The following is a 144,179-nucleotide window of genomic DNA, read 5'->3' as shown; positions in this document are numbered from 1 at the left end:
CATTTGTCAAGACAATCAAGAAACATTCAGACAATGATGTACGCCATATATACAAGTGTGAAAGAAGTTCATAAAAGATACTCAAAAATTCAAAACACCAAAACACAATACTATATACAAATCAATTGAGGCATTGAAAAACATTTGACACAAAGGACCAGTCCTTCAAAATATATACCACTGGACAAGCGGACACAAAACATTCAAAAGAAATGCCTGCCTATCTGCATAAACCTGTGATTAAGTGTTTTGAGGATTGAGCAGCTAGGGAGGATGGCAATACTATTATTTATTCCCTTGCTGCACCCTTCGTCATTATCACAGGCTGGAGGTCAACACGTTTTGAACCACTGGTTACTAGAGGGTTCTCCTCAGGACGTGGACTGGACGACTCCTTTCCTGCAGGAATCGCGCATGGACTGCAGAGGTGTTGGACAGCTTCATACGATGTGAAATCGCTGAACGTGAAAACAAGTTGAAGACATGAGGATACGGACGCTCGGGAAGTTGGTCCAGGGATCTGGAAGGGGTAATGCTCGCCTTCGCCTATGATCCGATGGGAACTGCACTGAATCCGTTCCGCGGCCTCCGGCGTCTAAGTATCAAGAGAACACCGCATGTACTTGATGGAACAATATTGGTGGGAGCTTAACCTTTCTACTTGCTGGAATTGCACTTAGCTATCAGTGGATGCACAGGGAGGTGTACCACTGTCTCCTGTGCCTTCCAAAATGGAAAATAATGCTTAGACCTGCATCTGCAAGAAGAACAGATGATGGGTGGAATGCTAAACAATGCAAACATTCACTCTCAGTCATAGTTCTGGGTTAAATCCATTTTTCTTTTGCACACCACGCCATTCCAGTTTAGACCCAGCAATATGCAAATCAGTCTTGACCCTGCTCCGCATGGGAACAGTCCAGCCCGAACGGCCAAACCATGTCTTCCCTGGACTGGAAACAAGCATCCTGGGACCTGGATCGGGGTATCACCCCACATCAGCCAGGCTAGCTTGAATCTGGTGGCGCAGCAAGCACAGGACCCACGTCTTGGCATCCCCATCCCACTTAGGGTAACAAATGCAAGAAGAACAGATGATGGACGGAATGCTGAACAAATCAAACATTCACCCTGCATCTGCACAGACTCTTTCACGGGACATGTAGCAATGTCCGGGCCCACATTCCATTATCCACTGAAAAGTTCAGTTTCTGCTAACAAAGTATTGAACTGGTCTTCCTATAATCTGTAGGTTGGTGCCACACTGCAAAGTCAGGAAGGTCTTGGGCAGTGTATGCAGTTATTCACCCTCCGTTCTTTATAAACAGATAATTACTGTCTTCACAAATACTTCCTGGGCTCCGGTCTGGTCCAGCCAGGTGGGTGGCAGAGACCTCGTGGATTGAAAGCAAGTCCGGTCACTTGTGTCGTCTCCCACACAAGGGTCATGTGCAGCGCCTTGGCCTTGCTTCCAAAGTCAGACTGTTACCCTTCTCTCCAAGGCATTGCAACCTCAATCTTCTCAATAGGACAGGGCAGCGGGACTTCCCCAGATACTATTCTTGGCCAGGGGTGTAACTGGGTCAGTATGATTGAGGGGGTGTGAGCTTCAGATTTCCAACAAGCACTCTGGACATATTGTTTAAACATATTAAATGAGAAGCAGGACATGCAGGGGGCTTATGGGCAGTGGATAGCAACAGGAGTGCAGATTGTTAGGAGTACTTAAAACACAATATTTTTCAAGTTAATCAACATTTTTAAGAACTTCAAAACATAGAAGAGAGAGAGTGTGTGTATGTTTTTGTCAGTGTGGGCATGTGAGGATCCCAGATGAAATCTGACAGACACTTCGCATTATCCGACTGAAAGCACCTGTACCCAACTATTTACTACAGAATATATTTTTAAGGGGGAGGCGTATAACACCCCAAACACCACCCTGGAGCTACGCAGCTGACCTTGGCTTCAAAATTGAGAGGTTCCTGGTAGGATATGGTCTAATGAATATTTTTTAATTTGGGGGGGAATGTTATATAGCACAAATTTGACCAGAGGGTATGAGGGTGCTTTACATGAGCACCAGTTGCGTTACAGATGGACACATTCATTTTTGGTAGGCACAGGGAGATTAAGTGATGTGCCAAGAATCTCAGGATGATGAGTGTCCCTGCCGAGACTCGAACCAGGTTCCCCAGCTTCAAGGTCGATAGCTCTAGCCATATGGGCAGTGGCTCTGAAGCATCAGTTCTTGACCACACCGAGGTGGGAAGCCAGGAACATTTGATAGATGTGCCAGATGAGAAGCCCCAACCATAACAATCACCAACTTCTGACCATCACTTCACTGTTGAGGGGTCCAGGCACTGAATGGTCAAAGTGGTGAGTTTTCTACAAGAGGCAGGCTAGACAAGCAGATCAGTGTCCGTCCAGTAAGGGTGCTGGTGTCCAGGGCAGGGTACTGGGCAGGAGCGTGTGGTTTGGAAAGATGATTTAATGCTAATATCGTTAGACGTCTCTTCATTATATACAAGTATTCATCATAGAGATGGACTAAAAGCAGTAGACCATTTCTTAAAGAGACGTCCAATATGTTATTCTGAGCATAACAAAATGTTGATGGCGATCATCACTATGTGCCTGGAAAATAACTATTTTTTGTTTTCAAAACAGGTGTACCAACAAATTAGGGGCGTAGCGATGGGGGCCTGCTTTTCCCCCAGCTATGCTTGTTTGCATATGGAGCTGTGGGAGAAGCAGGTCCTCATGGCGGCATGTAATGAGACTGTGAACAATCATATAATTCGTTGGTATAGGTACATTGATGATCTATTAATAATTTGGAAGGGAACTGAGAGTGAGGCCCATGTCTATATTGACTCTTTAAACATCAACAATCTTAACTTAAAATTTACCAGCCACATCAGTAAGTCCTCAGTATTTTTTCTTGATGTTGAGATCTTTATCTCTGAGAACCAGTTAAATACTAGGCTGCATAGAAAAAGTACAGCTGGAAATTCTTTGCTACATGCAGAAAGTAATCATCCAGCACATCTAATCCGCAGCATCCCCTATGGGGAGATGTTGCGGATTAGAAGGGTATGCAGCCTGGATACAGACTGTTTCAAGGCTGAGTCTGAATGTCGTTCCAGATTCATTGAGAGGGGGTACAGTCCTAATGTAATTGACAAAGCCACAATTAGAGCCAATGCGCATGGCAGAGCTCAAGCACTGGTTACCAGGAGTACAGGTAGGTAACATTCCTACTGTAGAGCAACCATTGCGGCTTATTTTGACACATAGCAATCAACAACATGCTATTAGAAAAATCATCACCAAAAATTGGGCTTTCATTAGGAATGACCCTATATTGGGAGAAAAACGTACTCGCTCTCCTAATCTAACTTTTAGGAAGGCCAGCTCTATGAGCAACACGCTGGTCTCCAGCAGTCCAGAGGCCAATACAACTTACTCATGGATTATGAGCGGTAAGGGTTTCATTAAATGCGCTTCCTGCAAGGCGTGTAAGCATGGTGTGAACAAAACAGAGTTTCTCACCCCATTCAAAAACAGGCCCATCAAGATCAACAAGAAATTGACCTGTAAGACGGAGTTTGCAGTGTATGTGCTGGAGTGTCCCTGTGGCCTGCGGTACATGGGAAGTACTAGACTCCATCACATACGCGCTATCAATAATGGAGATGAGTCATATCCAGTTGCCCGTCACTTTGATGCAGTACATGCCAAGAAATCCAATGAGCTAAGATATTTTGTGGTGGATTGTATCCCCCAGTTAAGACGTGGTGGTGATCGTGATATGAGATTAAGAAAGTTGGAAATTAAATATATACTAGAAATGGACACTAAAAGCCCCAATGGATTGAATTCCAGCGAAGATTTTTATACATACTTATGAATAGTATAAGAAGTTTGTTTTTTAGATATTTATCTTCGCATTGTGTCTATCACTGAATATTTCCCGTCGCTGCTTAAAGAAAGTATCTGTATTTTAAATTTAATTTTGCACACTTTGGTTTTAGGGGAGGCACATATTCAATAGCACATAGCACTTTAACCATGGCTAATATATGTAATTGCCCACTTGGGCTATATATAAGTCTCTAATCATCATTGCTGCTACTCTTATGAATTTATGAAGTTGTACAATACATTATAAAATGCTTACTGCCACGGTCAATGCAATGTTAATTATGAGATGTATCAATTTTGGACATCTTTTTTCATTTTATTCACTTGAGAAACTGTACAGGCAGTGATTTTACTTACAACTGTATTTAATCTTTTTATCTCATTTAGTTTTATAAGGTATAATTGATTTTTCTTTAGAAATTTTAACACAGATTTTATTGAGTCGTGTTTAAAAAGGTTTCTTTGAAATGTATTGATAATTAACAGGTTTTTTTATCGAGGATATTTATTACCAAATATTTATTGATAAATTGTACAGATTGTTTGTAATGATTGGCGCTATTTTGCACAATGACATTATGTATTTTACATCTATAAAAGAAAACAGAGTATTGCATGAACCGTAGTTTTTTGTCCATGGTTATACCTTGTAAAGTTGCACTGTCACTTTAAATTTTTGGCCTGCCCCATGTAACGTGTCATGTGATCAAGGTCCAAGGAGGACCGAAACGCGTCATGGCGGCAGTGCTGGGCGAAAAATAAAAAAGAAACATTCAGCACGAAATTGGGTTTGCTTCGTCTCTTGGGAAAGAAATTCAGTTGGTGTGAGACGAGTACAAGGAATATATAATATAAATATATCTTGTTTCATTTTGCCTTTTAATTCATGCAAATAGTCACTTTAATGCTTGTATTATATCGTTGTTTACCCATGCGTCCTGTTTCTTTAGGCTCATAGGCTTTTATTCACTTTAAATTGCTCTGCCTACTCCTGACGCGTCATGTGACCAAGCTCCGTCTGCGGAGCGAAACGCGTCAGGGAGGGCACTTGCTCTGACATGAACAGCAATCAAATCTGCACTGCTGACACTCCAATGGTGTGATGGCGTCGATGATATTGTATTAAAATTATTGGAGGAGAGGAGGTCTGCGCCCGTTTGTGACCGCAGCTAGAGGCGGTCGGGTTTCTTTCGATTTCCATTACCGGGATTTGGTTGCTTCCGGTTTCGTGAACCCTCCCATTCTACGAGGCGCAGCGTTCTCTGCAACCTGCAACGCTTTTGCGTTTGAACTTCAATTCGGTAGAGTTTTTGTTTGCTGTGCCCCCTGCAATTCGAAATTTGTTCAACTTTATCGACATCGGTGTCCTGACCTGGTGAGGTGCTTCGGAATCGGCGGGGTCGGCTGACCTCCTTGGATCCTGAGGCGGAGACCGGTAAGGTACCTGGTGCATGTTTTGACTTTCGACCACGGAATACAAAGCGGGCTTTGGGAAATCTCCTAAGACATTTACTCAATACAATTAAGCCATCCAGCAGTCTGACGGCAAAGTCATTGTCAAAAGCTGTATACTTTTGTTAAAAATGATCTCCAGCGACACGCTCAGAAGTAGGGAAACAGCAGCTGAAGCCCTTTATGAGAACCTACCAGGCAACATCGCAACAACATCCCATGAAAGTCGTACTACCCCGACCAGCAGCAATGCGAGGGATCTGTTAAAAACTTTAGAGAAATTACTCCGAAGCGAGTTATCAAAATGGTGGGAAAAGAAGTCCCTTGAGAAATACCTTGACGCCAATCGCGTCCCAAGAGGCTTGAGAGTGCTAATTGTTCCAACTTACGAAAACCCTGACCCAAAAATGCTACAAGAATGGGCGGAAAATAACCTGCAATCTTCCAAAAATATGTTACACATCATAATCAAATATGCCCAATCAGACAGAGAAGCTTTATTGATTGAAATTGATCGGGTGAATGGGCTGTTGGAAGCCACAGGCGAAACTGATTTGATGAATAAAACTCGTAAAGAAATTGACCAGAGACTGACCAAGTTGGAACAAACCATTCAAGAACGCAAGATACAAAAGTTCGCACGAGATCAGCATGATTATGCGACTGGTCGTATCTTCACCTTTGCCAGGAAGTACGACTCGTACAAACGCAAAGCGATGTCGGTCCAACAAAAACCTGGTACAACAGTTGATCAAACGGCAAATATAAACTCTGCCTCTGTCAACGAGGACAACTTATCAGTAGCATCTTACAGTGGGTCAGAAGAGAGTTTAACAACCACTACTGCTGGTCCTATTGATTTAACCAACTTCACATTAGTGGACGAGCTGAATTTTGTCAGCGAGGACCGGAGGTATTCTCTGCGCTCCCGGAACATTCCTCAACCAGCAGGCAGAGCGGCAGCCAAAAACGCCGCATCAGGAGGCGCAATACCAAAACACGGTGGAGGACGAGGCAACACCCGCAGGAATTGGAACAAATAACCACGACACAAGAAAACACTGTAATTAATCTGACTGACTTGGTACTCTCAAAGGCAGAGGAACAACTTTTATCTTTGGGTCTTTCTTACTGTCCTCCTAATGACTTCTCCTATACCCAGGCGCGCATTGATGTCTTTAAATTTATTAGAAAAATTAAACTTATGAAATATTTTCTAATCCACCCACAAACAGCAAATAGAGACATTGAAACGCCTGTTGAAACATCTGAGCAACAGCCATTACAAGTGAAAAATCTAGGAGGTCTTCAAACTTTAATCTCACTAGCATATGAGGACAGCTCTCAACAATCTCCCACAGTCAGCCAAGTCATTGCAGTTAACAAAACATCACCAAGTCCATTTTGAGGAAAATCCACGTTTTTACCTTTGATGCCTAAAGACGCCCTGGATGTGTTCAGTGATAGAGTTATCACGGAATTAAAAACTTTGAACAGAACTGTCTTGGGAAGGAAAAAACAAATTGACTTTAATAATCAACAATATACAATGCTCATCAAGAAGATACAAGGCAATTCAAATGTGATAGTCAAGAATGCGGACAAGGGGGGGAATACTGTTTTGTGGGCTAAATCTGATTATCTTCAGGAAGCAGCTCGCCAGTTAGGAGACCCCCTCTGTTACACTAAAACCACCAAATTTGCCATGTTAAAAACATACAAAACTACCAGAAAAAATATCAGTTATTGGAAAAGGCAGGGTCTTCTCACCAAAGAAGAAGTCAAATTCTTAAGTGTAACACATCCAATCACCCCTCTTTTCTATCTTTTACCTAAAATTCACAAATGCACCACCCCAGATCCAGGACGTCCTATCATTTCTGCACAAGGTAGCATTAATGAAAATCTTTCCAAATACGTTGATTTTTTCCTCCAACCCCACATGACCTCACTTCCCTCTTACCTCAAAGATACCACCGATTTCTTAGTGAAAATTAGACAAGTCACTTGGCGTTCTGATTTTTGTTTCCTGGTTATGGATATTGAATCGCTTTACACCAGCATTAATCACCTGCACGGTTTGGAAGCTATTCAATATTTTCTTGACACAAGAGAGGCAACTCTCAGAGAGCATAATTCCATGTTATTGGAAATGATACGCATTTGTTTATTTAACAACTATTTCCAATTTGACAGGGATATTTTCCATCAAGAGCGTGGGGTCGCTATGGGTTTGTGCTTCTCCCCCAGTTATTCATGTCTCCATGTTGGCTGGTGGGAGGAGCACGTTCTCCATGGGGCCCACGGTCATTGGCTTCAACATCTAGCCTACTACTGGAGAGTTATAGATTATATTTTTATCATCTGGAAAGGAACTCAAGAACAGGCTGCACTCTTTGTCAACGATATTAATAACAACAACCGTATCTAAAATTCACTGCTAATATAACATCTAACTCCGCGGAGTTCTTAGACGTTCAGGTTTACATTGATCAGGGTCAGATCCACACCAAACTATATAGAAACAAGCATTGGAAATGCAATAGGTCTCGCAGCATTAGAGTTAGTGCTTTTAGAATTGTTTATGGGTTTTTTTGTAAATCTTTAGCATTTTTGTTTCCTGTAGCCAATGCTAAAGAATTAAAAAAAAAAAGCCATAAACATTTCTAAAAGCTCTAACTCAAATGCTCCGAGACCTATTGCACTGTGTGAGGGTGAGGGGTTGAGGGTGAGTGAGGGTGAGTGAAGGTGAGGGTGGGTGAGGGTGGGTGAGGGTGAGTGAGGGGTTGAGGGTGAGTGAGGGTGAGTGAGAGTGAGGGTGAGTGAGGGTGAGTGTGAGTGAGGGTGAGTGTGAGTGAGGGTGAGGGTGAGTGAGGGTGAGTGAGGGTGAGGGTGGGTGAGGGTGAGGGTGAGTGAGGGTGAGGGTGAGTGAGGGTGAGGGTGAGTGAGGGTGAGTGAGGGTGAGGGTGAGTGAGGTTGAGGGTGAGTGAGGGTGAGGGTGAGTGAGGGTGAGTGAGGGTGAGTGAGGGTGAGGGTGAGTGAGGGTGAGTGAGGGTGAGGGTGAGTGAGGGTGAGTGAGGGTGAGTGAGGGTGAGGGTGAGTGAGGGTGAGGGGTTGATGTTGAGGGGTTGAGGGTGAGTGAGGGTGAGTGAGGGGTTGAGGGTGAGTGAGGGTAAGGGTGAGTTAGGGTGCTGTAATTGAGGTGCTATTTCTTTTTAATTTTGTTTTTTCATTTTTACATAGTACAAACTCGACCCATGCAGAAGCTATCGGGGAGCTTTACATAAGCTGCAGTCACATTACAAATGTTCAGTCATTTTTTTTATCCAGGGGAAGTTCTGTGGTTTGCCCAGAATCACAGGATGTTGAGACAGTGTCGACACTGGAACCCCACTCCTACCCATTCTCCATTCAGGTTGAGCATAATGCATTTTTTTTTTTTTTTTTTAGCCAAGTGGCCCACAACGTGCCTGAAAGTAAAAAAAAAAACAACAAAAAACGCTATGATGATGTCATCATTGACCATTTATTTTGTTTTATTTTCAGCCAAGTGGCACATCCGCTGCACTATTGTACAACATGGCTAAAGAAGCACTGAGAAAGCCAATAGATCTCGCATAGGCGCAAACTATTGGCTTTGCCAATGCTTGTCAAAACTGCGAGCATTTTTAATCGGCACAGTAGCTTCAGGAAAAATAAAATGCGTCATAATAATACGTGTGCAGGTTGCAACCCATGTCCCTCCCAGAGTTGAAAGTTCGGGAGTGATGTCATAATGTGGAGGTGAATTCCGGCGCTTTGGCCCTCCTCGAGGCGATTAGCCTGGCCATGCCTGGGCTCTTACTGGTTTACTTGAGGTCTGGAGTGATGTCATAATGTGGAGGAGACTTCCGGCGCTTGGGCCCACCTCGGGGCGATTAGCCTGGCCATGCCTGGGCTCTTACTGGTGTACTGGAGGTCTGGAGTGATGTCATAATGTGGAGGAGACTTCCGGCGCTTGTGCCCACCTCGAGGCGATTAGCCTGGCCATGCCTGGGCTCTTACTGGTGTACTGGAGGCCTGGCTTCTAGCTGGCACGGTCTCTGAGGCCCGAAGTGTATGAATGGCCCAGGGGGAGCCGCCGAAGCTGGCACGGCTTCAGAGTCCGTGCGCGGGCGCTGCCAAGCGGCTCTTTGACACTCACCCGCCCTGTGCTTCTCTTGCAGACTCTGGAGAGCGACCAAACCGTGCTGAGCCGGATCAAGAAGAGCGTGAAGGCCGGACACGTCTCTGGACTGGGTGAGTACTCGGGGAAGGTGCCTGAAGCGCCGTGAGAGGAAGCAATGGGGGTGGGGAGACATGGAGTGTTCTGCAGGAGAGAGACAACGGGAATGAGACTGCTAGAAGGAAAATAGGGTGGAGAGAGTGAGGAGTAACTTAGGGGGAGAGAGGTGGGGAGACTGCAAGTGAATGAGAGAAGGATTGGAAGAAAAGGGAAAGTAAGCACCAAGGTGGAGATGAGGGTGAGCGAGGAGGGGACGGGGGGCGGGGGGGGGGGGGACTTTCACATCGAAGGGCGGTGGGGCCAGGGAGACGAGAAAGGAGCAGCGAATGGAAACTAGCGGCAGGCAGGCAGGGGAGGAGAGGAGGAGGGGGGAGGAGAGTAGGAGGCGACACGGCGGGAGGGGGCGGAAAGGGTAAACAAAGACTGACATGCACGCGCCCGTGACTTTTAAGGTCAATGCGCATGCGCATAAGCTTAATGCGCATGCGCATTGACCTTAAAAGTCACGGGCACTGCAAGGAATCGCCACGATTCCTTGCAGTGTAGATAAAGAGTGGATAACTCGCAATACTCTCGCCTTGCTCGATGCGCATGCGCATCGACAGGCGAGACCTAAAAACACTGCGGGCAATTCCATCCTTCATGCCCGCAGTGCTCACCATCCACACACCATCAATAGCATTCCGTTAGGCGAATTTATTCGCATTAAAAGAATCTGCAGCAACTCTGAGACAACTAACCAATGTTTGGCTGATTCCATGCAAAGGTTTTTGCGGCGCGGGTACAAACATGATCTTTTAAACTGCGCACTCTCTAAAGCATTAAAACTTTCGAGGGACAAACTTTTGACCCCCAGATCCAATGTAACCTCAGAATCTATATCTGGGGGATCTGTCCGATTGATCACCACTTTTTGCTCTCAGGTGCGTAAACTAAGACAAATTATCAAGGCAGGGTGGCCGATTGTGTTAACGGATGTTATTCTAGGCCCCATGTTACCTAAGATACCAGCAATCACATTTAGAAGGGCCACGTCCATGAAAGATGCACTGGACAAAACTCAACCGGAGCTTACCCTTAAAAGTTCTTGGTTCACCAAACCAGGCTTTTTCAGATGCACGTCTTGCCGGGCGTGCACTTTTGCTGTCAATGGTACTCATTATACATCAGCCTTTAGCGAGAAACCCATACAAATAAATGAACATCTAACCTGTCGCAGCGATTTTGTCATTTACCAACTCACCTGCACATGCTCACTTTCATATATTGGGAGCACAAAATTGCCAGCTAACCAGCGTATTCTGCAGCATATACGGGCAATAGTGAACTCTGATATGAATTATCCGGTGGCTCGCCATTTTAAGGCAGTGCATGATAAAAAACTAAAGGATTTGAAATACACTTTATTGTGCTCAGTCCCTAACCCTGGACGAGGTGGTGACCGAGAAAGACTTCTTAGGCAGAGGGAAGCATATTTCATTTTGTTGCTTGACACAATATCCCCCAATGGTTTGAATGCTATTGATGAGTTACATCACTATCTGTAATGTGCTAACCTATCGGGCTATTCTTTATTGAGGTAAACATTGTCTGTTTAAAACATTGCTGAATAACTGGATTTTGATGATAATGATGAATTTAAAATCAGGATGTTGTTCTAGGAACATAGCAAATGCCATGTCATTGGTTCAAGAAGGGTTATCAGCCGTTTGAATTTTTAATTATTTGGTTAGATTATGATTTTCATTTCACGTTTTGTAGCACTTGCACTTTATATAACCAAGCATTGAAAAGTAGGCATGATATATATGAACAAGCAGGATTTGAATCGAATATGAGTGATGCAATTTATTATAATCTTTCATGCACTTGCAGTTGATTGTATCAAATTATAAATATGTGCAATATTGTATACATTAATGCATTAGCACTTTAGCACTTTTTTGATAAGAATCGTTTTTGGAAACCATTTACGATTATGTAATAATGATTCTAAATGAGTAGTTTTGAGCACTATGCTATAATTCTTTTTCTTATTTCATTTTGCCTTTTAATTCATGCAAATAGTCACTTTAATGCTTGTATTATATCGTTGTTTACCCATGCGTCCTGTTTCTTTAGGCGCATGGGCTTTTATTCACTTTAAATTGCTCTGCCTACTCCTGACGCGTCATGTGACCAAACTCCGTCTGCGGAGCGAAACGCGTCAGGGAGGGCACTTGCTCCGACATGAACAGCAATAAAATCTGCACTGCTGACACTCCAATGGTGTGATGGCGTTGATGATATTGGATTCAAATTATTGGAGGAGAGGAGGTCTGCGCCCGTTTGTGACACCAGCTAGAGGCGGTCGGGTTTCTTTCGATTAGATATATATTTATCGCTAATCTTTGTAAATATATTATGTTTTGCCTAACTGGATACAATGCAATTGCCCATCTGGGGGCGTTATGCAGCTAAATCCTACTGTTGTGTTATATTATTTATACACTATAAGATGGCCGCTTTGTTTCATGTTGGGCCTCAGTCCCCTTGTTTGTGTCTACACCTGACTGGTAGTGGGAGTGACTATGTATGATAAAACAATGTCGGATACAAACACAGTGCATCACACACTGACGAAGGCAGACCGCCGAAACGCGTCTGTGTGCACCCCTCCGCTGATTAAAATCTAGCGCGTTTGTATTCCTCAACTTCGAGTGCTGTCATTCTTTCCAGGAGAAGTGGGAAGGACTTTGGAGCGTGAATGTGTGGCGGCGTCCACGAGCCGCCGACAGCACCCGCCGTCGAGTGAGCAGCTGTTTTCTCGTGGAGAAGGAGCGTTTCTTAAGTGCACGGCTGCGCACCGCCTGATCCAAACCGGGAGTTCGAGTCTGGTCACGGACTACGGAGGAGAACGCGAGTCCCGCATCTCCCGAGGAAGACGTCTCCGGTGAGCATTGTATTATATGCAGACATTGATTGCTACTCCCGTCTCTGTACTTCGGGGAGTTTTGGAATTGTGGGCAAGGCGACAGAGGACTGAGGCTAAGAACGCGCGTTCAATATAGCGGAAGGGGCAGCACTATCTAAAACGCGAGTCAACAGTAAGAGCTTAATACTGTGCATGACACGCGTTGTTCCGACATGTTTTCAGATGCGGAACGGCAATCGGCAGCGAAGGGCATGTTCAAAAGGCAGACAAGACCGCCTGCGTCAACTGGAACGCCTACAGTGGAGACGCCTAGCAATCCACTTCTGATAAAAATAACGAAATTGGAACGCCTGCACGAAAGGGAAATTCGTAAATGGTGGGAGGCAACAAGCCTCACTAATTACATTGAGGAAGAACGAGTACCGAGGGGGCTGAGAGTCCACACTGTTCCCTCCTATGAAAATCCGGACCCGCAACTGCTAACAGATTGGTTCGAACATACTGCCCATTACTGTGAGGGCACACTGAAAATATTGGTGAAGTATGCCTGGAGCGATAGGGAGCGAGCACTGGCAGACATTCAAGTGATTGATAATGAGCTTGAGAGCGAAACTGATCCCAGCCAAGTGACTATCATCACACAAATGAAAGAACAGATGAAGGCCAGGTTAACCAAGTATGAATCCAAAATAAGGCTCCGCAAACAGGAAAAATACGAAAGGGACGCCAACGACTATCTAACTGGACGCGTCCTTACGTACGCAAAAAAGTTTGACGCTCCTCGCAAAGCCCTCCAGAAGAGCAGAAAAGAAGGTGCTGTAACAACTGGCGGTACTGGAGAAGTCACCTCCGAATCTGACATCACTGAGAATGAAGCTGAAGAGAATCAGTCAGACCCAGATACACGTACCACCAATAGGGGGCCTAAAACGGTGGAAAAAAGCACCAAGACTCCTTTTCAGGAGGAGTACGAAGTAATACAAAGTACATGGCTCCGAGGAGGGAAGAACAAGCCCCCAGACACGGATATCCAAGGAGCAGAAAAGGACGCAGAACAAGACGGGCAGGCGGGGGGAACAAAAGGAAGAGGCAGAGGCGTCCGAGCACCCCGTTGGACCAATCGGAAGCGTACCAACAAGAAACAATAGCCACAGCCACCCACCTAAGTGGTACTAACATCACCACCAACCCCCCAGGTAACTCTATCACTAACGACATGGCTACTAACTTAACGGTGGTCAATCTCACCCCTAGAGAACTGACACAAGAAGAAGAACAAGTCCTAAGTCTGGGACTGACCTTTTGTCCAAGTAGTGAGTTGGAATACACCCAAACAAAAATTGATCTGTTCCGCTTCACCCGCAAACTTAAATTACATAAACACTTCAAAATGCGGCCACATCTACAACCTAAAGAAAACCAAGGGCAAAGATTAACAGCATCAGACGTACTGAGAGGCAAAGACCTACGCTCAGTTGAGATATTAACAGATCTGGCAATGGAACAAACACAGGACCTTGCAGATTTGGATCCAGCCCAAAGAGCTGAATTGCAGGGTATTGAACAGGACAGTGAAAACAGTGGTTTTAAACCTCCGTCCACCTTTGTTCCCCAATCCCCTTGGGATGCCATAGATGTGTTTTCGGAAGCGATGAATGATGACCTACTAAAATTACGAAAAAGTAACCAAAAGAACCCCCACCAAAATATCACGGAACAACAGAGAACTGCCTTGAAAGAATTAACGATGGACACGAAAATAATTGTGAAGCCCTCTGATAAGGGCGGGAACGTGGTTCTGATGACCCGTGAATACTATACAAAGGAAGCATTGAGGCAACTCTCAGATGAGAATTTCTATACCAAATGCACCAATGACACCTACCAACAGAGTATCATTGAATATGATAAACTCATCTCTAAATGGTACAACCAACATATGCTGAATAAGGATGAACATCTGTTCCTGCGTACCACTTGCCCAATGATACCAACCTTCTACCACCTCCCAAAACTTCACAAAAATCGTGACCACCCACCTGGACGCCCGATTATTTCTTCTATCGGGAGCCTTACGGAGAACATGTCTCGCTTTGTGGACCACACCTTATTCCCTCTTGTGTCCAACTTGGACTCGTACATACGAGACACAAAAGACTTTTTGATAAAATTGAACAATCTGGTGTGGGAACAGGACTACCTTCTAATGGTACTAGACATCACCAGCCTCTACACTATCATCGATCATAGCCATGGACTAGAGGCGGTAAAATGGGCATTGGAACAACGCCAACTACGATTTTCCAGACACAATTTAATGATTCTGGAGTTCGTAGAATTTTGTCTAAAGCATAACATATTCCTGTTTGAGGAGCAGTTATACATCCAGAAGTCTGGCACGGCGATGGGTACCTGCTTCGCTCCCAGCTACGCGAACTTGTTCGTGGGCTGGTGGGAGGAGCAGGTACCCAGGAGCTGCAAAGTTGGGGAAGAAGAGGGCAAAGTAATCTGTTGGCATCGATATATCGATGATCTCTTCATCGTGTGGAGAGGCACACCTGAGACAGCTCGGGAATACATCAATGTACTTAATAACAACCAACTGAATCTGCAATTTTCTGGGACAGTGAGTCCGGTGGCAGCGGACTACCTGGACCTTAAAATATATGCAGAAGACGACCAACTCCACACTAACCTCTTCAGAAAGCAAACTGCTGGTAACTCTACGCTGCATGCCAGCAGTAGCCATCCACCCCAATTAATCAGGAGTATCCCCTACGGGGAACTGCTAAGACTCCGCAGGAACTGCTCCAAACCCTCGGATTTCGAAGCGGCTGCTTCGGAATGCATATCCCGATTTAGAGCTAGGGGATACGGCGAGAGCATGCTCCACAACACCCTGAAAAGAGTAAGGAAAATAGAGAGACAGTCCCTCCTAACTAGTAACACCGATCAGGTTAACCGTAGGGGCAAGTTAGGTGAAGACCAAGGCAAGTTCAGAGTCATAACTCCCTACTCAACAGGTGCAGATAATTTCAGAGCCATGTTACGTAAGAATTGGCACATTCTTCTAACAGATAGTGTGCTCAAAGAAGATCTCCCACCTCATCCACTCCTGACCTTTAGCAAAGCTAAATCACTAGGCGATACACTGGTGCACAGCCATCTCGAAAAGGTGTCCTTGAGAACGAACACTTTGAAGGAGCAACGAGGCTTTTACCCCTGCGGCCGCTGCAAAGCGTGCGCAGGTAGTAAACGCGTACTCTCATATACCATACCCGAGACTGGCAAGAAAATCTATATCAATAAATTCATCACCTGCAGCACCCAGTATGTCGTATATTGCCTACAGTGCCCCTGTGGCTTACGCTACATTGGGAGCACTATCAAGGAGACCAAGCTCAGGATATTGGAACATATGCGAGCCATCGATAAAACTGATCAGACCTATCCGGTGGCTCGACATTTTGCGGAAGTACACAATCGAGATCGGAGTAAACTCCAGTACTTCGGCCTCGATATTGTACCCCACAATATTCGTGGAGGTGACCGATTACGCAGATTAAGGAGACTAGAGTCCCGTTACATCATTGACCTGTGTACCAAACATCCTAAAGGTCTCAACAGTGGGGAGGAGATGGCCTTCCATCTAGGGAAATGAGCAGTAAAGATCTGATATACACTATTCCAAGGTGATAGTGCAACTGATGATACTGAAACTAGAACTTATCAGATTATCACACTTGGCAATATATGTATATTAATGTATATATTAGCTCTGAATAGTATATCCAATTCGGTTTCTGTACATAGTAGTAATGTTTACATAGCAGTATGTGAGAGACACCTTGTGGTTATTGGACTGATAGTATATGCTTCTCCTGATAGAACCCACAATCAGGCACTTGATAACTACCGTCAATATCTTGTGAACAATGTAGAAGCTTATTTCCAATGCCTCTTCGCATACACAAGTCTCACTGTATATAATACGCACTCTAACAATTTTTGTTTCAAATTTGAATTTGTGTAAAAAAATTTCGTTCGACATGTGGTTCATAGTGTGAACATCTATACATGCCCTGACCGATCCTGCACGCGATGCATCTCACTTAACACCCACTCACGTACAACCCCTCTTTTAGCCATGCTCAGCTTATAGTTGTGGTTTGAGAATTGATTTAATTTAATTTCTTTTCTATACAGGTGATTTGGCACATGTATATATGGGGACTTAAGCCGATCCACGGCTTTATTTATCGCTAATCTTTGTAAATATATTATGTTTTGCCTAACTGGATACAATGCAATTGCCCATCTGGGGGCGTTATGCAGCTAAATCCTACTGTTGTGTTATATTATTTATACACTATAAGATGGCCGCTTTGTTTCATGTTGGGCCTCAGTCCCCTTGTTTGTGTCTACACCTGACTGGTAGTGGGAGTGACTATGTATGATAAAACAATGTCGGATACAAACACAGTGCATCACACACTGACGAAGGCAGACCGCCGAAACGCGTCTGTGTGCACCCCTCCGCTGATTAAAATCTAGCTCGTTTGTATTCCTCAACTTCGAGTGCTGTCATTCTTTCCAGGAGAAGTGGGAAGGACTTTGGAGCGTGAATATATATATATATATATATCTATCTATCTATCTATCTATCTATCTATATATATATATATATATATATATATATATATATATATATATATATATATATTCAAGATATGTAGATGCCAAATTAAGCATTGTAAATCTATCTGCCCCTCATGCACTTACTTTTCGATATTTTGTCCCCTGCTACTCTGTTCTCGAGAGCTCTTATATTCTTGGCCCTGATCCACAGAAGTACAAACATGCAGTGGTGAGAGAAGAACCCCAGTGATAGCAGAATAGATGATGCTCCTGAATGACACCCGTAGACATGATGTGGTGTAGGTTGAAAATCATGTGACCTCGGAGTTAGAGAAACAGCTGTCACCATCCTTCAGGCCCCTGGGGTATACCAGCCATCCAGCGTGTTCGAAAGGGATACCCTGTATGCGGGTGTAACACACACATTGTATCGAATCTTTCACACAACCTCTGGAAACTCTGAGATGAATGGAATGAAAAAAGTGTGACTCTCAAAAGCAGTGCTTGATTTGTAAAAGAATAGGTGCCACTGCCTAAGGGAAATATAGTTTACAACGCATGCGATACATTGCATGCCATTACAACGCAAGTCGTTACAACGATGCGTTGTTACATTGCATACCATTACAACGCAAGTCATTACAACGACTTGCTGTAGGGAGCAGCAGGTGTTGGATTTGTTATATTTCCAATCCAACACCTTTCCTACTGTTGTACACATTGGAGTTGGACTAGTCAATTATACTATTCCAAACTCCAGCGCCCCCCTACAGCAAGTCGTTGTGACGACTTAGGTTGTAATGACATGCCCAGAAAAAGCATGCATTGTAACGAGTGCTGTTCGTGCCTAAAACTGTGCTAAGAAGCCCGCGGCCAGCGCTTTTAAAAGTCGGCGTGCTGAATACCAGGTCTGTGTAGTTTTGAATTCATCTTGGGCCTCTTTCATCTACTTCCAGGCTCCGTTAGCCCTTTTATCTCACTCTTGGCAGTCCCTGCATTCTCCCTTTGTGAAGGTTTTTTTAATCTTCCTCCTCTTTCCTGTTTGTGTGTCTTTCCCATCCTGCTTTCGTTCTAACTCTAGTACCTGTCCTCAAAAATGAGTACCGGTGAGGCACTACTGACCTTGAAGTTGTAATATACAAAGTCAACTGAAGTTGCTGGGGGGAGACAAGGCCACACTCCAGCTCGCCAGCCTTCAGAGACAGCCTGGCAGACATCACAACAGAGAGCATCTGTGCTTCTCTGACGCCGAGGGCCGAAGCCCACACAGAAGCAAACCGCGCCGGATCCGGCTTCTCCTCCCTCATCTCACAAGAAGAGCGCCAAAAACCACAGTGGGAGCTCGGCCTTCTGCCAGAGAGGCGCGCGCTGCATCCACACCTCCCAGAAATGGGCATCCCACGTCAGGCGTGCACGTCATCATGACTTATCCCACGCCTGCACATCCCTGGGCCTCTAGCAAAACATCAAACTCTGACCAAGGCAGTGTTGAAAGGCTCCATCCATCCGGTGTACAGAAAAACCACTTCCGGTCACCCATGCCTGGCTGCTCCTCTTTCAATCCCCAACAAGAGACGCTCTAGAATGTTTGTTTCTTTGATGACGTTTTCCTGGGGGCTCGGAGACCTCATGTGACGTCATTCACCCAATGGTCCCTTTAAAATCACCAGCTATTCTGTGATTGGCTTTGAGCTACCTGAAGTCTCCTGCGCAGGCTTGAAGGGAGCCAGGTCACAAATAGCCCCCAAGGCCCTCTTGTAGTAGAACCTAGTCCTGCCAGCTCTTTATTGGACACTCTGCAGCACACACTCAAAGACAGGCACCCGACAACAGAGCCCGCTGACATCAGATGTGGGGGTCCCCCAGGGCTCCAAACTATTCTTTAATAATAGTCACAGCCATTTTCACAAACTGCTTACTTCCTACAATTCAGCCTTTCTTTGCAATCTGGGACTTGTGGTCAAGCAGTTTACAGTGGGGAAGCAAAAGTACATGTACTTTCTGGAAAGGGAGAACAGGGCAAAAACAGGAAAAAAATACTCCAGAATCCATAAATTGGGGGTCAAGGTGTGGCTGGGGTGGAGTCACGTGGGGCGGAGTCAGGAAAAGCAGAGTTTGACAGACACTTTATAAATATACGTTTATCAAAAATCTTCTGAAAAGAAACTGTCAACAAGGGCAAACGTCTGTTCTGCTTAATTGGCCACATTTTAAAATATCTTACAGGGTTAAGACACCTGCTGCGGAGATCTTTGTGTGCCCAGCAATTTTCAGGGGATAATGGTAACAGTAAGATAACTCTTACGGTTAATACAGTTCTGGGAGAGTTCTGTGATTGGTCCAGTTCTGATTCAAAGTAGCTTAGAGGGTCAATGTGCTTGCTGCTAAGCACACCCTGTCACACGCAGATCACAGATTTGTATTTTATGTGGGTAGGGAAGTGGGTTACTGCTTTCAAAACTGATATTTTTGTTAGTACAACAATCCCAATCACTTACGTTTTATATCCCAACTTTGTGTTTCTCCCAACTGTTCACTCTGAACATATAATGTCTGCAAGTACGGACAATGTGTGAATCCTACACTCCACAACACTCATTGTCTTATGTAACATTTCCTGTACATTGATTCTACATACTTCAATGATGTGTTGTCCCTCTCTCGCTGTGATGTAAACTCTGACACCTTACACTGGGATGAGTAGTTCAATAAAAGAATTACATAAAAATTAATTAGTAAGTGCCATTTATTGATATTTGTGTAATTACTCATACTCACAGAGGCATCCGACATTCTTACAGTGACAACACACATCCCTTGCAAGGATGGAGCGAGGGAGCTGAGCAAAGTTAAAATCCTGCCTCCAAATCACAGTTTCTCTTAAGTGCTTGTGAAGTGATGACAAGCTGTGTGCCTTTACTTCCTTCCATTGGTGTTTACGTATTAGGCTCCAGATGGCTTCCAGTCAGGATGATACCTGAACAAAAGGAGGGATGATGGCTCTTTAAATCGAGCCTTTGTTTTGGGTCCAGTTAGAAGTGAAAATAAGAAAGCCACCTGCAGGCTGGGCTGCTGAATTGTGTTGTGTGTTGGAAAAGTACACCTTGACAAATTCAGCAAGTTTCAATGCATGGGCTGGAACCCAGATTTGGCTCACAAATACCCGCCAGGCCCTGGGGGGGGCCCTCATTTCTTGTACTGCCTGCAGCCAGGGCTTTAAGTGGGCCGGGTCCTGCCGGTGCTCAGCACTGGCAGTTCTAAAAAGCAGGTGCTGAGATGGGTCCCTATAGGGCTCTTCATCTTGGTCCTCACCCTCACAGTGGAAAAACAATCAACTCTGCAGTGGTACCGCCCTTCACTGCCTTTGAGGTCACTTCAAAGAGACTAGTTATAGTTATGTTCACAGTCTCATCATTTCAGAACTGAAGCGTTTTCAATATTCTATACAACAAAGCCGTAGTTGGTGCTTATTTATCTTATGCAACCAACAACCATTGACAAAGCCAATAGTCCTGGATTGTTGTATGTGTAATGTTGCTTGTTGTAGTATATCTCTGGATGCAATGACAGAAGCAGCAAAATACCCGCCAGGCGGCACACTATGCTAAGCACGGATTTTTAGTTTATGTGTTTTCAAGCCACGCCCTAAATTACATCGGACACGCCCCTTTGCGACCCTGACACCAACCCGCAATCCGCCCCCCCCCCCCCCCCCACAGTTTTTTTCATCCCACTTAAAGCCCTGCCTGCAGCTTAACGTGGGGTTTGGGTTTGGCACCTACATAAAGGTCCGGTCCCCAGAACGAATACAGGAAGTAGTAAATAGACATTAAGTAGCCCTTACACCTGTGACCAGGGTACACAGTCTGGCCACCTGGGCTAGTACCTTTGCAAGCCTCCTCCTACGTTGTGGTTGTCAGTATACTGAGGGCTGAACCAGCCCCAGCCCTTCCTACACACCAACCCCTTGCTGGTCTGGCTGCCACGAAGCTGGTCACTCGGCGCTTCTTGTAGCGCTTTGAAGTACTTCTGCATGGCTTCCCTCCGCTCGTCCTGCTTCTCCGGTGCTTGTTTTACGTAATGCGCCCGGAAGTGTTGTGTAACAATACGGCAGAGAGTGAGAGAGGAGGCACGCGGCTCACCTGGAACGAGGCACGCGGCCCAGGGCTCGGATGTGACGTCAGACACCCTCGGGCCGCAGCCAACGAGCACAGGCCTTGTCCAGTGACTGTCCCGAAGTGTCCCAGAAATAGTTGTCGAGCCTGTGAATCACGGGTGTGGGAGTAAAAAGATGCCCTGCGAGGAAGGGAGATCTCCAGATGCGGAGAGCATCAAAACATTCATCCACCGAGGAAGGTTGGGACATCTGCAGGACGGGAGCTCGAGCACAGTAAGAAAGCTCTTTATTTGAAGCTATGTCAACGTAGCTCAGTTTCACCGTCTCTCTCCAGTGCCTCTGCATTCCTTCCTTCCCTCTGCTTGCAGTCTTTTCTTCTCATTTCTCTCTCTGACATCACTGTGTGTCTCTCCCTGGACCCCCTGACGTTATTTCTTCTTTCTTGCTCTCACTCCCTCTCTCTGCGCTCTTTCTGTCTCTCCACTCTGTGCCCCCCTCCCTGTGACTCTCTTCACACCCTCTCCTCTTCACTGCCCCTCACTCTCTCTACCCCTCCCTACCCGTTCTCTCGCATTCCCTCTCTGTATGTCTCTACTCTCTCTCTCTCATTACTGTGCCCCTCTCGCTGGATGTCTCTCTCTCTCTCTGTCTCTCTCACTCACTCCTTTTCTCTGTGTGTGTCTTTTGTCTGGAGTTCACAATGTCTTGAAAATTCCCATGCAAAAAGAACAATTGATGGACAGAATGCAGAACAATGTCAAACACTCACCCCATTGCAGAGCTCCTAATGTCACCCCAGTTTGGACCCAGCCATATGCAAATCAGTCTTGACCCAGCTCCTTTTGGAAACAGTCCAGCCCGAACTGCCAGGCCAGGTCCTCCCTGGACCGGAAACAAGCATCCTAGGACCGGTTTCAGGACATCACCCCTCATCAGCCAGGCTAGCTTGAATCCAGTGGCATGGAGGGGTCGAGAACCCACCCCTGGGCATACCCGTGCCACTCGAGGTGACAAATGCCCAGGATGCTTGTTTCCGGTCCAGGACCTGGCTTGGCGGGTCGGGCTGGACTGTTGCCATGAGGAGCAGGGTCAAGACTGATTTGCATATGGTTGGGTGCAAGCCAAGGTTGGGTCCAAACTGGGGTGGAGTGGTGTGCAAAAGAACGATGGATTACACCCAGATCTTTGTGAATGGGAGTGAATGTGTGCATTGTCAGCATTCCGTCCATCATTTGTTCCTTTTCCTTTTGTTGCTCTAAGTGGTAAGGGTATGCCCAGACGTGGGTCCTGTGCTCACGGCGCCACTGGATTCAAGATAGCCTGGCTGATGAGGGGTGAAGTCCCGGAATCGGTCCCAGGATGCTCGTGTCCGCCCCAGGAAGGACCTGGCTTGGCAGTTCGGTCTGGACTGTTCCCATGAGGAGCAGGATCAAGATTCATTTGCATACGACTGGGTCTGAACTGGGGTGGGGTGGTGAGGGAAAGAACCATGGGCTAAACTCAGATCTTTGTGACTCGGGTGAATGTTTGCATTGTTCAGCATTCCGTCCATCCGTCCATCCGTCCATCCTTTGTTCCTTTTGCTTTTGAAAATTCCCAAGCAGAGTTTAGTTTCTCGATGAACAAGGATCTCACATTCCTTTAAAGTGATAATGTCTCTTGGCACAGCACCCCTTCACCCAAACTCAAAGCGTGGGGTTTGACCTCAGGAATAGGGGGTCACAATGTCCCTGGTGATGTAGTCAGCGCGTCATGGGCACGCGTGCAAGTAAGGAAATGGACTGCCTGCCTACTGTTTGATCTCTAAAAATCAGGAATAGACAGGGTCCAGTGGGCCTCGGTGCCACTGCACCTGCTGCGCCAATGGAATCCACAACCTTGTGTGTCCCATTATCTCTTGGCCATCTTCTGGCACACAATGGGTTGGGATTTGTTTTCTTCAAGGGCCTAGTGGATTTCAGTCCAAAACAAAGACTCACAGTGGGATTCGTGTGGGTAAGTACCTTCAGGTGGCAGAGCCGAGCTCTGCTGTACTGAACACCGTGAGTGCCAAGGGCAAGGCCTGGCAGGCTGAACACAAAGTGCCAATCACAAGCCTCTGTTTGTGGACATCGGCTGACACTGCTTCAGAGGGTCATCGGCTGGCACTGCCACATAGAGGCATCGGAAGACACTGCTGTGGCAGAGAGGCAGCTCTGGCTCCACTGAAAGACTTCAATAGATCCCACATTATGGTCTGGGGCATTAAGGCGTGCTGGGGTGGGGGCATGGAGCCATCATTCCTGCCTGGTAACACAGGGTGCTGAATAGAGCCCGGTTTTGTGCAGTGCCAATTTTAACATATCATGATAACTGAACATTGTGGCCAAACTATCGAAAGGTAAGCTCATGTAGTGTGTATAAAGTTACAATTCTTAACTCCACATCTATTCACATTGAAGATATATGTCTCGCAGATACAATCATTTCCCAGGTATTGCTCTGTTTGAGAGAAGTGGGCACAGCATGGCTAGAAGCCATCTCCTGTTTTCTGAAGAACCAGCTACCACGCTGGGCCGGGCCTGGCCCCTTCCCATGCCCAGCCCCTGCGGCCTTCCTTCCAGAGCCACAGTTACCAAGAACTGGGTGCCCACTTCTGAGGGCACATGTGCCACCTTAGCATCAATGCGCTGCGGCCTGCACTGGTACATGGCTAGGGAGTTAGGAGACGGGCGCAAGAGGGGCTGGGGCATCCACATGGGGATCGAGGCAGTCGTCTAGCACCCCAAGGTAAGCGGCACCAAGTTGTGGGGAAAAATGTGTCTAAATAGAAATGAAGAAAAAAAGCAGTGATAACAAGGTTCACATTGGATGCCAGGTGCAGGTGCAGGCAGCATGTCTGGGGTTGGACCAGTTGGGAGAGCACACTGGGGTACAATTCAGATTACATAAACAAAAAGGAATCCACTCTGGTAGTGGTGGTGATCCCTACAATGGTGGGGAGCACACAGTGTTGTTTTAAATACCCCTCACACACCAACAGGCCCCTTGGAGTCATGCTTCATCATCGGGGTCTTCGCACCCCTATACGGGATGCGGCGTGCTACGACTTACGGCTACGTAGGAGCACTGAAGGTGGACTATTTGTTGATGTGTGTGAAGGTAATAAATGTGTGTGGTGAGGTGATGGAAGGTGATAGTTAAAAGATACCTGGCTCGTAGGAGAAAAAATAATAAAAAACATTTTATTAAGCCCTCGGCTGGTATCGTTAAAAAAGTGCAGGGTGAGGTTGTTTTTGTACTAGTTAGGGTACGTCAACCTTGAAAGTGCGTCGACATGTTTCGGAGTTTAAAAACTCCTTCTTCAGGACGAGGATATGCACTGTTATCCCCACCTTACTCACATGGGAAATGTAGATGTCAAAGTGTGCTCTACAAAAATTGAAAAGGTGAAATGTACCTAATCGTGTTTTAAATGAATGAAGTCTGTTGCGCCCAATTGGCGTTCATAGTACAGAACCTGTGAATGAACAAAAACATCATGAAATATAACATCATAGTTTGACATTTCAGAAAAAACTATGTTAATACATAGGAGGGTGATGAAGAACCTAAAATGAGGTTCAAGAACCCTGTAAAAGGAAAAAGACATAGACATACATATAGACAAGGACACACATTGATTGAATATAGTCGCCATGAGATTCCCTGGGATGGAATAATGGAAGGAGACACATATTTTGCATATATACAGTGCTTACTTATGGACAAAGGCTAACTGGCCTCATGAGCCCAAGCGTAGTATTGGGGGTCTTTTCTTCTTGCTCAATGTAGCAACCTAAATGATATCAAAAAACAGCTAGGTTTTAGGATCTAAGATGCTGCTTTTTAAGAGGGCAGAGAGAAGTAGATGCCTCTATACTCCAAGGAGAAACTCATGGTTACTGCATAGCCTGGTAGGCTGCCTTCCCCTCAACGCGGCTCCGACGAAGTGTCGAGTCGTTCTAACCTTGTATCTTATATAGTGCCAGAAATCGCCTTAATTAGTGCCCAATTGAAAGCGGAATATGCCCAAAGAAGGACACAGTCCTTCGGAATCAAGTCCGGTCCTGCGCGCGTGTGGAGGGTGTGTCTGATCGAACCGCGCATGCGCAGAAAAGGAGGCGTCTCAGTTTCACGATCCCAATCAAGGTGCGCATGCGCGGGAAGTAACACTAGTTAACCGCGCATGCGCGGAACGGAAAACCGAGATTCGATCGAACCACGGGCATGTTTAAGCGTTAGTGGGGTTTTTTGATGATGGTTTGACAATCCTTACCATGTTAGATATCTTTTGGGAAAGATAAAGTTACTAATTGGCTTCAATAGGTTACATAAAAGTTGAAGTCAATACCTGATGATGGTTTGACAATCCTTACCATGCTAGATATCGTTTGGGAAAGAAAAAGTTATTAATTGGTTTCAATAGGTTGCATGAAAGTTGAAGTCAATGCCTGGGAACCGGGTTATCTGGGGGACAGATAGAGTTTAATCATCGCAGTTGGCTCCAAGGAATGGCGTCATTTAACCTGGTAGTGTCAGTGCCCAGACAAAACACCCACCTCTGCTCCTTTTCAAATAAACCAGCTTCAGATGGCAGCTGTTCAATCACAGTCCAGTGTAGTTCATTTACACAATGCTGTGCCTCCAAAAAATGTGCTGCCATCTTTGTAGTCGATTTTTTACATCTTACATTGCTTTTATGCTCGTTTATCCTAGTCTTTACAACTCGTGTGGTCATACCCACGTACTCCTTGTTGCATGGGCACGTGATGAGGTAGACCACGTTCCGGCTGTTGCAATTAGTGAACGTTCGTTGTTCCCGCATGGTAAGGATTGTCAAACCATCATCAGGTATTGACTTCAACTTTTATGTAACCAATTGAAGCCAATTAGTAACTTTATCGCCAATTGGGCGCAACAGACTTCATTCATCTAAAACACGATTAGGTACATTTCACCTTTTCAATTTTTGTCGAGCACACTTTGACATCTACATTTCCCATGTGAGTAAGGTGGGGATAACAGTGCATATCCTCGTCCTGAAGAAGGAGTTTTTACACTCCAAAACATGTCGACGCACTTTCAAGGTTGACGTACCCTAACTAGTACAAAAACAACCTCACCCTGCACTTTTTTAACGATACCAGCCGAGGGCTTAATAAAACATTTTTTATTATTTTTTCTCCTACGAGCCAGGTATCTTTTAACCATCACCTTCCATCACCTCACCACTCACATTTATTACCTTCACACACATCAACACATAGTCCACCTTCAGTGCTCCTACGTAGCCGTAAGTCGTAGCACGCCGCATCCCGTATAGGGGTACGAAGACCCCGATGATGAAGCATGACACCAAGGGGCCTGTTGGTGTGTGAGGGGTATTTAAAACAACACTGTGTGCTCCCCACCATTGTAGGGATCATCACCACTACCAGAGTGGATTCCTTTTTGTTTAGATAAATTGCTAGGGGAGACAGAATCCACTTCCTCCTCTCCCTCCCTCCTCCTGTTATTTTCCAATTCAGATTATAGGCACTAGAAATAGGGATGCGGGGGTGCTGCAGCACCCCCGAAAACACCATGCTGGAGTTCACAAGGAGAACGAGCAACAAAGATGTCTTTAGATTTTGTTTTTATCTTATCATATTTGGCATATTTCAAAGACTGGGGTCTAATGTCAGACTATGTCTTGTGACAAATTGCTGCTTATTCTCTTTTAGGTGGAGATTGGTGTTTACTTCGGCTGACTGTGAAGTCAGGGGATTTTGTAAAATGTGACACTTGCTGGGGTACAGGAGTGTGAAAGGAAAGGCTGTAGGGTATCATTTGTCCCCCAAAATGTATATACCTGTAAATGAACTGTGCACATATTTCTGAATATAGCAGCAGTAAGGAAAGCAAAAATGAAGCCACTTTTTGCAATTCTGAAGTGTGATGGAAGCAAAGATTTTAATTGGATCAAAACAAATGTGCAAATGATAAATGTACCCTGAAATGCGATTTCCACACATTGTTATTTGTGCACTATATTGTTTTATCAGTAAAAATGAGGGTTTGTTCAAATGCAGTGGCTGTTTCAATGAAAAGTGTCCTGTCTGTTAATGACAGCGGGCTTCCCCACCACGCTGTTTGTGCGATGCTAGAATTGTTCACACTTCCTCTGACCTCAGTGATGTAACACTGATGGGAGCACTGGTCCAGCTACACACAGGTGAGAAGTCCACTGTGAAGCCCTGGGATTCAAGGTGGAGCTTTCCAGCCACCATTCCTTTAAGGGGTGTCTCTTGTACAGACCACCAGGGACGAAGTCTACCTTCCTGGAAGTAGTCGGTAGTATCTTGGAGGAAGCCATGTGCACCAATCATTTCACGGTTTTGGGGGACTTCAATTACCACTTAGAAAGAAACACCGGCACGGACACTATTGCCCTAATGGAATTGATGACCACTATAGGTCTGACCCAGCGAGTCGCCGGGGCAACGCACATGGCTGGCCATACATTAGATGGGATTTTTTCAAATAATCCCAATTTGATATTTAGTAAGGCTGAACCTATGCCCTGGTGAGACCATGGAGCTGTGCTATTTACCATCCTTAGTCCATTGGTTAGAAAGAAGCTGAGAGAGGGGCAACCATCCAGGATGTGTAGGGCCTGGAAAAACACTGATGGGACAGACCTGGAGGGCTTGCTGATAGCGACCAGGCCACTCTCACAAACCAATGTGAGTAAAGCCTCCATCGAATACACTGAATGGCTGGATAAAGCCTGTCACAGGTTAGTCCCACCCAAAAAATGTCGACCTACTAGGCCGGTACCCTCGGCCCCATGGTACTCAGCAGAGCTTGGAGAAAAGAAAATAATATGCAAAAAGCTAGAAAGGATATGGCGAGTGAATTATCACGAACTGGACAAAGAGAGATTAAAAAACAGCCTTAGGTCATATAAGGAGCACATCAGGAAAGCTAAGAGCGATTTTTACACGGAGAAAATCGAGAAGGCTAAGAACTCAGCAAAGGAACTTTTCGACACGGTGGTCAGTTTAACCTCCCCAAAATTGGTGGCTGTACCTCCCAAGATCGATTTCGTTCAGTCACTGGCTGACTTCTTTTTAAATAAAGTTCAAGTAATTTTTTCCACACTTGAACGGCAAGTGACTCTAAGCAGGGAAGAGGATCTACAAGGTGCCCTCCCGGCCCGGACATTAGAAGAAACTTTTGCGGCCTTCAACCCAGGAAACTCAGATGAGGTCTTAAAACATTTGATGGAAACTAAGTCCGGCTCACCCCAAGATCCTTGCTCTACGTCAATTGCAAAGCTGGCATCCGTCACTATTGCAGATTCTCTAACCGGCATTTTTAATTTAATGTTTGAAAAAGGTGACTTTCCCTCAGTATGGAAGCGGGCATCCATCAGTCCACTACTTAAAAAACCCTCACTGGACACTATGAACCCGAACAGCTACAGACCAATTGCCAGACTACCCCTACCTGCAAAACTGGTTGAGAAAATCATGAACTCCCAGCTATGCTCCTTTCTGCGTCACGCAAAGGGTTTAGACCCGGCTCAACATGGGTTTAGAGAGGGACACAGCACCGAGACCGCCCTGATTAAATCTACAGAGGAGATCCGGAAGGTGCTTGATGATGGGGCCAAACAGTGCTGATCCTCTTGGATTTGACGGCGGCCTTCGATACGGTTCACCATGCTTTGCTGGTGGACCGGCTGGAGGGCTGCGGGATCCAGGGGCAAGCACTTAACATCTTGAAGGCCTTCCTGAAAGACCGGGTACAAGTGGTGGCTATGGGGGATGTCGAATCAAGACCTTTCAAACTCCCCGGGGGGTCCCTCAGGGATCCTCCCTTAGCCCCACTTTGTTTAATATCTATGTATCCTCCCTTGCTCCGGTGATTAGAGCCTTTGGGTTCGAGTTAACCTCGTACGCAGACGACACTCAGATCGTGGTCTCGGTGCATCCGGAGAAAGAGCTGGGGGTGGCAGCCAGGTTGCAGGAATGTATGTCTGCTGTCAGTTCTTGGATGGCAAAAAGTTGTTTAAAACTAAACTCCTCCAAGACTGAGGTGATCGTTTTTGGGTCCAACTCAAATCTCTGGAGTCCAAGAGGGTGGCCAACAGATATGGGAGACCCGCCCGCTCCAGCAAAAAAGGTAAAAAATCTGGGAGTCATCATAGACAGCCAACTCTCTTTCAAACCCCAAGTTATGGCGCTGAGCTCGTCCATATTTTGGCTCTTGAAAACCGTCAGGAAAGTGCTCCCCTTTTTACCTGAAGGAAGCAAAAAGACGGTAGTGACGGCACTTGTTCTTTCGCGCCTCGACTATTATAAAAGTCTTTTTCTCGAGGCCCAACAGGGAGTGCTGAACAAGCTGCAGGTCCTTCAAAACGCGGCAGCCCGCCCTGTTGGAGGTCTGCCCAAATTTGCCTCAGCTACCAAGGAACTGGAGGAATTGCATTGGCTCCCGATGCGAAAGAGGATCATGTTTAAGGCCCTCTGCATTGTCTTTAAGGCACTGCACGGATTGGGCCCAGTGTCTCTTCAGGATCAGTTCCAATGGTACAGACCAGAGAGACAGCTGAGGTCTGCCAGTATGGAACTGATAAAAATAGCTCGGATCAGGAAGGCACGCTGGGGGGGGGGGGGGGCAGGAGTTTTGTCCGTGGAGCGGCAAAGGCTTGGAACTCCCTCCCCCTGACCCTTAAATCAATCACCAATCTGTTAGCATTCAGAAAACATCTCAAAACATGGCTTTTCACCCTTTAGCCGGGGAATATTAATCTCAGGGAGTTACCACTTCAGCGCCAGGACACTGGTTGGTATTAGTGCGCTTTATAAGTGTTAAAAATAAATAAATAAATAAATAAAGTCTGACTTGTCACCAAGAAAGGAGCAAAGCCTGAGTCATTATCCGTTGGTGGCGGGAAGGGGTTGTGGACCCCCACACAGGAAATATACACCTGTGGATTCGACGGTGCCATGAGCAGAAGAGTGGGCCAGGTGAGATATCGGAGGCCCCTTCCCCCGCCTGGGTGTGGAGAGGCCGGCGGGCGGCCAGCAGCAGCCAGACCTGCATCATTGGCACACTGCTGTTAGGACTCAGGGGTCAGGGTGCTCATTGCCCAAGTGGGGTCCTGGTGGGCGGTGGGGGGGGAGGGAAGGTGGCTGCTGGGTCCTCGAGCGGGTGTGTTTTAAGGTCCCTTTGGTGGTTCACAGCAGTAGACACAGCGATGCTCCAGGGGGAGGGGTGCAGGTGGAGGGGTGCAGGTGTAGGGATGAGAAGGTGGAGGGGTGCAGGTGGAGAGACGAGCAGGGGGAGGAGTGGAAGTGGAAGGACGAGTAGGAGGAGGGGTGCAGGTGTAGAGTGCAGGTGGATGGACGCGCAGGTGGAGGGGTGCAGGTGTAGAGTGCAGGTGGATGGACGAGCAGGTGAGAGGGGTGCAGGTGGAGGGGTGCAAGTGGAGGGACAAGCAGGGAAGAGGGGTGCAGGTGGAGGGATGAGCAGGGGGAGGGGTGCAGGTGGAGGGACAAGCACGTGGAGGGACAAGTAGGTGGAAGGGTGCAGATGGAGAGGTGATTAGGTGGAGTGGTGCAAGTGGAGGGAAGAGCAGGTGGAGGGGTGCAGGTGTAGGGATGAGCAGGTCGAGGGACGAGGAGGTGGAGGAACGAGGAGGTGGAGGGGTGCAGGTGGAGGGACGAGGAGGTGGAGGGGTGCAGATGGAGGGACGAAAAGGTGGAGGGGTGCAGGGACAAGCAGGTGGAGTGTTTGAGAAGTTGGCCTGGTATATGCTGCCTACTAATTAAAGTGGGCACCTTACACCAGTCCAAACAACGCTTATTCATGATTAGGTTAAAGACAACCTTTATTGAAAGCTATCCTAGTGGTAGCTATGGAGAGCAGCCTTCAGGCTAAGTTTCAAAGGAATATAAAGCAGCTTGTTTTACCAGATCATAACCTCCTGAATGACCAAATGAAAGGAGAATCACACAAGTGTTATTATAAAAATATGTATTTATTACTAAACACTCTCTACTAATCTCTTTATGAGATTAGAGCACAAAGTACACAATATTAAATCACTAGAACAACAGTAAATAGCACAATACGCAGCGGGCTCCAGGGGGAGACCGAACCATATACTAAGAAAGTGGTATAATAACCACGACTTGACTAGACACAGCGCCTAGAGCACGTAGAATCGCTGGGACCCCAAGGAACCACCCAAGGTAGTGACACAGGAGACCCACGGGGGACGTGTGCAGTGTGAGAACACAGGCGCGAGTTCCGTACAACTCTATGGGAAAGTCGCTGTTGGAATTTTAAAGATTACGGTCACTTAGTAGAGGACTTCAAACACACCCTTTGCAACCTAGAAGGTTCTAAGGCCCGCACCCTTGAGAGTACCGAGGTACCCATGTTACCTATCCCAGAGGAGCCGGTGCATAGGGGTCAAGTGGAGTGGGAAAAGCTCATTGATTTCAATGGCGTGATGCGAAGAAGTGCTGCTGCCGGGAAGATGAGAAGTGTCCAGTGTGATCCAAGCCTGGGTTGGAGCTGAGAAGAACCTGAAAGCAGAGGGGACAGAGTCTGGGTCACTTCACATTGACCAGGGGCAGAATAGACGAATGCCCACCGATGTTGGGTGTTTCAGGTGAGAAGAGGTGAGGCTTGACTCTGCAAACACGGGGACCAGGAGTTGTGGAGGATGACCAAAGTCCGGAGGTGAGCTGTCCCACAAAGGATGTCGAGTGCTGGGGTTCAATGTCAGGATTGAACGCCAACAAGCCTTGGCAACTGCAACCCACGCTGTCAGTGGAAAAATGCTTCTGTGAGGACCAGCAAGGTCCTGGAGACTCTCCAAGTGATGTAGAGTCAGGGCACGTCTGGAGCAACCAGGAAAGCCCACTGAAAGTTACAGTTGCCTTCACAGGGACCCACAGGCCAACGGACCAGGGATCGCAAAGGGGCCTCGAGCTGAATTACAAAATACCAGCCCACGGAAAACACGTGGTGTGAAGGCTGGAAATCTTTGGGGGAATTACTGCTCGGGTCAGGACCACAAGTAGACCAAAGCACAGCCACTGGCATCGCCAAAAAGCGTATGTTTCTGCAAATGGAAACAGTGGCCAGGGGTACAGGTTGCACAGTCCCCACAAGGGATAAGGGTCTCAGGGTTGCTGAGAGCACTAGTCGACCTCGGGGACACTTGGAAACCCACCTCCTGTGTTGCACAAATCTTCAGAGTCCTCAGGAGCTCAGGAGATGCAAACCGGTCAGATGAGTTAGGTGCCTGCCTTGCAGGGGAGTAACTCCTTTACTCCAAGGGAGATTCTTCAGTCATCCAGCATAGTGCAGATCGTCGAAGGTACTTGGTTTCTGTAGCAGAGTTTCGTCCATGTAAAATCTAAAGTCCTGTAGTCAGGGGTTCCTACTTTATACCCAAGGAAGGGGTGGGACAAACTCTGAGGACCCACCTATGGGAGGGTCAGGACAGAGGGGTGGTTACACCCATGTCCTTTGTCTCGTTCCGCACCAGAGCAGGAGCCAATGGCTTCTGCAACCGGTTTGAACTGGACTATGCACAGGGACACCAAATGTGCCCCCATTGCAGACATCAAAGCACTCTTGGTTACAGGAAGCCTATTGTCAAGGCTTCCCCTCCTCTAGCTCTGCTCAGCAGCAGGAGGGCCGACTCGTGTCTGTGGCTGGCAGCATCCATTTTGTGATGCCAGGTTCTGTAAAGCTGGTACCGGGTGTACCGGTGTTGTCATATTTCTCACTCTAGGAGGGTGGAATCATACCTCCCACACCAGTTACTGGTGTGGAAGAATATTTCCAAGGTGTTTGACACCAAACACGACATGTTTCCATGCAGCCATTTTAAGGTTAGCATTTACCTCAAGGTTATCATGCACTTAGGTATATATGGTTTGGCTGCATCATTAACAACCCCAGAGGATAGATTCCGAAGGCTGCAGAGGGGCTCTGCTCATGCATGGGCACCCTCTCACATAAAACCCAGCACCCTGCCTTCAGGATTGATAAGGCCTGCCATAGAAGTGATGCACCACCCTACACAGGTTGCAGTACCAGACCTGTGGTGTCAGTTTGAGTGGTCTCTCAGGGGTGGCACAATGCATGCTGCAGCCCCTGGGAGGCCTCTGGGGTACCTATTCCCTGGGTACATAGTATACCACATAATAGGGACTGATAAGGGTACCCCATAATCCAATTTGGAGTGTACCTAAAGTACATACAATCAATTTAGAGGAGAAATCAGCTAGGCTGGGGTCCTGGATAGCAGGATCCCAACCAGTCTAAGTTGAAAACAGTGAAACATCAACAAAAAGTGGGGGTAACTATAAGAAGCAGATCCTATTCTCCTCCAAAGGGGTGCAGGTAGTGTGATGAGCAGGTGGAGCGGTGCAGGCGGAGGGATGAGCAGCTGGAGGGGTGCAGATGGAGGGGTGCAGGTGGAGGTGTGCAGGTGGAAGGGTGCAGATGGAGAGGTGAGCAGTAGGAGGGGTGAGCAGGTGAAGCGGTACAGGTGGAGGGGTGCAAGTGGACAGATGCTGGTGGAGGTACAAGCAGGTGGAGTGGTGCAGGTGGAGGGACGAGCAGGTGGAGGGATGCAGATGGAGAGGTGAGCAGATGGAGAGATGAGCAGGTGGAGTAATGCAGGTGGAGGGACGAGCAGGTGGAGGGGTGCAGGTGGAGTACAAGCAGGTGGAGGGACAAGCAGGTGGAGGGGTGAGCCGGTGGAGGACTGGAGGTGGAGGGATGAGCAGGTGGAGGGACAAGCAGGTGGAGCGGTGCAGGTGGAGAGACAAGCAGGTGGAGGGGTGCAGGTGGAGGGACAAGCAGGTGGAGGGACGAGCGGCTGGAGGGGTGCAGGTGGAGGGGTGAGTAGACAGAGTGGGGAAGGTGGAGGGGCAGACGGGGTGGTGGGCCACCTGGGGTGCCCAAGGCATGTTGAAGCATCAGGCCAGTCCAGCGCTGGGAGAGTCCCCCCCGACATGGGAACTAGTCGATGATAAGTGCCCGGGCATCCAAAAAGACGGGCATGAGGCCCAATCTGTAATGTGCTGATGGAGAGAGCATTCGTACCAGGCCTGAAGGAGACATCACTGTCAGGACGGTTGTGAGAAGTTGGCCCGATATGCAGCGTTCGCTATTCTAGCGACCACTATGCATCGGTCCAAACGACCCTTATGGTGATTGGTTGTAAGTCAACCTTAGACCAGCTATCCTAGTAGCGTGGATACGAGCAGTCTTCAGGCTAAACTCTAGGGGGCGTGTTAAGCCAGCTGTAATACCATCACATACCCCTTGAACACCAAGTGAAAGGACACCACACAAGTGTTATGAAAATAAACAGTGTATTTATTAGAATCACAACAGCCCTGGACTCTTTATGAGGACAGGGTACTAAGCACAGAACAAAACTCTTAGGAAAATACTTCAAGTGCACAATTAAAACAGGTGCCCGAGGGCACGGAAAGTTCTAGTGGTCTCGGGTGGACCCGATAAGGCAAGTCGGAAGCGAGGGACTCAGGACCCTTAAGTAAGGAGGCTATGCAGACACCGTAGTGTCGGAGTTACCTAGCCACAAGGGCTGCGGCTGCACAAGTCTTACAGGCGTCGGGGTCTTCGCTGACGAGCCAGGAGCCGGAAGGAAAGAGTTGCTGGCCGGCGACCAGTGATGAATAGTTCGTAGAGATCCAAGCCTGGATCAGTGATCGATGATACCTGAAAGCAGAGGGGACCAAGTTCGTACTACTAGCCAGTAGTCAGAGGGTACCGGGAAGGCACCGGATGGCCGTCACCTCGACTAGGTGAGTGGGCGACGCTAGGCTCTGCAGTCTCACGGACCAGGAGGCGTTGTCGGCGACCAGGATGGAGGTGCGAGCTGTCCCACGAATTTGATGCTGTCGGCGTCGCTGGGCCCAGGATTGGGGCAACAAGCCTTGGCAGATTTCAGGGCCACGTGGTGGGCCTAAAATGGCGTCTTGAGTGGACCAGGAGGGTCCGCGGTGCTCCTCTCGTAAAAAAAGGAGCAGAAGGCTAGTCTGGAGCAACCAGACCAGCAGCGTTGGTTGTCGTTCGTCGTCAAAGGGTCACAAGCCAGCGGCTAGTGATCGGACAACGTGCTGAGCAGCGGCCGAAGGGCCCCATGCAGATCGTGGAGATGCTGGGAGACTGCACTTCGGTGCTGGAGCTGCTCAGGGTCGGGGCTTCTCGGACCCCAGAGCACTCACCAGAGAATTCCTTCGGTGGTCGTGCTGGTTAAGAAAGCGTGCAGGTTTTGATGATGGCCGGTCCCTCGATGTCTCGTCGCACCCACAGATCTCAGCTGAGCTGACGACTTGGGTAGAGGTCAGAGGTGCCAGGGAAGCCGGTTCTCGTCGAGCTGGGTCGTCGGATTCCAGAGGAAGGACTTGCAGCAAACCGCAGAGTTCTTAGATGGTGCCTGCTGGTGCAGGGTGACTACTCCTTAGCCACAAGGGAGAAATCTTGAGAAGAGTCTCGAAGGTCCTTTCGTAGAAAGTAGTTCTTGATTCAAAGATGATCTAATTTGGAAGGGTCCCCGCTCCGGCCTTTATCCTAAAGAAAGGGGTGGGTACATGACTAGGTCCTGCCCTAGGGGTGGGACCAGAAAGGGGGGTAGTTACACCCCTCTCCCCTGCAGGACTTTCCCCAGGTCAGGGCTGCGCGCCCCTGGAACTGGTTCTAACCGGCAGATGCGTAGTGAGCACCGGGGTGCCACTCCGCAGTCACCTTCTTGCAAAGCCCTACCTACCCAGAATACACAAACCCTGTCTGGGACGGTGCGAACACCGCCCTCGACAGGAAACCCTTTGTCCAGGCTCCCCTCGCTGGAAGGACTCCCAGCAGCAGGAGGTCAGACTCGTGTCTGTGGTGGCAGCATCCATTTTGTGGAGCTGAGGCTTCGGCTAACTTTAACTGGGGTTCACAGTTACGTACATGTCGTGTCCCTCTAGAAGGGCGGAATGCTAACCTCATCGCCAGAATTGGTGAGGGGGCAGCATCCCGATTCGTATGACACCTTACTCGACATGTCTTGATAACGCTATACCGAAGTTACCGATATGATACGCGTTATCATGGAACAGCCATTGGGTCTTGGTTCCGCAAGCTGCAACCGGGCTCGGCTCGTGCCAGAGCCCAGTTCACACGATTCCACGCACTCTGCCTTCAGGATTGTTAAGGCCTGCCATAGGAGTGACTGATAGGAACTCGGGTGTCCATTTTGGGTTTAGATATAGGGATTCTATACCTACAGCAACGGGCGAGTACGCCACGTTGCCCCAGCTATCGTGCAGCCAGTTGTGTCAGATTTAGGTGGCCAGCCAGGGGTGGCATAATACATGCTTCAGCCCCTGGTAGGCCCTGGGTTCACCGATGCCCTGAGTTACAGGGTCTGACAGGGTGGCCCAGTTCCAATTGGGTAATGCACCTAAGGTGCACGCATCAATTTAGTGAGAGAACAGCTAGGCTGTGGGTCTGATTGGCAGGCCCACAGCCGAGAAAGTCGTAAACCAGTGAAACAAAAGCAAAAAGTCCGGGTGATCATAGGATTGCAGACCCTACTCTCCTACAACGGTTTCTCACCCTTGGGACAAAGCAAGAGTTATTGAAAAGTAATTTATGGACTACGCCAATGCAAAGGGACTGGCAGATTTATAGATACAAATCCGGGGCTGAAGGGATTGATCAGAGAGCGGGAAACCGACCACAGCGTTTTCAGGGGGTGGTTGGAAGAACGGGGCTCTGGGGGAAGAGACTGACTCTTCCCTAGCCCTAGCCCTACCAGCGGGCTGTCAGAGGATGCATGCCTCCCTGGAACTGAGATTGACTCGACCCCAGCCCACCCGGAATTGTTTTGTGCAATCCAAATAAAATGATTACACCTGTTTTGGGTCCAGAAGGTGGAGTCTCTTCTCCTCCTTGGAAGGATGCGGGCGGGAAGAACTTGGGCAAAATGATGGCCTGTCCTATGTGAAAAGAGGTAACCACTTTGGGAAGAAAAGAAGGTCTAGTTCGAAGGACATCCTTGTCCAGATGAAAATCAAGGAAAGGAGGTTTTGAAGATAGAGCCTGAAGCTCACTCACCCTGCGAGCAGAGGTGATGACAACCAGAAAAGCAGTCTTTAAGGAGTCTTTAAGGTCAAGAGTCTGAGTGGACAATTATGTAGTGGCTCGAAAGGAGCATACATAAGGCAAGTTAAGACCAGGATCAAGTTCCACTGGGGCATTACGAAAGGAATAAGAGGAAACAGGTGAGTAATGCCCTTTAAAAACCTATTTACAATAGGGACTTGAAAAGAGAAGGCTGATCAGGAAGGCGAAGAAATGCCGAAATGGCTGAAAGGTTGTCAGGATGCATGTATCTATGGCACCCTGAAGCTGAGATGGACACTACCCCAGCCCTGACAGCGGGGTGTCAGAGGATGACTGGATCTACAGCATCCTGGAGCTGAGACTGACTCTGCTCCAGCCCTTCCAGCGTACTGTCCAAGGATGCATGGCACCCTGGAGCTGAGTCTAACTCAGCCCTAACCCCATTTGATTCCATATCCTGTGTAGTGCTTAAATTGTAGGGCATGAGGTACTATTTTACATCTCAAAGTACAGTGAATCATTAAAATTTAATTTATCTATCCACTAAATGAGCAAAACACAAACAGCAGTCATCTTATTTGGTCTAGCATTATCCAAGACTTTTTTATTTTAGTCACATCGTCTGTATAATGGACTAACGTATAGGGGCTTTCAACCAGCCCTCGTCACCCATTGGTCTGTTGTTGTTCCACTCATATTTATTTTGCTCCCTACAGCATACAGCATTGGGCCTGGGTCAGCCCACTACAGCCACTGAATAAGGTCACAGTGGGTGACGTCATTCTGCTCTTTCACAGGGAACACGTCCGTACACAAAGTAGTTCTTTTCAGCGCCAGTTAGTACTGTGCCAATGTCTTTTTTTTTACATTAAAAAACATATTATTGCTGATAGCCATTAGTATCATTCCCAACAATAAACATTTCCAAAAACCATGGGAGCTCCCTCCTCAGTGCTTGAATTCTGCAAGAAGTTGAAGATCTGCCTCTTCGAGCAAGTCCCCTCGAGGCTAGCCGCACACCTGGAAAAGCACCAGGATACCATCATGAGTAATAGGGCGCTATACAAACACACATAACATAGCATAACATAACAAAATATACCATACCATAACAAAACATTATATAATATAGCATAATGTAAAAAAACATTACATAGCATATTATAACAAAACATTACATAACAAAACATTATGGACCATAATAACACATTACATAGCATAACATACCAGAACGTAACATACCAGAACATAACATACCATAACAACACATTACATAACATAACAAAACATTACATAGCATAACATACCAGAAAATACCATTACATAACATAACAAAACATTACATACCATAACAAAACATTACATAGCTTAACCTCTTAGGTGCTGCGCCTATTCCAACGGCCGACGGCACCACTACCTCAGGAGTGCTGCCGTCGGCCGTTGGACGTTCGAACCTCACCTGCGCAATGGAACGTTCAGCACTGGAGCTGGACGTTCCATAGCTGCTAAGAGGTTAACATACTAGAACATAACATACCATAACAAATCATTACATAACATGCCATAACATTCCATAACATAACAAAACATTACATACCATAACAAAACATTACATGACATAACAAAACATTACATAGCATAACAAAACATTACATAGCATAACATACCAGAACATAACATACCATAACAAAACATTACATAACATAACGAATAAGTTACTTACCCTGGGTAACGATATGTCTGTAAGAGACATATATTAGTTATAGATCCCTTACCTTAGTGTTGGACAGGCCACATGAAGGGCCGCTCTCCCCCGGCCCGACCAGGCCCGAGCCCGGTCACGCAAGTGCCACACACCACCACTGCACGTCTTCCGTCCCCTCCGGGACCCCGGCCCTTGAACATATCGACCTCGTGGGCCCGATCCACTACTGGCCCGCGCGCCCAGCCTGGGCGCCATCTTGGACACTCCACCCCGAGGCCGCCTGGCCCCCGATCGACCTCAACCCTGGGCCTAGCCAGGCCTCAGACATCCCGGCACCACCATCCACCCAGGAGGTGAGCGGGCTACTTGGCAAGTCAATGGGAGAAAGAGGTGTCGATGGCTCTCCCCCGCCAAGTGCCGCTCGCCCATCGCCCCCCCGGGCGCTGGCTCCACCCCCCTGCTGGGTGTCTGGACTCCCTCATCCCGGACCTCCCGACCTCCAAGTGCGAGGGTCCGGACATCAAAGGGCACCAGCCCTATAACTGGGGCAGCTCCAGAGCAGGAAGGCAGTTGTATCTTGGAGTCGAGAGACGCAGAGAAGAACTCATCCTTGACGGACTACTGGCGCTGCCGTAGCTCTGCCTTGTGCATCATCGTCCTGCCTGCTGGCGCTGCCGCAACCTTCGTAACCTTCGTAATCCTTCATCGTCGTCGGGACCTGCTGGCGTGGCCGCGGACCGTTTGTAACCACCATCTTCATCGGGACCTGCTGGCTCCGCCGCGGACCGTCGCTTCCTTCGTCCATCTCGGGACCTGCTGGCTCCGCCGCGGCCCGATCATCTAGAACGCCGAGCTCGAGGATTGAGAGCTATTTCCATCTTTTGGTAACAAGACTGTCCCGCTACCCTTTTCCCAAACCAGAGACCAGAATCGAGGGGACCCCTGAGTCCAGACCTCCTTGTACCATTCTATCGTACTTAAAGAATTGCCTATAAAGTATTGTTGAACTTTACCCTTGTGTGGTGTCCGTCTGTGGGGGGGAAGTTACTTGTCTGTACGATCGTTGGAGACGGCTCTCCCCGGAGACCTCTCCCCTTATCCTCGGCCGACCCTCCCGGTCCGTCTAACATTGGTGGCCAGCGGCGCGATCCGAATCACCGCATAATCGTACAGAGAGTAGCTCACCCCACGACGAAATCACGATGACAACTAAAGAAAGCGGATCCACCGAGAAATTCCAGATGGAGAAATTGGACGAGTACAGCCATCGTGAACTAAAACAATTCTGCATCGAACTAGGTATCGCTACCACCGGACTAAGTACCAAAGACGATTTCAAGCATGCCCTAGAATCTTGGGCAGAAACCGGGGCTGCCGGAACCCCCGATCAAAGCATCGCAGCAATAGAAAAAACCACCACGGCCCCTGAAGAGCGAAGAACGGGTCTCTCGCAAGACGAGATCCAGGAACGAGAAAAAACCCGACTACACGAGCTAGAAATGGCCCGGCTCAAAATGGATGTTGAACTTAAGTTGGCCGAACAAAAAATAAACTTAGAGCACCTACGTCTCCGAGAAGAAAGAGAGGAGAAACAGAGACAAAGGGAGCTCGAGGAAAAGAAACTGGCATATGAACACGAGCGAAAATTAGCTGAGATCGACTAACGCAAGCAGAATAAAGAAGTAGGGGTGTCCGAGCAACCCCACACCCCAGGGGCAACAGAGAAAAAGGTACACATCCCCAAGGATGTCGTTCGAGAATACTTCCGAGAGGACGACATCCAGCAATGGTTTAAGGCCTACGAAATCGCTATGACTGCCCACCGGATCGATAGAAGCGACTGGGGAGCCGGTCTATGGGGGAGATTCCTCAATGAGGGCCGCGACGCCCTGCTACAGCTCCCGGACCACCAGATGACCTCCTATGACCATATGAAAGCTGCACTCCTCACCCGCTATGGCCTCACACCCGAGATGTACCGTCAGAGGTTCCGAGACTGCACCCGCATCCCGGGTACAACTTGGGTGGACTATGTAAACTACTTTAGCCGAGCCTTTGAGGGCTGAATCAAAGGGAGCAAGGTCACAACTTACGAACAACTCTTCAATCTCATGGTATGGGAGCATCTATCGAACAATTGCTTCATTGAACTCCGCCAGCACCTCCTCGACAGCAAACTGACTGATCCCCGGCAGCTCGCAGCCGAAGCTGACCGGTGGGAAATCACCAGAGTGGGCCGGAATGGGTCCTATGAACAGAGCCGGAACAACAACGGTCAGCACCGTCCCCGAGGAGGAGGAGGAGGCCAAGGACGCGGAAGAGACAACGCTCCGGTCGCCCCCGCTACCAGCACCACCCCCCCGGCCAACCGGGGCAGCACCCCGGCGCGACCGGGATACCGAGCCAATGTTACGTGCCATCGATGCCAACGAGTCGGCCACTATGCAAACGACCCAAACTGCCCCCAGTACCAGAGCCCAAGACCCCGCCAAGTAGCCGCTGCTGCTCTGGGGGAGGAACAGATCTCAGAGGAACAAGAAGAATATGAGCAGGAGCATCAAGAATGGGAGCCAGCCGCCATGGCTCTAGCATGCTTAGGGGGGAAAGACATGGTCCCGCGGGTCCCCCTACCCGCTAACACCCAGAAGTACAGCCAATGGGTGAGCATCAATGGACGCCGGGCCGAAGCCCTTCGTGACACCGGGGCCAGTGTAACAGCCGTCCGCTGTCACCTGGTGACCCCAGAACAGTATCTACCAAACATTCTCTGCCCTGTACGTTCGGCCGATAACTCGGAAAGTCTGTGTCGGATGGCCTGCGTCCCTTTCGAATGGGGAGGGGTCTCCGGCATGTTGAAAGTAACGGTCCGAGACGATGCCCCCGTAGACTGCCTCCTGGGGAATGACCTTGAAAGCTCTCCGTGGGCAGCCGTAGAACGAAGAGAACACCTGGGGATGTTAGGCATCCCGGACTGGGCGTGCGTCACCACCCGGTCCATGGCCGCCCGTGCCAACCCCCGACCAGAGGAACCTGAATGGCCGGCGCCGCCGCCTCCGGTCGCCCCAGTCGAAACCACCGACCGTGACGTCCCCCCAGAACCAGCTCAACCTCCAGACCTCGCTAACCTCGACCAGTGGCCTCAAGAGGGGGGGCCCACGCAAGAACAATTTCGCCAAGAACAGAAGACCTGTCCCTCCCTCGAGGGACTCCGCCAGCAAGCCCTCACCCAAAGCACAGGGGATACCTCCGGAACACATTGGATCTACTGGGACAATGATCTGCTGTACAGTGAACAAAGAATCGCGGAGTTGGGGGCCAGCCGAGTGCTAGTGGTGCCCCTCCGTTTTAGAGACTTTCTGCTAAACCTGGCCCACGATGTCCCCCTGGCTGGACACCTGGGTCAAGATAAAACCTACAGTCGCCTGGTGACCCACTTCTTCTGGCCCAAAATGAGGAACGATGTACACCAGCATTGCCGATCTTGCCCCACGTGCCAAGCCAGTGGAAAGAGCGGCCGCAAACTAAAAGCCCCCCTGCAACCTTTTCCCGTGGTCACCACCCCGTTCGAGAGGGTCGGGATAGACATTGTGGGGCCCCTGGACCCGCGTACAAAACAAGGCCATCGGTTCATCCTGGTGCTAGTGGACCACGCCACCCGCTACCCCGAGGCTGTTCCCCTGCGAACTGTGACCGCCCCGGTAGTCGGCCGGGCTCTGATGGGGATCTTCTCCCGTGTGGGCTTCCCCCGAGAAGTCGTCAGCGACAGAGGCACGAACTTTATTTCTAAATATATGAAGTCCCTCTGGCAACAGTGTGGGGTTACCTACCGATTCACGACCCCCTATCACCCTCAAGGAAACGGACTCGTTGAACGGTTCAACCGCACGCTCAAAGGGATGATCGGGGGGTTGGAGGAGCCCCTCCGTCGCCAGTGGGATGTGCTGCTGCCGTGCCTCCTCTTCGCATATCGAGAGGTCCCCCAGAAGTCCCTCGGCTTCAGCCCGTTTGAACTGCTGTATGGACATCCAGTACGGGGGCCGCTCAGCCTAGTCAAGGAAGGCTGGGAGATGCCCCCTCTAAAGAACCCACCAGATGTCTTCAGGTACCTCCTAACCCTCCGCAACCAGACCCGGCGGTTCAGAGAGCTGGCAAAAGCCAACCTAGAGGCCAGTCAAGAGGACATGAAAAAGTGGTATGACCGGAATGCCTCCTCCATCGAATTTGAACCTGGGCAACAGGTATGGGTGATGTCCCCCACCGAACCCTGCGCCCTGCAAGACAAGTGGACGGGGCCCTTCAAAGTAGTCGAGCGCAAGGGTCCTGCCACCTATCTCATCGACATGGAATCTCCCCGGAACCCCCTCCGGGTCCTCCACGCTAACAGACTGAAACCCCACTTTGTGCGTTCAGAACTCAGCCTCCTGATGGCCACAGACAATGGGGCCGAAGAGGACTCCGAGCCCCTCCCGGACCTCCTACGGACTCGGGAGAAAGACGGCTCCGTGGATGGGGTCCGACTCTCGGAGGCCCTCACCCGGGAACAACGCCAGGAGTGTCGAGACCTTCTGTTGCAGTTCGCCAGCCTGTTCTCCCTCACCCCAGGTGTCACTTCCTGGTGTGTGCACGATGTGGACACGGGGGACAGCCCCCCTATCCGCCACCGGGCCTACCGCGTGCCAGATCGGGTACGGGCCTGCATCCAGGAAGAAGTAACCAAAATGCTCACGCTCGGGGTCATCGAGCCCTCAGACAGCCCCTGGGCCAGCCCTGTAGTGCTGGTCCCCAAAGCAGCCACCCCCGGCGCCACACCAGAACTCCGGTTCTGCGTCGACTACCGGGGCTTGAATGCGGTCACCAGAACAGACGCCCATCCCATCCCCCGGGCAGACGAACTAATCGACCGCATGGGAGCTGCCCGCTACCTCAGTATTTTCGACCTGACGGCGGGCTACTGGCAGATCGGCCTCACACCCCGGGCCCAAGAACGTTCTGCCTTTTCCACCCCCGATGGCCATTACCATTTCAAGGTCATGCCCTTCGGCATGAAGAATGCTCCAGCAACATTTCAGCGGCTCGTCAATCAGGTCCTGGCAGGGCTCGAAGGATTCAGCGCCGCCTACTTAGACGACATCGCTGTATACAGCCACCATTGGCCCGAGCACCTCCACCACCTCCGAGCGGTGCTACAGGCTCTTCAGCGGGCTGGCCTCACGATCAAGGCCAGCAAATGCCAAATTGGTCAGGGGTCCGTAACCTACCTCGGACACCAGGTGGGAAGCGGCCTGGTGGCCCCTCTGCAGCTCAAAATTGCCGCCATCCAGTCCTGGCAGCCCCCCATCACCCAGACCGAGGTACGCGCCTTCCTGGGCCTCACGGGCTATTACCGAAGGTTCGTGAAAGACTATGGTACCATAGTGGGGCCCCTCACAGAACTCACGTCCAAAAATCAACCCAAGAAAGTCAACTGGACCCCAGATTGTCAAACAGCCTTCGAACAATTGAAAGCCGCCATGTGCTCCGCCCCTGTGCTCCAGGCCCCCGACTACAGCCGGGAGTTCGTCGTCCAGACGGATGCCTCCGACCATGGCATTGGGGCAGTCCTGTCTCAAGTGAACACCGAAGGCCTTGATCAGCCAGTGGCCTTCATCAGCAGGCGACTCCTACCCCGAGAACAACGCTGGAGCACCATAGAGAGGGAGGCCTTCGCTGTGGTATGGGCCCTCAAAAAGCTCCGGCCCTACCTCTTTGGCACACACTTTCGGGTGCAGACCGACCATCGACCCCTGCAGTGGCTGATGCAGATGCGGGGGGAAAACCCGAAACTACTACGTTGGTCCATCTCCCTACAAGGGATGGACTTCACTGTTGAGCACCGGCCTGGGCCAGATCACGCCAACGCGGATGGCCTGTCCCGGTTTTTCCGCCTCGACGAGGAGAGTCCCCAAGTGGATGGGTGACTCTCCCCGCCTTCAGCTGGGGGGGACGCATGTTGGACAGGCCACATGAAGGGCCGCTCTCCCCCGGCCCGACCAGGCCCGAGCCCGGTCACGCAAGTGCCACACACCACCACTGCACGTCTTCCGTCCCCTCCGGGACCCCGGCCCTTGAACATATCGACCTCGTGGGCCCGATCCACTACTGGCCCGCGCGCCCAGCCTGGGCGCCATCTTGGACACTCCACCCGAGGCCGCCTGGCCCCCGATCGACCTCAACCCTGGGCCTAGCCAGGCCTCAGACATCCCGGCACCACCATCCACCCAGGAGGTGAGCGGGCTACTTGGCAAGTCAATGGGAGAAAGAGGTGTCGATGGCTCTCCCCCGCCAAGTGCTGCTCGCCCATCGCCCCCCCGGGCGCTGGCTCCACCCCCCTGCTGCGTGTCTGGACTCCCTCATCCCGGACCTCCCGACCTCCAAGTGCGAGGGTCCGGACATCAAAGGGCACCAGCCCTATAACTGGGGCAGCTCCAGAGCAGGAAGGCAGTTGTATCTTGGAGTCGAGAGACGCAGAGAAGAACTCATCCTTGACGGACTACTGGCGCTGCCGTAGCTCTGCCTTGTGCATCATCGTCCTGCCTGCTGGCGCTGCCGCAACCTTCGTAACCTTCGTAATCCTTCATCGTCGTCGGGACCTGCTGGCGTGGCCGCGGACCGTTTGTAACCACCATCTTCATCGGGACCTGCTGGCTCCGCCGCGGACCGATCATCTAGAACGCCGAGCTCGAGGATTGAGAGCTATTTCCATCTTTTGGTAACAAGACTGTCCCGCTACCCTTTTCCCAAACCAGAGACCAGAATCGAGGGGACCCCTGAGTCCAGACCTCCTTGTACCATTCTATCGTACTTAAAGAATTGCCTATAAAGTATCGTTGAACTTTACCCTTGTGTGGTGTCCGTCTGTGGGGGGGAAGTTACTTGTCTGTACGATCGTTGGAGACGGCTCTCCCCGGAGACCTCTCCCCTTATCCTCGGCCGACCCTCCCGGTCCGTCTAACACTTAGAATTACCCCCAGGCGTCAGACTGGATCTGGAGAGTTTTTTATCAGCAGCACCCTTGCGTGTCGGTATGTGGCGTTGGTTGACTCCGCGTTCGTCTTTGGGGTCGTGATCACCAGAATTACGTTGCGGTTTCTACTTAGATATCGTCCCTGCGCACTGACGTCAGTTCTTTACATGACATTCCACGCCAGAAGCGCAGAGCCATTCAAAACACTGACCACTGGTGCACAAAACTACGGCCCTGAAAGGGAGTCCCTCACTCTATAAGTCGGTTCGCAGAACGGGGAGGATGGGTGGGACGGTAAGGAATCTATAACTAATATATGTCTCTTACAGATACATCTTTACCGAAGGTAATTAACTTGTTCATCTGTAAGAGACTATTAGTGATAGATTCCTTACCTTAGAACTGATACCCCAGCAATACCAACCCCGGTGGTGGGTCTGTGAACTAAGTTTACACCAGAAAATCCTAGAGAACTGAACGGCCAAAGAAGCCGTCTCTCTGGACTTGAGTATCCAGGCAGTAATGTTTAGTGAACGTGTACAGTGATACTCACATGGCTGCCTGGCAGATATCACCGAGGTGGATTCCACGTCCCAAAGCAGTAGTGGCTGCCGTCGCCCCGGTGGAATGGGAGCGCGGTCCTACCGGCGGCTCCTTTTTCACCAAGGAGTAACAGATCATAATGCAAGAATGCCCCATCGTGAGATGGTCTGTTTTTGCACGGCCCGACCTTTCTTGCTACCCACATAGACAACAAAGAGTTGATCGTTCACCCGGAATTGTTTTGTGCAATCCAAATAAAATGAAAACGCATGTTTTGGGTCCAGAAGGTGGAGTCTCTTCTCCTCCTTGGAAGGATGCGGGCAGGAAGATGGTGGGCAAAATGATGGTCTGTCCTATGTGGAAAGAGGTAACCACTTTGGGAAGAAAATAAAGTCTAGTTCGAAGGACAACCATGTCCAGATGAACATCAAAGAAAGGAGGTTTAGAAGATAGAGCCCGAAGCTCACTCACCCTGCGAGCAGAGGTGATGACAACCAGAAAAGCAGCCTTTAAGGTCAAGAGTCTGAGTGGACAAATATGTAGTGGCTCGAAAGGAGCATATATAAGGCAAGTTAAGACCAGATTCAAGTTCCACTGGAGCAATGCAAAAGGAATAAGAGGAAACAGGTGAGTAATGCCCTTAAGAAACCTATTTACAATAGGGACTTGAAAAGAGAATGCTGATCAGGAAGGCAAGAAAAGGCCGAAATGGCTGAAAGATAGCCTTTAAGGGTGCCCAGAGCAGAGCCCTGCTGGGCCAAAGATAGAAGGAAGAGGAGAACCTCTAAAAGAGGGGTAGTAGAAAGGGGATCCACAGCCTTTGCTGTGCACCTAGCCACAAATTTGTTCCATCTACAGGTGTATACCGTTTTAGAGGAGGGATGCCTGGCTGCCAAGATGATATTACAGACTTCTGGAGGAAGGTCAAAAGCTGTCAACCGGAGCCATTCAAGCTCCATGCAAGGAGGTGGAGGCTGGACAGGTTCGGTGGAGGACCATCCCCTGCTGCTGCAACAGAAGATCCTCCAGAAGAGGCAGCCTGATCGGAGGATCGATGGCCATGTTCAAGAGCTCGGGATACCAGACTCTTCGTGCACAGTCCAGAGTCACAAGAATGATTTTGGCTTGGTCGCGCTCCGACTCCCAGGAAGGGAGGGAAGCTCGGAGCTGTCCTAGTAGGCTCCGTGGGCGGAGCCGAAGGACGATGACCTTCCGCGACCCACGTCGAGGCGGCCGACGGACAGGAAGAAGACAAGGAGCGAAGGTGCTTCTTTGCCTTCTTCTTGTGCTTTGACTTACCTGATGACGAAGACTTCGAGGAGGAATGATGGTGATGACTCTGCGACCGGTCCCGTGACCTCCTTCTCGATCGGGACCTCCAGTGGCGATGAGCTGACTGCCGGGCCTCCAGAAGCTTTCAGGACAGCTCTCGCAAAGACTTCGGGTTCATGGCCCGACAGTCGGAGCACAACTTAGGGTCGAGGCTGTGCTCCAGGCACCAGAGGCACATTAGGTACAGGCCGTGACCAACATCAACTTGTGACTGGAATCACGAGGCTTGAAGCCAGTCCGACAATGGGACATCCCTACGTGCACCAGGAGTCGAATGACTTGAAAAAAGATGTCGACAAAAATCAAAAAAGTGTCCGTCAAAAAATGACTAAGGGTACAGCTCTCTCTGGATCTTCACTTGCTGGCGCGGCAAAAGAAAGAACTGATGTCAGCGCGCAGGGGCGGCGTCTAAGTAGAGACTGCGATGTCACTCAGGTGATCACGACGCCAACGACTAACGCTGAGTCGACCGACGTCACCTACCAAAGAGCAGGGGTAATGCTGAGAAAAAATCTCTGGATCCAGTTTGACGCCTGGGGGAAATTGTAAGGTAAGGAATTTATAACTAACAGTCTCCTTCAGGTAAAACATTACATAGCATTACTCGCAATTTCTTTAAATGTTTGCAGTGCATTCAATAGTTATGATGTTAGTAATTCACTGATAGTAGCTAGTCAAACCTTTTTGGTAGCTTTCCTTTAAAAGAACAAATTCCAGATTTGATGATTCGGTTTTTTCTGGCTCCCAAGCAGCCTTCAGAATTGTCATTTAACAAGTGCAGACATTTGCATGTATTTTAAGCGGCAGGCTCCCCAGAGCGAGCGTGTTTCTTTATCTGCCTCTCTCTCCCCTCACTCATGGTAAGAGACCCTCCTCCCCTTTCAACCTTCGGAAACTCAACTGTACTGAAACATTTGTTTTTTTAAATAGAAAGAGTAGGAACTGTTTTTATTAAATTGATAAAGTTTGGGAACTTCATTCCTCCATTCCTTCTACCTCTGCTTCCAACCGCATGCCCTAAAGCAGGGATACTCAAAGTGCGGCCCGGAGGCCGCACGCGGCCCCCCTGAGCTGTACATGCGGCCCCCCGGGCAGCAGCAGCACTGGGCTATTGTTTACTTGACTCAGCACTAACATGGATTAAAAAAATATATATACAGCAATCACTTATTTAAAGGTTAATTGCAGTTAGGGAAAGGACATGGCTAGGCCCTTAACTTTTGGAACACTTTAATTTCTAAAGACAGCCCCTAGATATACATGCTTTGCTTCCCCTACACCCACTTTACACCCCCTGTGGGCATCAGTGCGGCCTTCGGACGGATATATAGACCAAACTTCGCGCCCCCCTGGAAAATGTTTCTGAGTACCCATGCCCTAAAGGGTGCAGGGGGGTGCTACTCACGTGGGCAAGAGCTCCAGCGCCTCGCTTAGCGATAGTAAACACTATCATAAGGAATCGCTATTACAGACTCGCAAAACGGGATTCATGTAGGAATCGCAAAATAAAATGCGATTCCTACATATTCCTTATTTGCGATTAGCAAATTGCTAATCGCAAATAATGAATAACTCCCCATTCATTCCTATGGGCCAAAAGGCCCATAGGAATGAATGGGGAGTATTCCTTATTTGCGATTAGCAATTAGCTAATCGCAAATAAGATAGCGATTTAAAGGGTGCCAGGGGTGTCCAAAGGACACCCTGTAGCACCCCTTAAATGCAAATTTAAACAGGTGTTGCGCACACACATGTCCAAAGGACATGTGTGTGTGTGCAACATGCAACTTAGAAAAATGCTTTTAAAAGCATTTTTCTAAGTTTTCACTATTTACCACGAGGTTTGACCTCGCGGTAAATAGCGGGCCGAGATTCCTTAAATGTAATTCCTCGCGAAATCGCTATTACCGATTTTTGCATTTGGGATGATGAATCCCAAAGGCAAAAATCGCACTCGCAAAGGGCCAGATTCTCAGAATCTGGCCCTTTGCGAGCGCAATTCCGCTTGATGAATCAGGCTGAATATACAGAATAAAACACATAGCACTCCGCTTTCATCCATCACGCAATCTAGCGCTGCTAGGCACTTTCCACCATAATCCAGCCGCGACTCAGCCGGCAGCCGGGCACTGTCCAGAATAACTCATGGCAAAAAGACGAAACGGGGCCCCTTGCAACAGACTGCTTCCACCGCAGATCTGCGACAAATGCACAGTTAGCCTAAGCGCTTCGCATCATATACATGTTAGGAAAGCGCTATAGAAATGCACATATCATTCTTATTCACACATATTGCCTCTAAGAGATCTCTACATTGCACCATCATAGGGCGGGTCGGATGCTTTTGTTTTTAATGACCACACCCAAGGGGTGCTTGAGATAAAAAAAAAAAATGAAAAAAGCATACATTTAAATTAAAAAAAAATGTTCTGTGCATTGATCAAGCCCTCCAGGCAGCTGGGCACATAGCCCAGCTCACCTGCCACAGGCGGGGGCCATAAACTCCCTGCATCTGTTCTTCGTTGGCTGGAAGCTGGCCATGACAACATGCCTCTGATTGGGCCTCGTCGCTGGCACTCTCTCTGAGAGCCCGCCCCCTCCGGCAGGGATTCTCCCTGGCTACAGAAGATAAGAAGCGGAGAGAGGGGAGAGACCTACAGAGGCTGCTCCGCATCTCACCTGCTGACCCACCCGGGACAGAGGCTGCAGCTCCCTGCTGCACACCTGCCCGCAGCACCCCTGCAGTAGGGCCCGGCGCAGGCCGCAGCAGATTCCAGGCGTCTGGATTGGCTGCCGAGCCCCCCCATACCTGCACCTCACCTTGAACCCATCACCTGGCGCCCCTTCGCTTGGACCCCCCACACCTGGTAATTCTGCTAATAAATGAGGTAAGAGCTAGTGTACCTTTCCCCGGGTAGCACGCAGCGCTGCATGGTACCTCTGTCTGGGTACCACTAGGCGCTGTGTGCATGATGTGTTTGTTTACCGATGCAAGGCGTCTTATCTGAGGCTGCAGAGGAGATCTGTTCCGGAAAGGGGGGGGGGGGGCTGAACTCACCAGCAGGCCCTGCACGATGCATCGCCCGCTTCTGCAGAGAGAGCCAAGCGCCTCTATTTATTATTAATAACGCGGCGCTGGCCAGGCCGGCCGCACTCAGCGCTGCAGGGATACTGGAGAGCCTGCGGCTCTTCAGCGGATAGACCAGTGGGTTCATGCACCTGCTGCAGGGATGTTGGGGAAGCGGAGAGTCCGCAGATCCTCAGCAGATAGCTCAGCGGGTTAATGCACGGTATGAGGGGATATTGAGGCAAGGGGAGGAGAACCTATGGGTCGTCTGCAGTTACGCAGGTTGGTTCATACACCTGCTACAGAAGTGCGTTGTAAAGTGCATGCCACGGCTTTGGTTCCCTGAAAAAGTATATGCATTATGGGAAAGAGGGGAGGGGGCCGAGCCTGCGCATCCTCAACAGATAGCCCAGCGCGTTACAGCACCTGCTGCACGGTATGCCGTGATATTGAGGAAGAGCAGGGCGATAGGAGAGGCTGCGGATCCTCAGGAGAGAGCCCGCTGGGTGCACAGTATGCAGAGAGACTGGAGAAGTGGAGAGAGAAGGGGGGCTTTGCATCCTCAGCAAATAGCCAGGCAGATAAATGCACCTGCTGCATGGTATGCGGCCATTGATGGGGGGGGGGGGGGGGGTGCCTGTGCGTCCTCAGCAGATAGTCAAGTGGGTTAATGCACCTGCAACACGGCACGAGGGGGTATTGGGTCCATTGGGGAGGGTGAAACCCTGCGGATCGTCAGTACGGCAACAGGTGGGTTAATGCACTTACTTGATAAGCTGCTGACCCGAATCTTTCAATTCTGCACCTTGGCACGAGGGATCCGCACTGGGGAAGAGGAGAGACTGGAGCGGGTAGCCCGGTTGGTTAATGCCTGTTGGCAGGTCACGTGTTTTCAGTGTTGTGTTGCACAATGGTGTGGTGTGTGTTATGCGAAGGTAAGTCACGGTACGTGCGCGGTGTAACGCGCACGCGCGGCTCTCAGATACCTGCCTCTGCCCTCTGAATTCATGGCGTGCCATCTCACCTGAACAGGTGCTAAGGTAGCTGTAGGGTTGGGCGCCTGCTCCTGAGAACTGCGGGTAAAGTGCAGGCTACAACCGCTAGCCCGGACGGGCTGCATGGCTCTTCATCTTTATGAGGCTGATTACACGAGTACAGTTCGCTTGGGGGGCAAGAATACTGATTTGGGCTAAGTTAATGTCATTTATTGACCCCGAAGGGAGGCCACGCCCCTTTTAATTTGGCTAAGTGGGTGCCTGGATTAGAAGGGGCTGCTCGCGCTTTATCCACACAAAAAATGCACTTAAAGAGGTGTCAACACAGACTAGGAAGACGAGTGTTATAAAAAGGACACGTGGCTATCCAGGAGCCCCGGGGGCCTGATGTGCAGGGCATTCATGCCGACGGCATGGGCTGCTGGGTTCCTTGGCAAGGGGGCACCGCGCGAAGCCAACATCTCATTGTATTACTTCTCCCTCATGGCTTCAAGACATTGCATCTGTTTTTTTTCTATAAAACCCAGGCCTGGTCCAGGAGGGGCCTTCCCTAAGAAGCTTTCAGACTGCACGAGACACGAAAACCAGCAGGCAGCGTGTCCCATGCTGGCGAGCGCCAAGAAATCAACAGTAACGCCCGCGCTATCTTTTTAAAATGATGTTTACATTTAAGACACGAGTCTCTCCAGTCTTACATGTAATCATCATTTTAAAAAGATAGCGCTTCTGTGTGCGGCTGTGATTTCTTGGCGCTCGCCAGCATGGATAATTTGCCTGCTGGTTTTCATGTCTCCGTGCAGTTGGCACAGAGGTGCCTGGTTTTCCCTGATGCCTCCTGTGCTGTGGTAGCTGCCCCCTTCCCTCCCACCCCTCTGTGCAAGGAGTCTGCACATTCCAGTGCCAGCTCCTGTCTCTGTCTGCACACCAGGTGAAGCTGCAGATATGGACCTGGTGAGAGAGCGAGGCGGGTTTACCGCCTGCTGCAGAGAGCTGCGTGCAACCTAAAGATCAGGAGCAAGCCCAGGGGGCTGAACATCTCAGTAAAAAAAGTATTTGTAACTTTGCTTCTGTTGTCTATGCGGGTATGTGTCGTTATCCTGGTTCTGGGAAGACCTGGCTTGGCAGTTCGGGCTGGACTGTTCCCATGAGGCAGAGGGTCAAGACTGATTTGCATATAGCTGGGTCCGAACTGAGGGGGGAAGTGAGCTAAAGAATGATTATGGAGTAAACCCAGATCTGTGACTGGGGGTGAGTTTCTGAAAAGTTTCAGCGCTCTTGTGTTTGCTTTGTTCGCCCTAATTTGGCAGGGCATGCCCAGATCTTGTGTTTGCTTTACTCGCCCTAAGTTGTCAGGGTATGCCCAGACGTGGGACCCTTGCTCACTTTGCCACTGCATTCAAGCTAGCCTGCCTGATGAAGGGTGTTACCCAGACACCGACCCAGGATGCTTGTTTCCGGTTCAGGTAAGACCTGGCTTGGCAGTTCGGGCTGGACTGTTCCCATGAGGCACAGGGTCAGACTGATTTGCATATAGCTGGGTCTGAACTGAGGTGCCCAAGTGAGCTAAAGAATGATTATGGATTAAACCCAGAACTGTAAGTGGGGATGAGTGTCTGAAAAGTTTCAGCGCTCCGTCCATCATCTCCTTGTGTTTGCTGTGATCCTGCCGCTGCCACCAATTGTAGAGGAATTGCCGCCTGTCCTGTGAATCCCCTGCTCTGGAAGAACCATGGTTGCTCAAGCACTTCTGGTCATGTTCTCTTTCCACCTCTCTCAGTCGACCTATGTCTGGCCTGTGGCCTTGAGTAGTGTGTTTTATCAGTCATGTTTACAATCAGGCTGCCTCTTCATTTATTGAAACAGAAACATGCCAGTACTATGACGCGCAGTGCTATCTATGGATGAATTAGATTCCACATGGGTCTATCCCTTCACAATGATTATAGCGCTGTGAAGCCAGACTACGGTACGCTCTACGCGTCTATTCAAGCTTGTGACGGCTAGCACTTGCGCAGAGCTGTCTACGTTCACATAAGAAGGAGGACAGAGTGTGCTCCAGTCCCTATCTTTGGCAGTATCAGGCGCGGCTGCTGCCGGTGCAACCTTCCTGGCAGCCCTCCCGCGTGCAGCAGGAATAATGCTCAGTGCTAACGAGGGCCGCCATACTGCAGTCAGGAAAGGGGCCAGCAGCTCTACTGTCCTCTCTATGCTGTTTATTATCCTCGAAAAGGGCCGGGCGGCACGTGAACTCATGGGCAGAATGCCATGGACAAAGTCACACCAAGAGTTGATGCAGACTACTGGATTGACCCGGAAGTGATAAATCCGTGGCCTTCTTTCCACTCTGGGACTCTCTTTCACTTAGTGAAGTCCCAAGGGATGATGTCCCTCTTGCACTCGTTGCATCCTCTGTGTGTGTTTGTGAGAGGGATAGAGTCTCTCACTCAAGGTATTCCCTGGCCCAGTGCTATTATTTTGTTTGTGTCCTAGAGGAGAATGCATCTCCCCCAAGTGTAAGTGTTTTCTCTGCCCACTCTCAGACCCTGCAGTGACTATTTATCAAGCTGGGTGCCCGCGTCTCCCCTGTCACAATGTGTTCTCTTCTTCGTCTGCCATAGCACATTTATAATATTTGTGGTTAAGCTTTTCCTGTTTACTAAGGGCTGTGGTAAACGAGAGATTGTGGTCCAGCGAACCCTAGGACTGAGCGGAGGGTCCTGCGATTAGTGATATGTATATGACATCGCTTGCCCCTAACCACCTCTCCAACTCCATGAGGGCATCCCAAATGCAGCACAGTGCCCCGTCCCCTGGTGCCAGCTTTCCTGGCTTGTTGCTTCCTTGGGAGTGGGCACTGACCCCTGCAGCACAGTGCCCGTCCCCTGGTGCCCAGCTTTCCTGGCTTGTTGCTTCCTTGGGAGTGGGCACTGACCCCTGCAGCACAGTGCCCGTCCCCTGGTGCCCAGCTTTCCAGGCTTGTTGCTTCCTTGGGAGTGGGCACTGACCCCTGCAGCACGGTGCCCCGTCCTCTGGTGCCCCGTCCCCTGGTGCCAGCTTTCCTGGCTTGTTGCTTCCTTGGGAGTGGGCACTGACCCCTGCAGCACAGTGCCCCGTCCCCTGGTGCCCAGCTTTCCAGGCTTGTTGCTTCCTTGGGAGTGGGCACTGACCCCTGCAGCACGGTGCCCCGTCCCCTGGTGCCAGCTTTCCTGGCCTGTTGCTTCCTTGGGAGTGGGCACTGACCCCTGCAGCACAGTGCCCTGCCCCCTGATGCCCAGCATTCCTTGCTTGTTGCTTCCTTGGGGGTATACTCAGACATGAGTCCCTTGCTCACTGCACCATCAGGATTCAAGCAAGCCGGGCTGACGACGGCTGAAATGCCAGAAACCGGTCCCCGGAAGCTTGTCTCCTTTCTGGTGAAGAATTGGCTTGGTAGTTTGGTCTGCCCTGTTCCCATGATGCACTGGGCCAGGGACAGACTAATTTGCATATAGCCAGGTTCTGAGCTGGGATGGTGCAGTGAGCTAAATAACGGTGATGGATCAAGCCCTGATCTTTGGACTGGGTAAGAGTGGTCTGCTTAATTCAGACACTCTGTTCATCACCACTCCCTTTTCTGAATCGTTTTTGGCCACTATAGGTGTGGCAGGGTATACTCAGACATGAGTCCCTTGCTCACTGCACCGTCAGGATTCAAGCAAGCTGGGCCGACGACGCCTGAAATGCCAGAAACCGGTCCCCGGAAGCTTGTCTCCTTTCTGGTGAAGAATTGGCTTGGTAGTTTGGTCTGCCCTGTTCCCATGATGCACTGGGCCAGGGACAGACTAATTTGCATATAGCCAGGTTCTGAGCTGGGATGGTGCAGTGAGCTAAATAACGGTGATGGATCAAGCCCTGATCTTTGGACTGGGTAAGAGTGGTCTGCTTAATTCAGACACTCTGTTCATCACCACTCCCTTTTCTGAATCGTTTTTGGCCACTATAGGTGTGGCAGGGTATACTCAGACATGAGTCCCTTGCTCACTGCACCGTCAGGATTCAAGCAAGCCGGGCCGACGACGCCTGAAATGCCAGAAACCGGTCCCCGGAAGCTTGTCTCCTTTCTGGTGAAGAATTGGCTTGGTAGTTTGGTCTGCCCTGTTCCCATGATGCACGGGGCCAGGGACAGACTAATTTGCATATAGCCAGGTTCTGAGCTGGAATGGTGCAGTGAGCTAAATAACGGTGATGGATCAAGCCCTGATCTTTGGACTGGGTAAGAGTGGTCTGCTTAATTCAGACACTCTGTTCATCACCACCCCCTTTTCTGAATCGTTTTTGGCCACTATAGGTGTGGCAGGGTATACTCAGACATGAGTCCCTTGCTCACTGCACCATCATGATTCAAGCAAGCCGGGCCGACGACGGTTGAAATGCCAGAAAACGGTCCCCTGAAGCTTGTCTCCTTTCTGGTGAAGAATTGGCTTGGTAGTTTGGTCTGCCCTGTTCCCATGATGCACTGGGCCAGGGACAGACTAATTTTCATATAGCCAGGTTCTGAGCTGGGATGGTGCAGTGAGCTAAATAACGGTGATGGATCAAGCCCTGATCTTTGGACTGGGTAAGAGTGGTCTGCTTAATTCAGACACTCTGTTCATCACCACCCCCTTTTCTGAATCGTTTTTGGCCACTATAGGTGTGGCAGGGTATACTCAGACATGAGTCCCTTGCTCACTGCACCATCAGGATTCAAGCAAGCCGGGCCGACGACGGCTGAAATGCCAGAAACCGGTCCCCGGAAGCTTGACTCCTTTCTGGTGAAGAATTGGCTTGGTAGTTTGGTCTGCCCTGTTCCCATGATGCACTGGGCCAGGGACAGACTAATTTGCATATAGCCAGGTTCTGAGCTGGGATGGTGCTGTGAGCTAAATAACGGTGATGGATCAAGCCCTGATCTTTGGACTGGGTGAGAGTGGTCTGCTTAATTCAGACACTCTGTTCATCACCACCCCCTTTTCTGAATCGTTTTTGGCCACTATAGGTGTGGCAGGGTATACTCAGACATGAGTCCCTTGCTCACTGCACCATCAGGATTCAAGCAAGCCGGGCCGACGACGGCTGAAATGGCAGAAACCGGTCCCCGGAAGCTTGTCTCCTTTCTGGTGAAGAATTGGCTTGGTAGTTTGGTCTGCCCTGTTCCCATGATGCACTGGGCCAGGGACAGACTAATTTGCATATAGCCAGGTTCTGAGCTGGGATGGTGCAGTGAGCTAAATAACGGTGATGGATCAAGCCCTGATCTTTGGACTGGGTTAAGAGTAGTCTGCTTAATTCAGACACTCTGTTCATCACCACCCCCCTTTTCTGAATCTTCCTTGGGAGTGGGCACTGACCCCTGCAGCACGGTGCCCCGTCCCCTGGTGCCCAGCTTTCCTGGCTTGTTGCATCCTTGGGAGTGGGCACTGACCCCTGCAGCACAGTGCCCCGTCCCCTGGTGCCAGCTTTCCTGGCTTGTTGCATCCTTGGGAGTGGGCACTGACCCGACCCCTGCAGCAAAGTGCCCTGTCCCCTGGTGCCAAGCTTTCCTTGCTTGTTGCTTCCTTGGGAGTGGGCACTGACCCCTGCAGCACGGTGCCCCCTCCCCTGGTGCCAGCTTTCCTGGCTTGTTGCATCCTTGGGAGTGGGCACTGACCCCTGCAGCACTGTGCCCCGTCCTCTGGTGCCCCGTCCCCTGGTGCCAGCTTTCCTGGCTTGTTGCTTCCTTGGGAGTGGGCACTGACCCCTGCGGCACAGTGCCCCGTCCCCTGGTGCCAAGCTTTCCTGGCTTGTTGCTTCCTTGGGAGTGGGCACTGACCCCTGCAGCACAGTGCCCCGTCCCCTGGTGCCAGCTTTCCTTGCTTGTTGCTTCTTTGGGAGTGGGCACTGACCCCTGCAGCGCAGTGCCCCGTCCCCTGGTGCCCCGTCCCCTGGTGCCAAGCTTTCCTGGCCTGGGCATCCTTGGGAGTGGGCACTGACCCCTGCAGCACGGTGCCCCGTCCCCTGGTGCCAAGCTTTCCTGGCTTGTTGCTTCCTTGGGAGTGGGCACTGACCCCTGCAGCACGGTGCCCCCTCCCCTGGTGCCAGCTTTCCTGGCTTGTTGCATCCTTGGGAGTGGGCACTGACCCCTGCAGCACAGTGCCCCGTCCCCTGGTGCCAGCTTTCCTGGCTTGTTGCATCCTTGGGAGTGGGCACTGACCCGACCCCTGCAGCACAGTGCCCTGTCCCCTGGTGCCAAGCTTTCCTTGCTTGTTGCTTCCTTGGGAGTGGGCACTGACCCCTGCAGCACTGTGCCCCGTCCTCTGGTGCTACGTCCCCTGGTGCCAAGCTTTCCTGGCTTGTTGCTTCCTTGGGAGTGGGCACTGACCCCTGCAGCACAGTGCCCCGTCCCCTGGTGCCAGCTTTCCTTGCTTGTTGCTTCTTTGGGAGTGGGCACTGACCCCTGCAGCACAGTGCCCCGTCCCCTGGTGCCCCGTCCCCTGGTGCCAAGCTTTCCTGGCTTGTTGCTTCCTTGGGAGTGGGCACTGACCCCTGCAGCACGGTGCCCCCTCCCCTGGTGCCAGCTTTCCTGGCTTGTTGCTTCCTTGGGAGTGGGCACTGACCCCTGCAGCACGGTGCCCCCTCCCCTGGTGCCAGCTTTCCTGGCTTGATGCTTCCTTGGGAGTGGGCACTGACCCCTGCAGCACAGTGCCCCATCCCCTGGTGCCCCCTCCCCTGGTGCCAGCTTTCCTGGCTTGATGCTTCCTTGGGAGTGGGCACTGACCCCTGCAGCACAGTGCCCCGTCCCCTGGTGCCAAGCTTTCCTGGCTTGTTGCTTCCTTGGGAGTGGGCACTGACCCCTGCAGCACGGTGCCCCCTCCCCTGGTGCCAGCTTTCCTGGCTTGTTGCTTCCTTGGGAGTGGGCACTGACCCCTGCAGCACGGTGCCCCCTCCCCTGGTGCCAGCTTTCCTGGCTTGATGCTTCCTTGGGAGTGGGCACTGACCCCTGCAGCACGGTGCCCCCTCCTCTGGTGCCAGCTTTCCTGGCTTGATGCTTCCTTGGGAGTGGGCACTGACCCCTGCAGCACAGTGCCCCGTCCTCTGGTGCCCCGTCCCCTGGTGCCAAGCTTTCCTGGCTTGTTGCTTCCTTGGGAGTGGGCACTGACCCCTGCAGCACAGTGCCCCGTCCCCTGGTGCCCCGTCCCCTGGTGCCAGCTTTCCTGGCTTGTTGCTTCCTTGGGAGTGGGCACCGACCCCTGCAGCACGGTGCCCCCTCCCCTGGTGCCAGCTTTCCTGGCTTGTTGCTTCCTTGGGAGTGGGCACTGACCCCTGCAGCACGGTGCCCCCTCCCCTGGTGCCAGCTTTCCTGGCTTGTTGCTTCCTTGGGAGTGGGCACTGACCCCTGCAGCACGGTGCCCCCTCCCCTGGTGCCAGCTTTCCTGGCTTGTTGCTTCCTTGGGAGTGGGCACTGACCCCTGCAGCACCGTGCCCCGTCCCCTGGTGCCAAGCTTTCCTGGCTTGTTGCTTCCTTGGGAGTGGGCACTGACCCCTGCAGCACTGTGCCCCGTCCTCTGGTGCCCCGTCCCCTGGTGCCCAGCTTTCCTTGCTTGTTGCTTCTTTGGGAGTGGGCACTGACCCCTGCAGCACTGTGCCCCGTCCTCTGGTGCCCCGTCCCCTGGTGCCCAGCTTTCCTTGCTTGTTGCTTCTTTGGGAGTGGGCACTGACCCCTGCAGCACGGTGCCCCCTCCCCTGGTGCCAGCTTTCCTTGCTTGTTGCTTCTTTGGGAGTGGGCACTGACCCCTGCAGCACAGTGCCCCGTCCCCTGGTGCCCCGTCCCCTGGTGCCAAGCTTTCCTTGCTTGTTGCTTCTTTGGGAGTGGGCACTGACCCCTGCAGCACGGTGCCCCGTCCCCTGGTGCCAAGCTTTCCTGGCTTGTTGCTTCCTTGGGAGGGGGCACTGACCCCTGCAGCACGGTGCCCCCTCCCCTGGTGCCAGCTTTCCTGGCTTGTTGCTTCCTTGGGAGTGGGCACTGACCCGTGCAGCACGGTGCCCCCTCCCCTGGTGCCAGCTTTCCTGGCTTGATGCTTCCTTGGGAGTGGGCACTAACCCCTGCAGCACAGTGCCCGTCCCCTGGTGCCAGCTTTCCTTGCTTGTTGCTTCTTTGGCAGTGGGCACTGACCCCTGCAGCACAGTGCCCCCTCCCCTGGTGCCCCGTCCCCTGGTGCCAGCTTTCCTGGCTTGTTGCATCCTTGGGAGTGGGCACCGACCCCTGCAGCACAGTGCCCCGTCCCCTGGTGCCCCGTCCCCTGGTGCCCAGCTTTCCTTGCTTGTTGCTTCCTTGGGAGTGGGCACTGACCCCTGCAGCACGGTGCCCCGTCCCCTGGTGCCAGCTTTCCTGGCTTGTTGCTTCCTTGGGAGTGGGCACTGACCCCTGCAGCACAGTGCCCCGTCCCCTGGTGCCCCGTCCCCTGGTGCCAGCTTTCCTGGCTTGTTGCATCCTTGGGAGTGGGCACTGACCCCTGCAGCACAGTGCCCCGTCCCCTGGTGCCAGCTTTCCTGGCTTGTTTCTTCTTTGGGAGTGGGCACTGACCCCTGCAGCACGGTGCCCCCTCCCCTGGTGCCAGCTTTCCAGGCTTGTTGCTTCCTTGGGAGTGGGCACTGACCCCTGCAGCACGGTGCCCCGTCCCCTGGTGCCCAGCTTTCCTGGCTTGTTGCTTCCTTGGGAGTGGGCACTGACCCCTGCAGCGCAGTGCCCCCTCCCCTGGTGCCAGCTTTCCTGGCTTGATGCTTCCTTGGGAGTGGGCACCGACCCCTGCAGCACAGTGCCCCATCCCCTGGTGCCCCGTCCCCTGGTGCCAGCTTTCCTGGCTTGTTGCATCCTTGGGAGTGGGCACTGACCCCTGCAGCGCAGTGCCCCCTCCCCTGGTGCCAGCTTTCCTGGCTTGATGCTTCCTTGGGAGTGGGCACTGACCCCTGCAGCACAGTGCCCCGTCCCCTGGTGCCAGCTTTCCTGGCTTGTTGCTTCCTTGGGAGTGGGCACTGACCCCTGCAGCACGGTGCCCCCTCCCCTGGTGCCAGCTTTCCAGGCTTGTTGCTTCCTTGGGAGTGGGCACTGACCCCTGCAGCACGGTGCCCCCTCCCCTGGTGCCAGCTTTCCTGGCTTGATGCTTCCTTGGGAGTGGGCACTGACCCCTGCAGCACAGTGCCCGTCCCCTGGTGCCAGCTTTCCTTGCTTGTTGCATCCTTGGGAGTGGGCACTGACCCCTGCAGCACAGTGCCCCGTCCCCTGGTGCCAGCTTTCCTGGCTTGTTGCTTCCTTGGGAGTGGGCACTGACCCCTGCAGCACGGTGCCCCCTCCCCTGGTGCCCCGTCCCCTGGTGCCAGCTTTCCTGGCTTGTTGCTTCCTTGGGAGTGGGCACCGACCCCTGCAGCACAGTGCCCCGTCCCCTGGTGCCCCGTCCCCTGGTGCCAGCTTTCCTGGCTTGTTGCTTCCTTGGGAGTGGGCACTGACCCCTGCAGCACAGTGCCCCGTCCCCTGGTGCCCCGTCCCCTGGTGCCAGCTTTCCTGGCTTGTTGCATCCTTGGGAGTGGGCACTGACCCCTGCAGCACTGTGCCCCGTCCCCTGGTGCCCCGTCCCCTGGTGCCAGCTTTCCTGGCTTGTTGCTTCTTTGGGAGTGGGCACTGACCCCTGCAGCACGGTGCCCCCTCCCCTGGTGCCAGCTTTCCTGGCTTGATGCTTCCTTGGGAGTGGGCACTGACCCCTGCAGCACAGTGCCCGTCCCCTGGTGCCAGCTTTCCTGGCTTGTTGCATCCTTGGGAGTGGGCACTGACCCCTGCAGCACAGTGCCCCGTCCCCTGGTGCCAGCTTTCCTGGCTTGTTGCTTCCTTGGGAGTGGGCACTGACCCCTGCAGCACGGTGCCCCGTCCCCTGGTGCCCCGTCCCCTGGTGCCAAGCTTTCCTGGCTTGTTGCTTCCTTGGGAGTGGGCACTGACCCCTGCAGCACGGTGCCCCGTCCCCTGGTGCCCCGTCCCCTGGTGCCAGCTTTCCTGGCTTGTTGCTTCCTTGGGAGTGGGCACTGACCCCTGCAGCACGGTGCCCCCTCCCCTGGTGCCAGCTTTCCTGGCTTGTTTCTTCCTTGGGAGTGGGCACTGACCCCTGCAGCACGGTGCCCCATCCCCATCCTGCTCTTATGTCGCAAACTACCACAACTACCCAGAAATCACTTTCGTTTTATTTTGAGGCCCTAAAATCCATTTTATTTCACGTTGAAAGCTGAGACCTAGATTTATTGTGCTCACGTGCACCACAGGGCTACAAATGTATCTTTTTGTTTTACATTTTACGATGCGGGGTGTTTATCTTGAATTCTTTTTCAAATGATGAGGCGAGGCCTCAATACAGTAGCGTCTTTAGACCCGGGCGGCAGAGATGGAAAAGGGCCCAGCGGTATTTCCACCCAGTTTAGCGCCAACATGCAACAGAGGGAAATGCGTGCGTAAAACTCACCGTGCTCATAAGGTGGTCAAAACCCACCCCATCCGTAAATTACGCACTGCGAGCTCTTGTGGCGCTAATGTAATTTACCACGAAGTACTTTTGCACTGCATGTTTCTGTGACCGCTCCCCAATGAAGCTCCTTGAAGCCTAGTGTTATTTGCACTTGTACAGGATCCAGATTGACTGAATGGGGGTTAAAGATGGGGCGCTCTAGGCGCTTTCAAGGCCGCTGCTGGTTCTGTCAAAGTTGTTTTCTTCGTTGGCCCCATAACCCGGTTCCCGCATGTGGCTGTGCCCCAGTTTTCTTGTTTGTGACACAATCATTCCTGCGCCCCTGCCTGCTGGCATCCGCTGCACGCAGCCTGCTGTTGTGATGATAGTGGAAAATTCCTGCCAGGCTGTTACCATGGTGACAGAAGTCTCTGTAAAGTTCCCAGCAGCCCTGCACTTTCTGTTTCCTCCGCTTTGGCCTACATTTTTCATCTTTTTAGTCTGCTTTGTGGTTATGATGAGTGGATCCTTCTAGGCGCTGCCACGTGTTGGCGGGTTCTACAAAGTTCGCTCCGGTTCCCAGCATCCCCTCCAGCCAGTCCTGCGCCAAGGATTCTGGGACTCGTAGTCCCGCAGTTTCCATTCACGGTGAATGCGCCTGTGGTATCTTTCTCGAGGTTGCACAGCAGCTGCTGTGGCCTGGGAACACTGTTGTGCTTTGACAGAAATATGACTTTCAGAGAAAATCGTGGCCATGAGCTCAGGGTTGCTGACCCTGTTCAATCACACTAACAAAAGAACCAGGCGTGCAATAAAAACAAGCATTTGCAATGCAATAGGTCTCACATTAGGAAACTTTGAGGTATTGGTCTTGTAAATGATTTTGTTAAATTTATGTGTTGGTTTTGAAAGTAGCTAAATTAATAGCTTTGCCATTTACAATGCCAATAGTTATAACTTTCGCAAATGTGACACCTATAGCATTTGTAATGCAACATGTTTTGTATTTACATGACTTAGATGTATTGATATTACAAATAACAATGGCTGTTAATATTTTTAAATAATTAATACTTAAATAAAAATGATTGTAATTTATAATGGCAATAGCTTAAACTTTTGTAAATAACTTTTGTGAACATTATGTTCAGTGTATTTTATTGTGACGAGAATCCAAGAACAGAAGTGAAATATTAACATCTTTCTGTGACATTTCTAATAAAGCTTGAAACATTGAGAGAACATATTTGAACCAGTTGTTTTTGAATGGTTGCACAGATTGATGCTGTGATGGTGCGGAGTGATGTTGTGGTGGCGACGAGTGATGCTGTGGCGTTCAGTGATGCTGTGGTGGCGCTGAGTGATGTTGTGGTGGCGACGAGTGATGCTGTGGCGTTCAGTGATGCTGTGGTAGCGCATAGTGATGTTGTGGTGCCCCTGAGTGATGTTGTGGTGGTGCTGAGTGGTGCTGTGGTGCTGCTGAGTGATGCTGTGGTGGTGCTGAGTGATGCTGTGGTGGTGCTGAGTAGTGCTGTGGTGGTGCTGAGTGATGCTGTGATGGTGCTGAGTGATAATGTGGTGGTGCTGAGTGATGCTGTGGTGGTGCTGAGTGGTGCTGTGGTGGTGCAGAGTGGTGCTGTGGTGGTGCTGAATGTTGCTGTGGTGGTGCTGGGTGATGCTGTGGTGGTGCTGAGTGGTGCTGTGGTGGTGCTGAGTGATAATATGGTGGTGCTGAGTGATAATGTGGTGGTGCTGTGGTGGTGCTGAGTGGTGCTGAGTGGTGCTGTGGTGGTGCTGAGTGATGCTGGGGTGGCGCTGAATGATGCTGTGGTGGCACTGAGTGGTGCTGTGGTGGTGCTGAGTGGTGCTGTGGTGGTGCAGAGTGGTGCTGTGGTGCTGCTGAGTGATGCTGTGGTGGTGCTGAGTGATGCTGTGATGGTGCTGAGTGATGCTGTGGTGGTGTTGAGTGATGCTGTGGTAGTGCTGAGCGGTGCTGTGGTGGTGCTGAGTGATAATGTGGTGGTGCTGAGTGATGCTGTGGTGGTGCTGAGTGATGCTGTGGTAGTGCTGAGTGGTGCTGTGGTGGTGCTGAGTGATAAGGTGGTGTTGCTGAGTGACGCTGTGGTGCTGCTGAGTGGTGCTGTGGTGGTGCTGAGTGGTGCTGTGGTGGTGCTGAGTGGTGCTGTTGTGGTGCTGGGTGATGCTGTGGTGGTGCTGAGTGGTGCTGTGGTGGTGCTGAGTGATAATCTGGTGGTGCTGAGTGATAATGTGGTGGTGCTGTGGTGGTGCTGAGTGGTGCCGAGTGGTGCTGTGGTGGTGCTGAGTGATGCCGGGGTGGCGCTGAGTGATGCTGTGGTGGCACTGAGTGGTGCTGTGGTGGTGCTGAGTGGTGATGTGGTGGTGCAGAGTGGTGCTGTGGTGCAGTGGTGGTGCTGAGTGATGCTGTGGTGGTGCTGAGTAGTGCTGTGGTGGTGCTGAGTGGTACTGTGGTGGTGCTGGGTGATGCTGTGGTGGTGCTGAGTGGTGCTGTGGTGGTGCTGAGTGATAATCTGGTGGTGCTGAGTGATAATGTGGTGGTGCTGAGTGGTGCTGAGTGGTGCTGTGGTGGTGCTGAGTGATGCTGGGGTGGCGCTGAGTGATGTTGTGGTGGTGCTGAGTGGTGCTGCGGTGGTGCTGAGTGGTGCTGCGGTGGTGCTGAGTGGTGCTGTGGTGGTGCTGAGTGATGCTGTGGTGGTTCTGAATGGTGCTGTGGTGGTGCTGAGTGATAATCTGGTGGTGGAGTGATAATGTGGTGGTGGAGTGATAATGTGTTGGTGGAGTGATAATGTGGTGGTGCTGAGTGGTGCTGTGGTGGTGCTGAGTGGTGCAGTGGTGGTGCTGAGTGATGCTGGGGTGGCGCTGAGTGATGCTGTGGTGGTGCTGAGTGGTGCTGAGTGATAATGTGGTGCTGCTGAGTGGTGCTGTGGTTCTGCTGAGTGATAATGTGGTGGTGCTGAGTGATGCTGTGGTAGTGCTGAGTGGTGCTGTGGTGGTGCTGAGTGATAATGTGGTGGCGCTGAGTGATGCTGTGGTGGTGCTGGGTGATGCTGTGGTGGTGCTGAGTGATGCTGTGGTGGTGCTGAGTGATGCTGGGGTGGCACTGAGTGATGCTGTGGTGGTGCTGAGTGATGCTGGGGTGGTGCTGAGTGATGTTGTGGTGGTGCTGAGTGGTGCTATGGTGGTGCTGAGTGATGCTGTGGTGGTGCTGAGTGGTGCTGTGGTGGTGCTGAGTGATAATGTGGTGGTGCTGAGTGATCCTGTGGTGGTGCTGAGTGGTGCTGTGGTGGTGCTGAGTGGTGCTGTGGTGGTGCTGAGTGGTGCTGCTGAGTGATGCTGGGGTGCTGCTGAGTGATGCTGGGGTGGCGCAGAGTGATGCTGTGGTGCTGCTGAGTGGTGCTGCTGAGTGGTGCTGTGGTGGTGCTGAGTGATAATGTGGTGGTGCTGAGTGGTGCTGTGGTGGTGCTGAGGGATGCTGTGGTGGTGCTGAGTGGTGCTGTGGTGGTGCTGAGGGATGTTGTGGTGGTGCTGAGTGATGCTGTGGTGGTGCTGAGTGATGGTGTGGTGGCGCTGAGTGATGCTGTGGTGGCGCTGAGTGATGTTGTAGTGGTGCTGAGTGATGCTGTGGTGTTGCTGAGTGTTGCTGTGGTGGTGCTGAGTGATGCTGGGGTGGCGCTGAGTGATGCTGGGGTGGCGCTGAGTGATGCTGGGGTGGCGCTGAGTGATGGTGTGGTGGTGCTGAGTGGTGCTGTGGTGGTGCTGAGTGATGGACAGGCTGTACCACGAGCCTCCAGCAGGCAATGGTGTACATCCTGCCTCAAGCCACAGGGAGGTACAGCCTTGCGCACATGCTCACTACCGCGTGGGGATGCACGAGTCTTGCCACGAGTAGTCGGGCACCAATTACCGGGAACAGTGCTCCAGCTACAAACATCCCACGCTGAGTCACCACCTTTATTATAAAACAATTAATCAGGCCCATTCAAATCAATGGGAACCGCTTCAAAATGCCCCGGCATGATAGATGACAGGATTAAAACGTAAATAAAAAGCCTTTCTTCCTAGGTTCGCGCCCCAAAGACGCATGGAAAACACTGCATCGGTCCAGCAACAAGCCCTAGAGGGGAACGGCACCGGCAACGTCACCTGTTTTGCAGGCTACCACCATGCTTCATGTTAGGAGTCCCGACATACTGATATCTATTCCGCACTCCCTTAAGTGTTCGAGTAACCTCACCAAAGGCCTTGGGACAGCCTATTTACATATCCCTACCCAACAGTTCCTTATGATTATTGGCAAGACTCCCGCGGAAATCTAGGCTACTCTACCAAGAAAAGCTACTGGCACAGCAAGGGGAGGATTATAGTAAATACAGAGTAGAATACAGAGGTCAGCACCAACCAAACAAATGCAGACACTGAACAAGAGGGATCGCTCTAGGGTCCTACCTTCGCATCGCATCCCTTATGGCTAACTACTGCTGACTAAGCAAAGCACTGCAGCCATTCTAAGCTGTTTTTGTGACCCCTTATGAGTTAATTAGTTGGGCGTTTGATATTTAGTTTTGTTTACATGATTTCTAAAGCGAAGTCGCAAACGTGATGCACAGAAATAAATTAAATGGTGCAATATTATTTGAATAACTTGCATATCCTAGAGCGAGAACTCAGAGTAGAGAGACCAGAAGAATGAGGCACGGTGGAAGAATGAGATGAAATAAAAAATATACTGTAACATAAACCCCTGTATTAAAGGGCCTAGAAGCGCGAGTGGTCTACTGAAGACAGATTATTGCTGTATTTCACTCCAACTAGACATCAGGACGCTTTAATCCTTGATTGCAGTACGGCCCTTGGCATCCTGCTACGCCACTGGTCGTAATCTATATATTAATAGTGCAGAAAATATACATTTGGTTACTTTAAATCGCTGTTCATTTTAACCAATAACAATTACATCGTTGGAGCAGAGTTTACATAGAAATCGTGGAATTTTGTACCAAGTTACACATCTGTTTTGTGTCATTTATTATATTATCAAGAGGACAAAGGTAAAGTGGTATCACTTTGCATCCCTTATGCCTTGGTAGAATTATGCTGCGGTGAAATCGGCTAAAATTAGACGTTTTGCTATACGCGAGAGACAAATCTGCAGGCAAAAGCTGCTACTTGTGAGATCCTTGCTGAAGGCAGGCTCAGCAGCACAGTTTAAAGCAGGACTTTTAAAATGTGTCTAACGTGCACTACTTACCACTGTAACTGCCTCACGGGAGTGACTGCAAGCTGACCTCTGATGACTAGTTCCTGCACCACTAGAAGTAAATGCACTGTCTGAGGGAGGCACTTGTAAAGTCTAACCAGTGCTGAGGGGCGCTCAGCCAATGGTGTGCTACCAGGGCGGAGCCCCGGAGGGGGGCGAAGGGCAGGGGCTACGAACCCTCCACAGCCGCCATCCTGCACCTCCCGTGCACTGCAGCCGCCGCTCCCACAGCAGAAAGTTAGCAGGCTGGAAGTTGTCAGCATGTCCCTGGCCTCGCCCCCGCCCGCCCACCCATCGGGAACCGAGGACCCGGCGCTCCAGAAATGACTGTCCCTAACAGCAGCGATGAGGAGCGGCTATCGGAAGCAGGTGAGAGGGAGGCCCCGCTGGGGCCGTGCAGGAGCGGACTCCCTAGACTCAGACTCCACCCTCCCTCGGCGCGCGTGTGTATGCCTGCGTGTGTGTGTGTGTGCCTGCGTGTGTGTCTGTGTGCCTGCGCGTGTGTGTGTGCATGCGTGTGTGTGCCTGCGTGTGTGTCTGTGTGCCTGCACGTGTGTGTGTGTGCATGCATGTGTGTCTGTGTGTGCATGCATGAGTGTGGCTGTGTATGCGCGCGTGATTGCGAGAAGCTGAATTGCGGTGAATGTGAGACAGGAGATGTGCACGGCGCCGGGCTGGGCGTGCGCGCCCACGAGGTGAAATCGCCGAGGGCTTGCGCGTGCACATCCCCTGTCTCACATTCCCGGCAAGCCGACAGCAATAGGTCTTTCGCTGGACAGCGAGACCTAACAAGCATTGGTAACCTATTGAATATGCAACTGTTTTTTTTTGTTTTTTTTTTTAATTCACATAGGTTTTTATTGGAAGTTTCAGTAGTAAATAAAATACACATAGTACAGACTCAAAAACATACAATATTACAGAAGAACAGTACAGTAAAATAAATCGAAAAGGGGTAAAAAGCAATATACAATAGGTCACATAATAATACATACATCCTTAGGCGGTGTATCTGGACAGTAACATGTAAATTATAGCATCAAAGATATGTTGGTGGGACTCCGTATGTCAGGGTGAACCAAAGTATCATATTAGCTCCACACTGTTGGATTGTGATGGCGTAATATGCAACTGGTTTTAATGACGATGGACCGCATTCCCGATGCTGTGCAGCATGGCTAAACAGTAAACAAAAAAAGGTACTATGACGCTTTGGCCTATGTAATTTTGTAGGCACGTGCAAAAATCATGCTCAACGACAAAAGTACCCCAGCGCTTTTAAGGTCGAGCATTCTTGTGTATACTTTAGTATAGACTTGTTTGTGTATGTACTTTGTGGGCTCTGGAGATCAGCCCTTGGACTTGTCCGCTTAGGGACTTTTTTTTCTGTTCAACTACCTCTATTTAACTGTCTTGATAGAAAACAACCAGTAGAGGTCAGTAAAATACCAGAATTGCTTTCTGCTTGTTCAACTGCCTCTATTTAACTGTCTTGATAGAAAACGACCAGTAGAGGTCAGAAAAGTACCAGAATTGCTTCCTACTGAGGGACTTTCTTTTTTTATTTTCCTGGCAACTGCCTCTATTTAACATTCTTGATAGAAAACGACCAGCAGAGGTCAGTAAAATACCAGAATCACATTAGCATTCTCTAGATCCAGTCCATAGAAATTGTCTTCAATGAGAACCCGTAGACAATAATATTTTTTTTAAATCTTGTTCTTTCATTGATATGACCACCAAAGGCCCTGATTTTATATTAAAAACAGAGCTCTAGACTTTTTAATTTCCAGCTGAAAGGCAATATATCTCTCCATGTGTTCCCGTTCCTGGCGTGTCATGCAGTTTGGTGCTTACTTTCCCTCCATGTTAAAGAACAGTAGATGTTTCAGCACCCAGGCTAATGTGCTGCATAGCTAAATACATATAAGGTCCCAAAGGCGAGACCGATTGCCTTGCAAATTATTGTTTTTATTGATTTTTTGTTGGATCAGTAAATATAAAGCAATCAGAAGTAATGCAAAAGCATTTTTTTTCTTATGAGATTTAAAAAAATGCAAATGCTGCAAGGAGTCTTTGTGCACGGATTAGTTCACACTGGTGACCCACACCTAAATATAAGTGAGGCCACTTCTGCTCAGGCTCCGCCCCTGCTCAGTCTGCATTCACTTACGAGCTGGCCCAGCCAGAGAGTGGAAATGACCCCTCTGCCCCTTTGGTAAAAGGGAGGTAATAAAGGCCCATCTGCCCCCAGAAAGGCTGCTCAGGACCCACTGGGCAGCTGGCTGCATCTGAACAGTATAGTCACAGCCTAAATAGGCGACCACGCTGGCCAAAAAAGCGACCCACAGCTGCAACTCAGATCTTGGCCCGTTGCTGATTGCCCGAGCGCCAGCCGTGCCAACCCGGCCCTGGCAGCGGAGAGAAAAAGAGCAGACATCTCTAAAATACATGCACTCCTATGGAGTGCTTAAGTAAAAGGAAAACAGTGCTTCAAAAGTGAGCAGTGAAAGCATACAAGCAAAGCGTCCATGCTTCAGAGGAGGGACAAACAGATGAAGAGGAAGTAAAGCCCACACAATCTAATAACAAGCATAGGCTTAGCCAATCGGTCTCTGCAATGGGACTGCCTAACTACAAAGACGGCAAAAGGGGTGTTGTGGCGGGGAATCAACCAATTATCGCGCAAGCTGCGTGATAGTCTCGGTAACGACGCCAAAACCTCCTGTGATTCTGGGCAAATCACTTAATCTCCCCGTGCCTAAAATGAATGTGTGTTCTCATGTAACGTAACTGGTGCTATGTAAAGCGCTCTGATACCCGATTCGGTTCGGGTCTAGTTCGCGCTATATAAAACTCTGAAAAGAAAAAAAAAAGATGCTACAATAATTAAAATAATTTTGCATGCCCCAACGGGGGAGTGCTGTTTTTTTTATTTTATTATTGGGAGTGCTATTGAATGTAGAGACTTCAAAACGTTTTTAGTTAGAAGTGTAAAGAAGAAGAAGCAGGAATAAAGCACCCATGGGAGGGAGGGACGGGAAGAAGACAGGTGGGAAAAGCGCCAACCGCCAACTGTAGCGAAACCATCACACACCCAACCACCCTCCCCATAGGTGGGCCCAAACAGTTATCAAACAGCTCTGCACAAGCACACACGGATGCACAACTGACACAACCGCGCCTGACATACTGCGAACGACAGCCAAGGAGGAACGGAAAACCGACCAGCAGCTGTAGCCTGCAAATCTCAAAATGTTTTAACATTCTGGGTGCAACCCAGGCAGTCAATGCTTCCTGACAGCTTGAACATGCCTGAGTAGACAGACACGCTAGCCTTGAAAGCGGAAAATCAATGCACAGCATCACTAGGCATTCTGAGAGATGCCCAGGAAAAGCCCCTGCCCTGAGCCCTCATGAATGCATATCCGGCTGCAATTAGCATGGCACTGAATGAACATGACAACAGTTTTCACCGTGATGAGGCAGGTCTGTCTTTATTCGGTGCTCAGCGCCAAACAAATGCTACAACAGTCCTTACTCAGACTGCGAGCTAAGCTTTTGCATGACGTGCAGACATGTTTAACACTTGTTAAACTGTGTTACAATGGGATCAAATTAAAGGGACAGAAGCATATTTTGGTGAAAATTATCAAGCACGAGTGATATTGTCAAAATACATCACATGAATGTACAGTGCTTATTTGGAGTGATGTAGGTTTAAACAAATCAATCATGATTTAGCATATTCAGGCTGAGTAGAAGTTCGAATACACAGCACGGTTTGATTGGTAAGGAAACTTTAAATGCTGTAAAAACACCAATCCCGTTCTTCCCATGCTCGGACGGGGTTCTGTTTGAGCACCCTTTTCAGAGGGGAAGTGATGATGGAGAAGCACAGGGCAAGCAGCCATGACGGCGCGACACAAGATAAGAATTTCGAAAAAAGCGCGTGGAGCGAATAAAAACTGATAAGAAAAACAAGCATTTACAATGCAACGGTCTCGCCTTTGCAAAAGTTTGAGTTATTGGCATTGTAAATGACAACATTTTTATTTATGTGTTGGTTTTGAAAACAGATAAATAAATGGCGTTGCCATTTACAATGCCAATAGTAGTAGAGAGTGAGTATCAGATAGTAGAGTGGATAGTACGGCGTAGTAGAGAGTGAGTAGAGCATAGTTGAGAGTAGTAGAGTGAGCGGAGAGTAGAAGAGTAGTATAGAGTAGTAGAGCGTGAGTAGTAGAGAGTAGTAGAAAGTAGTAGAGAGTGAGTAGTAAAGAAACTGAGTCACAATCAATATATTAGAATACAGACGTGAACACGCTCAGTAGACATCTGAAAACACTTAGAAATACAGAGCCCCGTGCACACTTAAAACACTGACTTCCCCTCACGCTGGTCACGCCCAATAGACCCCCTAGTGCAGTGGTTCCCAAACTGTGCGCCGCGGCGCCCTGGTGCGCCATTAGGACTAGCTAGGGGCGCTGCACACGTCTTTGAAATGTCACTGTAAGAAATGTAGTTACCTGAATACCTGTCCCTGCTAATAACTAGCGTTTAGCCTAGTGTAGCGCTCGCATCCACACGCAACCCCGCCATAAACTTAGCTGAATTTAATTTAGCAAGTTTCAGTCACGCTAGGTGTCCTGCACAAGCAAATGTATAATAATCTCGTCCGCTCTTACTGTATCCAAAAAGGTCGGACTGTGTACAAGTACAGTGGGCGACTTCTCCAGCTAAAACAACATGCACAAAATTCCAGAATGAGTAATGCTACGTAGAAGTTAACGCATACCATGCCTGAACTTGAAATACACTTGACATGGTTCACGGCCTCAAAACAGGTTCCGTATATATACGTATACGTTCTTGCTGCAGTAATGGCAATTTAAAACTTCGAATCCAAACTCCTTTCTAATTCTAAAAGGGCCGGGTTCTTCACTTCGGAGTGACTGACAGACTTCTCTGGGTGTAGTAGTTTTTCACCGTTCACCATCTCCGTCCCAAACATGATGGCACAAACCCTGTAAAATGAATTATCATGTAAATTGAAATGTGGGCTGCAACACTTAACGCTCCCGGCCCTGGCACTTGCTAGCCTCGCCGCACAACTGTGTTGTTAGGGCGAGCATCAGGGCTGGGCCTGTGCAGCGAGGCCAGCAACTGCCAAAGCCAGGAAAGTCGAGTGCTACTGCCCACATTTAATTGACATGTTATTGAGGAAGCGGGGTAGTGATTAGGGCCCGCTGCTCGGTTCTGACAGGTGACAGGTCTAAGAAGAGGGTTAGGGGCCTGCCCTACAACTACATAATCTGCTGAAAGCGAGTCCTCATTACCAGCAGCACGTTAGGGCCCAGAAAGCATGCTCAGTCCCAGCCAGGCCCAGGAGAGTGCACAGCAGCAGCAGCAGCCTTTACATGCGGGCACTTCTGGGAGCTCTTGGCTGCAATTTATGATAATGTCCTTTTATCCCTTCGGCTGCCATGTAATTGTCTTTTATGTGAGTTTAACCACGTTAAATGTTTGGTTAGCTGCGTGTGCATGTGGTTATGTATGGGTCATGATTATTAATGGTAGTGATCTGTAAAACACGAGAGGGCTTCAGTTGTTTCATGTGTTCTGTGAATGGCTCTCCCAGTCTTACTTTTATCTTTACATTCTGGTATTTGTAAATCTGGTTTTGTTTTTCTGTGGTAGCCCTGTGTATGTAATGTAAAGCCATTTATCCATAAGAAAGCATAGTATCTGGCGGCAGATTCTGGCACCAGAATGCAAATCAAAAGTTTGTCTCTATGGCCTGCTCACTCACTCTAAGGTTGGATAGCTTGGGGTTGGGCCGTCTTCTCCCGAGGACAAGGCACACTCAAATGTTTCAGTGCAATACAAAATCTGCGAGCATGTATACTCGCTGTCTGCACCCACAATCCCTATATAATGCAAAGACACACAGTCCACGTGTGCATGGCAGGGTAGCTGGTTTTTAAGAGTGGAATTTGACTACATCATGATGCGGTGCTATCATCTCTTCAGCTCGTTCTGAAATTATTGTAGCAGGGTTGGGGAAGTCGTAACGGATATGGAAATACCACTCCCGATCCTGTATGCAGAAGGCCTGAATTCCATCAAGGCACGGCAACCTAAAGTTTTTATGAAAAAAACTTTTAGATTTTTATTTTGTTACAAATATGGTTAAAATACCTTCATCGCATCCCAATTAATTGCAGGGAGACAACTGGAAGTACTCCTGGAGGTCGGGCTTGCACCCGCCACCGGTAAAAAAATGGTGGGGAGCCACGGCCAACTGCCAATTATGTCAAGGGAGCCACAGGTCAAAAACATTTGGGAACCACTGCCCTAGTGCACTGTCCCTAGTACAATACCCCTATGTACATTCAATAAAAGCCAGTATACAGACACATATATTATTTAGTTTATGGCCTGTGTGTAGTGTGTACGGGCTCCCATGTATCTTCAGTATACTGATTCGCCTGTGTAGTCTACCTAGATAAACTCCCAAACACACAATATACACAGAGCCATTGTATTTAACACACAGATCCACTTGCCCACTCAACACGCAGGCTCTGTGCACACTCAAATAATGCTTGGGAAGATAGCTCCCCTGCCCACATCGACCTCTGCATACGTCTAAGTAATATCAGAACAACATGATATTTTGAGACAGACCCTAAACCGTTGAACGTGGACAGCGGCCATATTGTTCACCGCATACATCTCTGTGAGGACAAACGTGTCCAGAAAATAGTTGCCGCTATTAAGAAGTGAGGCCTCATCTGACGGCCTGAACCTGGTCACTCGCAGGAGTGCACAGCTCGTACCATACAAATAACTGCATGTACCAGGTACTTTCAGACCGAGTGTATACTTGGAGCCAAAATAAAGTAAACAGAGGTTCCTGCCCAAAGGTAATACAAAATATCCTTTGTGAGACTTCAGTTATAGACCGTAGGGCAAACACAAGTATACATTTTAACAAATCCATAAACATAAAAGGCATTTAGAAATAAACTGAAATTATTTTCTTGGTCTGTTCCTCCGAGGAATAAAGCAAGGGAGCATTTTTACAAACACAAATGAGCAGTAAAACGAGGGCTGCCATACAATTACAGAACAGTTGGGGTGGCGCTTCAGGGTTCCTGGCAGTTAGCACCTGAGAGCATCTCCTGTGTCCCCTGAGTGGGCTTAAATCAAATTAGCCAAGCCCCTCCCCGAGCCATTGAGAGTGCGCAGCCCGTGTGGTACCCCCCTCAATAGGTGGGTGCGTACTTCACTCACCGGCCTCGCAGAAGCACCGGACGGTAGCGGAGGCCCAGGGCAGCGGTTGCAAGGGAGGGACTGTCCAAAACCGTGGTCGGCTTGAAGCACACAGTAGGGCTCTGAGTGCCAGGGGGCAGGGCTCCGAGCGGGGGAGAGAGTCTAGGACTGCGCGGAACGCAAGGGTGAGTGAAGTGTCATGACAAACACGCAGAACGGGAGGCTCTTGGCTGCAGAGTGCACCAAAAATAATGCTGCTGTATGGATGGTGCACTTACAAGCAAATCCCATTCAACCGAGAACAAGAGGTGTAGCAGCGATGCTCCCAAGCGAGGGCACGTTTAGCATCCATGGCTCACACAGCCAATGAACTTGCCTCAACCATTCACGTAGCCAGTTCTGTCACAGTCTTTAGAGTTTTTTTGTAGCGACAGCCAATAACCAACTGGAGAGAGCTTACCCAGCCACTTGCAGGCCACGAACAAACAAGCGAGCTCCGTCTGGAAAACGGACCACGCCATGCACACCACCATGTTTCTCCGAGGTCATGCAGAAATGCCTCGGAGAAACGCCCCATCATTTTCGGATTCGGGGGCGCGTTTTTCTTTCTCTCCTCTTCCCATTGGCTGTAATGTAAAATTCCAGCCAATGGGAAGAGAAGAGAAAGAAACTAAAAAAACGTCCCCGAATCCTAAAAAGACAGGGCTTAAATGGACAGACGCCCCTCTTCTCCAATGGCTGGCCTCCGTTTAGGAAGCCAGCCAATGGAGAAGAGGGGCGGGTTCAAGCCCCACACTAAGAAACATAAGATCTTGCCGGCAAGACTGCGCAAGCGCAGCCTACACAGGCCGAGACCTAAAAAACGGCACTCAGAGTGAAAATAGCAGCGCTCCTGAGGAGGGCCCATAAACGAATAAAAAATAAATTCCTAAATGGTCATATATTAAGGGATTGTGTACTTGGTCCCTGTTCTCAGGGAGGGGTAAACACAGGAAGAGGTATGACAAATGCATGCAATGGACAAATGGGGAGAGAGTATAGGAGATCTACGATGGAGACAGCAAATTGGAAGCATATAGGCATGCTGAAACCTACAAAGTAGATAACAGCTTTTATTAAAATATGGGTTTTTATATAACAAGTACTTTACCCAGAACTGTCAGAGCGCTTTACAATACAACCTGAGTAAGCTTGTGCCATAAGTTCCTTTTGAAAGTCAGAGGTACGAGCAGGCGCATGCTCTGTCTACAGCCGAGGCCTAAAAGGCAAGCAAATGAGAGGGCCAATACAACCAATCAATGATAAGCTATGGGCGGGCTCCAAGCCAACTTAAGCTGACAATTGATATGTTCGCCCTTAAAACAGCTTGCGCTGTCTGATAGGTAAGACCTAAAAATGGAGTGATGTAAAGGTCTCTATGGAAATCATGTAGGCAGGACCTAAAAATGGTGTGATGCTAAGGTCTTTAAGGGGAGCATGTAGGCAAGACCTTAAAATGGTGTGATGCAAAAATCTTTGAGGGAAGCATGCATCACCCAAGGACCATCATGTGCTCCCTTCAATGCCAGAGCCCACCGTCAGAAAACGGGATGCTCTTGTCCAGCTTTCGGTTTACAAAAGCTGTATCAGTGCCTTGAGGGGTCGGTATATCATTCATGATCTGAGACTGTAACTGCAGTCTCAAAGCATTTATACGTCACTGCAGTATGTAAGAAGCAGCAATGCTACTGCCCTCCTAGATCACCAGGAGAAGCAATCTGGCACACTCACTCACGATCGCTGGCCTCATAGCATTCAGTGGAAGCTCACTCATTCCTGCCCCCTCACTCACCCTCAGTGGAGCGGATTCACGCATCTCCCCATAGCCTGTTCTGTCCCTGTGCCACCACCAGTGCCATGCGGGTACACAGGGCCTGCCCTCCCTCTGCACCACCTCCTGTGTCTATGTCTATGTGGGGATATTTGTAGAGCGCACTGTTATTCCAAAGAGTGTCCTGGCGCTGATGCTGAATGGTAGTAGCATGGAAGAAGAAAGCTTAGGGGCAAGAGAAAAGCCATGTTTTCATTTTTTTCCGGAACAAGGGAGTGGATTCAATGCTTCTCAGATGAAGAGGCATTTTGTTCCAGTGGAAGGGCCCCCCCAGGAAAGAGAGAGACTTACCTCTCAGCCTGGACTTTTTAAAACAGGTGACATTAACCAGCAACAGATCGGTGAAGCGAAGATTTCTACTAGGAGTGTAGAAGGAAATCCTACGTTTAATGTAACATGGTCCTTCCTCGTATAGGGCTTTCTGTGTGACAAGCAAAGTTTTAAAAATGATTCTTTTCCTTACAGGGAGCCAGTGCAGGCTCCTCAGAAGGTGGCCCTCACACACCAACAGGCCCCTTGGTGTCATGCTTCATCAGGGGGCCTTCGCACCCCTCTACGGGATGCGGCGTGCTACGACTCACGGATACGTAGGAGCACTTGATAGTGAACTATGTGTAGTGTGTGTTTAGGGAAGGAGTGTGAGTAGTGAGGTGAGGTGAAAAAGTGAAGGTAAATAAAAAATAAAAAATACCTGGCTCGTAGGAAAAAATTATTTATTATGTCCTCGGCTGGTATTGTTAAAAGGTGCAAGGTGAGGTTGACAAATATACGTATTAGGGTATATCAACCTTTAAAAGCGTCGACATGTTTCGGAGTACAGCGACTCCTTCTTCAGGACGAGGATATGCACGTTATCCTCACCTTACTCACATGGATGTAGAATGTCAAAGTGTATTCTACCAAAAAACTAGGTGAAATGTACCTATCAGTGTTTATTGTAGATAAGCTCTGTTGCGCCCAATTGGCGTTAGAAGAACCTGTGGAGTAAAAAACATAGTAAACATCACAGTCGGACGTCCAGGAACAAGGAAAAGCAATGGTTTCCAGTTATATGAGGGTAAAAAGAACCCGAATTGAGGTTCAAGGACCCTGTGGAGTAAAACACTAAAAAAGACACACAGTAGGGAGCACACAGTGTTGTTTAAATGCCCCTCACTTTAGGGATCACTGCCACTTTCTTAGTGGATTCTATTTTGTTTAAACGTATTAGCAGGGGAGACCGAATCCACTTATCTCTCTCCCTCCCTCCTTTTGTTATATTTATCCTCAGAAGGTGGGACACACGCGCATTTTGAGGGAGCTTAAAGATGGTACGGGCTGCTGCATACTGGGCTAGCTCAAGCCTGTCCAGCAAAAAGCTAGGCATGCCAAGATAGAGTCTGTCCCCATAACCCTTCCAGGCCCTTCACCCACATCCCACACTCGCCCAGCCTCCACCCTGTCTTCCTTGTGTCTACCCTCGTCAAGGTATTCTGCTACAGCAGCTCCTCTGTTTGAATAATTTACCACCCCTAATGCATCAAGCTTTTAAATGAGCCGGGCGCCTGGTGCTGTGGGCTTGGCACTGCGGACTGGACTTTAGCAGGGGTACGAGCGGGACTTCAGCAAGGGCAGCGGGGATCTCTGTCCCTGGGCAGGGCAGAGTTCTCTTCTCTTCCTTATTGGGACATTGATGATCTGTATTGAAGGCAGAGGTAGGGTGACCGGAACTTTCAAGCCAAAAACCAGGACATTTCACTAAAATAGTGAAATAGTTACTTCAAGCCAGGGCACAAAATTACAGCGCTCCTCAGCAGCCAATTACAGAACAGGCAGTTAGAAGATATATAAAATGCCATTTTTAAACCCAGAAGCTTGCCTGGTAATTAGATTACTTTCTTGAAACAACTGCCAACTATTCCTGCTTTGTAAAACCTAAAAATGCACCTATGCAGTTATCAGCCGACCCTCCCTAAAAACCGGGACATGAGCTACATTTCATGAAATCTCCTGGGACAGCTGGTGAAAAACGGGGACGCCTGGTCACCCTAGGCAGAGGAGATGTTTATAACTTTTATAGCGCGGTGAGCAAAAACCAGCAGTACTGCCACAGCGGTGAGCAAAAACCAGCAGTATTGCCACAGCACTGTGAAAAAGCAGCAGTGGTGCCACAGCACTGTGCAAAAACCAGCAGTACCGCCACAGCACTGTGTAAAAACCAGCAGTACCTCCACAACGCTGAGCAAAAACCTGTAGTACTGCTGCAGTACTGCCACGGTGATGTGCAAAAACCAGCAGTACTGCCACAGCACTGTTAAAAAACCAGCAGTACTGCACAGCGCTGTGCAAAAACCAATTTTAATTACACCGGAGTACTAGGAGTGATTTTGGCCATTTCAAGTTTCTCTTATGACGCAATATTAGAGTACCTTACAGAATTATACCCACTCACATAGCGCTGAGTAATATGGGGCAAAACTGTTTACCACAAGAGCACAGAAGCAGAGTGTGACCGTCTGCTGCTGTTCGTGGTTTGTTGCATTTAGTGCTATGTTCTTTGCACAGATTGCAACCTCGGGTTCGTTTTGGATAGGACCATATTGTAATAGCACTAAATGCTGGGCTATGCTCATCACTTAATTCCACAGAGTTTCACTATTATTTTGCTCTTCGCGTAATTCCTATTATTTTGCGTAACACCCCTGCAGCAGATTATGTGAGTAATGCCCGCCCCTATTTCAAACTTGCCCATTACTGTTGTGGACAGTGTTTCGAATGGGGCATGTGCTAGCAGTTTTGGCTGGGCACTTCCCATTGGAGCAGCACCAAGGCTTATTTGCATATGACGGGTCTCTGTCTACAGTAGCACAGTGAGCATAAACAATGGACTTCAAGGCAACCCGGGCCATTGCAGGTGGCTGAAACGTTTTGCAAGCATTCCTCCGATCACCTTTGTGTTTTCTGCAATACCACAGAATACTCAATAGGTTGTCGAGCCACCAGGTAATTCAGTGGTACCTAGAGTAACTGTGTAATTCCATTTAGGGTAATGTGCACCATTCTCCGCTCATTTTCACCACAGCAGAGATCTGGAATTCTGTCAATTCCACACCAGCCTCTTCCACCACCCTAGACTTCCTTTCTCTTCATCTCATGAATACCAAGGCTGCCTGGTCTTGATTCCATCTCTTGCCTCTTTCTTAAACTGTCCTACACTTCCTGTCTCTTTATCTCATGAACACCAAGGCTGCCTGGTCTTGATGAAACCTCATATCTCTTTCTTCCTCCACCCTACACTTCCTGTCTCTTTATCTCATGAATACGAAGGCAGCGTGGTCTTGATGCCACCTCATATCGCTTTTTTCACCGTCCTACACTTACTGTCTGTTTATCTCATGAATACCAAGGCTGCCTACTCTTCATTCCATCTCATGCCTCTTTCCTCCACCATCAGCCTCTTCCACCATCCTACACTTCCTGTCTCTTTATCTCATGAATACCAAGGCTACCTACTTTTAATTTCATCTCATGCCTATTTCTTCCTCCACCTTACACTTACTGTCTCTTTATCTCATGAATACAGAGGCTGCCTGGTCTTGATTCCACCTCATGCCTCTTTCTTCCACCCCTACACTTCCAGTCTCTTTATCTCATGGACACAGAGGCTGCCTGGTCTTGATTCCACCTCATGCCTCTTTCTTCCACCCCCTACACTTCCTGTCTCTTTATCTCATGAATACCGAGGCTGCCTGGTCTTGATTCCACCTCATGCCTCTTTCTTCCACCCCCCTACACTTCCTGTCTCTTTATCTCATGAATACCGAGGCTGCCTGGTCTTGATTCCACCTCACGCCTCTTTCTTCCACCCCTTCACTTCCTGTCTCTTTATCTCATGAATACCGAGTCTGCCTGGCCTTGTTTATACATCACCCCTCTTTCTTCCACCCCCTACACTTCCTGTCTCTTTATCTCATGAATACCGAGGCTGCCTGGTCTTGATTCCACCTCATGCCTCTTTCTTCCACCACCCTACGCTTCCTGTCTCTACCTCATGAACATAGAGGCTGCCTGGTCTGGATTCCACCTCTTTCCTCCATCACTCTACACTTCCCGCCTCTTTATCTCATGAACGCCAAGGCTTCCTGGTCTTGATTCCACCTCATGCATCTTTCTTCCACCACCCTACACTTCCTGTCTCTTTATCTCATGAATACCGAGGCTACCTGGTCTTGATTCCACCTCACCCCGCTTTCTTCCACCCCCTACACTTCCTGTTTCTTTATCTCATGAATACCGAGGCTGCCTGCTCTTGATTTCACTTTGTGCCTCTTTCTTCATCTTGTTCCTCTTTCTTCCACCACCCTGCATTTCCTGTCCCTTTATCTGCCCTAGCTCTTACAGCCTTTTCAAGTTTCTAGCCTGACATGGAAATACTTATAACCAGCCTGTCTCTGACGAGGCTGTGATTAAATTACAGCTCATGAGTGTGTTTCTTTAACCAGGTTTGGAAGTTTAACAGTTTGCTATGGTTAAGAATTCCCACCCATCAGCTCCCCGGGGTCCAGTCACGTGAGCGGAAGGGCTCCTCAGCCAGAGGTCACTGTGGGAGATCTTAGCCGCCTCCTCTCAGACATGTTAAATATTATAACACCTCCAGGTGACGCATAAGGATCACAGTTGTTTCCAGAGACCACCCTTCACAAGAGTTCCTGATCCCACCCCTGCCCCCCACAGCTCGCCAGGCACTAATTACCTGCTCTCTCCTCTGGTACTTCCTGATTAGATCAATAAAGGTGATTGTTAATTAGGAAAGACTACTGAGTGTGCCTCGTGTGCCCGAGTACAACGACAGGGGGGTTGTAGGCCACACGAGGCTGGTATCTCTGGCTTCGGCTCCAAGCACAGGTATAATGGCCGAGAGTGCAACAACATCACGTTAAATGACGTCCTCACCTTTGAAACTATGCCTCAGTGAAATTTTAATTACGTAGGAGTGGTTTTGGTAATTTCATGTTACTCTTGTGACACAATATTACTGTAACTTACACAATTACGCCCGCTCGCATAGCTCTGAGTAATTTGGGGCAAAACTGTGTACCTCAAGAGCACAGAAGCAGAGTGTGACTGGCCGCTTCTGTTCGTGGTTTGTTGCATTTAGCACTATTTTCTTAGCACAAAATGCATCCTCAGGTCCATATTGAATAGGGGCATTTTGCAATAGCACAAAATGCTGGGTTATGCTCTTCACGTAATTCTATGCCATTTCACATGGTTTTACTATTATTTTGCATAACATCCCTGCAGCAGATTATGTGAGTTATGCCCACTCCTATTTCAAACCTGCCCATTACTGTTGTGGACAGTGTTATGGGTGGGGCATGTCTTGGCAGTTTGGGCTGGGCAGTTCCCATTGGAGCAGCACCAAGGCTAATTTGCATATGACGGGCCTCTGTCTACAATAGCACAGTGAGCCATTCCTGGTGGCTGAACTTTTTGCAAGTGTTCCTCCTATCACCTTTGTGTTTTCTGCAATACCACAGAATACTCAATAGCTTGTGGGGCCACCGGGTAATTTGGTGGTATCTAGAGTAACTGCGTCCTTCCATTTAAGGTAATGTGTACCATTCTCTACTGATTTACATCACAGCAGAGATCTGGAATTCTGTCAATTCCACACCCTCCCACCCAACCCCTCCACCTGAAAGGCCATGGGAGGCAGGTGGTTCTCAGTAGTGGGAGAGGATGTAGCCTTACGGCTAGAGCCATCTACCTCAAAGCTGGGGAACCAGGTTCGAGTCTCGCAACGACGCTCAACATCCTGTTATTCTGGGCAAATCACTTAAGCTCCCCGTGCCTAACAAAAAATTAATGTGTCCTTGTGTCACAAAACTGGTGCTATATAAAGTGCTCTGATACCCAATATCTTCGAGTCTAGTCTAGTTCGCGCTATATAATACTCTAAAAAAGAAAAATGTTTTAATCGCCTGTGGAACAGTACCCTCAATCATACACAACAATTCCAGCCTCCTGGTACTAAGAAATAAAACACAAAAACCCCTTCCAATTCTGTACGACTTTCAACCAGCATGAGCAAGGCCCTCCTGCAGGATATATCCCCCCTACAATAATTTCCTTTCTCTCCAGCGCCTAAAAGCAATTAAGTTAAGCAGTGCACACTTAAAAAAAAGAAAATACATGAAAGACAAAATAAATATATTCTAGTTCCAAAGAAAACATGTCCTGAGAATCTAGAATTCAAAGTGAGGATGGAAAATGTGTGAAGAAGCGGGTTTCTAAGCTTGTGCCAGAGGCAGCTTCTTATTAGAGTCTGGCAACCAGCTGGGTCACCCTTACAGATATAAACAAGACAAGGGTTCCTCATGAGCAGCGAAGGGAATTCAGACCCAAAAGCACCTAGATTCACAGTTTGAGTGTTGAGTGATATATTTGTGTGAGAAAAGGGTAAAATGTGTGCAATTTACCACACTATAAGTGGTCCAAGTGGAAAGAGAAAAGCCTTTGAACTTTGTTGCAGGAGGCCACCACAGGGGACATAATGGTCGTGTCCAAGTCTGGATGAAACCACCCAGTGCATTATGGGAGCTGTAGTGTGTGTTTCCATCACTAGAACCTATAGATCTGATATTTGAAAGCCGATGGTCAGTCACTAGAACCTTTATCCACCGCCCCTCCCCCATTTAACCTCGATTTCCTCCTGTCCCACAGGCAGCAGGTAATGTGTGTAAGCTTGACCTTGCTTGTATGTTTTATATTTTTTTCATGTGACCCAAAATTATCGGAGCGCTTTACAGAGCAAAGGCAGTTGCAGTTACATAAATTGTACAAAAATAACAGGAGTAGGTTTAGGTTTAGGGATTTATAAAGCGCATGGCTACCCACGGGCATCCCAGCGCTGAAAGTATCTTATTGACATAAAAGATAACTTTGTCCGCCCACACCTTATGGGGAGTACGTTGTAACAACACTACTGGGATCGTTGTCCTCATGGCCTGACCATGGTCCACCTGCGATGACGTTGCAGGCTTGTGATGGAGAGAACCAAGTGTTGTTGTGTGGCTACATTGCTGACTCAACTTCAGTTCAGTCCTGGAAGAATGTTAAATATAATCCCTTTGACCTCCATTTTGAAAACCCTGGTCATTGGGTTCAGCCGAGTCTCCGGTGGTAGCGAGTATTATTTTTGGGGGGCTGAATCGGAGAAAGCACAAGCTTGTGTTAGTGATTCCTTAACTCTCACTGGTTCCAGTAAGAGGGTGCTTGCGCTGTGAGAGGACGACTATCTCATGATAAAAAGTCAGATGGTGGGCTAGGTACGCAGGCGTACCACATCGAAGGGCTATCTTTAAGAATAATCCTAGCTTCGACTGGAAGCCACTGTAGGGACGTTAGAGATGGTATGATATGTTCAAAAGGTTTCAGTCCTGTTAATAGTCTAGCTGCAGCGTTGAGGGTTGCCTTTAGCGGTGCGAGTCGTGATTTGGGAATTCCCGACAGTGTTGCATTTCCGTAGTTAAGCCTGGATAAAACCAAGGATTGGTTGATATTTTGAGGTCGGAAGCCAGCATGAATGGTTACAATCAGGGTACAGGGGGGGGGGAGTACATGCAGGTGGACGGCATCCACCTACTTTTTTCACAGGGTGAACGCAGTCCACCCCACCACGAATTTGAGCCCCACTGAATAATGCGCTGAATTCGTCTCGGTGTAATTTCCAACCACCGGGACACTTTCAGCAGCGCCTGCACGTTTTCTACTTTCCATCTGCAACAACAAGCAACAACGTGCAGGCGGAGAGGGGGCCTTCTTATTTATCACTCCCGATGGGCCCATAACAAAGGCCGAATTTAAGGGCTCATCAGGCCTCCTTTTGTTCGAATCTCTTTGCTGGGAGCAGTCAGGAGCCTCACACCTGATGCAAATGAAATGGAGGAGAGACAAAAGCTCACACCTTGTTAGCACTTCACACATACTTAAGAGAGGCTGCTTTTCACTTTGTTTAGTCCCTGTTAAGGAGATATGCATGCACTGTAAGAATATCAGATGTGTTCGTCTTTCCCAGTATTAACAACAAAACAAATTGCATTTATATTACAGAGCTTACTTCCCCTGAGGGCGACATTGAAATAATTTAAGTACTACTATTTTTTCTTGCATCGCCCTACTTATGCCAATGCAGGGTGTCAGAGAGCTTTACATCAACAGATGCATATTATACGAACAAAACATTATATGTTTGTAAATGAATGTACAGAATGTTACATAAAACTGGGGGATGACAAGGTGTAGACGTCACATATCATCTTCCATAGTTCACTGTGCTATTATCCATTCCAATGCGCTTAAACGTACACTATAGACCTGCTAAACATATGTGAGGGCTTTAGATCTGATGTCACTTCTTGTGACGCCATTTCCTGTAAAGTCGTGGCTTGTGATGCCACTTTCTATGATGTCAATTCCTGTGATGCCATGTGTGATGTTGAGCTCCGTGATGTCATTTGCATACTGCCTAACTAGGTTAGTCCCCCCACTTCTTTTTTTAGGACGTGTGCCCTGGTTACAATTTCTTCAGGAGTCTGGGCTGTCCTAATGCACCCTGTGCGGATGTGCTAATGTCAGCTTGCATGTTGAGATTTTTGTGGAGTGTTATGCCAAGGGATTTTGTGGGATTGCAGTCCAGCGCATCCAGGTGAACGAGACATTCTTGCAGGGGAGGGGAGCTGTGAGAGGGAGAGATGGGCAGGAATCCGTCTTTAGAGAATTAAGTTTGCAGTGACTTAGGCATGTGATTCCTTCCGAGGTCATTCAGTGGTGCCCCTCACTGGGCACGACCTCCAGCTGCAGTACATGTGCCCTCTTTGCCCCCCCCCCCCCCCCCCCCGTGCCTGCCCCCTCCTCACACCGCCGCCTCTCATCCCCTCCGGCAGGATGTCTCAAGTGCTATCCCAGCGAGAGGCAGGCACCGTCGCTAGGCAACTGTCGTGACTTGACGGAGAGCAGCCATTGGCTGACGTCCCCAGCCGTGGAACGAGGAGCGCGAGGCCAAGGATGCTGCTGCAGGCACGGGCTCACGAAATGCAATAAGAAAATAAGATAATGGCAGTCTGCTTCTAATAACAGACACGAGCTGCGGAGCGCGAGCTTTTACTGGAAAATAAGTACGTGTGGCTGGGTTCGGAGAGAAGTGTCGGGGGGAGGCGGCTGCGTGACGGCGTCTTCATGCCATGGAGTTCTTTCTGCGGTTTGTTGTATGTACACAAGAGGTACAGCTAGGACCAGCTCAGGAGAGATGCAACCTTCTTTTTCCACGAGGCTAAATTATATGTTTATTTCCATTATCGGTGTTTTTTAACAGTCCCAGGCCCGTTTGTCAAACTAGTAATTTATTATTCCAAATCTTTAAACCTTTCTCATCATACGAGGGCCAAGACCAGTTCCCTTCGTGCAATTGGGGGTTCGGCTTGATGTCTTTCACCAACAAGTGGTCCCCACTATTTGGATGTAGATTCTGCGCATTTTAGTGTCGTGAGATGGGGTCACCGCGCAGAAATTGAGAACCGTCTGACTGCCCCTTCTCCTCTTTCCCCGACTGAGCCCTCCTTCCTCCTCTCTCTTCCTTTCTCTCTCCTCTCTCCCTGAGCCTGTTTTTGTCCTTGCGCCTCAGTTACAAACACTACACCAAGATGCGCAGGTCACAGGATCAACAGAAACACTTTTGCATCCCTACTGTCGACAAGTGCCTGGATCACGACTCTTCAACGCGATGGGACTCCTGATGGTGCAAGAACATTAGATCCAACAGGAACCATTCCGTTGTCAGTCGCCAAATGATATTTTCAAATTCTGTTGCCGCGCGAGCTTCAGCTCCTGCCTCCATTTGTTGTGGGTGAACTCATTCAGTGGTCTTGGTTTTGTCTTGTTTTAATAAACACCAGTGTTAATCACCTGCAAGAAAAGTGTAATGTAGTGTTGCGAAGTCCAGTAATAATTAACCATAGAATTCTTAAAGATGTGATTGCAAGGGAGGGGGCAATGAAAATAGCCTGGTTGAGATACATAAAGTCATCATTCACTGCCCTCGGGAGACCTGACCTATATACAACACCGTCAATAATTAGGAAAGCGGACATTGCATGGATTAAGAAGGAATTCCAGGGGAGGACACGCTTAGAGAGAGAGGAGTTTGAAGTTAATAAACCACTAGTAAGAGCACACTTGGTTTTGTCCTCTTCCCCCTCGATGGAACCATACCTGCAATATGTTTCTAAACCCTTGCACAGATTTTTGCTAACCAGATTTAGAATGAATCTGATCCACTATTCACTAGGCACCTTCCCTACGTGGGGTAAACCGGAGCATGCACCACCCTGTGAGTGTGACCAGTTTTCCAATCAGGACACTCTCCATTTTCTGTTTTTTTGTGCATTTTATAACACGGAGAGGAGAAAATATCTAATTCCCCTCCTGAAAACTCTTGGCTTCATACAAGTGAGACCAGCCTTGCTCTATCTTCAAAGATTACCGGATGCACACGTCACTTTTTGTGTAGCAAGTTTTCTAACAGCCGCATACAGAGGAAGAAACAAAATCCCTAGAACTGTACTGTTTTAAACTAAAAACCAATATATCAATTGTAACTCCATTTTATATATCATGGTGATTAATTAGGTGACTCTTTTTACGGACACTGTGTTAAAACCAAATGAATTGTGGGTATTTTTAAATGTTTTTAATGTATGTATTTCTCTTGCCTTTTATGATTTTAACAAAAATCGAATAAAGTGTATTTTGACTGACTGACATAGAATTTGTCATTCCGTAACAGTCCATAAGGTTTCACCCTACATAAGAAACTTTAGGCACATCTGATGAACCTGTTCTCTGATTGGTTGAGTCTTTTGCAATGTCAAAGACCCACTGGCGGATGTGTTGCCTTCAACTTCCAGTTGTGTGTAGATTTACAGAAATATAAACATTAGAAAATTGATGATGAAGAAATATACATGGAAATTGAAGCTAGAGATAGATGTCAAGAAAGAAGGAAATCAGAGGTCCGGGACTTTGATATTTAATAACCACAGTGTGTGTCCCACATGAACGCGGCCTTCAGGTAGGTTTTAGTTCTTGCATCGTGTGCGAAGAGTGGGATATCCTCCACAATTTGCCGTAAATATTCTGCATTTGAGTGTGTTATGTAGTGCCCTCAGGGGTAAGCTATCTTAATGCAGCAGTTCAATAATGCACATTCATTATTTAAATGAATATCAACAAATCTTAAATGTCACATTGATCCCATATTTTTTAACCCCCCAGGGTCGTACATTGACCCCTCACATAAATGTCAGGGGGATCAGTCGTAAATGATGTTGCATGTCCTTTCACATCCGATGTGTCATAGGGTTGAACTCTTCTCTTGTCCTTAGGTCATCAACAGTCCTTTATTTACTGCTCAGTGAGTAGGGACAGGAGGGCGCAGTAGTCTGTTCCTGTTTGTGGTTAGAATGTTAGGTTGATTTGTATAGCGCACTAATCACCACAGTGGTTATCCAGGTGCTTGAATGAGTGTGCCTGGTCAAACATGTTCTCAAGTTATTGAAATTTATACCTATGGCTGGGGCTGAACCTTGAATTCAGGGCCATTTAATAATCAAGTTCTGTTCTTTTTGCCCTTGATGTCTGATTTAAGTCTTGTACAATTTTTGTTAATACCAGATTTTTCCAGGCATTGGTTTAAGTTGTTGCCATGAAAAGCAGTCTTATCTATGTTTACTTTAAGCATTAGCAGAGAAGTAAGTGGTTTTCGATGATTTGCACTAATGAATATTCCCTGCATCAAGCTGGGAATCAAATAGCTTGTGATTATTTACTAGATACCAATGCTGGAGAACTGCAGTTACAGGTAAATAACTTATTTATGTACCGTGGCTATTTGTGTAGCGTAGCAAGTGAAACTAACTGACCAGGAAGCATTTCTGCAGCTTCACACAGGGCAATAGGATCCGGCTGGGAGGGGGGGGGGGGGGTGAAAAGTTTTTCATTTCATTCAGTTACTCTGTTCTCGGCAGAATGAAGAACTACTAGATCCTTTGTAGTCCATTCCACAAACTCTAGGTTTGCCAGGGATCTATGACAGAATTTCGACAGACAGAATTTCGACCTACACAAATATCGACGTAATTATATCGATTGCAAGAATATCGACGCCCTATGTACAACATGGTAAGTACCAAAATATCGAAAAAATAATATCGATGTTAAAAATATCGTTGTCAAATATATCGTTTTTTTTGGGTTTAAAATAACATGAAAAATACTGTAAATAATACTTATAAATTACTTAAACATATTTGAATATATTTAATAATGGTAAAAAAAATAATAATACATATTTAATAAAAAATAATAATATTAACAAATCATATATAATATATACTTACTTAACAATAATTACTATTCCCACTCCAGAGGGTGCAACAGTAGAGAAAGTGTTGGATAGCGTAGGGGTAAAAATAACTATTCCCACTCCAGAGGGTGCAACAGTAGGGAAAGTGTTGGATAGCGTAGGGGTTAAAATTACTATTCCCACTCCAGTGGGTGCAACAGTAGGGAAGACTGACCCTGAACCCAAAAAATATCCCTTTACCCAAGAACTGAAAACTGACCCTGAACCCTAAAAATACCCCTTTACCCAAAAACCTAAAACTGACCCTGAACCCTAAAAATACCCCTTTACCCAAAAACTGAAAACTGACCCTGAACTAAAAAAACACCTTTACCCAAGAACTGAAAACTGACCCTGAACCCTAAAAATACCCCTTTACCCAAAAACTGAAAACTGACCCTGAACCCTAAAAATACCCCTTTAACCAAAAACTGAAAACTGACCCTGAACCCTAAAAATACCCCTTTACCCAAAAACTGAAAACTGACCCTGAACCCTAAAAATACCCCTTTACCCAAAAACTGAAAACTGACCCTGAACCCTAAAAATACCCCTTTACCCAAAAACTGAAAACTGACCCTGAACCCTAAAAATACCCCTTTACCCAAAATTAATTAATATTACAATTAAATTACTTCCCACCCTATTCCCCTATAAACCCACAACCTGCTCCAGTAGTAAAACATATAATTTAGTTAAAAATATACATAAATTATCAATTCATTATTCAATTAATCAATTAAAATAATTCATTGCCAATTAATATTTAATTGCAAAATGAATTAATCAATAAAAAATAATTATTTAATTACAAATAAATTACTTCTCACCCTATTCCCCTAAAAATCCACAACCCGCTCTGGTAGTAAAACATATAATTTAGTTAAAAATATACATAAATTATCAATTAATTATTCAATTAATCAATTAAAATAATTCATTGCCAATTAATATTTAATTGCAAAATAAATTAATCATTAACAAATAATTATTTAATTACAAATAAATTACTTCCCACCCTATTCCCCTATAAACCCACAACCCGCTCCAGTAGTAAAACATATAATTTACTTAAAAATATACATAAATTATCAATTAATTAATCAATTAATCAATTAAAATAATTCATTGCCAAATAATATTTAATTGCAAAATAAATTAATCATTAAAAAATAATTATTTAATTACAAATAAATTACTTCCCACCCTATTCCCCTAAAAACCCACAACCCGCTCTGGTAGTAAAACATATAATTTACTTTTATATATTTTTTATTTATAAAAACATATTAAACACATATTATAACAATTAATTTAAATACTTAACTAAAATTTCTAACACATATTAGTAAATCGAAATTACTTACATCGATATATATGCTATCGATATAAGTAATGTCGATATTACTTACATCGATATATATGCTATCGATATAAGTAATTTCGATATTACTTACCTTAGGGTCGATATTCTGGCCATCGATATTCTGGACATCGATATTCTGTCCCTTCGATATTAGCAACTCGATATAAGTGTAAGTCGAAATTAAAGATTCGATATTTTGACTGTGTACCGTTTGCCAGATTGACTTTAGACACATCTGCTCCTCACTAATGTCCTGAAAGGAAAAGACATCACAAGCCCTCACAGCCCTCTGATGGCATAAAAAGAAGTCCATGGATAAAATTTGGATTTTTGGCCCACATTCTAGCTACAGTGCTGACAGTTTTATGTTTCTGCCTGAATAACTTTGGTGATATAAATGAAGCTGTGTTCTGATTGGTGGTCGAATGTGATGGAGAAAGCTTCACTGAAGTTGAGACGGTGGGATAAGATGGAAGACCAGAACTCTCTTCCTAAGTTGGGGTTTGCAGGGGCTTGTGATCTCCTCAAGAACACGTCAGATGTGCCTGAAGGTTGGTGTGGAGTGGGATGTTGAAGATATCATCATTTTCTGTTTTTGGGTAAGAGGTGAACGATCAGAACAATCTTTAGGATGGCCCCGTTAGAATGGGGAATGTAACATTAAAGTTTGTGTGTATTTATGTCGAAGATGGAAGTTACTAGCAAGCGTGAGACATTAAAGAGTTTTGGGGCCTGGGATTTTGGTATCCGGCTCCATATGTTTTTGAATACCCTTATAACACCAGGAAATAAGACATCATTACTTAAACTTTATATACTGTTTCCTCATCCTAGTGTAAAATAAAATGTAAAACATATCTAAAGCCTCATATGAAATAAGAACAGGTTTGCGTCAGGTTTATGTTTATGATTCTATGCAGTTGAAATATCATCTTTCCACCTTCTCTAAAGTTGCCCTTCAGCATCAGCAGAGGGATATTTGCAAAGGTTGCAGAGGAGGAAGGGGGTTTCTCCATGAAAAAAACATTGCAGTCTGGAATCAGAACAACTGCTAGAAAGTCAAAGCCGATGTAAAGCCGATTAGCCAAACGCAGATGCTAGTCTCTTCTTAGAAATAGTTTTATTTATTCGATGTAATTTGAGCCTCGAGGAACATTTTGATCAAGAATGCTGAACCTAACGTCACGTGTCTTTTTCACCTATAAAGAATAATTGATTCATTTGGGAGAGTAAAGAAATTAATCTGTTAGAAAGCGATAAGTTTAATTAAAAGTAAAAAAAATAGTTTTTCTTATTGATATGAATGGATGCAGTTGTGCTGAGAAAGCATGATAGGCAAAAAGATCATTATATTTCTTATAACCTTTAGCTAATGATCTAAAAAGTGCATCATTGTAAAAAAATAAAGCAATCAAATGAAATTCAAGTTTAAAAAAAAATAGTAGAAATCACAAAAGAAGTTTTTTTTCTTTTACAATGCAACTTAAACCGTACGTTTTCCACATCTAATATTCATTCTGCCTATGGTTCACCTAATAGAGTGATTCTAATATTAGAGAACAAGTAAGGGAAAAGAGGTACATGACATGAAAGACGAGTCAGATCAGGATCAGATAATAATATTATCCTATCAGAAGAGAGTTTCTCAAAATGTTCCCAGTGATCCACAATGGATCAATTAAAGCTCTCAGCAGCACAGGTTAAGAATATAGTCCATATTTTCGTCGGTTAGCATAATAAGTTTATTTGTTACATTCTTTACATAATATAGTTCTTTTGGAGTTGCTGGAATCAGTATTTTTTTAGACAAAATGGATTTTCTCCCAAAATGTGAAGAAGCATTCTACAGGCACAAACTTTTTACAAATCATATATACACCCCGGTGTTCATGGTCTGTATTCTGCTTCTCGACTTGATAATGCTACGGTCTGCATGGCACAACTCGAGTGATATTTCATGTACTACATTAGCAATCGCCCACACTAAGAAGGAGCTTAACATTTCCCTGAAGCCAGCTCTAAAAAACACAGAACTCCTACTGCTGCCTTGCAACTATAAATAACCTCTTGCCATACATATCGAAAAGTAAGGCTACTAAAATCTGTGGGTTTCGTAATGTTTCCACCCCTCAGCCCAGCTTTTTCGTAGGCGGTCCCCATTTAAAGCATATTACTCAGAAGTGGATGTAAATATAGCTAGTCTTGCTTTCTTATTCTTTTATCTTCCTAGTTCCTTCAAGGTTGAGTCTAGCATGAGAGACAGATTGCTTTCCTTCAGCGTTCCGTTTTCCTCTAAGACAACGCGTATATCATGCAAGACACAGCGTATTGTTTGCCTATATTGCTCGATTCTGCATTCCCTAAATGCTGTCTTGAAATAAATTTGCATACAGTGAACACGTCGATATGTCCATACCATTTCTTGACCAAAAATGATAGTTGCCCATATGAATTTGATAAATGGCATAGATTGGAAATGTGTGCACAGCAAAAACGACTGAAGATCTGTTTTTAATGTTTCCATCATAATCTTATGATTTTTTTATGTTACGGACTTAGAATGCTGCCACTTATTCTAGAGTCATAGGGCGACCATAGCCAATCGAGGAGCTATATGAACTCGAAGTCTTGCAAACAAGATGATTCTTTGATGGCAGATTTAGTTTTATTGTCGCTTTCCTAATCCTGTAATGCTGACAGTATTGAGGTTTCGCTTTGAATATTGTTTTTCTCAACTTCTTTCTTTGCTGCTGTTACAGGACGCACTATGCTGACCAGTATTGCGGAGAGAATCATGTGTTGCCTAACAGGCAAGATGACCAATTCTGTTGGTCCGTTGGACAGTGTGGAATCCAGCGACGGCTTTAATTACATGGAGGTAAAACCAGGCCGAGTGCTTCGAGTCAAACACACCTTGCCATCGCGGGCTGCATCGGAGTGTCCTCCGGAAGAGAGCCAGCCGTCGGAGAAGGGTATAGTGCACTGTAAACGCCAGATCACTGTCTACCGCAATGGCCAAATGGTGATCGAGAACCTAGGAGATGTCATCCACTCGGAAATCCTCCACTGCCAGAATGGCAATGTGGAGCCCAACACTACTCTGGAGGTAGAGCTGTCTGATTTCACCAGCACGACCACTCAGGCCAATGGCAGCGTCCATCCCTCCGTTGGCGCCAAAGACATGACACCTGGCAAAAGCCGGAAAAGGAAGCGGAAACCAAAGAAGAGCATCACCATTGACTGCACGAGGAAGGTGACGAGCTGCAAGGGCAGCCAACGCGATGTGGTGCTATTCTTTATCCACGGGGTGGGAGGTTCCTTGGACATCTGGAAGGAGCAGCTGGACTTCTTCTCCAAGCTGGGCTACGAGGTGGTGGCACCGGACCTGGCAGGGCATGGTGCCAGCTCCAGCCCTCAGATAGGTGCCGCCTACACCTTCTATGCCTTAGCCGAGGACATGAGGTGCATCTTCAAGCGCTACGCCAAGAAAAGGAACATTCTGGTGGGACACTCGTATGGGTGAGTGAGCCGCAGAGTTTGCCAATGTTTACTTCCAAGCCTTTCCTAACAGATTCTCTGCAGATTTTGTATGATAGCATTAACAGACCATCTTCTTAATACAATATAGTAAAATAGCTCAGAGGTTTAATGAGCGCTATGCATTCAGGATCAGTGGGACAATAGGGTTGAATTTCAGTTAGGTCCAAAGGCGCGCTTCTTTGCTACGTCAAGGCAATGTGACTCAGACATATTGGCATTAAAAATGCCTCAAAGCACCTTCACATTAGTCCACTTCTAAATACACCACTGAGGCACAACATCGATTAAAAAAGGAATCCAATCGAAAAGGCTGCTGATTGAATATTTTTTTAAGTACAGGTTATTTGTTTCAGCCTTAAAAATCCAAAGTGTGGATCTCTTTGTGACAGATGCACACATTTGTTTAAGAACTGTCTTTCAGCCGAAGCTGTCCTCAGATATTTGCAAAGACCAGCACACTTTTACATCACCCTTTAAATCTGTGCCATTCCATGTTTGGATTTTAGAATTTTTCATAGTTTATCAGTTCTGAGTTTTTAGCACTCTACCAGCTATTTTCTTCTTAAAAAATATCTAGAGTTTTTCAAAAATAATCAAACGTGTAACTTTTGCAAAGAGAAATAATTGTTGAATCGCTGTTGCGCTTTATTACATCATGTAATGGCTGTATTGGAGAAGCAGCCAGGTAAATGTTTTTGGGGTGTCGAACAAAGGCAGAGCCTAAATTACTCATGTCAGCCTTATACTCGTAGTTCCACACGCATAATTACCAGATTTAAACTATTGTTACAGGTGAATAACTTATTTATAAAACTGAAAGCCATACACACAGAACACACTTACTTATGGAGGCTTTCAAACAGCCTTCTTCTTCCATTGGCCATTCACATTTTTCTTCCACTGACTACAACACGCATAATGGGGCAGTGGGTCAGCCCACTTCAGCGATTGGCTAACTTCATAGTGAGTGACGGCACTCAGCTCTTTCACAAGGAGGACATCCACACACAAAGAAGTTCCTTCACCCAAGGGGACAGTGCATGCCAACAATCCTATCTTTAAACAAGTATTTTCTTTATTAGAAAACATCACACAAATAAAAGGCAGAGGGATAGGTTTGCCTTGAGAGAGACATATCCATTCTTGCAGACCTATATTCTCCAAAAGCAAACTATAGTTTGGGTGTCGTAGTGAGACCGCAGGGTTTTGCCAATATTCCATGGCCTGTTGGCTCACTTTGCCGTCAGTAAAAGGGCTGACTCCTTGCTCTGTTCCTAGTGACACACTCACTCCTTCTCAGAGAGGGGACTTCCTTTCTGATCCCTCTTTCGCTGATACCAGTGGCTTCTTCATTAGATATCTGTGAGTTTGATGCCAGCCTGCTATCCTGCCTCTGACGTCACACCGCTGTTGTCATAGCTTATTATTAACACCCTAAGTTCTTCCAACAAGAAATGTGCCTAAAGTAAATTCACAAATAATGGCGTTCCCTCAGAATCCGGGATGACATGGGAGTGCACCACATCAGCATAAAAGCTTGATTAAAAACAAGATCTTTATATGGGTAAACTCCTAAAAAATGCACAAATTTAAGAGGTAGTATTGATCCGCGTAACAGCACAAGCTATCAGCAGTTAGAGAGTGCGCAAGTCATACAGTGTTCTGTATAAGCGAGCTCATTATATGTACGATAGGTATTATTATTATTATAGTTCCTGTGCATCTGTATCGGTTTCCGGTGCTCTGACCTCCTGCATCCGGAAGCAGAAGCTGCAGAAGAAGGTCGGCGAGGAGGTCAATCATGTGGTGTCAGTCCCACGCCTTAGTGTCACTCCTTTTTTGTGAATCTTGGATTACAGACTCACTCGATGAGTGAGGGTCTAACTTTCCAAAGCACACATTCACTATTGGACTTGCTATACGCTCTTATGGCCCTAAACAGCCGTGCCACGGGTTCTTGGTCGCCGGAAGAACACAGAGAGTCCGCCTCCCCCCGTTCAGATCAGAGGCCACCGAAGTCATCTGTGGTGTACCACAAGGATCATCACTCAGCCCCACACTGTTCAACATTGCCCCCTTTGCGGCCATCGCCCGCCAACACAACCTCAACATCATCTCCTACGCCAACAACACCCAGCTGATCCTCTCCCTCACCAACGACCCCGCCACCGCCAGAACCAACCTACACGAAGGGATGAAAGACGTAGCCGAGTGGATGATGAACAGCTGCCTGAAACTGAACTCAGATAAGACGGAAGTCCTCATCCTGGGATCTTCGCCCTCCCCCTGGGACGACTCCTGGTGGCCCCCTGCCCTGGGCAGCGCACCCAAACCAACAGACCACTCACGCAACATGGGCTTCATCCTGGACTCCTCCCTCTCCATGACCAGACAAGTCAACGCCGTCTCCTCGTCATTCTTCAACATCCTGCGCATGCTACGTAAGATCTTCCAGTGGATCCCCACTGAAACCAGGAAGACGGTCACCCAGGCCCTCGTCACCAGCCGACTGGACTACGGCAACATCCTCTACGCAGGAACCACAGAAAAACTCCAGAAAAGACTCCAGCGCATTCAGAACGCCTAAGCACGCCTCATCCTGGACATTCCCCGACACAGCCACATCTCCATACACCTGAGAAACCTGCACTGGCTCCCCGTCAGCAAGAGACTCACGTTCCGACTCCTAACCCATGCACATAAAGCTCTCCACAACCAAGGCCCAAGATACCTCAACGACCGCCTGACCTTCTACACTCCCACCCGCCAGCTTCGATCGACCAGCCACGCCCTCGCCGCCGTCCCCCGCATCCGAAGAGCCACTAGGGGAGGAAGATCCTTCTCCTACCTGGCTGCCAAGACGTGGAACTCCCTCCCCATCCACCTCCGCCTGACCCAAGACCACCTCGCCTTCAGGAAGCAACTCAAGACCTGGCTGTTCGAGCAGTAGCGGACCCCCCTCCCCAAGCGCCTTGAGACCCTCCGGGTGAGTAGCGCGCTATACAAATGCATTGATTGATTGATTGATTGAAAAATCCCTCAGATCTCTCCATCAAGTACTCTGGGCCTGGAGATCTTGGCTTAGACCTTGCCTAGGGCCCAGTTGGCCACAAGTTTACCGGTGGAGTCGGAGTAAGCAAGATCTAAAATACTAGTGGCAGAATTTCAATAGACACTAAAGCACCAAGTGGGCTTTTGTGCAGAGAAGGTGTGCGTAACCACGCCGTCTGCTTTGTCCCTTCTTCAGGGGTAACAACTTCTAATTGGAAAGACGCACTTGGGGAATAATGAAATGAGAAAGTGAGAAGTGGCAGGACCAAAGGGTCAACCTACTCTCCCTGGAAGACCACTGATGCAGCACGGTGGCTGCGACAATAACACAAACTGGAAGTGGCAGACACGGAGACGGGTAAGTAGTATTAGGCTTAATCTGTGCTGGTGTTTTCCAGGGCTTGGCACTATCACTTATTTTTAATCAACATTTTTAATCACTGCCACTTATTTATGAGAGTCTAACACATGCTAGCACTCTCAGCCTAGTTTTTTTTAAATTCTAGCACATCATCAGTGTTTAGTAATTTAATCAATTATAATATAATAAAACCCGCACTTCCAGGCCATCCTTACACTTGGGGCACCTGCGGTAGTCCAGAATGTAACTCTTTAGTGTGATGGTTAGTATGTAAATCTGGCACTGCCATTCTGCAGCCAGTGGCAGCAGCTTGGGGTGTTGCTTCTGCAGTGGAAGACCTTGGGCCCCGGCACATATATTTTTACAAAATAAAAAGCACAAGGAAGGAGATGGCTATGAGAACAAGAAGTTAGGAGCCATAGGCAGGGTCACTGGAACTATTCAGAAGAGGACCAAATTATGCGGCATGGTTGACTGACTTATGCGGCAAGAAAATTATAATGCATTATGCAGCACATTCCCTGATACCATTATTTTGTCTTTTTTACACCTGGTAACAGTGTCTGTGAAAAGAGTCGGTAGCGATTTAACACCCAAACAAAGCAATAAACCACTGCAAGATGGCTAATTAACGTGTGCAAAAAAGTGTTCAGGTACACAGGAACCCTGGTTGCCATGTTTTAAAAAAAAACTTTTGATCCATTTGAGCTAGAATTTATTTTTGTTAAAATCTGCAGGTTACCAAATTGTTGATAATGAAATGTGTAGCGTTGCTTTGATTTATAGTTCTAATTGCAGCCACTCTTGAATATCTTCTGAATGTATTTTTGCCCTGATTTTCAAATCAATAAAAAGTTTTTGAAAAAACAAAATGCAGAAATGAAAGCAGAAAACAGACACCCTATTTGCTGTTGATCCTCTGAGGGTTGTGACGTGCAAAGGACAAATGTGACGGCACATCGTCCTCGAAAGTCCATCATATGGGACTTGTCACACTTTAAGCACCTACCACGACATTTATCAGCTCCTGCAATCATGAATGAGACGATCACGCCTAACAGTCCAAATCAAGCACCAGAACCTGTGCCATCGGTGGACAATGAGAGTACATCTCAACTGTCTCATAGCACTCAATCTGGCTGACTAGTGCAAATGTCTTAACAACTTATTGAGGAAATGTAATGTAACTCTTGTCTGTACTTTTTATTTAACAAACGGGGAGGTTATACTGTTGTGGGACTGTGCGCTAGGACACTGGCAGATCTGGGTAGACTCAACAGAGGAATTACGTAACTTGCTGGGAGGTGTTAATGTGTGGTTATTAACGCTCATGATGAATAAGTGTGCGATTATGTCTGCTACAGAGCTCTGTGTGTGGTGCATTCATTTGCATGCTCCCAGGCTGGGGATGACGCTGGACAGCAGCAGAAGTGGGATCACTTGGTGAACACTGGGGCTAACGTCAAGGTGTGCAATAGTCAAGCCTTGCACTTCTCGTTGCTACTACCTTTATTACTATGATATGACATTAAGCTGTGTGTGGATAAGTCAATCTAAGGGCAACAACAAGAGCGACCTGCTGTATTTTGATCTGTGACCGCCCTCTGTATCTAGAGCTCTGCTCTGCACTCTGCTGGGAGCCTTGAGATACAGTATTGATCTGTTTGCAGCTAAGCTGGGCAGAGATTTACTCTTCCTCTCCCTCCCTTTGCCCTCCATATCACCCTGCTGCCCCACCTCTTCCCCCCAGCACTGCTTGCTTTTTAATTAGCAGGGATCCCAGCTGAGTCCAGGCGCCACAGGTTGCAGCCACTGCAGATAAAGACCAGGACAGATTACTGGTGAGTCAGGGCTCTGACCTGTAAGATCGACAGAGCACTATAAATAGAAACAAGACACAGGAAAGAGGACCTGGGAGGGGCGGTGGAGGGAGCGCCCAGAGGCGCCATATGACTCAGAGCCACTATAGCACAGTGCGCACTTTTATCTCTGCTGACCTGGAAATGGTGAGAAAGATGAGTCGTTTCAGCACCTGCTGCAGAGATCTTTTCAGAAGCTAAGTATGAATCGAAGTAGGACCCACTCAGCCGTTCATCTTTCCAATAAAAAAAGTCACGTTCAGAGTTTGTAACAATACCAGTTTATATATTTTTTCTAATGGTTCATTACATGACAATATCGTCCTTTGAGACGAATGCTAGAAATTTAAAATAAAGAATCCAGTAATAAGCTTATATGCAGGAAGGATATTATCATCATCAGATCATGTAACAAAGTGTGACAAAATATTTTAATTCGTTTTTAGGTCGAGCCTGGCGGCAGCGCGCATGCCTGCTCGCTCTGCGAGACCTCTGTAGTAGAGAATGGGAGAGAAGCTGCGCCCACTCTCCTCCCAAATTTTTCAATGGCTTGTATCATTGTCTTTAGTAAATGGTGCCTTCCGATTCATTAATAGGCTTGTTTGTCACTCCTTAGTATGGCCTTATCTTCATTTGTACCCTCCCATGGTGACTGGCCCTTTTACTTCAGTTGTTACATGGGCCGTGTTGTTTAGTCTGTAAGCACTATTTACTTTATTGTGTTTCTCTTGCAGCAGGCGAGGCCGGACATGCGCAGCTTCAGCTGAAACCGCTTGTGGTTTTTTTAACCAGCACGGCCGCCCCTGTAACAGGGCACCTGCTTTCAATCACTTTAACCTGGTATTATCTTGTGTCTGTTTCAAGCCCCCAAGGATTTAGAAATGATTAGCGAATTAAGTCATGAGAATTCCAGGTAACACATAATCGTGTGCTAATGGGCTGAAGCTGACAACAGCACATCTGTGTTACATGTAATCTGTACTAAAGCCACCAAACGGGTTGTTTTCAAAAGCCTGTTTTATTAACACCACCACCACTACCAATAATGCCACCACCATCAATACCATCTCCACCAATACCACCTCCAATGCCGTCACCACCAATACCACCTCCAATGCTGCCACCACCAATACCACTACCACCACCATCAATACCACCACCACCACCAATACCAACACCACCGCCAATAACAATACCACCACCACCACAATACCATCACCAACGCTATCCCCAATACTACCAACACTACCACCTCCACCAATGCCACCATGAATACCACCACCATCAACACCATCTCCACCACCAATACAACCACTATCAACACCACCAATGCCAATCCCACCGTCAATACCAATACCACCACCCACCACCAATATCACCACCACCAATACCAATACCACCATCAATACCAATCCCACCACCCCCACCAATAGCACTACCAGTAGCAATACCACCACTAACACTTCCACCAATACTGCCACCCCCAATATCACCACCAATGCCACCACCATCACCAATACCACCACCACCATCACCAATACCACCACCACCACCACCAATACCACCATGAATATCAAAACCACCACTACCAATACCACCAATACCATCACCACCACAACCAATACTAATAGCACCACCATTAGCAATACCACCACCAACACTACCACCAATACCACCTCCACCAATACCATTATCATTCCTGCCACCACCAATACCACCATGATTATCACCAACACCAATACCACCATCACTACCACCAATGCCACCACCACCACCAGCAATACCACCAGCAACACCGCCATGATCAATACCAATAGCACCACCCCCAATACCACCACTACCAACACCACCAATATCACCACCACCAATACCACCACCATGACCAATTTCACCACGACTAATACCACCACTACCAATACCATCACTACCAATACCCCCACCTCCAATACCAACATCAATACCACCATCACCAGTACCAATACCACCATCAACAATACCACCACCACCAATACCATCACCACCAATACCACCACCACCAGTACCAATACCAACACCACTACTAATACCACCAATACTAATACCACACCACCAGTACAACCACCACCAATACCAATACCACCACCACCAATACCGCCACCACCACCAGTACCACCGATGCCACCACTAGTAATACAAGGGGCACTGTACGAGGCCGGAGCTGTAGCCAAGACCATTCCTCCCTCTCTCCATGCCTGCCATAACGCACAGCCCGCCCTGCACCAGAAGGTGAAGCCAGGGCCTTTCTACAGCTGGAGTGTTTTATATTAGGCCAAAGATAGCAATGACATTACGCAATGCCACACTGCACACTCAAATCAAGGAGAGTGCAGGAAATAGTGCCCCCCACCCGTGCTTCCTTCTGAGCCGAAACATTTTAATCACAGAGCAAAAGGTGTTGGAGGGCTTTGGTAGTGTTTATAGCTCGTACCATATGTAACTCTCACTTCACACTTTGTGTCTGTGTAATTTACAACACTTACACATCTACTTCACTGCACTATTTAGCACTACTTTGAAGACAAAGCAGGCTGGTCTCTTCCTCTGATATTTACAATCTAACAAGTGGTCAAGAAGGCCCTTTATTGCAATGCAATAGGCCCGGCATTTGCTAGAGTTTACAGTATTAGTATTGTAAATGACAATACCTTTTATTTATGTTTTAAAGCTTCAAACATAAATAAAAGGGATTTACAATGCCATTAGCTCAAAGTCGTGTAAATGCGAGACCTATTGCATCGCAAATGCTTGTTTAATTAATTTAGGGTTTTGTAAAGCGCTGCATACCCACCTGTGGCAGCCACATTGAGCTTTAGGGATGGAATACATAGAAGTGGATCAACAAATATTAGTTGTGGAGAAAAAACACCAAGCAGCTGGCCAGCTGAAGGGTGGAGTCCGATGGATAGAACCAATGTCCAGGTGTGCGGATGGCTGCAGTGACTCCTTAGATAAGGGACAACAGAGCCTATATTAACTCAGAAGCGGAGGGACAACAGAGTCTATTGTAGCTCAGAAGCGGGTAACTTCTTAGATGAGGGACAACGGAGCCTATGGTAGCTCAGAAGCAGGTGACTCCTTGAAGGAGGGACAAGAGCCTATGGTAGCTCAGAGGCTAAGTAACTCTTACTGTGAGGGACAATGGAGCCTACGGTAGCTCAGAAGCAGGTGACTAAGTGGATGAGGGACAGCGGAGCCTATGGTAGCTCAGAAGCGGGTGACTCCTTGGATGAGGGACTAAGGACCCTACAGTAGCTCAGAAGCGTAGGGACAACAGAGCCTATAGTAGCCCAGAAGCATAGGGACAACAGAGCCTATAGTAGCCGAGAAGCGGTAACTCAAATAGGAGATGAAAATAGCACTTGCATGAGGGTTCGGGAAACCATAGACCCGCCAGAAGAGATGGGTTTTCAGCAATGTCATGAATCTGAAAAAACCAGATTCCAGTCTAAGGATCATTCGTAGAGACTTCCAAGGAGGCGGGTCTTGGATACAAGGACTAGACCCCCGTATTTCTAGGAACAAACACCATTTGGAGAGCAGGTTTTCCTTACTAGAAATGAAACTTGCAGGTGGAAGGTAGGGGTTTAACAACTTACAGAACGAGTGGCCTGTTAACACTTTCTAGATGACACCTAGGGATTTAAACCCTTGATCTTTCCTTTACTGGGAGCTAACCATGGGACTTTAGAGCTGGTGTGATGCGAGTGTGACGTTTCAGGCCAAACAGGAGACCAGCTGCATGCTCCCAAACCAGGCAGGTGGGAGAGCCAGTGGCGTAACGAAACTTGAGGGGGCCCCCCTGCAAAGCACATTGAGGGGGCCCCACACCCAGCGGCGCGGGCCGCGCGGCCCACCATGTACCACTTTACCCTGCCAGAAATCTAGCATATTTTGCTTTGAAACCTTCAACATTTGAAATGCCTCTATATTGTCTTAATAGGGATCTAGGGTGTAGGGAATAATGTGCAGTTTCAGGAAACCCCTCGACCCATTTGTAGCTTCCCACGAAGCAGCAAGTAGTCCTTTTGTGCTTGGTTTTTCTGATTTCAAACTTGCCTGGATGGGCATCGGTACATGTTTTGATCTCCTGTTCTAATATTTTTATGGCAGAGATGTATTCCTTTCATAGAATCTAATGACCTGCAACCAACAACAGCACATTTAATTTGGTCATCATCAGACAGACACCTTTCCTTAGATGCAGCAATGATCTACTTGCCTATTTAATTCACCATGACCATTAGCCATTTACAACCACTTTTGCTATTGGCTCAAAGGACAGATTTTTTTGTTCAAATGAAAAGTACTGACTCAAAACAGCCATGCTGAATAACCAAAATTAGGTTGATTATTTCCCTAAGACTACAACGACATGTTGGGGGGGTTGTGCAGTTTCAGTCTAACTAATATTGTAGTCTTTTGACCCTTTTTTCCTTATAATAATGGTTGTTTTATACATCATAACTTTTGAACCATTTGAACAATATCTTTTATGTTTGTGTTTTGGGCGTAAGGCTTGTGGTGATGCAGAAGTGTTGCTAAATTTAAATTATGGATTTTTCCAATAAGAAGTCTAGAGAATCTCCTATAAATCTAGTTTGTAAAGTATTCAGTTCAAATTTGTTTGCAGCATCATCCTTCAAAATTGAGACTAACCCCAAAGCCAAAGGCTGGACAGGTTCAAAATGGGCAACTTCAAGAAGCCTGTAAGGAGTAAATTGGCCGATTGACATGCTATATGTCCCGTGATGCCACAGCTATGCTATATGGCATAGAACACCTGTCCATAGGGCTGATGAGAGGCTTTCTACTATGTGTACGGGGTTGCAAGCATAGTAAAAACACTACAATCTACTATATAACACATAGACGATGGCTGTCTTTTTATATGCAAAAAGGGTTGTAGGCATATTAAAAGTAAATCAATCTGTTTTAGATGATACATCGGATGATAACTTATTTTTATGCCCAATTAATCCATAATTTACCTTGCCAGTGATCTGCCATCTACTCACCAGGGTGCACCCACTGAACAACGGGAAGCCCCTTGCTGTTACTGGTGATCTGGCAGAAGTGAATGAACCAAAATCGGGGGTCCGCACCAGCTGCGGGCCTGGTCTGACTGAGGAGGGCAAGCCGTGGTGCGAATCAGCTGCCATGCAGCATCTGGAGACACCTGAACGGTAGTACTGGGAACCAAGCTGGAGTGCTGCACCTCTCGCCGACTGACCACTGTGAGGGGGCTGCTGCGTGGGTTCTGACTATCGCTTCTGGGTGATGATCGGGAGGAACTGGAGGCTTGGGCTGGACTGCGCAGGGGGAGTGTTGGACGAGCAGAGAGGTGACACACAGCACTCTGCCACCTGCATGATCATCTGGGTGGAGGTGCGTGAGCTCTGAGGCCCACTGCGGTGCCACTGACTGGGACCATGAGGCTGATTGCGGAACAGAGAGGATGGCTGCAGAGATGACCCATTAGTGATGTGGCGGCCTCCTGGGCATGGGAGCCATTCATGCTGCAGCTGGACGTAGGTAAAGGTGCTGCTATGCGGCACTCCGCCACCTGCATGATCATCTGGGAGGAGGCGCCTGAGCTCCGAGTCCGAGACCCGCTGAGGAACCATTGACTGGAACCACGAGGCTGAAAGCGGGGCAGAGAGGTGGGCTGCTGAGGCAGCCTTCTGGGCCTGGGTGCCTTTCCTGCTGCAGCTGGGTGCGAGGACAGGTGCTGCTACTGGAAGTAGGAGCGCAGAGCCGCTAGACCGACGTCGTGGTAGAGATAGTCCCCAGTGGACGGCGGAAACTTTGTCGACGTCTTGGCGTAAACAAGTGCACGCCGCGCCCGCGCGCACCTGACCCACACTGTCCTGCTGCCATTGGTTGATATGATAAAGACCCTGCTCAGGGCAGGCCAGGGCAGCCCGGGCCCCGGCACCATTTCTGAAGAGCCTCAGGGCCCACGCATCAGCATTTATAAATGCCTCGGGGGCCCGGCCCGGCCAGGGTCCCTGCTGCGGCCCGCACCGTCCACTCCAGTCTCGACTCGACTGACTCACGAGAGTAGTCGGGGGCCCGCAGTCAGACCTGCCCGCGCAGTCACACCATTAAGAGAGCCTCGCTCTCAGTCACTACTTACTAGTCACACCCGGCCCCCGGCCGGGCCGGGGCCGCCCGCCTAAATTGGTATCAATTTCAGGGGCCCAGCCCGGCCGGGGCCCCCCGCATCATTCCTGCATGCACCAAGAGAGGCCCAGCCCCAAAGACACCATTTATAACAGCCGCGGCTGACGTCCTCACTCACTGGCCCGACCCGCACCGTTCCTCAAGAGCCGCTGCCTCAGTGCCACCCTCACGCCACGGGCCCCGGCCGGGGCCAGCCCGCACCATGTAACAATTTCATGGGGGCTCCGGCCGGGGCCCCCTCACCAGTCCTCATCCTCAAGAGCCTCAGGGTCCCGTACGGGGCCCAGACAACATAAGTGCCTCACTCACGGGCCCCGGACGGCGCCCCCGCACCATTTCTAAGACCCTCAGGGGCCCCGGCCGGGGCCCGGCGTGCACCATTTTGTCAGAGCCTCAGCCTTCTTGCACCACTGCACCACCATTCAATTTATTACAGATGCCGGGCGCGGGATGCATGTATTACAGTGAGGCTGGCCTGGGGCCCCCTGGAGCGCGAGGCCCCCCCGCAATGCGGGGGTTGCGTGGGCTTGTGTTACGCCCCTGGGGAGAGCGATATCTTCAGGAAAGCCACGAGCCACTTGTAGCAGACATCGGTGGTGGAAAACTGGTTTCAAGATAGCGTCTGTTTGGAGGCTGAAGGACAGCTCTCGGAGGAAGAGCACACAATAGTTGTGTATTTTATACACAGCAATTAGTGTAAATGGCAGTGAGTTGTCACTCCCTAATGGATTCCAGTTTTTCAAATAGTCCACCATCGTTGACTAATTATTTGGGTTGTGTTTTCAGTTACTCATCACAACTCGGGACTTTAGAACCACAATTTTACCAGGAGCAGTTTACATCGACAGATATCCTCAAGCTGCCCATTTTTTATCATGCTCGCTTTTAGTCACTACATTTATCCTACTTTTACAACACAAACAGTGCAAGTGCCATCAATTTTGCAAAACATTCTTTTTTTTTTTTAATCCAAGGAGTAAAATAAGCGAAGACAAGTTTTACAGGACAAACATTTAAACAGAATGTACGTCTTGTCAAGTGACCGTAAGCACATCTGCTGCTAGACTACTTTAATTAAATACACAAATCACTATTTTTCAGGGTTTGTTTCCCAGAAATTAAATCCGCTTACGTTATTTTTGTTATTGCGCTTAAATATAAACAACGTTGACATTTCTTGTTATCTAGAAAATGCACAAAAATGCAATGATCTATTTTGCTAAAAATAAAACAGGGAAATTGATCTTTTGCAGCTAGAAACGTGTCTCCCAAAAGTTTATGGATAGCACATTTTGCCAAAGGTACACCTTAACTAATACAATTAACTATCTTGCAATTTCATGAAGGTCAACATTATGAATTTCATTTAAATTTACTGGTAGAATTAACATTTTAAACACTTGCCTACTCGTTAGAGGCATAGGCACACTTGTCTTTCCCTTAGTGTGAACTGTGGGTATTTTCAATATTACTGACAGGTATGCCGTTCATGAGGGTAGGACTGGTCAATATAAAAACAATGAGTACCTCTAGAAGACTTCCAAGTCTTAGCTATGGTGGGCTTCTGATATTGCCTCAAGTTCTGGGCCTCCTGCTGTTGCGTATTCATTTTCAGACCATAAGCCACTCAAACTGACTATTATTTTGTAAATGTAAATGTACATGTATTTATATAGCGCAAATCACCGACCCGGTATCTAAGCGCTTGCTTAGGGAACCCGTCCTGGTATTCCCCTGTGAGATAGCCCCGGCAGGGTATCCACAAGGTGAAAGCCAGGCATCCCACCGCGAGGGGCCGTTGTGGAGATTAAGCAAGCTATTGCCCAGAGTCGCAGAGTGTGAGCCCGAGAATCGAGTAGGCACCGGAGCGAGAATTGTCGAGTCCATGGACATTTTTTAGGACTCAAGACCCCGCCGAGCCAGGAATTGAACCCTGGTCCAGGGCTGACCTCTGCTTCCAGGTCTGCCTCCTCTAACCAGTGAGCCACACTTCTCATTTTGTGTATACTACCCTGGACTCTCATTCTACTATGCCATTTTGTTACTTTATAACTACTATGCTTCTTGTTGCTCGTTTTCTCATTTTGTACACTTAACATGTTATATGTACAGTATGTACTATTTGCATCTATACTTGTTTAACATGTCTGCTTCTTGGTTCATCGCTCTGATACCCTGATGGGTCAGGTTCGTACTATCTCAAACTTCTCCAAAAAATAAATAAATACTAGATGATTTAAATTAGGAAAACGTCCCTTTACACAAAGCTGAGATAAATGAAATATGAGACCACCATGAAAAAGTTTTCTTAAAAACAAAAAAAAGAATATAAAGCCAAGGCTAGCAATGCATTTTTTAATCATAGATTCAAAAGTCACCACCTAGAAAGCACAGTTGTAAATTAGAACAATGGAGATGAGAAAACAAACAAAAGTTAAAGAAATAGCCTGGAAATTACACTCCAGAGGTGATTATGGGAACTGATGAAGTAAAGAAAAACGTGTTACTATAGATGAAAACGAGAAATTAAAAGGTTTCTAGCAATGTGTAAGATTTAATTTAATATGTCCGACATCTTGCCAAGCGCATCACAACAACAAAGTGGAGACCTTCTTTTGAGAAGAAATCATGACATTGAGTCACACAATCACAATCGTGCGCCCCCCTACAGAGGTAGTGCTCGCGACGGCCATTGGCCGACGCACGCAACAAACGGGTTAAAGGATACAAAATGAATTGTTCAGCGGTTTCGAGTGTTTGAAATCAAATCAAAACAACATCACAACTGCATACGTAAAACATGAAAATAAATACACAACCATAATAAACACTTACACCAAGCTAGCCACTGTTCCATGTTAACCTCCTATTTTTCAGTAAAATAATTGAGACCAAAGTGTTTGATGAGCTGTAGGAATACCGTATGGATACCCTTAAACTCAGGACCAAGAATCCGTCCATAAGCTGGATAGAAAGAAAGAAAATCTTGCCAGGCAGACATAAGGAAAAACATCTAGGGCAGAGAACAAGCACTGGTGCCATCCCAAAAGGAGCTTGTTTGTCAAAAACAAAAACTGAATGGCTCTTCCACTCTAGATTTTTTCCCAGGATGTGAAGATCATTTTTGTTTTCATTTGTGATAGACAGAAAAAAAGGACACCACCGTCCTTTCTAGATAGGGCAGGTGGTCTGATGACCTTACTCTGATGGCCCCTACTCCATCGGGTCGAGCAGAACGTTTTCTGACAGGGGAGCCAGCAGAAGCACCCCCGTCAAAAAGATGATGCTTCAACCAACTCAAAATTGGGTGGGTGGACTGAAGGTTTGGTGGACAGGGTAACCCACCACGTTTGTGACTAAGTATCCTGTTCATCAAACTCTAAGTCAGACACTTATTCATTCCACTCAGACAGAAGCCAGCAATTGAGAAAGAGCCACTAAACTTGGGCTGACATTGGTAATATTTATATGTGCTCTCAGACATGGTTGTAAACACTGACCCATCCCTCTGGAGAACGAACCTAGGAACAGAACTAAAATCTCAAGGTATGTCAAATATACCAAATATTGTCTGTAGGAGGTATAAGCAGCATGCCATGTGGAGAACACCCCCTAAAAGTCTCATCACATGCTGTGAGAGTTTGGATGGGGTCGGTGTCTGTACTGCTGGGGTCTCGAAAAGATTCGCACACACGGGCTGTCTGGGTAATGCAGGTTTTATTGCTTTATATAATCGACGTTTTTGTATAGGCACTCTATAGAATGGTAATGGCGGGTCTGCCTCCTCTGTCCTGGATCTTCCTGCTGTTGGTCGTCGGTCCCAAGGTCTCCTGGGAGTCGTAGGCCTTTTCCCCGCCGTCTCGCTGGTCTCGTTGCGCCGGTACACCAAAGAAAAAGGAGAGAGAAAAGCCCGTCTCAGTACAGGTGCTGGATAAAACGTCTCTCAGGGAAGGGAGTGAGGGGAAACACACGTGCAACCTTCTACCCTGACTTCGGGATGTGAGCCCTTGTGAAAATCAACAAGGGTGTGAAGGGGTGTGCTCGTTGTTATGAGGGCTTCCCTCGTCTACTGCCTCCCCACGCTGTGTTTTTGGACCGTACCTGGGTGAGCCACACTTCCGTGTTAGTGTGGCTGGGCGATGCGCGTCCCGCAGAGCCCCCTGGCTTCCCGCGGTAGTCACCCTCAGGTTCGTTGTCTGGTCCTGCCGCCGCCTTCCCTTCTGGAGTCGTCCCGTAGCTCTGCCTCGCCTCTGGTTCCGTCCGGCTCCACCTTCGAGGTCTCTCTCCGCTTTCCCCGCCGTGCCTGGGATGATATTGCTGCTCCTCCTCCACCTCCGTCCTACTCTCTCCGTCCTCCTCGTCCTCCGTCCTCCGATCTTCCTCCGTCCTCCGCTCGTCCTCTTCCTCCTCCGTCCTCCGATCTTCCTCCGTCCTCCGCTCGTCCTCTTCCTCCTCCGTCCACTCCGCTCCGCTGTCTCTCCACTCGCTCCACCAACCTCCAACTCCGCCTCCGGGTGTCTCGCACACCTGGCTGGACTCCGGGATGGGCTTTACGTCGTCAGGGAGGGCGCGGCGCCAATCCGACTCCGCCCCATTAAAGGTGTAGTCCCGTAGGTGCTCCGCTTCAGGTCGTCTCCGTGTGATGTCAGGGGTGTTCCACGCCTCTGTATGCTGGGAAAAGAAAACAGACACATTACTAGGCATACCAGGGGGGCCCTCGTCCGGGTCCCCCGTGTCACACATGCCCATGGCTGCAAGTGGAAACCAGTGATGTGGAATTGACACAATTAGCCACGGTAAAGTATTGCTGTGGTAATGTTTCTCGTGGAGCTTTCAACCCTTTACCAGGCGCGCGTGGTAATCGCAAAGGCACAACGTTACGGGTGTAGCTACCATAGGTGCAGTGGTGCCCTTACTAGAAGCAAGGTGGGCAGAGGCCATTTCCCTTGTTTGCATTAGAGCTCACAGCACCCTTCTATGACAAATTGAGACTTATTACTAAGGCGCCTGTTTCAGTTTAACTGAAAAATGAGGCTCCATTCGAAGGCTCAATTGTTGCCTACGTTAACTTACTTTATGGTGGCCTCTCAGCTCCTAAAATAATGTTCCATGTTATTCTTTCGGATGCATTAATTAATGCAATTTTCATCTACAGAGCTTAATATCAGGGTAATTAATTTCAGGATCCTATACTTTTTCCTGTTTTGTAAATTTGTTTTAATACAGTACTATTGCCATGTTTTATCCTAACCTGTGAGTGGTAATGATGTTTCGTCTACTTTTGATCTATTATTGGTAATTTTTTTTTATGGGAGGAGCTTCACGCTCTCAGTACCCCCTTCCTTTGATTATTTTTATGAACACTTGCACTTTTATGGAGAGAGCAGACCCCATGCCCTCTAATCAATCAATTAATCAATCTCTCCTTCTCTCTATATATAGATATATATGTGACGTTATAGGCAGGTATACAAACAAACACCCCTTGCAATTCCCTTAAAAAAACCAAAAGGCTGAACTGGCGTTCGTTAGGTGACAGTATTAATCATAAAGTGAGATTTCCAACCCAAAAAACACTGAAATTCTCGTGTTATACTTGAGTTAACTATGACTTTACATACATCACTCATGACATGTTTAATGACATCGTGAAGGCATCATCCAACCTACTGCTGTTCAAATTACTCTATAAACCAGTACAGCATTTAAGATAAGAAAGTAAGTACTAACCGGAGTAGAATTATGTAAAGCATAAATTATATCAGAACATGTTTACATGTACTAAATACGAATAGTGTTGGATTGACGACAAGTGTAATTCACTGTGAAAAAGTTTGACAGTGTACATTATAACTCCCAGAAAATGTTTTATCAAAACAACACCTCAGAAATACAAGGTAAACACTATGCACACAAAGTAAGAGCTGGAGTGATACGGTTCAGACAGGTTGTATATTAAACCAGAGGCTTGTTCTAAAAAATGTAGGAGAAAAAGTAATGCTTCTCTTTTCAATAAAGTAGTTACCTACACATTTATGTGAACAAGGTGTTGTGATCGAGTAGTCATTGAACAAACTTGGAGTGGTGCACTCCCAAAAGGTCTTTTCAATAAAACAGGGTGACTTGTTTCTTTACGTCAAATAATCGTTTATTTTCAATGTCATCCGACAACATGAGCTCCGGCCAAGGAATGGACTTCTTCAGAGCATTGGTAAATATACAATGGCTGGGGAGCAACAATCCTTAGTTCCCCAAGGGTTAAAATTCGTGGGGTGAAGAGCGTGCGACAATTTTGCACCAGATCTGGTGACTATAGAAGAACTGGCCTAGACATGCAGCTTTTCAGGATCACGGTTCCAGGCCCTTATCAAGGAGGCCCAACATGATGCATTAAATTGCACCTACAGCACACTCGTGTTCTGGGACGACCACTATGAGCAAAATTGTTGCACGCTCTTCATCTCACTAATTTCAACCCTTGGGGAACTAAGGATCGTTGCTCCCCAGCCATTGTATAGTCACCAATGCCCTGAAGAAGTTAATTCCTTAATGAACGAAACGTGTTGGCTGGAGCTCATGTTGTTGGATGACATTCAAAATAAAGGATTATTTGACGTAAAGAAAGTCAACCTGATTTATTGAAAAGACCTTTTGGGAGTGCACCACTCCAAGTTTGTTCAGTTCCTATTCTGCCTGGCAGTTGGCACCCAACAACAGCAGGTGCAGGAGTTGCATGTGCACACCAATTCTCATCACTTTCAGATAACTAAAAGAGGAGTACAGCAGGGAAGTGCGGCTACTGCAGTTTAATTTTGCTCGCTTCATACTATTGATCGAGTAGTCATATTGTGCTTCAAATAGATGGGATATTCAGGGCAGTTTTATAAAATGTAGATATTCTGTACAGAAGTTCTGTGAAAAATATGGAATATTAGAACATTGTTCAAGAATATATGAGTATTTCACTTACAAAATACAAAGCCCCATTAGGAGGCCAAGGTCCTACTGTGCACAGCCTTCACCCTACCCCTAACCCTTCAAGGATAGCAGACCTCTTGTGGGCTATCAAGCACATATGGATGGTCATCTACATGCTGTGCTGTATTTGTTCTTATGCACAACCTCTAAGGCAGACCCCACTCCTGCCAGACACACAAGCCTCTTTGAACAAGAACCTACTGCGTACAACCTTCCCCTATAGCAAAGCATTTGCAGATAGCCGACCTCTTGTGGACAAAGTGGCTCTAGTTGGCAAGACTCTACTGTGCACGGTCTTCATCTTTGGCATATCCATTCACAAAATCCCTCTCCTTTCAAACACCCAGGAGCCATTAGGAGGCGAGCAAGTTGCAAAGGCTTGCTTCCATAAGCATTAAAGAGGCTACAGAAAATTGAGACTATATTTATCTTGCTGAATAACTTCCACTATGATAAGCGTATCACAAACACTTGTTTTAATTTTCTCCAGTACTGCATTGTCCCTGCTGTGTTCACCATGGGCCCTGCTTGGGTCTTCCTCGTTCTGGGATATTGTCTGCTGCTAGAGCCTCCATCCTTCCTTGCCTAACCACTGGTCTCACTTGTCTCCCTTGCACAGGGTTTCATTTTGCACTTTTCTTGCACACGAGTACCCGGACCAGGTGCACAAGGTAGTGATGATCAACGGCGGAGGACCAACGGCGCTGGAGCCCAGCCTGTGCTCCATCTTCAACATGCCCACCTGTGTGCTGCACTGCCTGTCCCCCTTTCTAGCCTGGAGCTTTCTCAAGTAAGTGGCCTCTCACTAGTGCCGTGCCTGGCATAGGGGGGACATGGGAGTACGGGTGTGGGGGACAGCTGGAGACTAGATTACATAAGCCCCTGGGACTATGGCGAGTAGAGGTCTAGATAAAAGGGCCACTGTTCAAGAGGTAGTAATTCTGAACAGGGAGTCCTGGGTGCCCACTGACCGACTGTGTGATCTTACGGTGGCAGGGTAAAAGTGTACATTGCAGGGTCGAGCTGTGTGAGGGTCTAAAACTGTCTAGGCAAATGAAGAAAGGAGGTACACTGACAGAGCAGTATGGGTCCTGTTACTCAACATAAGGCATGTTGCAGTCAGGAGGGAGGTGCGGTTGCAAAGTTGTAGGGATTTGTCTTAAACTTTGCACATAGGAATGTTGATGGGCAACGTGCTCCAGGAAAGAGCTGGCTTATCAGTTTTAGGGTGCGGGAGGTACAGGAATAACAGACAGGATGACCATTAAGGTCCGATATGCATATTGCCATCCCTGGCTTGTACAACAAAAATTAAAGACTTGTGTAAATGTTACTCTTGCGCCTACACTTTTTTGCTATTTACAATTTTCAATTGTTGCTTTACACTGAAATGTAGAGTTCCAGTCTACAATCCTGAAACTAGGGGTTGATGACATAGAAGATTATTAATATTACCACTAGTAACTTTTCACTCATAGGCAAAGATTGCCTTCTTTCTTTCTTTAAAAATAATACAATTATTTTAATTTAAAAAAAGTTTTAAATTAAACTATTACTAACAAAGAGCTAATAAAATGTTACAGCACACCAAATCAAATTAACTGTTAAATAATTTAATACATAACATATATTCACTTAAAGAGTAATTATTTTTTAAACAAAATTAAAAAATCCCTCCTTCACTTACATTTAATATAGAATACATTTAAGTAAGTTATTTTTAGAATTTATTTTACATTTTCCAGTTTAATTAACACATTGGGAATTTGCTCCAGTTGTCTTCCTTTGCCCCCTGGCATTCCGTACAAGGAATCAATGCCTACTTTTAAAGAAATCTATTAAAACTATTATAGTATTTAAGGAGAACTATTGCATTTTTTAACAAAATAGTTGGTTGAACAAAGTCATGTTTTACACTATTTAGAAGTATGTTTTTTTTCCAAAGAATGAATATCATATCTATGGACAATGAGTTATTTTGCACAATCTCACATTTGTTTGGTCACAGAAGTGGGGGAGCGAGGATTAAAACAACAATTTGTGCTTCTACGTTCAGAGCATTAAAGCAAAGTGCAGTCATTGTGTAAGCGGTAGTACAAGTACATATAGAACTATCACTTGGAGAGTCCAGTAGACAATTCTATTTGTACGGTGTGGGCCAAAGCTGTTCCATAACTTTTAATCTCTATTTTGTATTTACAAACCAATTATTGTGACTCAGATACTGGCTTAGAAATTCTCCTAAGTAATTTGAATCAAATTTTGGGTGGAAAAAAGAATAGAAACAACAAATAGCATAGTCTTGGACAGACTGATAACTGGAACCTCCAAAAAGATCTTCGTTTCACATAGACATAATGCTAGTGTGTTCTCTTGCTTCACCTTGCATGCACTTTGTGGCAAACGATAACAGCCCTCAGAGGACTGTTGACAGAGCAGCAGCCCTAGCACAATCACCAGGAATGTTCAGAACTATCAAGAACCTTTATGGAAAATGTTTGTGTTCAAAGATTTGCGTGAATACCTGGGGCCTTATTTATGAGGCCTTGCGTCAGTTTTGCGCCACCGGTGCGTCACTTTTTGTGACGCACCAGTGGTGTAAAAAATGCTCCTCGTTGCGCCATATTTAAAAAGTGACGCATCTAGGTAGATGCGTCACTTTTTAAACCCCTGTGCCACATTATACCCGCGTCAGGTATAATGTATGCAGAGGGGGCGTTCCCCCGCAAAAAGCCTCGTAATAGTGACGCAGTGAAATCTATGAGATTTCACTGCGTCACTTTTAGGACGCTGTTGCGTCAAAATCTTGCGCCTGCCTCACAGCAGGCGTAAGACTGACGCAAGCCCTTTCACATGGGGCTTTCCCCATGTGAAAGGACGCATTGCTGGAGTTGCGTCACTTTTGTGACACACTCCAGCAATGCGTCACTTTTGCGCTTACAGATACGTCAGAAATACTGACGTATCTGTAACTCCTTGCGACATGATGCGTCATACATTAAATATGATGCATCAGGAATGTCGTAAGGAGTGCACAGTGAAAAGTGACGCATCGCTGTTTTCACGCAGCGATGCTTCACTTTTCATAAATGAGGCCCCTGGACTTTTGTAACAACTTATGTTGAAAAAGGTAAACTTGTAGAAAACAAATTGCATCATTTGCGCATAGAAAAAGTACACAAAGTAATTATACTGAGGAGACGTCTGCAGGCATTTGTCACCTCTGCCGTGTTTGATTTGATTGAAAATGATTTTCTTGCATAACGCCAAAAACCTTTGAATGGTTGAATGCAAAGTTAAACTCAGAAACTCTAAAGTCTTAAAGGGTGGAAAAGAAAAGACAATTGCAAAATGTTGCTGGTTAAAAATAAAGGCCCACCCCTAGTGATAACGGGGTACTGCAGGAGGTGCATTAGTTGCAATCAGGGACACACAATACATATTTCTTCAGGGGGGACCTGCACATTGTAGAAAAAGCTTCAGTCCTTCGGTGGTAACCCATGTCTTGTTCCACAGGGCTGGCTTTGCTCGTCAGGGTGCCAAGGAGAAGCAACTTCTGAAGGCCGGAAACGCCTTTAACGTGTCATCCTTTGTGCTGAGAGCGATGATGAGTGGGCAGTACTGGCCAGAGGGTGACGAGGTGTACCATGCAGAGCTGACCGTCCCGGTGCTGCTCATCCACGGCATGCACGACAAATTTGTCCCCATCGAAGAAGATCAGCGGATGGCAGAGGTGGGTTTCTCATAATTCCTGTCTGTACTATAACCCGGAAGGACAAGGATATACAATCGGCATTGAGCTACCACAATGAGCATACAATATACTGCACCACCACAACACAGACTAACTCCTGGCTACACACACACTCCACAAAAACATTACCTCATCAATCAATCACAAATGAATTGTCCAATACTGGCTCTTTATAAACAAAACAGTCTCTACTGGACAAACATAATACATTATGAGTTGGGCTCCCGGTTTTATGGTATGTATTGTTTTGACATTTTCATCTGTATTTATCCATATTTATAATGGGTTTTGTGAAAGAAATAAAGCTGAAACTGGTATATTTCCGCATTTATTTAACCAATAAATATGTAGTCACGCCTTAATGCCTGCCAGGTTTCAGTGATATGAATACCTGCAGAAGATAAATCAATGCACTTCTATGAAAATATGCAGATTTCAGTATCAGCCTTGTGCATAGCTACTGCCGTTTAAGCCTCTTTACTAAAATTCCTTGTTTTTAACCCCCTTACCTATCAATCCACACAGTTATTGGCCTGGTAGTCATGGCAAAATGTGTTTAGAATAAGTCAAAAAGCACCCAATTTCCATTTTTATCCACATTTAAAAATAAACTCAGACAAGAAAATAAATGGTCGTCTGTCTGTAGTTCTCTGTAAAAATCAGAAAAAACGGAAGACAGGGAGCCTTAATTATGAGCCATTCACAGTTATTACCTAAAGCAGAGGTCTTCAGACTGGAGAAGCCAGAGTTGTTCTTGGTGGGGAGTACACCATCAGTAGTGTCTTTTTTCACTCATGTCCCAGCTGGAAGTAGGTGTCCAAGACTGCGTGTGGAGAGGTTAGAATAACCCTTTATCCCCCACTCCAACATTCTGATACAGGATCACGCAGTGGATATGTTCGCACTTTTAGGGAGGCCAGGCAGGCTGCAATTAGCATGTTGGCAATCTTGTATTTGATTGCATTTTTGAAAAGGGATAAAATAACTGCAATGTGTGAACTGTCAAGAACACTCAATTTTATAGAATTATGAAGAACTGTTGTCACTCTCGGGGGGAGGTCCAATGATGTGTACTTACATGAGTGGGCCGCATTAAGAAGACCACTTACCTAAAGTCTACATGTATTGTAGTGTCAGCTCTGCACGGGGGATTTTAAAGCCTCTGCTGTTCCATACTGATTGACTTGTATCTCTCCCACGAATGACCAATTACTGAGCCATTCTTGACATGATGCGCCACAACCATAACACACAGAACACATTTACCACACAGTCATCTTTCTCCTGCACACAGTCCTCAGCTAAAGCTACGTTACGCCACATGACCAGCCCATTGAGTATACAAGAAACCTCAGCACACACGGCCAACAAACTCCAGAAATGACAAAATTAGATGACTTCAGACACCACACTGCACCTACAAACCAAGAATAAAATCAGCCTTTTCAATTAAACCTGTAATTTGCCTTTATCCAATAGAACACCCCAGACAGAGCCCCCGAGAGACTTTAGCGCACATCATAGCAGCAAAGCCATATAGTTGGTAAACCACTGCCTACTAACCTGTGGTATAGTTAGAGCTGCCAAATTCAGTATATTTATTTTTTGGCATTTCTGTCTGTGTTCACTCTTTTTTTTGTTTAACTGTGTTTATATACCTTTATTTTGTTTATTGTAAACAAAATGAAGCTGAACTAGTATATTTCTGCATACAGTGAACTGATAAATGTGCATTCTTCCTTAAATGCTTGATGGGCTCTGATACTACACATAACCATTTATGATACATCAATATATTCGTCTGACAACACATTCTCAAGCTTTAATATAAAACGTCCCCTTTTTTAGGTCGAGTCTAGAGGCAGCAGGCATGAGCTGCTCGCTCTGCGAGGCATGCTATATTAGGGTATGGAAGCGCCGCCCACTCTCTGCCTACATTTGCATTGGCTTGTGTCATCGTCCTTCATAAATGCTGGCTTCTGATTAGTAAATAGGCGTGTTAGTCCTTCCTTAGTGCCGCCTTGTCTCAATTTGTTACTGCCCATAACGACTGCATCTTTTACTTGGCTTGTTATACGGTATTGGCAGTGATGGGGGACAATGGCGGCCGATTTACTTATACAGCGCTATGCCGCTCTAAATTGTATACTGAGTGCGTCTCCGCCAAGGTCTCCTGCGACTCCAGTCTGCGGCAAGAATAAGGGCCCCCTTTATGCATTTACCAACAGGAAGCAGAAGCGTAACCGCTTTTACATTTAAAGGGGCCATCCAGTCTAATGAAAAACACCATTCCCGCAGCCCACCGCTGCATCCTCGCTAACAATCACCTACAGCCGGCAATCTAGAATGTTGCTTTGGTTGATGAGGTAAGCTTGGTTTTTGCGATGTATTCGGACATCATTCATCAGCTGGCTCCCTTCAGAAATATTAGGCTAGAGTAAACGACCCCTGTTCTTTATTTGTGTCCCTTGGCCAGATCTGTGAAATTGAATTGTGAGCTGAATTCCTGTTTAAAGGGGTTGGGGTATTTTCAGCATTCGTTTTTACAAACAGATGGCAATAACGATTATCTGCAACCACTTTTCCGCATATCCATGTTTGACGCACTATCAAGGATGCCGTAGCGTTTCACAAATCCATTAATTAGTTTGTTCACTCATTCATTCAGATCAGACCGGGAAATTCATTATTATAGGACCTGCCACCTTGCACACCAGCGCCTGCAAACTTTAGGTAATGTTGTGCAGGTGACCCGACAGAGCTGTTTATATTTAGCACAAAAGTACGGAGAAACCCCTTTGTGGAAAATCTGCAGCCTCATTTGAGTCTAGCTGCTGTAGAACTTGGGGCTTCTACTGGCTAGGCTGTATCTACACTGACAGGGCTTGGTATCTTTTGTTTCTAAAGCCGGACTCTTAGAGATGGCTGCAACACGTTATAATTGCATTGGGTGACTTTTTCTGCAGTCTCAGAGATGACACTGAAGAGGATGCTGTGAATAAAGGCTGTGCTAATGGGTCCCATACCTTCGAGTTCTCTATACAAATAAAACAAACCTAGAATTGACAAGGATTTTGTTTTTATGTTCCCCATTTAACATACATGTTTCTAATTAATTTGATGCAGTACACCTTTTTGATCTAAAACGTTGCCTATCAGACAGCACACTATTGAGAACAGCCCATCCATTGCTTACCATTGTTAGCTTTGCTGTCACTTTTACTTGCTTGCTTTTCATTCAATGGTATTTCTTCCTCTTCTTGTGTTTGTACGGCCCTTGGAGCATTGCCTCCTTTTATGACCCTTTAAACTGACCGACTAGTATCCTTCAACTGCTCGCATTTAGGAAGCTTCTTTTTAAGTCGAGCCTGGTCACCGCATGCGCTGCGAGGCATGCTGTATTGAGGTATGGCATAGAAGTTCCGCCCATCTTTTCAATCGGCTCCTGTTACTGTCCTTTTGAAATCGTTGCCTTTCATTTGTGAATAAACTTAGTAGTCCCTCCTTAGTACTGCCTTGTCTGCATTTGTAACCTCTCATAACAACAGGACTTTTTACTTGTGTTACACGGTCGGCTTTATCTAGTCAGTGAGCACTATTTTCTTTAATGCCCAGGACGTGGCAGCACTCCGCCACCTTTATATTGTTATTAATCATGTATTTTTTTCATTTCCAGCACGGTCCACTTTAACTATACCGGTTGCGCTTAGTTAATTATTTAATTTACTGCACGGTCCACTTTCACAGCGCGCTTATTTATTTATTTACAGCGTTGGCCGCTTTCATTTTAAAAGCTGCAATAGAAAAGCTTTCTTTCTTTACTTTTACACATTGTGTAAAAGCACCCCATTCATGCTTTCACTTTAATGTTGGCCGCACCCCTTTCGTTAGACGCTGCTTAATGCAACCTGAATACGGCGAACAGCGTCTAAAGAAAGGGGTGATGCCACCATTAAAGTGAAAGCGCGTATGGGGTGCTTTTACACAAAATTTAAAAGTAAAGAAAGAACGAAGAACGTTGATAATTGAATTATCAACATTCGCTAAGGGCACTGCTGATCCCAAGAAATTCTTGGTGAACAGATCTCCTTTTGAATCTGCAGGGAGCCATCCCCGATGGGTTTCTGAAATATTGCAAAAGAGGGATACTCAATAAAGTTGCACATAGCAGTACTGTAATCATATCCATATAATGATTTCCATAACCCTTGCGATGTCTTGGTCACCATCTCGATTGTCGAGTAAGTAGCCACTCTAAATGTATAACTTATAAAGTGTTTCGAGGCTCTGACCAAGTAATGAAGGACTTCGATTTTTAACAGCTCCCGAGTGTCCAATGGATGCATGACTTGAAAGCGTGTTGGTGTGGTCTTGTGCCTGTTCTATTGGTTCATTAGCTAATGTCTTGTCTTTTTTCTGCTCTATGAACCAGATCCTTCTCATCGCCTTTCTCAAGATCATCGATGAAGGCAGCCACATGGTAATGATGGAGTGCCCGGAGACAGTCAACACCTTGCTGCATGAGTTCCTCCTCTGGGAGCCGGACTCACCAGCTAAAGTGACAGAAGCCGCACACGGAGAAGCAGAAAGCAAATAAAAATGTGGCGATTGGTTTTCTTTCTTTGATAAGCCCTTCTTCTCGAGAAGAACAGGCAGAAGAGATAGGCACATGGGCCACGTGCCCAGCCTTTCAGCCAGCTGATGATGCCTCCTCCCAAAGAAGGAGTTTTTGTGGAAGTCTTCTCAACGGAGAGACAGTTTGGAAGTTCGTACCAACCACAGTGGGGCAACCAGGAAGAGACATTCGCAAAGAATGCTTCCGTGGGGACAAAACCAGTTCCTGGAGTTGGAACTGTACTTTCTTTAATTGTTGCTCCTTTCTATATGCCTAAAGTATTCTACAGCAAGACCATCCCTCCACGATGCTGAGAACAGAACATCAAACAGATACAATGATGACATTTTTAAGATCTAATATTCAGCACCACTCCTGCCTCAATAAAAGGACTAACAGCGCAATTCTGCCGTCCTTTAAGTGCCAGTGAGAGACTGACAGTTGGAGGTGATAAGAAAAAGAAAAGAAAAAAAAATCAATGACGCTTAACCTCTCTTGCTTCTGTGGGCCTTCGTGCCAAGACTCGCTCTGGCAGAATAACCCTTGCAATACAGGGTGCTGGGCTTGGGAGGGACAGCGTTTTATGTGCAATAGCCCAAATATTAAATTGGAATAGCGACATTGGCGCAATGTGGAAAAATACAGGTGCTCTGGAACTCTACTTGTGGCGGTGTTTGAAATCTCAGGTTTGTCACATCCCCTGTGCTAGACAAATGGAAGCAAGTAAGCCTCCGGGGGCTGGTGATCGTGCCGCAATACATGACCAAGAAGGTTGATAAACATGCAAGGCATAAAGTGGCTTAGCGGGTGAGAAGGGATCCTCTTTTCCACAACACATGCCTTGATTTGTATTTTAATCAAATCTATTCTTGCAGGACCCAGTGGGTAAAGAAATCAAGGTTGCACGTACTAAGCCGGATGCTGCATAGATCTTGGCAAATGGAGTAGATCTAGTAATTTAATCACTGAAGATTTGTAGGTGAAACGAGTGCGTAGGCCTCACTGGCACATGTTAGTTGCTTACTGAGTAGTGCTGTTTCAGCAACCAGGTGCAGGGAAAGGCACAGCTGCCAAGATGGCAGCTTCCGCAAAATATCCCCTCTGCTCCTGGTACAAGGGTATACCCCATTACTAGGGAGGCGCTGGGCCAGTCAGATTACTTGGGTGTTTACAGATTGGATGAGCAAGTCTAATCACAGGATTTTATGAGGGGGGACAATTTCATTGATAGAAAAGGAAAATGGGGTGTACAAATTACAGTCAAATTCCTACTTTATTCCAGAGTGAATATTTTGAAGAGACAGCATTTATCTAGTCCCTTACTGTACTTTGTGAATGTGTTATAGAGAAATATAGCTCTTCTACAGTCCTCTGCTATGTAACGGCAGGATAGCAGTAGAAGACTAGAGGCTTCCCACACACTCGATGAACAGCTTAGAGATACTCTAGAAGAACCTTTTCTGTCTCGCTAACTCAGTTGCAGGTACAGTAACGTTCCCCACAGTCCTTACTTTTCTTAGGCACGCCTCTAAGCAATCTGAATGCAAGTGGAACCGCAGTCGAGTAATGTAGCCGTAAATAGTGAACTCTGTTTTCGGACATACAAGTAGTGTCTGCTCTGTTATAGCTTAACACAAACCTTGCTGAAGCTCCCTTTGGGCCATAAGATTTCACAACTCCACATTTTTGACACGGAGAAGGAACCCAAGTTTCCAAAGTGTCTTTTATAGCCTCACGGCCGAATATTTAATATTAAAATCATACCATCCAAGACCAGCTTTCGGGTAGTAGTTTCACTTCGGATGATAGAAGTGACACGATTCTTTCTAACACAAAGCCTTTAGGTAGAGTTAAACCCAGTCATCATTTTAACTCTTACTAGACTGTTTGCATTTGAGGACCGAGACAATAATCAAGAGGCCGGTCACAGACAACCTACTTGGTCTTCGTCACCTTCATTTAGTTATATTGACCTCTTGGAACCAAAGCACTTTTTAACTGAATATAATCGACAAAAAATGCCAATACATTTTTTAAAATAATATATTGATTGTAGTAGGAATCACTATACCATAGGATATAAATACATAATATATTGTTCCATAGTTACCAAAAGTGTTGAGGTGTGAAAGTTGTTTGTCCCCTACTTGATGCTGTAAAGTAGCTGCTTACCTAGTGCTGAGACTATAAGAGTACCTATATTCATTCCATGTGGTTACCTCTGGTGCACTTTGACGTGCATTGAAAGTTTTATAGTTGTCTTAAATGAGTAGTGGTGGTGCTTTTTTGGTCATGCCAAATGTGCCCCATAATTCAGAATACATTGCAAATCACTTAGCTTGGTCCAGCGCTCTTCAGCTGAAAGGTCCAGTTTTTTACTACCAGAGGTTTAAGGAAATTCAGCCTTATAAGCAGGCATAATCAGCAAATTATTGGATTATCAACAGGCTAAAAGATGGGGTTTATCAAAATTAACTTTGTTAGCAGCAATCAGCTTTTTCTTTCCTAGCCTTGCGCCTGCTATCTTGCGCCTGCTATACAGTAGGATAATTTACAGTAATTTGCAGAAAAAGAAAACGCAATCTATTGCATTATTGAAAATTCTTCTACCATCTAGAAACATTTACAACGACTTGAAAGCATGAAAGAACTACTTTCAACAGTAGTACAGGATGAGGTGAAGAAGATTAATTTCATTTAATTAAATCTTTTTGGATATCTGGTAATTGGTCATTCTTGCATGTAATGTGGAAAATTATAACTCCCAAACGTGTAATGGGCTAAACTCAGAATAAAAAATGTCATGATATTGAAAGTTAAATCACTTGCAACCATACCCTGTGGTTGTGAGAATATTCTTGTACAAAAAGTCAAACTGCGGGATTTAATTTAATTATGGTTTAGTTATTCTTTTGCAAAAGAAGTCTGCAAAAATGAGTAATTTTCTCGCACTAAACTATTTTTGCAACTTTTCCTCACACAATGGCCAAAAACGTTTGTAAATTACACATCATTTGCAAAGTCTACCCTAAAATTTTGTAAAGTGTGTGAAAGTGTACTGCTCCAATTTGGCATTACACTAATTTGTAAGACAAATAGCGGCATTAACTTATCTTTGCACAGAACTTTCCTAGAGTGTGCAGTAATTATTCTGAAGAAGCAGTTGTCTGCATTCGTTTTGAAGTCATAGATACCAGATCTGCGCTTTGTCGACTGGTTGGACACAGTATTCAACTGTTCCTTACGTTGCAGTCCTCCCGAGGAAAACTGTGGGTTAAACAAATGAGTTTGTGAGTGCACTTCCATTAGGCACACGAAATGTGCCTGCACTAGTTAACTTACGAGCCTTTCCCTCTCCCCGTTAAACTTAAAAGACGTGCAGGTACGCTGGCTAAAAATCGGATCATTAAGAATCGCCTACTTGAACATAATTCAGAGGAAAGGCCACTGCAGCAAAATATACTCATTAGTGGAGTATGCACCAGGACTCTGAAGGCAGTCTGAAAGGTGGATAATTAAAAGAAGGTGGGTGTAGGTGGGAAACCACCAATGAAACTCCCATTTCACACCAAATGCTTTATTGTAGGAGTCAGTGAGTGTCATAAAAAATACCAGCCCAAACATTAAATGGAAGGCTAAGACATAAACTAGGGAGGCTTAAGTATTTTAATTAATTAATTAAAGACCTCTTAAAAAAATATTACAATTTGTGCAAAAAATAAATAAATACTCCATGTAAGGAAAGGAACACAATAAACACCTTAATGACCAAAAAATGCTCACGTAATGTTAGTGGAGTTGAGTGGATAGCAAAATATCATCTGATAAGTGAACAAATTATGCTGTCAAACGTACAGCTATTTATAGTAACAACACTGCTTAGGTAAAAATCAAATAATTACTGAAATCCTTACATTTCTGACCATTAAAATGTTTAATAATATCACTTTAACATCCACAACACAAATGATCATTCCTGCCAAAACAATTGTTTTGGAAACGAGGGGGTCTGTCTAATCCATTCTCATATAAACACCCACACACTTTCAAATCACAAGCAAGGGGCGGGTATTAAAAAAAATACTCTATTGTGAAAGACTATCATTTCAACCCAAGGATTTCAGTCAACATGTACTGTATCAGCTTAAATTCCCATTGTCGAAGACATGCTCGCGGCTTCTTCTAGGACCTGCTGCTCAAAATATCAACCACAGATTTCTCATAGTACACATATTTCCATGTGTATGAAATGGCCGACCTGGACAAAGTTTATTTTCATCTGTACACCGGAACATGGCAGTATGGCTTCACGGATACACTTTAAACATGGTTGCTCTTGATGATGAATGTATTTATCGATTAACTTAATGTGCTGCTGGTGAAATGTTCTGTTGATGCCTGATGAAAAAGAAACTTGTAACTCACATATAATATCTAGTTGTTCTTTGTTATATTCTACGATGGGTGAAAAAGATGTCCGCGGGGAGGAGAGGTGGGATTAGCAGAAGAGCCCTGAGTATTTGTCCGGGGAGAGGGAGCAAGGCGGGGCCATATCCATAGCCATTAAAAAGATTAGTGCACCTCCATATCTGAAAGAGGGTGGAATGGACATTTAAAGTAGCTACTATCTAGGATGGTCAAATTAGCTTATGAATATTGCCATTTTAGGTAAAAGAATTTGGCATGACGCAAAGTATTATACACAGCGAATACTGCCTTTTTAGCCACTCGTCCGAACAATGAGCTGTTCTTATGAGGGAGAGGGGTTATAAACAAAATCTATTGAACACTATTTCCAAGTGTTAATTTAGCCGGGCAACCACTGAACTGGATCGACTTTCTCGCTATTCAGTAAAGAAGAGCAGAATCCGGGACGCCTCATTTCACCCTCGTTTAACAACAAATGATCTACCGCGGACTACATATGTTCGTCTCATAATGAGAACAGTTACAGGGGGCAATGTTAACGTATTAAATAAAGGATGTTTTAACTTCAAGTTGAATTGTTTCATATTAAACAAATATTTTATGAAAAAATGTCATTGTTTTACTGGAGGGAGAGTAACATTTCCCTCCTCTGACTTTGTCTTAATCTACATTTCTTGGTCATACTATTTACAGAATTGCATTTTGCAGCTGGCGAAGGCACAGATGCTTGCTAATAGTGGTTCCCTAGCAACAAAGGTCTGGAAAGCAGGCCTCCCATCTACCAAATGTGTATTTGATTTAATATGTTTGTCACCACTTCATAGAATCGAAGTTTGCTTGGTAAACGTTTAAGACGGATGTCAGCCTGTTCCCATGCTGGGAAATTAGGAACAGAATTGGTGGTGGAGTCCATTAACCATCTTCAAAAACTGGTACCGACTGTAACCTATTTAATCACCTCTTAAGCGCTCTAAAAGCCTTCATGGCCTGTAAGAGCTGCATTCTAATTCTCAGCCTTGGCTTAGCTTTTTCAAGATCTTAATTTATTGCGAGCATCTGAGAGTACACAATAATCACAGGACATCTCATTCAACGTGGTGTATAAATTAAACAAAAGCTCCGGGACACAGAAACCATTTCAGTAAAGAATGGCATGTTTGAAAGAATGTGTGTGCAAAATACACAAAACTCTATCTTCTAATTTGTTTTGCAAGATTCTGCTTGTGATATAATTTTTTTTGCCTGGGCTGAAACGAAAGGCACAAAAAGAAAAAAAGAAAATTCTTCAGGATATTTTAGACAAAATTAAAATAATTGGATTCTCATTCAGATATTCAAACGTGGCTGTTCTGCACCCAAACTAATTTAAGAAACCCTTACATTTGAAAATCAATTGTGTCCTTACCACAAGCCCTTTCTTGAAATCATCATCAATATCACGGAGCTTCTTAAATGGGAGATGAATTACACCAGTTCATTTAATAAAAATAAAAGTATGCCATTTCCTTTCTCATATGACCTTCTTCCAGGGTCCGTGGGGCTGATAAGAAAAGCAATTGCACTATAAAGGGTTAACCTACCTTTTTAAATCCCGTTCTGTTCTGCAAAATAGTTGCATGGCCCACAGAATATCTCTTCAGAGTGTGAGATCTACACCTAGGTGAATCAATGTGATCAGCATTAAAATTGCCTGCCGGATCCTAATACCTTGTTTAATCAGAGAGTCCTTTAGCAGTGAGATGCCACAGGGGTACAATGACCCTAAACATCTACGGTTGACATGTTTCAGCTGTTTTAATGCCCAGTGGGTCAGTCTGCTTTGCTCAGGACCAATAAGTGTAATAATCCCTATGTGGTGTGGTTGCTAATTTCAAGCAATATTACGTGCGTTCATACATAAATTCAGTAAAGCGTGCACGCAACTACACAGACCATTAATTGGACTTTTCCCTTGTTATTGTCTGAAATGGCCTACATATCGGTTATGAAAATAGATGTCCCGCACCTTGCAGTTCATCACGAGTTGCACAGCTGTATGTACGTAGTATCCCAAATGATTCACTTTCACCAAAGTTTTTCAACGTTTATCCATGTTTATTTCCATTATTTTATCCAAGTTTCATTGTCACGCCAGGGCCAAGAGATTCGTTAAAACGTATGCGTATAATTGCTTCATGATTGCCCATCCAGGCCTAAACATGCGCAATGCTCTGAACCTCAAGTCCTCCACATTATACAAGAATTACATCACACCCAATGCATTTCGGTAAAACCTTCGTCAGGGGTATCTATAATGTTAAAATATACATGTATGAATCACTTTTTTAAAAAACAAGCGTTCATTTAATGAATATACTCAGTGTCACTTTATGACTTAAACTAAGCCCATTACATCCCAACTAGTCTTAAATGCCCCATAAAACCGGTGCTGATCCCAATATGACCCTACAACATGACAAAAAATTTCAAAAAATTTATGAAACCACCCTCTCATACTAAGTCATCAAACAAATCCTCTCTGTGACTAACAAAACCGCAAACCTCCCCCCTGCTTCAGCCCACCCATGTCACGTAACTATACTCAATCCCGATGTTACCCGCCATCACATTTGGATCATCCTCTACATAAGCAATCTAACTCCTCCACTGTCCACTCTTAACTCACTTCCATTCGTACCTGGTATAGAGTTGCCACGTAACGACCTCCATGTTAAACCTCCATTTCCCTCTTCTGCCACTGCTCCGCTCAATTTAAAGATACGTAAGCAGGGCTCGAAAATTCCACTCGACCGCTAGCATAGTCGAGCTAAATTTAACAAAGGTCGAGCTGTTTTTAGGTCCTACTCGCCCTTTCTGGCGAGTAGGAAAACAAACCAACTTTTGTCCTCTGTCTGTGAAAACGGAACAAATGTGACAAGATAACAAGATTTAAAGGTATTTTTGAGCAATAAAGATGCCTTTAAATCTTGTTATCTTGTCAGATTTGCTCCGCTTTCAGAGACGGAGGTCAAGTAGGTTGCAGTTAGGTCGAGGACATTTTTTAAGGTATTAGTCCTGCAGGACTAGTACAATTTTTTTGATTTTTCGAGCCCTGGTAAGGTTACTCTAGGTTCAGAGCATTGCGCATGTTTAGGCCTGGATGGGCAATCATGAAGCAATTTTTTATTTTTTTATTTAAAAGACCTTTATTGATAGCAAAGCCATTGACATCACCAAGTGTAACACATAATCACAGTGTACCTCTTCACACATTATAATAACCACACGAGCAGCAAAGTACTAGTCCGTACACAGCCTTGTTGCCGGCATCCCGGGGGCCCGGCGGCGTGGTAATGCCTCATGTGTTTAACAGTGCCAAGGGAAGCGGTACGTCGCAAGCTGCGTGGAGATACGGTGTGGCAACTGGCAATCTACTACTGCAATCGCGGTCAACAGGTCTAGTGCCGAGTCAAGGTCAAGGAAACAACCCCAACTAAACTCCCATCCCACCCCCCAGAGTGTGTCTGTGTGTCCGCCTACCCATCCCCATCTATCAAGTCCCCGTATGTTCCTACTCTGTGTCCCGTGCCTATCCTCCCGCAGGGAGTAGCCCTCCCCCGGCAGCCCCCAGTCTAATCGCTGCGCAGAATCCTCACAGCCGCCCCCACCCAACTCGGAGCACTCCTAACTCACCCCCTTCTGTATGGCAATGAGCATGGTCAGGACCTTACTCCCCCACCCTATCCTGTAGTTCAACCGTCTCGGATGTGTCAGAGTCTTCTTCCTCCCCCTTCCGTATATGCTCTTTGTAAAGATCCCAAAAATTCTTGGGCTTACTCCTGGGTGGTAACAGGTCGCTGTATAGTTCTGTCTGGGTGTAGCAATACTGTTGGTCTCGCATCCATCTCGTTTTGGTTGGCAGGGGCCCTCGCATCCAGCAAGCCGCCACCACCCTCCTGGCCAACAGCAGTGCCATGTCCACCAGACGACGCAGCGAAGGGGCCAGTGGCTTAGAATAACCAATGAGCGCCAGTGCCGGAGTGCGGGGCAGAGTCTCCCCCAGAATCTGGTCCAGTTCAGCAAATACCTCCCCCCAGAACGCCTGCACCCCAGGACATAGCCAAGCCAAATGTAAAAAGTCCACCACCATTGTCCAGCAACGCTCGCATTCAGCTGTGGGGCGAAGGCCATAGCGGTGCAATCGCTCAGGGGTATAGTACACCCGCTGTAGGTATTTGAAATGCACCAACCTGTGCCTGCCATTCAAGGAAATCTTACGCGTGCTGGAGCAGCAGTATCGCCACATAACATCATCTATGGGGGATTGGAAATCAACCTGCCAGGCCTCCCTGGCCTTAGAAGGCTGTAGGCGCTGATGCACTACACCCAACCTGTTAACCTGCAAAATGAGCTTCGCCGACGAGGTGGATTTAATTACATAGGTCAGTTCCGGGACCTCCTCCGCTTCCTCCAAGTCTGGGCCCAGCAGTTCACGGAACGCAGAGCGGAGTCTATGATATTGGAATTTCTGTAGCAGGGTGGGGCCTGACTCCGTGGCTGCCAACTGGTCCCAGGTTTTAAGTGCGCCATCCGCAAACAGGTCCTCCATTCTCACTATGCTAAGGGTCCGCAGGGCTTTAACTACTCCTTTTTCACCCAACGGGTCAAGCCAAAGGGCCCACTCGACAGGCATCAATGGGGAGTACAGTAATGTGCAGCCACGAGAACTCATCAAGTAGTTCCAGGCATGGTTGGCCGCTTTAAGCGAGTCCATCTGGCCAACCGTGCGGTCCGTGGGCAGGCAGACAGTAGCAGGCAGAGGGAGCGGGTCCGCAAACAACCGCTCCAAAAGGAGGTGCGGGGTCCGAGCATCACCGTGAATCCACGAGTGTAGATGCGATGCCTGTGCCACTCTATAACAGCGTTCTAGGTCCGGTGCTCCCAGGCCCCCCATCTGGCAGGGGAGTGTCAGGGTCGACCATCGGACTCTGGGTTGCTTGCCTCCCCAAGCCAGCCGGATCATGACTTTGGTAAGTTGTTTAAAGAATACCTTCGACAATACCACAGGCAAATTCAGGAAGAGGAACAGGAATCTGGGGAGCACCACCATTTTCATTAAAGCGATTCTGCCCGAAAGGGAGAGCGGAAGCCTGATCCAGGCATCGACGTCGTCGACCAATTTGTTATATGCCACCCCGTAATTGTCCCGAATTAGGATCTCCGGATCCGTATGAAGATTAATGCCCAAGTAACGGACAGAGTCTGAGGACCACTGCAGCGGGTACTCCATAGTGAACGGACGGGTCACCGGGGTGAGCAGAAAAGCTATCGACTTATCCCAGTTCACCATCAGGCCCGACAGCAAGCCGAAGCGGACCACCTCCCGAAGAACCGCGGCCAAGTTAGCTTCCGGGTCTCTGACATACAATAACGTATCATCTGCATAAGTCGATATCCCTATTTTATAGGTGGGGAAGCTAATACCCTCCAGACTATGGTATTCCCGTATGGCACATGCTAGGGGTTCTGCCACCAGAGCATAGAGCAACGGCGACAGGGGGCAACCCTGTCGCGTGCCCCTTCCAATGTATATCGGCTCCGTCACCCTGTCGCCCAGACGTAGCCTGGCAGAGGGCCGATGGTACAGCGCCCCAATCCGCTGCATGAACGGCTCGCCCAGACCCAACTTTCGCAGTACACGCACCATGAAGGGCCACTCAACCGAGTCGAACGCTTTTTCCATGTCAAGGAAGATTGCCAGCGCGCCGTTCTCCTGCGTGACGTGCTGCATAGTGCCCAGTACGGTGCGTATGTTGTAGGTCAAATTTCTGCACAGGACAAACCCGGATTGCTCCGGGGCGACCAGTCCAGGGACAAGTAAGGCCAGCCGAGCGGCTATGACCTTTGCATAAATCTTCGCATCGACATTTAGCAGGCTGAGCGGTCTGTACGAGCCGCAAAGGTCAGGCGGTTTCCCCGGTTTAGGTATAGTGATGAGCAGCGCCTCACGCATAGTTGGCGGCATTTCGCCATTCTCACAAACGGCATCAAAGAGGGCAACTAAGTGTGGCAGCAGTAAGTCCTGAAAGGCTTTGTAAAAGCTAACCGTGAGGCCATCCGAGCCCGGGGCACTGCCCGATCTCATGCTCGCCAGAGCCTCCAGTATTTCGTCCTGGTGGAAGGGGGCCATCAAGAATTCCCTATCCGAGTCCTTGAGAAATGGCATCGCGATATGATCTAGATAGTCTTCCATTTCGTCCTCTACTCCCTGCGACTTGGACTGATATAACCCTGCGTAATATCTTCTGAAAGTCTCTAGTATCTGCTCCTCATCTGTGACTAAGTCGCCCTCTGGAGTCCTCAGCTCCTCAACGACCAGTGGGCGTCTAGAGCTTCGGAGCATGCGCGCTAGTAACGCGCCAGGCCTTTCCCCTTCACCGTACACTCTGGCGGTGGCGTATTTGCCCATATAAAGGACCTCTCTGTCCGCCAGAGCCTGAAACTCGGACAAAAGTCGGGAGAGCGCCGGCCCCTCAGTATCGCCGCCTGTCGTCAGTCGCCTAGCTTCCAGCTCCGCTATCCTATTCTCCAAAGTAGTGAGGTCCCGTCTGATGGAGCGTAACACACTCGAGTGCTTTGACATAGCCATCCCCCTGATGTACACCTTAAAAGCTTCCCAGACCGTAAAGAAGTCGTCAACTGTGCCCATGTTCGTCACAAAGTATTGATCAATGTCTTCCGCAAGCTCCCCTCTGAAGGCGTCATCCAGCAACGCAAAGGGGGGGGAACCTCCAAGTAAAGGCGGGGATCCCCTTCCTGGCCGTCAAGAGGTGTAGGAGGATAGGGGAGTGGTCCGAAAGTGTGCGCGGAAGGACCTCACATGCGCTAATATTACCAAGAACCTGGGGGGACGCCAACCAGTAATCTATCCTAGTGTGGACATCGTGGAAGGCCGAGTAATGCGTAAAACCGCCCTTCGTGGGGTGTCTTTCCCTCCAAACATCCACCAAGGCAGATTTGGTCATTTCAGCTTGCATATATGAGGCCGAAGCCACTGGGCGCCGGACTAGGCCAGCGGAACGGTCCACAGTTGGGTCAAATACAAAGTTAAAATCCCCACCCCATAACGTCCAAGGCTGTGCATGTGATCTGGCAAGAGCAGACGAGTCGTGTAGAATTCAGGGTGGTCATAATTGGGGCCATAAACGTTCACCACTAGTAGATCGAGGCCCTTACCCACACATCTAGCCAGGACGTACCTGCCCTCCGGATCAGAGTGCACTGGAATAAGCTTCAACTGTGATGAGGGATTGGCCCAGATTAACACCCCACGTGCGTGTGTCGTGAAACCCGCAGCGACTATGTTCCCAGCCAAACCTCTAGATTTTAACATTCTACTGGAGTGTGGTAAGTGCGTTTCCTGCAACAGGGCTAGGTCCACGTGATATCTGCTAAGATAGCTTAGGACCTTCCTCAATTTACGGAAGTCGTTCAGACCCCTCACATTCCAGGTCATCAATTTCAACTCATCCGGGGCATATGTAGGCAAATTCGGTGCAGCATTAGACATTATTAGTGTTCACTTGTGCATAATGAGCAAGGATGATCAAATCAGGACACAGCAGTTCACATAATTCCAAAATCGCCAGCCAGCGTCTCCGAACAGGCATAGCACCACACAACCGTTCACACTCCATACGACCAAACCCCACAAACAACCCCAAACAACCACTCATCCCAACAAACCAGATCCTAGTCCCCACCCCTCGAGCGCCAACCCACCCACAGCCGACCGCCCCCAACCAGGTCAGACAGGTCCCAAAAACCCCCCCATCAACCCTCAGTAAGTAGAGTGTTCAACAGTTCAACACTGACCCCTTAGAGAGTAGCACAACCAAAGGCACCAGGGCAGAGCGCGCCGAAATAATGCACCACGAACTGGTCCAAAGGAATGTCTGATCAGCGCCTCAGTCCAGCCCCTCTTTTATGGCAATGCCTCTCGGGTTGCGAGTGTAATAGCCCTCCCGCACCCACACTGTCCCCCCCAAGTCTGCAGCATGTATCCAGGATACCTTCCCCCATCGCAGCCGCTACCTCACCAGCAATGCGTGAGGCCTGTGTCCGATCAGTGTCTCTGCCGCATCACAGTACAACCCTGGTAGAGCGAAAGTAGGCCCCACGCGCCTCTGCAAACATGGAGTCTTCGTGGAGGCAAGGGTAGGTGATTACTGTCATCGAAGAGTTCCATACCACGCAACAGTGACTTCTAGTCCTGGTCTTCCAGGTTCGATGCCGAACCGGCATCGTCCTCCTGGCCTCGCCGAGCCTCCTTCCGCTCCCCCGACCAAGTCTTCAGGGACTTATTAAGTTCTTTAGGGTCTGTGAAGTAATATGATCTCCCACCAGTGTTTATGCGAAGCTTGGCGGGGTACAACATCGCGTAGTCCAGGCCCAGAGTTCGGAGTTGTTTCTTATATGGCGCAAACTGCCGCCTTTCTTCCTGCACCCTGGCTGTGAAGTCCGGGTAGAGGGAGATATCCATACCCTCATGCTGCAGTTTGCCCTTCTCCCTCGCTACTCGTAGTGCTGTGTCTCTATCTCGGTAGTTAAGTAGCTTTGCTATAATGGGGCGAGGAGGCGCACCAGGCTTAGGTTGCGGGCCCAGCGTGCGGTGTGCTCGTTCCACTATGAACATGGGGGAAAACACCTCCTCACCTAGTAGCAGCTTCAGCAGTTTCTCTACGTATAACTCCATCTTCCCCGTTTGTGTAGCTTCCGCTACGCCTGTGATACGGAGGTTGGATCTGCGTGAGCGCGTCTCCAAATCCTCTGTCTTGTCTCGGATAACATGCAGAAGTCTATCGAACTGCTTTCGTTCTTTGTCCCACTCGGTTTGGGCCTCCTCAGCTTCGGTGAGACGGCGCTCCGCCATGTCTAGGCGCTCCGCGTGTTTATCCACACGCTCCGCCATGCGGTCCATGCGATAGGACAATGCGTCTATCTTGGAGCCCACTGATGCAATGCTATCCTGGATACCCTTCTCCATTGCAGCCAACATGTCTCGGAGCTCCGCGGGTGCCGGGGCTGCCGCCGAGGCTCCCATCGGCGATGATTCCGGCGCCGCCACCTCCGACCCCTTTGGTCGGCGCCGTTCAAAGGAGAGTTTCCCCTGGACCACGTCATTCTTCCCCATCGTAGTTCCCAATGTGTAGGAGTTCAGAGCAGGGGAACTCCTCTTCGGCAGCAGGCCGCGTAAGCAACCCAAGGGTCTTTGTGAGCAAGCGGAGTACTGCCACCAGTCTCCGAGTGTCCGACACGATCAAGATGGCGCAAAGTTCCGCCGCTTTCGAGCGTGCTGGCAAAGCCCCTTCTCCTCTCCGAGCAATCTTAGCGTCCCTGCCCCGCCGCCAGACCATACCTTCCAAGTGCAGCACTGAAGCGCAGGGGCCCCCGTGTGTCCCAGGGCGGGCCTGCTTCTGTGGTCGTCCCAAAGTCTCTGTGCACCGCGCCGGGCTGCAGATGCACCTGCGTTGCTCCGCTGCAGGCCCTCTGCGTGGGAGTGCTGATTGTCCCCCCTGCGGGGTGCCGAGAAATAGGAGGGGGACGCTCCGGTAGCGGAAAGTCCTCCCGCGTGTCCAGGCGCGGATCACCCCGTCTCCGCCAGCATCCGGGGCCGCACGTCGGGCGACGTCGCTCGGCACGCACCTTAGGACAGTCCGCGGCTTCAGGCCTGGTCCGCCGTCACCTCTGCGTCGCGGAGCTTCGCTGCAGTGTCTCGGAGGTGAGCGCCCACCCGGGTCCGCAGATCTTCCAGACGGGTCCGGGGGCACCGGGGGGTGCGGGAACTCGGCTCACAGCAAATTGGGCACTTTCAAGGATAAGTGAGCAGGATATTACCGGGGCTTAAGCGAGGAGCCGAAAGCTCACGCGTCCGACATCGACGCTGGCTAGCTCCGCCCCCCAATCATGAAGCAATTATACGCATACGTTTTAACGAATCTTCTGGCCCTGGCGTGACAATGAAACTTGGATAAAAAATTGGAAATAAACATGGATAAACGTTGAAAAACTTTGGTGAAAGTGAATCATTTGGGATACTATGTACATACAGCTGTGCAACTCGTGATGAACTGCAAGGTGCGGGACATCTATTTTCATGATTCAATGTAATGCGTGCCAACGGAACGGAGCACAAAAACGAGTGATGCACACTAAATCGGATTACAGTCTAAAGGAATCAAATTTTTAAAACAGGGTGTGCTTCAGTACTCTGCCTGCTGAAAGCTTTCTACATATCGGTTAAGCATTATACAGTTAGTGGATAAGACAGTCCCTGTAGTTACACATTTGTCAAAGGACTACGTCCACTAACACACCTACTTGATTCCCTGTAAACACTAGGCTGCCCTCCCACCCACCTACACTAGGTGAGTAGTGTGTGGGCCCGATGATTAAGCAGGCCACAGGTGGTACCTGTGGATGACGACCCAACAAATATATCCCCGAGATGTGCTGATCTGATTCTCAGATTGCAAATAATTCATAACGGTCCTTTTCGCCATATCTCCCCCAGCTGAGGCAGCTACATTGGCTCCCTGTGGCTAAGAGGATCGAGTTTAAATCCCTGACTTTAGCCTTTAAAGCCTTGAGGGGGATAGGGCCACATTATCTCAGATACAGGCTTAGCTTGTATCATCATGAGCGAGCCCTGAGATCTAATCATCTGTGACTTCTTCGCATTCCAATATATGCCAAAGCTAGGCAAGGTGGCAGGTCTTTCTCGGTAAGGACAGCTAAGCTTTGGAACGCTCTGCCCACCCACCTATGCTTGGCGGAGACAGAACAGGGATTTAGGAACGACTTAAAAACTTGGCTCTTCAGTCAGGCACCGAGGATGATACGAGTCGATCGGTGAGGGCCGAGTTCTGAATTTGGCCTCCTTGTCCCTCCCCACCGATGACCCTCCTTACTTTAGATGAGAGGTCCGGTTCGATTGCCCTGCAACTGGGCCCGGGCTGTTCCCCGAACCGGAGAAGGCTCCGATGTCAGAGGTCTGCCCCCGCTTGGTTCCTGAGGCGCGGGCTCACCGCGCTGGTACCGCGTTGTTCTCACTGAGCGTCAGGGCAATACCCAGCTCTTCCGGGGTTTTTCCCTCGCCGGCTCAGAGTGGCAGGTCTCCGCCCACAGCCGGCTTCCGTCTACTTCCTCCGGGAGACTTCCCTCGTCGGCTCGGCCGGATTCCAGGACTCCGCCCACAGCCGGCCTCCGTCTGCTCTTCTTCTCTCCTTCCGACACAGTGATGTCAGCTGGGGAGATCACTCGCGTCAGCTGCGCTATGTCCGCTAGACGTCCCCTCACAAGTGCGATGGGCTTCACAGGCGGCAGGCACGCACTCCCACAGCCGCTGGCCACGCCACCGCGGGGAACTCCTCCACAGCTCCACAGGGACTTCACTGGTGAGTGGCTCCTCAATCGCTAACTCTCCTACTTAGTGATACCACTTAGGATAGCTTTCCACCGCATATAGGGGTTAGACGAGGAACACTTTCACAGCGTCAGGGGTAAGAATCAGTCCCCACACACGACAGGGCTTGGTCGATGAGTAGGGGGCACGTCACTTGAAGAGGCAGCCGGCTCAGAAGTCGATCTCCCCTTTCTCAGTGCGCCTTCCTCCCCACAAGATCGCCTCACTCCTTTCCTGACCAGATATCACAACAGCTCACTGGACACTACAAAATGGCTGCCCTGACCATGGCCTTTTATAGGCTAGCCTTAGGTCACTAGAACCAGCTGGAAGGTTCTAGAGTCTCCCTATGGGCCCCTTTTCCTGAAGTGTCAGTTATGGCAGTTATTGGCCACCATTTTGTGTGACTAAACTTGCCCTCAGAAACGGAGGGATTTCTAGGCCTATGAGGAACTATTGGGTCAAGGAGCACCTGACCACCAGGTCAACTCCTTGAAAATTCCAGTGGACAACAAAAATGAAGGGAAATGAGGGGCAGAAAGGGGACAAAAATAAATAAATAAACAGGAGGGACCACCCAAAGGGCTGACAGGTCTAACACGTGTCCCCCCCAGCTGAAAGTGGGGAGAGCTACCCAACCCCTTGGGAGTCCTCAGCACTAAGGCGGAAATACCTAGAGAGACCGTCTGCATTGGCGTGGTCCACTCCAGGCCGATGTTCCACCCGGAAGTCCATTCCCTGTAGGGAGATGGACCATCTCAACAGCTTGGGATTTTCTCCCTTCATTTGCATCAGCCAACGAAGGGGTCAGTGGTCAGTCTGAACCAGGAAGTGCGAGCCAAACAGGTATGGCCGCAGCTTCTTCAGAGCCCATACCACCGCAAAGGCCTCCCGCTCTATTGCACTCCACTTTTGTTCCCGGGGAAGCAATCTCCTAGACAGGAAGACAACAGGCTGATCCAGACCCTCTTCATTGAATTGCGATAACACTGCCCCAATGCCATGCTCTGATGCGTCTGTCTGGACAATGAACTCCTTGGAGAAATCCGGGGCCCTCAGGACCGGTGCTGCACAAATTGCTTGTTTCAGCTTCTCAAAGGCTTGCTGACAAGCCTCTGTCCAGACTACCCGTCGAGGTTGTTTCTTAGATGTGAGCTCAGTAAGGGGCGCTACAATAGTGCCATACCCCTTCACAAAGCGACGGTAGTAACCTGTGAGGCCCAGGAAAGCTCGAACCTCAGTTTGGGTCTTGGGGGGCTCCCAGGCCATGATTGCCTCAATCTTTGCCTGGAGGGGCTGCACCGCCCCCCTACCCACCAAGTGGCCTAGGTACACAACCGACCCCTGCCCAATCTGACATTTACTGGCCTTGATCGTCAAGCCAGCTTGTTTCAGGGCTTGGAGAACAGCTTGTAGATGACACAAAAGATCCTCCCAACTGCTACTGAAGACAGCAATGCCATCGAGATAAGCCGCGGAGAAAGCCTCCATCCCAGAGAGGACCTGGTTCACCAGCCGCTGAAAGGTGGCAGGGGCGTTCTTGAGCCCAAAGGGCATTACGCAGAACTGGTAGTGGCCCTCAGGTGTGGAGAAGGCTGACCTTTCCTTTGCTCCATCTGTAAGAGAGATCTGCCAGTACCCTGAAGTAAGGTCAAAGGTACTCAAGTATTGGGCAGCTCCCAGCCGGTCAATAAGTTCATCCGCCCTAGGGATCAGATGTGCATCAGTCTTAGTCACTGAGTTCAGTCCCCGGTAATCCACACAGAACCTCAGTTCTGGAGTGGTGCCCGGTGGGGCAGCTTTTGGTACCAGAACCACCGGACTGGACCAGGGGCTGCTAGAAGGTTCGATGACTCCTAGCTCCAGCATCTTGGTAACTTCACTGTGGATGCTGGCCTTCACCTTGTCTGACAGCCGGTAGGTTTTAGACTTCACTGGTCTGCCAGTACCCTGAAGTAAGGTCAAAGGTACTCAAGTATTGGGCAGCTCCCAGCCGGTCAATAAGTTCATCCGCCCTAGGGATCAGATGTGCATCAGTCTTAGTCACTGAGTTCAGTCCCCGGTAATCCACACAGAACCTCAGTTCTGGAGTGGTGCCCGGTGGGGCAGCTTTTGGTACCAGAACCACCGGACTGGACCAGGGGCTGCTAGAAGGTTCGATGACTCCTAGCTCCAGCATCTTGGTAACTTCACTGTGGATGCTGGCCTTCACCTTGTCTGACAGCCGGTAGGTTTTAGACTTCACTGGTGGGCTGTCTACTGTGTCCACATCATGGGTACACAGGTGGGTCCTTCCCGGGACAAGGGAGAACAACGATGAGTACTGCTCCAAGACCTGGCGGCAGTCCTCTCGCTGCTCAGGAGTTAGGGATGGGGAGAGAATCACTCCCTCCACCGACCCATCCTTTTGTTGAGACGAAAAGAAATCAGGGAGAGGCTCGCTTTCTGCTTCCTCTGCTCCATCAGTCACCATCATCAAGATGACCTCGGGCCTCTCATGGTGGGGTTTGAGGCGGTTGGCATGCAGCACCCGTAAGGGCTGTCGAGGGGTCTTGAGATCCACCAGGTAGGTGGCCTTACCCTTCTTCTCCATCACCTCAAAGGGGCCTGTCCAGCGATCCTGGAGGGCACTTAGCTCTCCAGGTTCCATCACCCACACTTTCTGGCCAGGCTCCAACTCCACGGGGTGAGCGTTGTGGTCATACCACTCTTTCATCACTGCCTGGCTGGCTTCCAAGTTTTCTGAAGCTTGCTTCCACAACTTAGCCATTTGGCTCCGGAAAGCCAGCATGTTGCTCACCACATCCTGGGGAAGCTTCCTGGGAGACTTTTCCCATCCGTCCTTCACCAGGCTGAGAGGTCCACGCACAGGGTGTCCATACAGAAGCTCGAAGGGGCTGAAGCCCACTCCCTTCTGTGGCACTTCCCTGTAAGAAAACAACAGACAGGGTAAGAGGACGTCCCATTTCCTCCGCAGGCTCTCAGGCAGACTTCTTATCATGCCTTTCAAGGTCTTGTTGAACCTTTCCACCAGACCATTGGTCTGTGGGTGATAAGGAGTGGTAAACCGGTAGGTAACTCCACACTCCTTCCACATAGCCCGCATGTACGCTGACATGAAGTTGGTCCCCCTGTCGGACACAACCTCCTTGGGGAAACCCACTCGGGTAAAGATCCCCATCAGGGCCCTAGCCACTACAGGTGCAGTGACAGTCCTCAGAGGAATTGCCTCTGGGTACCGCGTGGCGTGATCCACCAGAACCAGGATAAACCTGTGACCAGCTGTAGTTGGTGGATCCAATGGCCCCACAATGTCGATGCCCACCCTTTTGAAGGGGGTGCTAACGACAGGGAGTGGTTCCAGGGGAGCTTTCAGCTTCACCCCTGTCTTCCCACTGGCTTGGCAGGATACACACGTCCGACAGTATGTGTCGGATGCCACTTTCATCTGAGGCCAGTAAAAGTGGGGGACAAGCCGGGCAAAGGTCTTGTCCTGTCCTAAGTGTCCTGCCAAGGGAATTTCATGAGCCAGTTCCAAAAGAAAGGCTCGGTGACGTTGAGGGACTACCAAGGCCCGTGATGAACCGGGCAAAGGTGCCTTAGGTTCCCTGTAGAGGAGTCCGTCCTCCCAGTAAATATGGTAGTTCCCAGCAACGTTCCCTGCTGCCTGGGCTTCGGCCTGTCGCCTCAGTCCCTCAAGGGTAGGGCACTCCTTCTGGCCCTTACAAAACTCCTCCCTGGTAGGCCCTCCTTCCACATGCCACTCAGCAGGGATAGGCAAGTCCTCCAGGGAGACTACTTCCCCCTCCACGGACTACTGGTCCACCACCGCAGGTGGCCGGTCTGTCTCATGGGGCGTGGAAGCCGAAGCAGGCTTCTCCTGTCCTCGGTTCTTTCCCTTTTTGGCAGCGGGCTGGGCCATTGTTCCAGGCTCCAGCCCAGGCGAACTCCCCCTCCGAGTAGTCGCGGACCTTGTGCTAGCACAGGCCCAGTCAGGTGTACCCAGCATCTCCGAATGAGTCCGGTATTCCACCTCCTTCAACGCATTGTGCTCCATGTCATTACCCAACAGACAATCGACTGGCACGGCAGGGCTTACGGCAACTCGAAGTGAACCTGCAACCCCTTCCACTCAAAGTGAACCTCGGCCACAGGGTAGTGGCCCAATCTGCCGTCAGCCATCGCGGCGGGGTGGAGTACATGTGGAATCACCTGCTCTGGAGACACCAGTTGACTCCTTACCATAGTCATACTGGCTCCTGTGTCTCTCAGAGCCTCCCCTCTTTGGCCATTGATGGTGACCCATTGCCCATATTTTGTAGTATTTTAGGGCACCTGGATCTTAGGAACCATCTCCCGATCTCCCAGGGACACTAAGGTGACACCCGCCCACTCACCCCCCTTATCTAAGGGCAACTCCTCCCCGAGCACTACACTAGCTACTCCCGGGGCTTTTCCTCCAGTGGGAGGGGGTGGTCTCTTTGGGCACTTGACATCTCCCTTATAATGTCCAACACCACCACACTCAAAGCAGTGGACAACCCTTGGCTGCTGACTTTGGCCAGGATGAGGGTTTCTGGGCGGGTTAGCCTTAGGGGTGAATCCTGTTCCCTTCCCCTGGAAACTGGTTTGGGGGCCTTTGGAGAACTCCCGCTTTTTATCTCCCCCCTCTTTCTTCTGGGGGGTGCCCTGTCCGGCCCTTTGGGAATCCCCTCCAGTCCCCTTTGAGGACACCCGGGTACTTGCCCAGATGTCCGCCTCCTCTGCAAGCTTCCGGGGGTTGGTCAGCTTGCTGTCCACCAGGTGTTGACGCAGCTCGGGAAAACATTTCTTGAGTAGGTGCTCCTTGAGTATAAGGTCATACAACCCCTCATAGTCCCCCACCTCGCTGCCTTGCACCCAACCCTCTAATGCCTTCTTTGCGTAGTCCAAGAAATCCACCCAATTCTGTGTGCCTAGTTTGTGACTACCCCTGAACTTCTGCCGATACTTCTCTGGGGTCAGCCCAAACTTTTTGATCAGCGCCACTTTCATGGTGGGGTAGTGGGTCTGCTCTCCCTGCTCCAGGGCCAAGAGTGTATCCCTACCTGTAGGAGGCATGTATTTATACAAGCCACCCCCCCAGTGTTTCTCCAGTATCCCATGGGGTCTTAAGGAGACCTCATAGGCAGCCAGCCACTTGGCGATGTCATCCCCTGTGCTGTAGCTGGCGACTACGTCCTTTGGTAAATAGGTTCTGGGTTCCCTGGTCACATCCTTTGGTTCGCTGCCACCATTTTGAGAATTGGAAGTCCCTACTTGCAGGGCCTTAAAGTCTAATTCTCTGAGGCTCAACTCGTGAGCTAGCCTACTCTCTTCTCTTGCCTTCTCCAATTTTGCCAACTCCCATCTTAACTGTCTCTCCTCCCTCCTATCTGCTAATTCGGCTTCAGTCAAGCTTCTCACGGAGACACTGCTGCCCTCTCTTGAGAGTGTTCTGGGACCTGTTAGTAAGTTCTCCCTCTCAGATTGGTACAACACATCTACCCTGATGACAGTGTCCCTGTCTGCCTCCTCCTCTTCCTTCCCATCTGGGTGAGCTGCCACCCACGCCCTCAAGCTGGTTTGAAGTCCCCCCTTCTTAGCACCACGCTTGAAGAACACTCCCATATTTTGACAAAATTCTCAGAGTTGAGCCACAGTATAGGTTTCTAACTCCTCCAGTGCGAATTCCATCTTGCCACTGAGAGTTCGGGACAGCCACTTGGAAGGAATTAATTCCGAGGGTGTTTAGAAGCTGCCTCCACCCACCACCAGGAGTAAATTTGGAAAAACAAAAATATAATTAGGGAGTCCGCCAGGAGAAAACTCCAGGTGTAGGCCTGTGGAGTACACTTTGTTACTTTAGAGTGGACGCAAACACAGTTCTCATCCCACCGCTAGACACCAATTATGTTGGACCTGGGGTTACCAGTCTACATAGGGTAGCTTGGCACAGAGTAGGAAGGCCTACCCCAAAGGTACATGTGTAAAGTTTGCGTCACACCCTTAAATACAACCTTTTCTTACTTTTAGGAGCTCAGGGTTTCTATTTTCAGCAGGACACAACCTTTGTCAATTACACCCCGCTTTCTCAGCAGCACCTTAGCTCAAAAACAGAATTATCTGAATCACACCCCGCAGAGTAATCATTTAATGCCTGGGGCTCATAATAACAAGTCTCATTCCCTTCAATGAAACCCTGACAGGGATTCCTCCTTGGTTTGTACAGTAAAGGATACTCAGTCTTGTCCCACAATCAAGTAAACGCCTATGGGGCACTCTTTTTGGGAATGAATAGCTCCGGGACACTCTGAACCCCCTTCCCACCTTGGTTAAGGGAAGGCACTTGAATTCTTTTTTACCCACTCTGCTCACCACCTTATAGGTTCCTTAAGTAGCCCCAATTCCCTGCCTGGAACAGTTTCTGTGAATGATACAGGTTCCCTCACCCTCTCGGGAGAACCTCCCTCAGCTTAGCGACACTCAGGAGGTGTTAATCATGCAGCCGCTAGGCACCGAGGATGATACGAGTCGATCGGTGAGGGCCGAGTTCTGAATTTGGCCTCCTTGTCCCGCCCCACCGATGACCCTCCTTACTTTAGATGAGAGGTCCGGTTCGATTGCCCTGCAACTGGGCCCGGGCTGTTCCCCGAACCGGAGAAGGCTCCGATGTCAGAGGTCTGCCCCCGCTTGGTTCCGAGGCGCGGGCTCACCGCGCTGGTACTGGGTTGTTCTCACTGAGCGTCAGGGCAACACCCAGCTCTTCCGGGGTTCTTGCCCCGCCGGCTCCGAGAGTGGCAGGTCTCCGCCCACAGCCGGCTTCCATCTACTTCCTTCGGGGGACTTCCCTCGTCGGCTCGGCCGGATTCCAGGACTCCGCCCACAGCCGGCCTCCGTCTGCTCTTCTTCTCTCCTTCCGACACAGTGATGTCAGCTGGGGAGATCACTCGCGTCAGCTGAGCTATGCCCGCTAGACATCCCCTCACAAGTGCGATGGGCTTCACAGGCGGCAGGCACGCACTCCCACAGCCG

At 48.2% G+C, this 144,179-nt stretch overlaps 1 protein-coding gene across 1 annotated transcript; it reads left to right on the top strand.

The window, feature by feature from the left end:
• The first annotated feature begins 50,704 nt into the window (after positions 1–50,704).
• ABHD8 (abhydrolase domain containing 8) lies at positions 50,705–121,707 on the top strand. The gene is made up of 5 exons (XM_086946828.1): positions 50,705–50,968; positions 93,635–94,394; positions 113,506–113,676; positions 116,403–116,619; positions 121,073–121,707. The coding sequence occupies exons 2-5, from the start codon at positions 93,643–93,645 to the stop codon at positions 121,235–121,237; spliced, it is 1,305 nt and encodes a 434-aa protein (XP_086802954.1). The 5' UTR covers positions 50,705–50,968; positions 93,635–93,642; the 3' UTR covers positions 121,238–121,707.
• The last annotated feature ends 22,472 nt before the right edge of the window (positions 121,708–144,179 follow it).

The sequence above is a fragment of the Lissotriton vulgaris genome, chromosome 12, assembly GCF_964263255.1.
Source record: "Lissotriton vulgaris chromosome 12, aLisVul1.2, whole genome shotgun sequence".
NCBI classification, from domain to species: Eukaryota; Metazoa; Chordata; class Amphibia; order Caudata; family Salamandridae; genus Lissotriton; species Lissotriton vulgaris.
This window is presented reverse-complemented; position numbering and strand designations above follow the sequence as displayed.

Excerpts from the sequence above, each read along its gene's own strand:
- ABHD8 (XM_086946828.1), top strand. The coding sequence starts at position 93,643 with ATGCTGACCAGTATTGCGGAGAGAATCATGTGTTGCCTAACAGGCAAG. Across the intron at positions 113,677-116,402 it reads CTAGCCTGGAGCTTTCTCAA|GGCTGGCTTTGCTCGTCAGG; the intron begins GTAAGTGGCCTC and ends CTTGTTCCACAG. Across the intron at positions 116,620-121,072 it reads AAGATCAGCGGATGGCAGAG|ATCCTTCTCATCGCCTTTCT; the intron begins GTGGGTTTCTCA and ends TCTATGAACCAG.